This window comes from Lagenorhynchus albirostris, chromosome 4 (assembly GCF_949774975.1).
Source record: "Lagenorhynchus albirostris chromosome 4, mLagAlb1.1, whole genome shotgun sequence".
Lineage (NCBI taxonomy): Eukaryota > Metazoa > Chordata > Mammalia > Artiodactyla > Delphinidae > Lagenorhynchus > Lagenorhynchus albirostris.
The window spans coordinates 6,937,983-7,082,161 of NC_083098.1; positions in this window are offsets into that span (position 1 = coordinate 6,937,983).

Genomic DNA, 144,179 nt, shown 5'->3' on the forward strand with positions numbered 1-144,179 from the left:
TCATTCTTATAGGCTATTATGACCTATAAAATACTGTTAGTATGCCTTCTCATTTGCAGTTAATTACTCACCATCTGGTAAAATCTCTAGGAGACATTTTTCTTCTCAAAAGAAAATTTTGCATAAAAACAATTAGATGGCCTCTAACCTATAAAAAGACAAAGCAAGATGGGGACAGTATTGAGAAGAAAGTTTTGCTCAACCTAAAAATATTCCAGTAATTTCCAGAGGGAGGAGAATTTGAACACTGGCTGATTGTTTACAGCAAGGACAGACTTGCAAACTATAACTCCATACTAGATGTTAAAACTCTTAATGTTGAGTATTTTGCTTCCTTCACCACTGAATCACCAACAGTGACTAGTATTTGTATATCGTTATGTGCTGAATAACTGTTTCTTGATTTAGATCACAGGATGCTGATAATGGTAGTATCCTTCAGTAGTGACTGCAATGAACTCAAAGACAAGTACAATTTTTCCAAACTTTAATTGTCAAAAATGTCATGATTAGGCACATTACTTATACATTTTGAAAGTTAGGAATTTATATTGAATTATGGATTCTGCTCTCGTAAGAATTTCATTAGATATAATAAATACAGATTTATTAGATAAATTCAGTGTGTGCTAAATTTGAAGATATCGAATTTTGTGTCATTTAATTTTTTACATAAGTTTGTAAAATACCCTTGCCTAAAACTGAAGATTAGCACAACAAACCTTTCAAGACATCAGTTACATAAGATTGCAATCTACTAGTATTCCAGCAGTCAAATTTAATGTACATCTAATAATTTAATTTTTAAAAAAATTTTATTTATTAATTTTATACAGCAGGTTCTTATAATTTATTTTATACATATTAGTATGTATAGGTCAATACCAATCTCCCAATTCATCCTGACCCCCTCCGCTTTCCCCCCTTGGTGTCCATACGTTTGTTCCCTACATATGCGTCTCTATTGCTGCCTTACAAACCCGTTCATCTTTACCATTTTTCTAGATTCCACATATATGTGTTAATATACGATATTTGTTTTTCTCTTTCTGACGTACTTCACTCTGGATGACAGTCTCTAGGTCCATCAACGTCTCTACAAATGACCCAATTTCATTCCTTTTTATGGCTCAGTAATATGCCATTGTATATATGTACAATATCTTCTTTATCCATTCATCTGTCGATGGGCATTTAGGTTGTTTCCATGACCTGGCTATTGTAAATAGTGCTGTAATGAACATTGCGGTATATGTGTCTTTTTAAATTATGGTTTTCTCAGGGGATATGCCCAGTAGTGGGTTTTATGGGTCATATGGTAATTCTATTTTTAGTTTTTTAAGAAACCTCCATACTGTTCTCCATAGTGGCTGTATCAATTCACATTCCCACCAACAGTGCAAGAGGGTTCCCTTTTCTCCACACCCTCTCCAGCACTTGTTGCTTGTAGATTTTCTGATGATGCCCATTCTATCAAGTGTCAGGTGATACCTCATTGTAGTTTTGAGTTGCATTTCTCTAATAATTAGTGACGTTGAGCAGCTTTTCACGTGCTTCTTGGCCATCTGTGTGTCTTCCTTGGAGAAATGTCCATTTAGGCCTTCTGCCCATTTTTGGATTGGGTTGTTTTTTTAATATTGAGCTCCATGAGGATTAATTTTGGAGATTAATCCTTTGTCCATTGATTCATTTGCAAATATTTTCTCCCATTCTGAGAATTGTCTTTTTCATCTTGTTTATAGTTTCCTCTGCTGTGCAAAAGCTTTTAAGTTTCCTTAGGTCCCGTTTTTTTAATTTTTGTTTTTATTTCCATTACTCTAGGAGGTGGGTCAAAAAAGATCTTGCTGTGATTTATGTCAAAGAGTGTCCTTCCTATGTTTTCCTCTAAGAGTTTTATAGTGTCTGGCCTCACATTTAGGTCTCTAATCCATTTTGAGTTTATTTTTGTGTAAGGTGTTAGGGAGTGTTCTAATTTCATTCTTTTACATGTAGCTGTCCAGTTTTCCCAGCAACACTTATTGAAGAGACTGTCTTTTCTCCATTGTATATCCTTGCCTCTTTTGTCATAGATTAGTTGACTATAGGACATGGGTTTATCTCTGGGCTTTCTATCGTGTTCCATTGACCTATATTTCTGTTTTTGTGCCAGTACCATGTTGTCTTACTATAGCTTTGTAGTATAGTCTGAAGTCAGGGAGTCTGATTCCTCCAGCTCTGTTTTCACTTAAGAATGCTTTGGCTGCTCGGGGTCTTTTGTGTCTCCGTACAAGTTTCAAGATTTTTTGTTCCAGTTCTGTAAAAAATGCCATTGGTAATTTGATGGGCACTGCATTGAATCTGTAGATTGCTTTGGGTAGTAGAGTCATTTTCACAATATTGATTCTTCCAATCCAAGAACATGGTATATCTCTCAATCTATTTGTGTCATCTTTGATTTCTTTCATCAGTGTCTAACAGTTTTCTGAGTACAGGTCTTTTACCTCCTTAGGTAAGTTTATCCCTAGGTATTTTATTCTTTTTGTTGCAATGGTGAATGTGATTGTTTCTTTAATTTCTCTTTCTGATCTTTCAATGTTAGTGTATAAGAATGCAAGAGATTTCTGTACACTGATTTTGTATCCTGCAACTTTACCAAATTCATTGATTAGCTCTAGTACTTTTCTGGTGGCATCTTTAGGATTCTCTATGTATAGTATGATGTCATCTGCAAACAGTGACAGTTTTACTTCTTCTTTTCCAATTTTGTATACCTTTTATTTCTTTTTCTTCTCTGATTGCCGTGGCTAGAACTTCCAAATCTATGTTGAATAATAGTGGTGAGACTGAACATCCTTGTCTTACTCCTGATCTTAGAGTAAATGCTTTCAGTTTTTCACCATTGAGAATGATGTTTGCTGTGGGTTTGTCATATATGGCCTTTATTATGTTGAGGTAGGTTCCCTGTAGGCCCACTTTCTGGAGAGTTTTTATCATAAAAGGGTGTTGAATTTTGTCCAAAGCTTTTCCTGCATTTATTGAGATGATCATATTGTTTTTATTCTTCAATTTTTTAATATGGAGTATCACATTGATTGATTTGCGAATAGTGAAGAATCCTTGCATCCCTGAGATAAATCCCACTTGATCATAGTGTATATCCTTTTAATGTGTTGTTGGATTCTGTTTGCTAGTATTTTGTTGAGGATTTTTGCATCTATATTCATCAGTGATATTGGTCTGTAATTTTCTTTTTTTGTAGTATCCTTGTCTGGTTTTGGTATCAGGGTGATGGTGACCTCGTAGAATCAGTTTGGGAGTGTTCCTTCCTCTGCAATTTTTGGAAGAGTTTGAGAAGGATGGGTGTTAGCTTTTCTCCAAATGATTGATAGAATTCACCTGTGAAGCCATCTGGTCCTGGACTTCTGTTTGTTGGAAGATTTTTAATCACAGTTTCAATTTCATTACTTGTGATTGGTCTGTTTATATTTTCTAATTCTTCTTTCTCCAGGTCCTTTAGGTGTAAGGTTAGATTGTTTATTTAAGATTTTTCTTGTTTGTTGAGGTAGGATTTTATTGCTATAAACTTTCCTCTTAGAACTGTTGTTGCTGCAACCCATAGGTTTTGGATTGTCGTGTTTTCGTTTTCATTTGTCTCTAGGTATTTTTTGATTTCCTCTTTGATTTCCTCAATGATCTCTTTGTTATTTAGTAACGTATTGTTTAGCCTACATGTGTTAGTGCTTTCGATGTTTTTTCGCCTGATAAGTTATTTCTAATCTCATAGTGTTGTGTTCTGAAAAGATGCTTGATATGATTTCAATTTTCTTAAATTTACTCAGGCTTGATTTGTGACCCAAGATGTTATCTATCCTGGAGAACGTTCCATGTGCACTTGAAAAGAAAGTGTAATCTGCTGTTTTCAGATGGAATGTCCAATAAATATCAATTAAATCTATCTCATCTATTGTGTCATCTAAAGCTTGTGTTTGCTTATTAATTTTCTGTCTGGATGATCTGTCCATTGGTGTAAGGTGGTGCTAACGTCCCCACTATTATTGTGTTACTGTTGATTTCCTCTTCTATAGCTGTTAGCAGTTGCCTTATGTACTGAGATACTCCTATATTGGGTGCATATATATTTATAATTGTTATATCTTCTTCTTGGATTAATCCCTTGATTATGTAGTGTCCTTCCTTGTCTCTTGTAACATTCTTTATTTTAAGGTCTATTTTATCTGATATGAGCATTGCTACTCCAGCTTTCTTTTGATTTCCATTTGCATGGAATATCTTTTTCCACCCCCTCACTTTCAGTCTGTATCTGTCCCTAGGTCTGAAGTGGGTCTCTCGTAGACAGCAATATATACAGGTCTTGTTTGGGTATCCATTCAGAGAGCCTGTGTCTTTTGGTTGGAGCATTTAATCCATTCACATTTAAAGTAATTATCAATATGTATGTTCCTATGACCATTTTCTTAATTGTTTTGGGTTTGTTTTTGTCGGTGCTTTTCTTCTCTTGTGTTTCCCACTTAGAGAAATTCTTTTAGCATTTGTTGTAGAGCTGGTTTGGTGGTGCTGAATTCTCTTAGCTTTTGCTTGTCTGTAAAGCTTTTGATTTCTCCGTTGAATCTGAATGAAATCCTTGCCGGGTATAGCAATCTTGGTTGTAGGTTCTTTTCTTTCATCATTTTAAATATACAGTGCCACTCCCTTCTGGCTTGTAGAGTTTCTGCTGAGAAATCAGCTGTTAACTTTATGGGAGTTCCCTTGTATGTTATTTGTCATTTTTCACTTGGGCTTTTAATAATTTTTAATTTTTGTCAATTTGATTACTATGTGTCTTGGCATGTTTCTCCTTGGGTTTATCCTTCCTGGGTCTCTCTGTGCTTCCTGGACTTGGGTGGCTATTTCCTTTCCCATGTTAGGGAAGTTTTCAACTATAATCTCTTCAAATATTTTTTGGGGTTCTTTCTCTCTCTCTTCTCCTTCTAGGACCCCTATAATGTGAATGTTGGTGCATTTAATGTTGCCCCAGAGGTCTCTTAGGCTGTGTTCGATTTTTTTTCACTCTTTTTTCTTTATTCTGTTCCATGGCAGTGATTTCCATTTCCACCATTCTGTCTTCCATGTCACTTATCCGTTCTTCTGCCTCAGTAATTCTGCTATTGATTTCTTCTAGTGTACTTTTCACTTCATTTATTGTATTGTTCATCTCTGTTTGTTTGTTCTTTAATTCTTCTAGATCTTTGTTAAACGTTTCTTGCATCTTCTTGATCTTGCCTCCATTCTTTTTCCAAGGTCCTGGATCATCTTCACTATCATTGTTCTGAATTCTTTTTTTGGAAGGTCACCTATCTCCACTTCATGTAGTTGTTTTTCTGGGGTTTTATCTTGTTCCTTCAACTGCTACATAGTCCTCTATCTTTTCATTTTGTCTATCTTTCTGTGAATGTGGTTTTCATTCCACTGGCTGCAGGATTGTAGTTCTTGCTTCTGCTGTCTGGCCTCTGGTGGATGAGGCTATCTAAGAGGCTTGTGCAAGCTTCCTGATGGGAGGGACTGGTGTTGGGTAGAGCTGGCTGTTGCTCTGGTGGGCAGAGCTCAGGAAAACTTTAATCCACTTGTCTACTGATGGGTGGGACTGGTTCCCTCCTTGTTGATTGTTTGGCCTGAGGCAACCCAACACTGGAGCCTACCTGGGCTCTTTGGTGGGGCTAGTGGTGGACTCCAGGAGGGCTCACACCAAGGAGTACTTCCCAGAACTTCTGCTGCCAGTGTCCTTGTCCTCATGGTGAGCCACAGCCACCCCCTGCCTCTGCAGGAGACCCTCCAACACTAGCAGGTAGGTCTGGTTCAGTTTCCTGTGGGGTCAGTGCTCCTTCCCCTGGGTCCCAATGCGCACACTACTTTGTGTGTGCCCTCCAAGAGCGGAGTCTCTGTTTCCCCCAGTTCTGTCAAAATCCTGCAATGAAATCCCAGTAGCCTTCAAAGTCTGATTCTCTGGGTATTCCTCTTCCCGTTGCCAGACCCCCTGGTTGGGAATCCTGATGTGTGGCTCAGAACCTTCACTCCAGTGGGTGGACTTGTGTAGTGTAATTGTTCTCCAGTTTGTGGGTCACCCACCCAACAGTTATGGGATTTGATTTTGTTGTGATTGTGTCCCTCCTACCATGTCACTGTGGCTTCTCCTTTGTCTTTGGATGTGGTGTATATTTTCTGGTGAGTGCAAGTGTCTTCCTGTCAATAATTATTCAGCAGTTAGTTGTGATTCTGCTGCTCTTGCCAGAGGGAGCGAGTGCACTTCCTTCTACTCTGCTATCTTGAACCCATTACACATCTAATAATTTTTAAATTATAATTCAAAGTCACATTGACCACGAAAATTATATAGCGCTTGGTAACAGTAAAATATTTTGAGGTGTAAGTTTTGTTAAAATATGGTATCCGCCTGCCATATGATACTACAATCCCACTCCTGGGCATATATCCAGACAAAACTCTAATTCAAAAAGATACATGCACCCCAATTTTCACAGCAGCACTATTTACAATAGCCAAGACATGGAAGCAACCTAAATGCCCATCAACAGATGAATGGATAAAGAAGATGTGGTATATATGCACAACAGAATATTACTCAGCCATAAAAAGAATGAAATAATGCCATTGGCAGCAACATGGATGGACCTAGAGATTATCATACTAAATGAATTAAGTCAGACAGAGAAAGACAAATACCATATGCTATCACTTATATGTGGAACCTAAATTATCGTACAAATGAACCTATCAATGAAAGAGAAACAGATTCACAGACAGAGACTTGTGGTTGCCAAGGTGGAGGGGGTGGAGGAGGGATGGATTGGGAGTTTGGGATTAGCAGATGTAAACTATTATACATAGGATGGATAAACAACAAGGTCTTACTGTACAGTATAGGGAACTATATTCACTATCCTGTGATAATCCATAATGGAAAAGAATATGAATCAGAATTCAGTTATATATATATAAAACTGAATCACTTTGCTGTACAGTAGAAATTAACACAACATTGGAAATCAACTATATGTCAATAGAATAAATTTTTTTAAAAATGAAAAGATGGTAACTGCCTTGAAGCTCCTTTACTTTATAAGGAGGCTTATGTAGCAGAAGAGACAGTGGTGATATACATCTTTAAGCAGATAACGAACTTTTTATTTACATTAAGATAGCAAATATGTGTGCAGGTATCCTAAATCTACCTGCACCTCAGGGACAAGTTAGATTACTAAGTCTCTTACAAGTCACTCTAAATCTTACTGTTTTTTAAGTAAGCTTTAGTAAGTAATTAATTAGGAAGTAACTAAATTTAGATTAATGTAGAACTTAGTATTTAAGGGATGAATGCCATTCGAAGTGCAACGTCCACCTACCATCTCTAGTCCCACTGCTCTAGTCCAACCTGCCAGCTCTCACCTGAACCATGCTACTTGCATCCCTTCTAGGTACCACTTGCCTCCCCTAAAACTTACTTTCATTTCTGTAGCCAGAGAAAGCTTCTCAAACTAAAATCCTCATCACCTCATGTCCTTGCTTAAAATCCTTTACTAGACTCTTATTGCTCTTAGGACAAAAGCAAAATCTTAGTATGGCCTGCAAGCTCCCCATAGTGCTGGGTCCCTTTCGCCTCTCCCACGTCAGCCCCCTAAGCCTTCCTCAGCTCTTCACCACCACCAATTTTTCTTCTCCTCAAAGCATTTGCTGGGGTACTTCCTCTGCTAGAATACATGAGCCTCCTTCACTGACTGGGTAACTCCTACTCAACCTTCAATTTTAGCTCCCAGCATAGTCCTGTGTATCTTTTGTATCACTTTTGCATAAACATTTATGTGTATATCACACGCGCGCGCGTGCACACACACACACACTCGCACACACATATAGTGAGAAATATAAGATATATACATATATTAATTATATATGATGTGTGTGAGATTATTTGATGAATGTAAATCTACTTTACTAGACTGTAAGCTCCATGAAGGCAGAGGTTGTACCTACTTTTCGTTCATAATTTTATCTCTACTTCCACGCCTAATTTCTGGCACATACTAAGGCCTGATAAGTATAAATTATGTCAACTACATGCAAGAACTACAACAAATTCCACAGTAGGACGGATTAGCTGGCCAAAGAAAGGACTCAAATTTGAGGGCACAGAAGAGGCATCATAATTCTAAGTCTTGTAAAACAAAACCACTTCCAAGTTATTTATTTCCACCACAGTTTTTTGATGAATTTTCTATAATGAACAGTGTGAAATTATGATGCTTCTTTGGGAAGGTGATTATATTTTTAGTACCGTCAAATAGATGGCCTAAGTACTGCTTAGAACATGACAATATGGTCCCAACTCAAAGATGTTCTATAATTAAATAGACTGTGTTCTTTAGAGATGTCAACTTGTTTATAAATTGCTGCAGCACAACTAATATTATTTTTAAATTCTGTGTCAAGTTAACGTATTTTTTGCTAAGAACTATGTCACAGCTTCTTGAAATTCTATTTTTAGCATCACATTACAAATTCCCTGAATGTAAACAGAATTAATCATTTGCCAACCTACACTTCAGGTATGTTTTCTCTTCTTTTCTCAGAAACTTAGTAAAATGAACTAAGAACAAAATCCACAGATAGATGTTTCATTGCCAATGAAATGATTAATAGCTACACGACTCTAAGAAGGCAATCATAAAGACTTTAAAATTTACACCAAGTCAGTGTGCCTCTAGTGCACTTCCCTGGAGGGCATTGTGCAGAGGGAGAAGACCACAGGTTAATAAGATGAATAAAGGAAGGATAATGTAGAGACGATTGCAAAATACAGTCAATATATTTGACCAACAGACATATAGCCAATTGTATATCCTACTAATGTTCCCATATAATATTTTCAAAAAGAAAATTGAGCACCTTAAGATACAAATAATACAAAAATATATCTCAAAAAGCAAAAGTCATACAGAACATATCTTCTGAGGTAGATGTAAAGGTATCAGGAAGATTAAATAAGCCACATTTGTAAGTAAAAAAAGCAACTTGAGATGATGTAAGCTCATTTCTTTTACAAAGAAAACCTTTCTTTCCCTCCCTCCCTCCTTTCTTTCCTTCCTTCCTACTTCCCTTTCTTTTTCTCTTTCTTTCTTGTTCTTTCTTTCTTTCTCTTTCTCTTTTCTTTCTTTCATATGTAATACACACACTTCTGGTACATGCATGTAGATTTATAAAAATGTCTGATGTATGTGCAAGAAAAAGCAGTTACAATACCATAACTACCCTTGCAAAGTAGGACTGAAGAAGTAGGAGTCATTTTTTCCTAACTTTATACACTTTTATACTGCTAGAGGTTGTACAACAATTGTATCTATCATTTAAAATTAAATTAATTAATTTTAAATAAAACAAAAAGGGAGGTCTCAAAGTCAACTACCTGGAAATGTCCGACACATGTAAGTTGGCCTGTTTTTTCAGAAATGGATAATTTGAAATTCTCCCAAATCTAACATCGTATCTTTCCTTTGAAAATTGAAGCCCACATTGCTTTGAGCTCTTCTTAGTGGAGAAAGAAAATATTTGGATATAAAACTTTATAAAAACCCTTCATGTCAAATGATAAGGTCTCAGAATTTGAAGTAACCAAGAGATCAAGGCCTAAATCCCTCATTTTTGAGTCAAAGCATTTAAGCCCGAAGACTGTTGCCAATTTACCTTTACCTTCCCTCTGCCTGTTATAAACTCGCCCCACTTCTTATACTTTCCTCATATTTTATATTTTTAAAACTTTAAACATTTTCCTTTCTCTAACTGTTGTATTACTGAATTTTAATAGGTGATATGATTTCAGGGTTCAAAGACTAAAAAGTTAAAGAGTACTCATCACTGAATGTTGAAAACTTCACCTCACATCCTGGCTCCTGCCCCTGCAATTCACTCTAGGTAATCTTATTATTTTTTATATTCTCTCCCCACCACCCACAGATTGTAGGTATCAACTTGCAAGATTTGATTTGAAATAAGCTGAGAAAATAATATCTCCAGTGAATATTATTTATACGCTTTCACTACACACCTCATTTAGGTTTTCCATCTTCACTACTGGATGACTGGGAATCCACTTTTAGCCTCCATAACAAAGAGATAGTAACCCTTTCTACCCGAAGTTACACATCCCTTGTTATATACACAGAAGGTTACGGGCTGCACTGAAAATGCTGACTCAGCCAGAAATGAAGACTCCCGCCTCTACTCAATACTCTGTAATGACCTATATGGGAAAAGAATCCAGAAAAAAAAGAAAAGGGGATATATGTGTATGTATAACGGATTCACTTTTCTGTGCACCTGAAACTAACACAAGATTGTAAATCAACTAGACTCCAATAAAAATTAAAAAAAAAGTCTCGCGAATGCTGAGCTGCAGCCTATTGACAGAAGCAAAACCTTGCCTAGAAGCTAGTTGATGAAAACTCAGTAGAGGATGATACACTTCAGCAAGGACATCATCAAACATTAACTCCCTTGGTGGAATGGCCCCTGAAGCAACAGTGGACTTCGATGTGGAGCTGACCATTTGGTACACAGAGGGAACTGAGCCTGATTCGAACAACTGTCCCCTTGTTCTCAGATCAGCCTAAGTTCTTAGCCATTTTGAGTTGGACACTAACACCGAAACCTGCATGGAGTGTACTGTATAAAAATATTGGTATCGCAAGATGAAAAGTATTCTGTGCATGGATGGTGGTAAAGACATCATAGCAAGTCAGAGTACTTAATGCCCCTGAACTGTATACACAAAAATGGTTAAGATAGTAAATTTTATGTTATGTGTATTTTACCACATTTTTAAATCAAAATATAAAATTAAAAAACAAAACAATAATTTTAAAAATTGTATTAAACAGTATAAGATTCTAAACAAACCATTTCATTGCCCTCCTAAAATTCTTTAGAATTTATATTTAGCTACTCAGGATGGGTGGTAAAAATGTGGGAAAAAATACCACATAAACTCTTTCTCTGAGGCTTGTCTCTGTTTGGACTAGCTTTATGTTGTATTAGCATGCAAAATTAGTTTTGACCAAGGCTCTAACGCTGACATTTGGTGATAAACATATGGCACACATAAGTCATTTAGGTGACTGCTTATTTTTATTGAATTTTGCTTTTGCTTCAATGACAAAAATACTGCAATTAGCACATTCAATAACTTCGTTAGGAAAATTTATTTGCAAGGTTAATCAATCTCTAAGTTCTGCACACAGCAAAAAGGTTCTTATCCAATGTTACCATGTATTAATGCAACAGATTTTATTATAGAATCATCTACACTTTGAAGCAACATTAAGTACTTAGATGCATAAGGACTGTTGAAAAGCAATATATTTCAACAATTAAATTTCCTGCTGGTCTTCATGTCATCTGAGACTCAGTTCCTTTAAAGGAAGAGCAAACCTTTGCTGTAAACTCTGGGGAGATTCAAAAACAAAACCTTTTTTTCCTCATTGAAATGAGACTATACCCAGATGATTTATAAAAATAGGTCATTTATTTTCCAGGAAAAAAAAAACCACTAAAACTGCTTTTATATTGTGGGAGATAGAACTAGTGACAAAAAACTTTTCAGGCCACTATCTAAATTTCCATGCAACAGTCTGTTGTGTTAGCTGAGGGTTTAATAGGACAAGTGCTGATTTCTGGTTTCAATAACCTTTGGAAACATGGGGCACTCCTAAAGCCCCACAGTGTTCAGGATCTCTTCAAGGATAGGAAAATTGCCTCAATCAATTGTTATATTAGTATACAGCTCTCACTTTAAAAACCTATCAACCTAATAGAATGTGTATCATTGTTAGCCAAGCTCTATGTGACCCAATTGGGTGAAATTCTGAGAACAGACACTTTGCTCCTAACTTCCTTCCACCAACTGTCATTCAAGCAGTGATCACCCTGTGGACCAGTCCATCTCCTGGGCTCTTATTTGGAAGGGAGCATTTCTTAGTATCTACCGCTACCGTCACATCCTCTTCAGAGAGGATATGGTATAATCTGAGAAGAGAAAGAGCTCTCCCACTTCTAATTAAAAACTATGCACTATTTACAATATCCAGGACATGGAAGCTGCCTAAATGTCCATCAACAGAGGAATGGATACAGAACATGTGGTACATATATACAGTGGAATATTACTCAGCCATAAAAAAGAACAAAATAATGCCATTTGCAGTAACATGGATGGACCTAGAGATTGTCATACTGAGTGAAGTAAGCCAAACAGAGAAAGACAAGTATCATATGACATCACTTATACGTGGAATCTGAAAAAAGAAAAGAAAAAAAAAGATGCAAATGAACTTATTTACAAAAGAGAAACAGACATACAGATATAGAAAACAAACTTGTGGTTACCAAAGGGGGAAGGTGAGGGAGGGATAAATTAGGAGATTGGGATTAATATATACACAATAGATTGCCAACAAGGACCTACTGTATATCACAGGGAACTATACTCAATATTTTGTAATAACCTATAATAGAAAAAAATCTGAAAAAGAATATACATGTGCATATATATATATATAAAATATATATATATAATTGAATCACTGTGGTGCACACCTGAAATTAACATGACATTGTAAATTAACTATACTTCAATAAAAAAATTAAAAATTTTGGGCTTCCCTGGTGGCACAGTGGTTGAGAGTCCGCCTGCCAATGCAGGGGACACGGGTTCGTGCCCCGGTCCGGGAAGATCCCACATGCCGCGCAGTGGCTGGGCCCGTGAGCCATGGCCGCTGAGCCTGCGCGTCCGGAGCCTGTGCTCTGCAACGGGAGAAGCCACAGCGGTGGGAGGCCCGCGTACCGCAAAAACTAAAAAAAATAAATAAATAATTTTAAAAACCAAAAATAAATAAATAAATAAACCTACAATCTGCTTAGATCTATGTCTTTATACACTTTCTTAGTAGTGAGGGGCTCACACGAGTAAAAGCCTCAGGGCAAAGCTGAATTACTCAAGGATTCTTAGGTTTTAGCTCAACCTCAGAAAAGTTCATTCTTCTCTCCTCCCACATAATTAGGTGTTATCGGTTTCTTTATAATACAAGGGATAGTCCTCAATTTGCTACCTGTGGACAGGGCCTTGCAGGGATGTGCCGTAATCTCAATACCAGCGGGGCAGGTGGAGGTTAATCCAAAGGCTTTGGCCCAGATCTAGAGTGTCTAAGTGTGTCAGAGTTGCTTCCATGTTTGTAAATCAATATATATGAAATTCTCACCAAAAATAATATGACTTGAAATGTTTTCAAATAGCCTTAAACTATGACTGAAGCGATCCTCATTTGAGGACAAATCCATGTTATAATCGAATCTTGCTCAGACCCTCAGCGTCTGCGCACCATTTAAGGGCAGTGGATGCACCTGTGCCCAGAGATAGCCACCCCAGGTCTGGCGTTTCTGCACACCTGAGCAGAGGGCTTTGACAGTTCTGTCCGAGGACATCTGCAATGCTGCTGTGGGGCAGGGACAGATCTGCTTCTGTAGGAGGTGACTCGAGTGAAGCTCCCCGTCTCTCCGGGGGATATTCCAGGGTCAGAGTGTGTCGCCTGGGTCAGAGGGTGGCTGGATCATGTCTCTCCCTGGAATGGAAGACCAGCAGGCTGCGCAGCAGTCCCCTAACGACTCAGGGATTTCCTGAGCTTCTCCCTGTGACACACACCCATCTACTCAACCACTCCACCTCAGCGACTGACATGAACGTGAACGTGAAGCTCATGCCGCCTACTGTGCTGAGACGAATAAACTGACTAAACCATTTGGGCTGTTGTCACCTGCCTGGTTACATCAACAGAGACCGGGAAGTCAGCCCGGCATCTGCAACAGTGCTGATGTCAGGACCTGCTGAGCACTTGGCAATGTGGGTCACAACTGTAGGTGAATTAAAAGAAATTAATACAATGTTCAGCAATACAAAATAAATCATAATCTTTTGCAATGACTGTCACAGTCGTTTCATATAATGATAGTTGTATTGTTTATAATCATGTTCACCAAGGAAGATATTTTCAACCTTCTCAACAGCACAGAGCTTGTACCTCCTGTCAGCTTCCACATCTTTTCCCTTTAACTACACAGATTAGAAAATCTAATTTCTTAACATAAATTACTCTAAGTAGTAATCATTTTTGGCACTATAAAGCCCTTCCGAATACCCAGATTGAGTTTGGAAACACCTAGAAATTATGAGTGTTTTCTCACTGAGGGTCATTTGTAGCACTCCTTCAGATGCAAAGTCACTGAACAAGGCACATTCAAAACTAGAAGGCTGAAGGTTTTCTTTTAGGAGAAAGGGCTGTGTATGGAATTCATATCTGATTTTTGACTGCTGACAGCCCTGGAAATAATTTCCCTATGCTTTTGCTACGTTTCATTGTGGTTCTTACATATGCCCAAACATATATAAAAAATACTTTCTCAAAAGAAAAATTTTTAGAAAGAGGTCAGGAGAGTGTCAAATTCTTGATTATTGAGTTTCTTCTTCATATGAAATCCTGACATCATATCAACATGATAAGAAATCTTTCTCATTAGGTCTTGATGCAATAGGTTTACGCTTTGAAGGGCTTCAGATACATTACTAAGATAGTTAATTTAGGACATGTCCCTTGAAATCATAGAACTTCTCTTCACTTGTGTTTTTGTTATCAAGAAGCAATTGTTTTAATGTTTGAATTTTGTTTGTTTCTTTTCAAACATTTGAGAAATTGTCTTTACCCTCAAAGGTCAGCTGACCTCAGAGTAGACAAGCAAAGTTACATGGTCTCTTAGAATACTGAAAAGAATAATATTTGGTGGTAATAACTGGATCACAATAAGAATTTTCATTATTTCCTGTAATATGCAATATAACCAAAATTCAGTGCAAAATCCTCTCAAAGTAAATATGTCCTTTCTTAATCCTCACATAGGCAGGGCTGAATCACCACTGAACACTTCTCCCTCATACTCTGGAAACCTGCCCAGAACTGATTCATAATCTGCACATCAATTGATAAATCCAGCTATAAAATCAAATGTCTGTTAGAATACAAGTTAAAAAGTAATTACTTTTCTACAATGTACACAATTAGTACAGCATGGTACTAAGCAGTGTCATGTAACAAAGATATTTTGCTAACTTGTTCCACTTTTTCTCTGAGTACAATATTTGGAATTACCTTTGCAATTGTTAACACTATTATTTATTCATATTTTCTGTTTTGAGAAGTGCAGTTTTGAGCAATGACTCTGAGGTTTGCCCCTTCTCTACAAACAATTGCAGAATTAATCAAATTTATACTGGAAATGTGATTTTGTACTTGTTCTGAAAATCACTACTTGGTAAGTTTTATGATAAGTAATATGTTAGAGATGTGAGGTAAATGGATTGTTTTAAACCAACACTGTCCAACTTTTTATAGTAGTAATTGTACTTCCTATTTGCCCTATATTTAAATGGGTTTCTTTGAAATAGCTATAAGCACACTCACTGATAGATACATATTCACTTTCTACATTTTTACTTAATCCTGTTCACTTTGAACATCATATGGACGTCTCATGGATGTTCTCTGGGGGCAGATACCATGTCTGTTATTATTTCACCTTCAATGCTAGAATAATCATCATCACATCATAAGCATTCAATAAACATTTGGTGAATGAACAAATGCTGCCACGAATCTTCCAGCCCCTGTCAACTAGAGTCCTCTAGGGAGATCTGTAACATTCAGGCCAGTAGTCCAGTTCCTCAGATAATCTCAAACCGAGAGCCTTACAGTAAACAAGTCTGTCTTTAAGAAGCAGCTGGCTCTTGGTCAAATACCCCAAGAAATTTGATTTCTGTGGTTAAGAGTTCTAAATCAGTGTCTTTAACGGTCTAAAGATTTCTAGACCAAAACCCGTTTTTGTTGTTGTTGTGTTTTTTTTTGCGGTACGCGGGCCTCTCACTGTTGTGGCCTCTCCCGTTGCGGAGCACAGGCTCCGGACGCGCAGGCTCAGCGGCCATGGCTCACGGGCCCAGCCACTGCGCGGCATGTGGGATCTTCCTGGACCGGGGCACGAACCCGTGTCCCCTGCATCGGCAGGCGGACTCTCAACCACTGCGCCACCAGGGAAGCCCCCAAAACCCGTTTTAAAGATCGTGGTGATCGTGGTGATTCACAAGGATGAGTTGTCTCTTTCAAAAATAGGTGAAACTGAGTTCAAGACATAACAAGGTTTAGCTGATGAGTGAGTCATAAATTAAACTGTTTGTCCTCATGACTATATTACACACAAGTTCCATTTCTTTGTGAAAAGAGTAAAGGGCAAGGAACATAATTTTACTATCAATTTGGTATTTTTTCTTCATCTAGCAGTTTCTGCCCATGGTGCCAACAAAGTATTAAACTTTAATGCCACAGTATTCTAATTTCTAAAATTGCTTTCAGAAACAGATTAAGGGCTCTGCAGGTGGGAAGTGCATTATGACTTCACTGGGAGCAAAATGTGAGAACTGCCTGATGGATGAACAAATCTCTCTAATGGGAAATATCCCCTTCCATTTTTCTTGGTATCATAACATGAAATAAAACTTAATTCAGTTTTTTAAAAATAACTATTTTCATTTTAATTTTTAATTACCTGGTGTCTGTCAAATCTTGCAGTTAATTATCTTTTCATACTCACTGTCTCCATCTCTTAATTATATGCTGTCATTCCACAGCAAAATTTAGCACGATACTCTTGACTAACATCAAAATGTTAAGGCCGTGTTCTATGAGTATTTAATGGATTTCCATACGAAAGAAGAGAAGCATGGTTTTAACCATTTGATATCACATAGTAAAATTCAAAATTTTAGTATTTCATAAACTCTAAAATGAATTATGTTATACTAATGTACACACCTTTGCTAAAAGGTGTGAAAACTTTGCTGACTGTGACAAGAAAACGTATTTTCCCTGCAGCACTCCATTCATTCTAAGTTCATTGAGGACATGATTCATTTTTTACTAATTTTTGTAACCACGCCTCCATCAGTATCTAACCACTTCTTTTTCATGTAACAAGCATATGTTTACTGAATGAATAAAAGGAAAGTGTTTTTCCAAATATAATTTTAAGTGTTAAAATCTCAGGTTTCTTATGCTACTATTAAGAAAATAATGAATTTAAAAAGTGAAATCGACTTTTTATATTAATGTTTTCATGGAAATATGACATATTTAGGATATTAAAAATATTTTAAACAGACTTATGAGGTAAAATATAGTGAAACTAAGTAAAGTATATACCTCAAGATCTCCAAAATTTTTTATTCCAACAACTTCCAAGTCAAATAGAAACAGAAACTTACTTTCCCATTGTGTAGCACAAGGGACCCTGGATTACACAGTCTGTACCCTCATCCTATTCTTCAACTCTCTGTCCTGTGCCCAGGATCTAGAATTCAAATGCTCATGGTCTCATTTTCATCATTGAAAGAACTAGGGAATTTCAGAACTAAAACGGACCTGACAGACCATGGAGACCAGCAATAAAGTTGAATGTAGACCAGCAACACTTCAAATACATAAAGTCTTACTGGGTTGGAATTAATCAAAAATTATAAATCTTTTTTTGAGTTTTATTGACATGCTGTAGACTTTTATTTTTATACATGGTGTAACTTAAGTGAGTTATTAGGGACTACTGAAATCTGATATTAACAACTAAAACTGGTTTATGACTAGAATTTATTGAGGTCTCCAATAACAATAAAAAACATCAGTCGGTGCTGAAAATTCAACTAGAATCTAGTTGTGCTGCTGCAATTTTCCAACAATCAATACATTGATAAATACCTTGACTGATAAAGGTATCACTGACAATGCCCTGAGTTAGATCATAGTGTTTAATTGCTGTTATTATTACTATCAATTACTGTTATTTATTATTACTCTCTGAGGATATCTCTTTTCCACACTTTTTTTGCTAAAGTAGATATATGCGTAATGTCCCCGAGGATGCTTCATTGGTTCTGGACAATGATTTTGCATCATTTAAATAATTTGCAACATATTATGAAAATAAAAAGTATATTAAGTTTCTTTAGGCTTAAAATATAAAATCAGGTATAAAGCACAATATTCTTTTCCCAAAAAAGTACATAAAATTTGCTTTAGCAATAAGTTCATTGTAATTTGTTTTATCTTTTTAATATTATTTTCACTGTAAATTTGTTTCTTTCTATATTTTTCTTTTTTATCACTGAGCTTATTCTACTTGAGAACAAGAGCAAGAAGTATTAATTGGACTGTAGTGTCTTTCCCTCTATAGGAAAGAATTTAAGAAAAGAAAAAGAACTGGTGGTGCAGTGGTTAAGATTCTGAGCTCCCAATGCAGGGGGCCCTGGTTTGATCCCTGGTCAGGGAACTAGATCCCACACTCATGCCGCAACTAAGAGTTCGCATGCCACAACTAAGGAGCCCACAAGATGCAACTGAGTCCACCTGCCACAACTAAGGAGCCAGCCTGCCGCAACTAAGGAGCCAATTTGTCGCAACTAAGGAGCCCACTTGCCACAACTAAGACCCAGTGCAACCAAATAAACATTAAAAAAAAGAAAAAGAAGAGAATGAGTGAGAGAAAAAAGATAATTGATAGATAAATGCTCTAGAAAGCTGCTGTCCTAGTTAATATTCACCATTCTGATGTGTGAAGAAAATAACAGGTAACATGGGTCAAGCAGAAAAATTATCCTAGCATAAAATCTTCCTTGTAAGAAGCTATGTGTCACTGGAGATGAAAAGAAATGGTACCTGGTGCGCACGATGAATACTTGTTAACTGAACAGGCAACAGCTCTCAATCCTATTGTCACTTGTCACAAGTACCCACTACTTCTTTGTTTTAGGAACCTGGAACCAGATGATTTATCTTTGAATTTATACACTACATGAAAAGTAACCTGAGTATATTCATAACAGAAAATAAATAACACAGTGAACATAAAAAGACATCTTTTTGGTGAGATTTCCTCTCAAATGAAAGAATAAGTAAAATGCCAAAATCATCTTTTTAAAAGCTAAGTATATACTTCACTGGTGTTTTCCAAAATACCTAACAATACAGGCTGTCTTTAGGTTGAAAATATTTCAAAAAGCTCACAAATAAACCGCTTGATTTGTAATTGGTAATTCTAGTGTTAAAAATATCATGAATTCTCCATTTCTCACTTATAATGTGATCTCAGTTGTACCTGTTCTGTCAAATCATAACGAAAACCGTAAAATTTAACCAATTTTACATATAGCAAAGTATAGAGGAGTAAAATTAAAAAGCATATATATCAATTTAGAGAGAAATAATTTTCTCCTTTCTGAGACTTCTTTGTGTTTAGTAAACAAAGAAAATAATATTACTGGTTTTCATCAGTTTTTCCACAAGGAGCTTGAGATATTTTCAGCAGGTACTAGGCATGTGTACTATATTTACTAAACACGCTATATTAAAAAAGAATATTTCCCTAAAGTATTTTTTCACAGATGTATGGGACTTAGGGGAAAACATTCAGAAAGAAGATAAGTTAATACATTGGTCCATTGAGAAGAGCTAGAAGAGCAGACATTAGGGATTTGTGTCTGAGCCATAATCCCACCAGTAAATAGCTCCAAAGAAATGACACAGGGGGCTTTTTTTTTTCTTTTTGGTCTCATTTTTCAATCAGTGAATTGAGAATAGAAGTATCGTTTTGTCCCATATTATAATATATAACATAACCAAAAGGGAAAGACACAGAGCTAAATGGTTGCAATTCTAAGCAAATATAAATACATATCCTGAAACCCTTACTATAAAGATATGAGCAATAGATTCAAATAAAATGGGAAATAGTAAATAAAAGTTATCCCAGATCCCCGCAGTAAAATTTTTGTCGATTTTAACAATCTTATTCAGATTGCTGACTTATATGTGCTTAGATTGACTGTGTGTTCCAAATCCTATAACCCACACATAGCAAGAGAGCATTGAGATAGTCTAATGAGCTTAAGTAAACTGTCTCAAAATAATGTCTCAAAATTTGCCTAGCTTATATCCCAAATATTGCCATTCTGTACATCCTGACCATCACTACCGGGTTTCAGACCTTCAACATTCTCTTCTACACAGCTATCCAATAAACTTCTGATACTGAACTTCACCCTCCTGCTTTGCGCCCCACAAACCCATCTACAATACTAACACAAAATGATACAGATGAATGGATAAAGTATCTTTGGAATATTCCATTACACAGTGGAATATTACTCAGCCATAAAAAGAATGAAATAATGCCATTTGTAGCAACATGAATGGACCTAGAGATTATCACACTAAGTGAAGTAAGTCAGAGAAAGAAATATATCATGATATCGCTTATATGCAGAATCTAAAAAAACAAGATACAAATGAACTTATTTACAAACAGAAACATGCAGACATAGAAAAAAATTATGGTTACTAAAGGGGAAATGGTGGAGGAGGGATAAATTAGAACCATGGTCCTAACTTATCCCTCTGCTGCCATTCATATATAAATATATATATATATATATTTATATATTTATTTATATATGAATCACTTTGCTGTACACCTGAAACTAACACAACATTCTAAATCAACTATACTCTAATAAAAATATAAAGAACAGATATAACCCTTGTTTAAAATTTCAGCAGCTTCCCAATGTCTTCCCAGCCATCTTAGCATGACACATATGGTTGTCTGTGTCCTGGGGCGTATGCATGTGTTCAGTCTCCCCGCTCATCACACAGGACCCCCAGGCTGTGTGTTCCAGAGAAACAAACTGCTGAAAGCATCGTCAGAAATGCCCTACTTTTGCACCTGTGTGTCTTTGCCCCTTGTGCTTTTCACCCAGGACCTCCCTGCAATCCCTAGTTGCTTTTGGTCACCTTCTCCTTTAAGAACCACTTAAGATATCACTTCTGCCTAAGCCTTCCTGGGAGATTCTGGTCTCCAAGTAGTGCCCCTTCTCTGTGCATGCAAACATGGTACCCACATCTGTACACTGCAGTTACCACATTTATATGTGCTATGGGTCTGGTCATCCCTCTACAGTGACTTATCTATCATATTATTTTTGTTTCCTAGTGCCTGTCGTGTTATTTTTTTACTAGATATCTGTAAAATGTTACTGTGAACATTGAACAGTCATTTTGAGATTTTTCCAGAAGTATCAAGGATGACATAAACTCAATATGATTAAAATAACTGAGAAATAAGGGACACCTTGCCTCTCCACCCTCTGATGTGTCAGGCTCTGAGTTACATTCAGATGGTGACTTGCCATTTTCCAAGTTTATCTTGTACCTGTTTCTTGTTCATGTACCGCTTCCCTAACTAGTTCAATTCCATTCATCTTTCAAGGTACGGTTCTATAAAGTATTTCTTTGTTCATGTCTCTTTTTTCTACCAAGTCCTCAAGTTCTCTTGTCAAATACAAAGATACTAAACAAAAGTTTGTAAATTAAATTGCTCCCACAATTATCTTTCTACAAAAATGGTATATTTCTTCAAGAATTCATTCTACAAAAATTGAATGTCTTCTACAATCCCAGCACTGAGTTTCCAACAGTAAATAATCCAGAAAGATCCCTGCTTTGATGGATTTTATATATCTCAGTAAGAGTAAGTAGAAAAATAAATAAGCAACAGGGTTTCCCTGGTGGCGCAGTGGTTGAGAGTCCGTCTGCCGATGCAGGGGACGCGGGTTCGTGCCCCAGTCCGGGAAGATCCCACATGCCGCAGAGCGGCTGGGCCCGTGAGCCATGGCCGCTGAGCCTGCGCGTCCGGAGCCCGTGCTCCGCAACGGGAGAGGCCACAACAGTGAGAGGCCTGCGTACCACAAAAAAAAAATAACTAATAAATAAGCAACAAAAATAGATAATTTCAGACAGTACCAAGTGGTAGGGAAGTGAAGAAAACAGAATGATGCTCTAGGGAGCAACTGGAGGGTCATGCAGACAGATGGTTGGAGATCTTCCCGGGAAGGTGACAGACAACTGAGCTAAGATCCCTGAGCGTGTGGGCCAGAGAGCTTTCCAGGCAGAGTGAACAGCCAGTGCAAAGGCACAGCACAGCAACAGATGGGATTGTACGGGGACAGAAAGAATGCCAGCTCAGCTTGGCTCAAAAGAGTGAGCCACAGGAGTGAGTGGTGGAAGGAGATAAGGATGCTGAAACTCATACTGGCCTTACAAATCACCAAAAGGCATTTGGGTTTTATCTTAGAATGACAGAAGATCCTGACATCTTCTCGGCATGAAACCTGATTTACGTTTTAAGACTGCTTTCAGAAAATGGATTTTTAGCAGGACCAGTGTTGGGAGGCTATTGCCCTAGTACAATCGAGATGTGTTAGTGGATTCCAAAAGGAAATAATGGTGAATTGGGAGGTAGAGTCCGGATGAATTGTTAATGGGTTGCATATAGGAGGCAAGGGAGAGAGAGAATTAAGAACAACATCTTGATTCTTGGTTTGAGCTAGAGGGACAGTGCTGTCATCTCAATAGGGAAAAATGGGAAAGAAACAAATTTGGGGGCAGTAACTCAGTATTTTGTTTGTCAAAAGGATAGTTTGGCTTTAATGTCCAAATTCCTTAGTATAACGTAGAAGGTTTTAAATCTTGCAAGCCGCCTTCTGCTTTTACCCCAGTAAAAATTCCCCTCATCCAGTAATGGACGCGACTTCTCTGGCCCCTTTCTCTCGGACCAGTGAACCTCGCCCGGGAGCGCTCCCTAATAAAGCTCACTTGAAGCTTTCCTTTGTTTCGTGGTGCCGTTTGTTAAGATCCGACCTTACAACAATAATCATAGTTCCCAACTACTTCCAAATATTTGCTTATGTCATCTGCAGAACATAAAAGCATTCTTCAAGGTGCTTAAAACTAAAGTTCCATGTTTCTCCCTTTGAATTTCCTTAACCAACCTATAGTAATTGTAATGGAACAATATTTTGAAGTAGTCAATGTAATTTTCATTCCCTTAGTTCATTTTGACCTATTCCTGTCTACCATTAAACCAAAACAGCAACACACACACACACACACACACACACACACACACACACACACACACACTCAGAAAACAAGAGAGTGGACTGAGTTTCTGATTTTTGTTTTCATTTGCTTTTTCTTTCTCTTTTTCTGTCTTGATATGGACAATAGTCATGAAAGCCCTGGATTTCAATTCCTATAATCAGGTACTTACTGGGGTTTTATGGGATTTTTAGAATAGTCTGCATGTCAAAAACTTGCAAACTCAAGCAAAAATGATAATTACCATAGAGAAGAGAGAATATAAAATGCAGCCATTTTTCTGAATACTCAGGGAAGAGGGAGGAAAGAAAGAAAGAAAGAAAGAAAGGAAGGAAGGAAGGAAGGAAGAAGGGAGGGAGGGAGGGAGAAAGACAGGCAGGCAGAACCTTCTGGACTTTAGAAGGGTCTGGAGAAGACAGAGGAATACGATGGCTGTAGAACGGTCGTGTGGGCCCCTGCTGTGCTGTACCCTCTCCTCAGGGTCAAGGGGTTAAGAGTAAGTTGATATAAAACTCCGAAGAAACTTAAACTGGTTAGGGGAGGTGAGTTAGTCAGGGTTCTCCAGAGAAACAGAACCAACAGGATTTATTTATTTTAAGGAATTGGCTCACACGATTGGTGAGTCCAAAATCTGATGGGCTACGCTGGCAGGCTGGAGACTCAGGGAAAAGCTGCAATTTGAATCCAAAGCCAGTCTGCTGGCAAAATTCCTCTGTGCTCAGGGTGGGCTCTATTCAGGCCACCAGCTGATTAGATGAGCCCCCCATGTACATCTGCTTTACTCAAAGTTCACTGATATAAACGTTAATCTCATCCAAAAACATCCTCACAGAATAGAAATGAAAAGATGCTCAACATCTCTAATTATTAGAGAAATGCAAATCAAAACTATAATGAGGTGTCACCTTACACCAGCCAGAATGGCCATCATCAAAAAAATCTACAAAAAATAAATACTGGAGACAGTGTGGAGAAAAGGGAATCCTCTCGCACTGTTGGTGGGAATGTAAATTGATACAGCCACTATGAGAACAGTAGGGAGGTTCCTTAAAAAACTAAAAATACAGCTACCATATGACCCAGCAATCCCACTCCTGGGCAAATATGTGGAGAAAAACACGGTTCTAAAGGATACATGCCCCCCAATGTACACTGCAGCACTATTCACAATAGCCAAGACATGGAAGCCACCTAAATGTCCATGGACAGATGAATGGAGAAAGAAAATGTTGTACATATATGCAGTGGAATAGTACTCAGCCATTAAAAAGAATAAAATAATGCCTTTTGCAGCAACATGGATGGACCTGGAGATTATCATACTGAGTAAAGTAAGTCAGACATAGACAGACAAATATCATATGATATTGCTTATATGAAGAATCTTAAAAAAAATGATACAAATGAACTTATTTATGAAACAGAAACAGATCCACAGGCTTACAGAAAGAACTTACAGTTACCAAGGGGGAAGGGTGGGGAGAAGGGATAGCTAGGGAGTTTGGGATTGACACATACACACTGCTATATTTAAAATAGATAACCAACAAGGACCTATTGTATAGCACAGGGAACTCTGCTCAGTATTCTGTAATAACCTAAATGATAAAAAATTTGATAAAGAATAGATACATGGGGCTTCCCTGGTGGCGCAGTGGTTGAGAGTCCACCTGCCGATGCAGGGGACACGGGTTCGTGCCCCGGTCTGGGAAGATCCCACATGCCGCGGAGCGGCTGGGCCCGTGAGCCATGGCCGCTGAGCCTGCGCATCCGGAGCCTGTGCTCCGCAATGGGAGACGCCACAGCAGTGAGAGGCCCGCGTACAGCAAAAAAAGAATAGATACATGTATATGTATAACTGAATCACTTTGCTGTACACCTGAAACTAACACAACATTGTTAATCAACTATACTGTAATATAAAATAAAAAGTTAACAAATTAAAAAAAAAAAGAAATACCCAGAATAACACTTGACCAATGATCTGATCTGAGCGCCATGGCCCAGCCAAATTGACATACAAAGTTAACCACCACTGGAGGATTTTGAGAGTCAGAGATTTGCCTTACGTTCAGTCCAGAACATTTGGGGAAAACACCCTCACTGAGAATAGACATGTGGGTGGAGGAAAACTGGGGAGAAAGTGAAGAAGATAACAGACAGACCTGTAAACCGGAAGTTCTGAGTTACATTAACTTGTAAAATTTGCTTCATTCAACTCTCGTGTTTAAATACAGATCCACAGATAAGCTAATCTGGGTTATAAGCAATAACTTATTTATGTATTAACAAACGTGTTATATTCTAGAATCATCACTGTAGTGTCTGCACCTAACTCTGCTGGCCCCTGTTCCCTCCACTGTAAGTGTTTTGAGGTGATATTTTCCCCCTAGATGTGAGGAACAGGCTATATTATTTCTTTATGTGTCCAGATACGGTTGATAGGCGCTAAATAAAAGCTTCTTGCATGAAGTTTCATTAAGTGGAAAAATTCCCTAGATGATGTCATTCACTCAAAGTAAAAGATGATATCCTTCGATTGTTCACCATTTTGAACATAGTTAAAAGAACAAACATTAGAAATCAACATATAACAGCAGTCAAAAAATACCCGTTTTTCACTTACAGAAATTCTTTGGGATGAGGAATGTTTTCCTCCTGACTTTAGACATGTACCTCCATAAAAGAACCCGTTCTTAAAAATCACAATTTTACTTTTTGCTCTTTGAGTCAGACAAGAATAGGGAAAATAATACGAGCCTTTCATTCTGTGTGAGTCACATTTCACCGTAAATACAGAGCAGAGTTTGTCAGTGAAAAATGACATGAAATGTGTCCTTCACCATTCAGTAGCAATGACCCAGTTATAGCTAACCATTCTGGGTTAAAAGCTTTCTGCTTAATAAAATATGCAAGAAGCTTGTCTGATTCAGAAACCTTGGAATCCTGAAAATGCCTCCAATGACCGGCGTCAGAAAGCCAGTGATGGTAGAGGCTGTGAAAAGAATGTCAAAGGTAATGATGGAGGTGTCAAAAGGTGTCCTGAGCAGAGGACTCAGGGCTTTCTCTGCAGCAACACTTCCAGCCTCATTCAGCTTTGTCAGAAGGTAATTTCCTCAAGGACTTGCAAACGTAACTGGGAGCATTAAATATTTAATTTTACATTTACAACATGAAATTCTCTCCTCCCATTCCAGCATTTAGATGTCTCTGTGCAGTCAAGAAACCTAATTTCTTTCAGTATAAACAAAGTTAAACAAAATAGTATTCAATTATTTTAAAACAAAAATTATCGAAATGTCGTGAACATTTTCTTTGAGGACATGTTTTAATTTTCTCTAGTGTTTTACTGTATTCTTTCCTTCAGTTTAATAACTTAAAATCCTGTAGTCTTTTTTGATCCTGAATGAAAACCTTATTTTTAATTCTGTACAAAAAATTGTTGCCTGAGAATTAATTACATTATTAGCCATTGACAGAAAGAAAAACAACCTATATATTAAAACTGGCTACATTTTAGCACTTAATAACGTCCCAGAGCTTATATTTATTGACCAGTCAATATGTTCCCAACCTAGGCAAAGAGCTTTTATTTTATACTTATAACAACACAGTGATATCTGTATTTGAAAAATGAAAATAAAGTTTGTTCAGGATAAGTTGTCCAATCACAAAAAAGGACCCAGGCTGGAACCTTGGTCTCTACAATAGCAAAGTCCCTGCTCTAAATTATTCTGCTCCTTGTCTCTTTCTATCAGGGATTAAGATTATGTAATAATAAGAAGAATTTTAAGTCTCTCACTGAATTTAAAACACGCAAAAGTGTTCTAAATGAGTACTCACATAGGTCTACCCTGCCTGCCCATTGAGAATTTGGTGATGCTACAAAGCGATGGCTTTTGTTTGTTAGTTTGCTTTGAAATACTTGCTAGAAATTTGAAATATTCCTGGGATTTCTCAGCTCTGACTATCTAACTAATATGGTAAGCCAAAATTCTCTACTTTAAAAAAAAAAATCTTTCTAATTGTTCTTGAAATTCAATTAACCTAAAGTACTGTAAGATACCTCTACAACCATAAAAGGATAGTAAAAATAAATTGTAAGGAAGCCAAAGAAAACTAAAAATCTAACCACACTACACTATTTGATAAAGCTTTTCAGAATGATATATTTCTTAGTAATATATTCCGAAGGGGATACAACTGAATTCATACTTCATCAACAGTGACCATTAATCATAGGCTCAGCTGTAATAATATAAACATAAAATTTAAGTTCAAGACTGAAAACTATAAACGAGTCACTCTATTCTGGATTATTAGCTTTCCGCTCTGAACACTAAAATAGCATGACACCCCCTCCCTCACTTACCTTTGGCAAGAAGTGAAAATGAGCAATGATGAATTTTTACTTTATCCCGCACAGACCAAGGGAAACCTTTGTACTATTTGTTCACTTTCTCTTGGATGGGGCCAAAGTTGCTCCAAAAAACCTTACTCATTAAAACCAAAACAAAACGAAGTTTCAATTTCCCAAAATTTTTAAACACGATTCTTTTCTATGTCAGACATCAAACTAAGAATTAGAATATAAAAGAAGAAAAACTTTTGCCCCTTAACTTATTACAACACAGCCTTCACATTCTTCTTTCTTTCAAATAAAGTCTATTTAGTTTCCAGAGTCATAAAACTCCTTTGAACCAGTGCCTCATTCCTTTTAAAATTAATTATTACTAACAACTAGGCTACAGTTTTTCATATAGGTAATCATAGGATATTCATATATTTAATTGGAATATAGTCAATATATGTAATAATTATATAAAACAATTGCTCAAAATAAGAGTTTAAATCAATAACAGAACCAAAAAACACTGCAAATTAAAATAAGGAAAAAATAAATTTAAAATTATGATTAACAAATGATTTTACCAAATAAAAAATATACTAATCTATCATTAAAATGTAGCATATATACCAAATAAAATTTTAGTAGAATGGAAGCCATTCTTAACGAAACTGAAGAATAGTAATATTTATGCCAACACAAGTCATCATTATTTTGCATTTTATAATGCATAGAAACATTATTTCCTAATACATTTGTGTAACATGATCACACTGGTATAGCATTGACAATGTGGAAATGTTTAGTCAATTGTGGGCCAATAAATTTACTAGACTGTCAACTTTCTGTTTTAACTTCATTCACCTATTCATTTCAATAAATATTTCCTACTACTAGGTTACAGACAATGGGGACAAACGCAGATGGGAATAAAACACACAGCATCGAACAAATTATCCCAAAGCCAATTTACAAACACAAACTGTGATAGCTTCAATAAAGGAAAAGCATACTTTATTAAGAAAGCTTATTAAAGAAAGAAACAATGTTGACTGAGACTGAAAGAGACAAGAGGTCACTAAACACGTGATATTTAAGCAGAACCTTGAGAGAAGCCTCCCCGTGATCGTTTCTGGGAGGAGCATTCTTGGGGTCACCGCCTGTGGGAAATCCCTGAGGTCAGAGAGCTCTGTATCTTCAAGGAATGAAATAATTAGAGTTGCTGAATCAAAATAAAGGAATCCTGAGAAGAGGCTGGAAATGGCAGGCAGGGGCCAGGGCCTGGTCATTAAAATTCCACATTAAGACTGTGGAATTTGACTCAGATGCAATGGGAAGGTATTTGAAGGGCGTTTATGGAGGAAAGATGGCTTCTTACGATTTCCTGGGCTAGATTCTTCCTGCCTCTATTGCAAATTGAGAAATATGAGCTTTACTTAATGTCCAGGCCGAAGGATCCAGAAAGGAGTTTAACCTGAAACCGAACTTTCATGGATCAACTGCACAAGTTTACCTTAAATTAAATCTGAGTCCAGTTTCTAGATGTCATTTAAATATATCTCCCAAGAAGACACAGTAATCTTTGCCTTCCCACTTGTATCTGCCTACATAACATCAGTCTGGGGATAACTGCCGTTCCCCACAAACCAAAGAGATGATCAAGCAACAGCAAAATGGTTACAGTCTTGACAGGTCGTATCATATAAAAACAGTGTTATTTCAGAAGGAAGTGAGTAAAAGCTCTGAATAATGAAAATTGAACATTTAAAAGCTTCCTTGTATTATAAACCTTAAATGAAAAAGCAAGAGAGTCAGGTCACCATTTTATGGCATTAACATTCATTAAGGTGATGCTATTGTGACGGCTGCAGCTCCAAAAATCTCAGTGGCTTAACTAACATTAGTGGATTAACATTAGTTTCTCTGCTCAAGTCAAGGGCAAAATGTTCTTCCTGATCAGACGACTCTCCTCCAAATGGTAATTCAGGAATATTTCCTTCCAAATGATAGCTCTGTCATCTTGAAAATGTGATTTCCAAGATCTCCCTGCTCACCTATATATCAAACCTCAGAAAGAGCAGGAAACATCAAACAAAGGATATTTATATGGCCCAGGGCTGGAATCTTTTCACAGTTCACAGTTCAGAATCCACTGGCTAGAACTCAGTCCTACCTAAACTGCACGGAGTCTGAGACAGACAGTCTGTCTGTGGACTCAGGAAGAAGAAGAGGTGGGTTGGATTAGTAGCCAGACAGTCTCTGATACTACAAGGCTGCCTCAGGACATATACTTCTGGAAATTCTGCAACACAAAATGGCCAACGTTAAGGCAAAGTGATCCATATTTCTGGAGAATAAGGAATGGCCAAAAACAAAATGAAACAAAACAAGAGCTATTTTGTCCCATTTGCAGCAATGTTCTTATCTGATGCCACCTGTAAAGAGAGTCTTGCCTTTCCTCATATGCTTCATTATTGGTTCAGTTTGTGAGAAATGGCAGTTATGCCCAGCTGATGTTATGTAGGCAAATCCTAGTGAGGAAGCAAAGATTACTGTGTCTTCTTGGGAAATATGTTAATCATATCAATGATTTTAATTGTCCCCGTTGTATAAATATAGCATTACAAATTGCCTCTTTCCTTCATGAGTCACTGCCTCCCCTCCTATAACCAGTCCTCTTCATTTAACATGCATTTGTAATTGGAAAATTTCACTAATATGAAAAATCTCTTAATTAATTTTACTGAGTGGCCTCTAGAAGAAAATTTGAGTCTTGTGAAAAGCATGTGTAACTTACAATTAATAATGAGAAGTATCTCAACCACTAGAAGAAGAAAAAACAGTGTTTAAAAAACACAGTTAAAAAAAAGAAATACTTAGGCCTTATTGACGCTGAAATTAGCTAGTTGAATAAACATCTTGGTTAGGCAAGTTCCCTATAGTTAAATGTTTTTTACTTTTTTTCTTGAAAAGTATTTTTCTATGAGTAGTGCAAAAGTAAGTTCTGCTGTACTATTTCAGTTTTCAGTTATAAATTAAAGAATATGTAAAGAAAAACTGATATAGCACTCTGCTTGCAGTATGGAGTACTGATTAGAAAGAGACAAAAGGGGAAACAGATTGACTGATAAGCAAATAATTACATGTGCCTAAGTGTGAGAGGGGTTGCATCATTAACCAGCAACTCTGAAGATGTAGAGAAGGTGATGGCTCAAAGCTACAGAACATTTTAGAAGTAGCACTGACACAGTGTCATGGCAGGTTCCATAGAGGAGGGGAGGGACAGAGAAATCAAGGCTAACTGCTCAGTTTCTAGCATGAGCAATGGGATGAATGTAGATTCCTTAAACTGAAATGGAGAAAAATAGAAGCAAGATGTGGAAGAAAGAACAAGAATTCAGTTTGGGGCATACTGAGATACAAATATTAGCATACCTTGGCATATAAATAGTGTTTAATGCTATGAGAGTAATTAACAGAGCTAAAAATAAGTAAATCCAATACTGAGCCTTAACAAAGTTAGAAGTTGTGGGGGTACTACTTGCAATTGGCATCTGAAGTGGGGGGCAGTCTTATGGAGCCCCAAACCTGTGGTGTCTGTTAGTGCCAGAATTAAATTGTAGGACACTCAGCTGATGTCACAGAGAATTGCTTGATATGTGGAAAAACCCCACACATCTGCTGACAGAAGTACTGTATGTGTGAGTAAAGGATAAACACAGCCAGAGAATTTGTCCAACTCAGAAGCTATACGGGAATAGTGAGTCAGAACTGGAACGAAGAAATTGAAGATGACCTTTAGGCAATTATTTTAGTAAATTTTGCCTTGAAGGACCCTTGGGCAGGGGTCCCCAACCCCCGGGCCGGGGACCAGTACCAGTCCCACAACCTGTTAGGAACCGGGCATCACAGCAGGAGGTGAGCAGCAGGCAAGAGAGCAAAGCTTCACCTACCGCTCCCCATCTCTCACATCATCGCCTGAACCATTCCCCCCATCGCTTGCATTCCCGCCTGAAACATCTCTCCCCTCCCCCGTCCATGGAAAAATTGTCTTCCAGGAAACCGGTCCCTGGTGCCAAAAAGGTTGGGGACCGCTACCCTAGAGTGAGTGGGAAGAGGTAGATTTAAATGAATATTTTTTCTTAAGTTGGAGGACAATACAACTTGTTTGAATACTTATGGGAAAAAAATTGGAAAGGGAGAGATCAAGGAAATAATGTAGAAAAACAATGGAGCAAAGTCCTTGAGAAGGAAGAATATTACTGTGGTGTCATGTGGTGTTTGATTTCATTTAAAAGCAATGAAGAGGGCTTCCCTGGTGGCACAGTGGTTGAGAGTCCGTCTGCTGATGCAGGGGACATGGGTTCATGCCCCGGTCAGGGAGGATCCCACATGCCGCGGAGCGGCTGGGCCCGTGAGCCATGGCCGCTGAGCCTGTGCGTCCGGAGCCTGCGCTCCGCAACGCGAGAGGCACAACAGTGAGAGGCCCGTGGACCGCAAAAAAAAAAAAAAAAAAAGCAATGAATAATAGCAATGATGACGATGATGATAATGATGAAGATGATATGAAGAAGAAGGAGAATGAGAGGGGCTACAACAACATTTATTGAACACTCACCATGTTCTAAGTGCTACGCAAATCTCTTGACGGACATTTCCCTCATTTATTCCTCATGACGGCCATATAAGGAACCATTGTTTCTGCCATTTTACAAGGGAAAAAAATGAGGAAACCTAAGGTGTCTTACATAAGATCATCCAGCCATGATGCGGGGAGTCAAACACTGAAAACACCACTGTGTCCGTCTCCAGAGCCTGTGCTACTTAACTATGTTTTTCTGTTTTCTAGCTTTCCAGAGATGTTAACAGATTTATTATATTTTAAAATTTTTGTTATTTCATGGGTTGAGAGAAGACACACGTTTGTTTCACTACCTTATTTCAGATTAGATATAGATACAGATATAGATATAGATTCACACACATTGAAAGATAGGGCAAAACAGCAAAGGGCAAACATGCGACTGATGGCAAACAGGCAAATGACAAGCCTGTACATACGTATGTGTGCTAGCTAATATCATATGTGTGTATTTTTATGTCACATAAAAATCCCTATCATCAGTAATTCATTTCTTAACTCAGATAAATTTTCAACGTGCCTTTAATCACTTTTCTCTGGAATTTTATTTTCAAAGCACATTGATAATAGGCAACAAAAAAAATGATATCAGTAATATATAAATATATTCTAATAAAATTACATTATGTCATTAATATTTTTAAATGTTAACACTAGAAGCTAATTTCAGAAAAATTTAGAGTATATATCAAATATGTGACGTTCTTTGGGCCCAATAAATTAGATTATCCTAAAATGTTGATGCTCTGCTCTATGAGAGTACATTTAGAAATGTAAATATGTACATGATAAATAATAAACATCTTATGAATTAAAATGTAATTTGATTCTGCACAGCAAAGGAAGCTATCAACAAAAGAAAGGCAACCTACCAAATGAGAGAAAATATTTGCAAATCAAGTATCTGATAAAGGGTTAGTATCCAAAATACCTCATACAACTCAACAGCACAAAAACAAACAATCTGATCTTAAAATGGGCAGAGGACGTGAACAGACATTTTTCCAAAGAAGACATACAAATGGCCAAAAGTACATGAAAAGCTGCAAAACAGCACTTATCATCAGGGAAATGCGAATCAAAACCACAATGAAAGAAGATATAACAATTGTAAATACTTATGCACCCAATATAGGAGCACCTCAATACATAAGGCAAATACTAACAGCCATAAAAGGGGAATTCGACAGTAACACATTCATAGTAGGGGACTTTAACACCCCACTTTCACCAATGGACAGATCATTCAAAATGAAAATAAATAAGGAAACACAAGCTTTAAATGATACAGTAAACAAGATGGACTTAATTGATATTTATAGGACATTCCATCCAAAAACAACAGAATACACATTTTTCTCAAGGGCTCATGGAACATTCTCCAGGATAGATCATATCTTGGGTCACAAATCAAGCCTTGGTAAATTTAAGAAAATTGAAATTGTATCAAGTATCTTTTCCGACCACAACGCTATGAGACTAGATATCACTTACAGGAAAAGATCTGTAAAAAATACAAACACATGGAGGCTAAACAATACACTACTTAATAACCAAGAGATCACTGAAGAAATCAAAGAGGAAATCAAAAAATACCTAGAAACAAATGACAATGGAGACACAACGACCCAAAACCTATGGGATGCAGTAAAAGCACTTGTAAGAGGGAAGTTTATAGCAATACAATCCTACCTTAAGAAACCGGAAACATCTCGAATAAACAACCTAACCTTGCACCTAAAGCAATTAGAGAAAGAAGAACAAAAAAAACCCCCAAACTTAGCAGAAGAAAAGAAATCATAAAGATCAGATCAGAAACAAATGGAAAAGAAATGAAGGAAATGATAGCAAAGATCAATAAAACTAAAAGCTGGTTCTTTGAGAAGATAAACAAAATTGATAAACCATGAGCCAGACTCACCAAGAAAAAAAGGGAGAAGACTCAAATCAATACAATTAGAAATGAAAGAGAAGTAACAACTGACACTGCAGAAATACAAAGGATCATGAGAGATTACTACAAGCAACTCTATGCCAATAAAATGGACAACATGGAAGAAATGGGCAAATTCTTAGAAATGCACAACCTGCCAAGACTGAATCAGGAAGAAATAGAAAATATGAACAGACCAATCACAAGCACTGAAATTGAGACTGTGATTAAAAATCTTCCAACAAACAAAAGCCCAGGACTAGGTGGCTTCACAGGCGAATTCTATCAAACATTTAAAGAAGAGCTAATACCTATCCTTCTCAAACTCTTCCAAAATATAGCAGAGGGAGGAACACTCCCAAACTCATACTACAAGGCCACCATCACCCTGAGACCAAAACCAGACAAGGATGTCACAAAGAAAGAAAACTACAGGCCAATATCACAGATGAACATAGATGCAAAAATCCTCAACAAAATACTAGCAAACGGAATCCAACAGCACATTAAAAGGATCATACACCATGATCAAGTGGGGTTTATTCCAGGAATGCAAGGATTCTTCAATATACGCAAATCAATAAATGTGATACACCATATTAACAAATAGAAGGAGATAAACCATATGGTCATCTTAATAGATGCAGAGAAATCTTTCAACAAAATTCAACACCCATTTATAATAAAAACCCTCCAGAAAGTAGGCATAGAGGGAACTTTCCTCAACATAATAAAGGCCATATATGACAAACCCACAGCCAACATCGTCCTCAATGGTGAAAAACTGAAAGCATTTCCACTAAGATCAAGAACAAGACAAGGTTGCCCACTCTCACCACTCTTATTCAACATAGTTTTGGAAGTTTCAGCCACAGCAATCAGAGAAGAAAAGTACATAAAAGGAATCCAAACTGGAAAAGAAGTAAAGCTGTCACTGTTTGCAGATGACATGGCACTATACACAGAGAATCCTAAAGATGCTACCAGAAAACTACTAGATCTAATCAATGAATTTGGTAAAGTAGCAGGATACAAAATGAATGCACAGAAATCTCTGGCTTTCCTATACACTAATGATGAAAAATCTGAAAGTGAAATCAAGAAAACACTCTCATTTACCATTGCAACAAAAAGAATAAAATATCTAGGAATAAACCTACCTAAGGAGAAAAAAGACCTGTATGCAGAAAATTATAAGACAGTGATGAAAGAAATTCAAGATGATACAAATAGATGAGAGATATACCATGTTCTTGGATTGGAAGGATCAACATTGTGAAAATGACTCTACTACCCAAAGCAATCTACAGATTCAATGCAATCCCTATCAAACTACCACTGGCATTTTTCACAGAACTAGAACAAAAAATTTCACAATTCCTATGGAAACACTAAAGACCCTGAATAGCCAAAGCAATCTTGAGAACGAAAAACGGAGCTGGAGGAATCAGGCTCCCTGACTTCAGACTATACTACAAAGCTACAGTAATCAAGACAGTATGGTACTGGCACAAAAACAGAAAGATAGATCAATGGAACAGGATAGAAAGCCCAGAGATAAACCCATGCACTAATGGTCACCTTACCTTTGATAAAGGAGGCAGGAATGTACAGTGGAGAAAGGACAGCCTCTTCAATAAGTGGTGCTGGGAAAACTGGACAGCTACATGTAAAAGTATGAGATTAGAACACTCCCTAACACCATACACAAAAATAAGCTCAAAATGGATTAAAGACCTAAATGTAAGGCCAGAAACTATCAAACTCTTAGAGGAAAACATAGGCAGAACACCCTATGACAAAAATCACAGCAAGATCCTTTTTGACCCATCTCCTAGAGAAATGGAAATAAAAACAAAAATAAACAAATGGGACCTAATGAAACTTCAAAACTTTTGCACAGCAAAGGAAACCATAAACAAGACCAAAAGACAACCCTCAGAATGGGAGAAAATATTTGCAAATGAAGAAGCTGACAAAGGATTAATCTCCAAAATTTATAAGCAGCTCATGCAGCTCAATAACAAAAAAACAAACAACCCAATCCAAATATGGGCAGAAGACCTAAATAGACATTTCTCCAAAGAAGATATACAGACTGCCAACAAACACATGAAAGAATGCTCAACGTCATTAATCATTAGAGAAATGCAAATCAAAACTACAATGAGATATCATCTCACACCAGTCAGAATGGCCCTCATCAAAAAATCTAGAAACAATAAATGCTGGAGAGGGTGTGGAGAAAAGGGAACACTCTTGCACTGCTGGTGGGAATGTGAATTGGTACAGCCACTATGGAGAACAGTATGGAGGTTCCCTAAGTAACTACAAACAGAATTACCATATGACCCAGCAATCCCACTACTGGGCATATACCCTGAGAAAACCGAAATTCAAAAAGAGTCATGTACCAAAATGTTCATTGCAGCTCTATTTCCAGTAGCCCGGAGATGGAAACAACCTAAGTGTCCATCATCGGATGAATGGATAAAGAAGATGTGGCACTATATACAATGGAATATTACTCAGCCATAAAAAGAAACGAAATTGAGCTATTTGTAATGAGGTGGATAGACCTAGAGTCTGTCATACAGAGTGAAGTCAGAAAGAGAAAGACAAATACCGTATGCTAACACATATATATGGAATTTAAGGAAAAAAATGTCATAAAGAATCTAGGGGTAAGACAGGAATAAAGACACAGACCTACTAGAGAATGGACTTGAGGATATAGGGAGGGGGAAGGGTAAGCAGTGACAAAGCGAGAGAGTGGCATGGACATATATACACTACCAAACGTAAAACAGATAGCTAGTGGGAAGCAGCCGCATAGCACAGGGAGATCAGCTTAGTGCTTTGTGACCACCTGAGGGGTGGGATAGGGAGGGTGGGAGGGAAGGAGACGCAAGAGGGAAGAGATATGGGAACATATGTATATGTATAACTGATTCACTTTGTCATAAAGCAGAAACTAACACACCATTGTAAAGGAATTATACTCCAATAAAGACGTAAAAAAAAAATTCTTTGTGTTTGTTGTCAATATTTATAATGGTTTTTGTTTTCTTACATGATGGATGAGCAATACACTGAGATTTTTCGTGAGAGGTTACTCTTGCATATATGGGAGAAGGAGAAAGGACGGCACTATTTTAGCTAAATTAAAGTGACATCACTAGGACTCCAGGGAATACCTCAGCACAGCAGTGACTTCCTCTACTTTTTTCTTCATCCCGGAAACTCTTTACTTTCCACTTTTAAGTGAAGTGGGTAAAGAAACTCAATGGGAGAAATACTCCATCGCTGATGGAGTCAGTTCTAATGACCACCACTATTGAGTTTCCTCATCCTTAAAATAGGCAAAATGCTAAAACCTTAGTTCATAGAGTTGTTACAAAATTTAAATGAGCTAAAGCAAATAAGGTACTTAGTATAGGCCCTAAAATATAGAAAGAAATAGTAGTATTAGGAATAGAAGATGCAGCAGTAGTTTTGGGTGGGAGCCACTCAGATTTCTGACCTAAGAGCTGTGAGATAATAAATGCATGTTGTTTTAAGTTACTAACTTTATGATAACTTGTTACACAAATTCCTAACGACTTCCTATCTGGTTAACATGAAACCACATTGCACTTGCAAGTCTACAATCTATTTTTTAGTATAAAAAAGTTTCCTTCTAAAACACACCTTTGGTTATAGTGTCTCCCTTCAATGAACCCCCATTATCCTCATGAAAATGTCCCTACATTTTAACTGCATATAACTACATTATATTATCATATAATATTATATCATATTATATGATATAATAATGTACTATCAAGCCAAGATCAAAGATTTTGTAAATGGCAAGTCTAGATCCAATTCATATTTCTACCATTATATTGTGACATTAGACTAAGGGCTTAAAATTCTGATTTTCAGAGTCCTTGTCAGTTTAGAAGACAAGTCACACATTGGTAGATTGTTGGGCAACTTCTGGCCAAGAGTCTGTTTTTTGTTTTTGTAGGGTTTTTTTGGTAGACAGAAAGTTTTAGTACATTTTTAAAACTTTAATGCATTTTGGTAGGACACACATTCCAAGATTCACCATAATCTCTACCAATTCCTCTTGTCTTAAACCTTTATCATGTTTTCTCATTACTATTCAACTCTTTAAATAATTAGATTGTGCTACTCTGGCCAAGAACTTCAAACAACAAAATTAAGTGAAGTTGAGAAGAATCTAAACTTTAAGGGATTTGAGGAAGAAGAGATAAGGCTGATTAGGAACAGTCAGCACACTAGGGCAAAAATTTTAAAAACTGGTAATTATCCTAAAGAACTGTATAGCACTACCAGGGATGAGTTGTGAACTTGAAATATACTTTTCTAAAGTAACAACAGTAAAAACAATTTTCTGTCAACCATGCTTGATAAAATTCTGAACTATCTTTTTCTATAAAAACTGATACAATAAAATTGCTGAAAAATAATTAGAAATGCTCAAAGTACAGTGAAAATATATGAAAAATATTACTTTTGTGTTTAAGTTGGTTCTCATATAAGGCCTATATAGTTAATGAGGATACTTGGGACTCCATTTTGTGTGGGGTCGGCAACATAGGAAATGTTTCCCATGGTTAGAAGTCTGCCTGCCAATGCAGGGGACACAGGTTAGAGCCCTGGTCCAGGAGGATCCCACATGCCCCGGAGCAACTAAGTCCATGTGCCACAACTACTGAGCCTGAGCTCTGGAGCCAGCAAGCCACAACTACTGAGCCCATGTGCCACAACTACTGAAGCAAGCACGCCCAGAGCCCGTGCTCCGCAACGAGAGAAGCCACCACAGTGAGAAGCCCGCACACTGCAGCGAAGAGCAGCCCCTGCTCGCCGCAACTGGATAAAGCCTGCATGCAGCAACAAAGACCCAAAGCAGCCAAAAATAAATAAATATAAAATAATAATAATTAGTATAAAATTTTTTTTAAATGTCTTTGTGAAAAAAATGTTTTTATGATGATGCCAACATTTGAATACATGAAAGTATTTCCTTTTATGGCTTAGCCATTTTCTCCCTTGACCTTTATAAAAGAAAACACCATAAGTATTAACAGTGGCAGTTGACTCATTTGTTTAAAAAAAAAAATGTCTTTTATAAGAAACTGTCAGGTAGCCAAAGGAAAAATGATGTGCAATTACAGCTCTTTATTCTAAATGTCTTGGAAAATAGCATTGTTAAACATTCTTTTGAATCTGAAAGTCTCATTAGTATTTCATTAAATCTCCCAATATAAGGTGAAAGGGTATGTGATGCTAATAAGGGAAAAAGCAGAAAAAGTATGCTTTATAAGAAATGGCAGCAGATTGAAAAACTAATTAAGTGAAAATTTAATTAGTTGCAGCCCAATTGCTAACAATGGAATGATCACGTTTAATTAATTTTTCTATTAATAAAGTGAAGTCATTTCTTGGATTAGATTGATTACTGACAAAGAAAAATATTTAAATTTTAATTATCCTGAGCTTCATGATTGAATATATAGTTAATTCTCAGTTTTTACCTCTTGAAAAATAAAGGGATTATCTATGGCCTACAGGTGTCACATTCTATGAGAAAACCATTTGAAAGCAGGGTTCTTCAAGGGTCTCTGCTGCTGCAGGGAAAATTCCTGACTTTAAAAAGATGATAATATTTCCACCTTTCTCTGTGATCTATGTTAGTTAACTACTGAAATCCAAAAATATTAATTTTTAATTAATTTTTTAAAATATATAACTACACGTTACCAAATGTGCTTATAGACATATTATAGAAATATTCAGGATATTTTAATTTAACTGATAGCATGAAAATAAATATACCTTGGAGTACAAATGCAGAATTAGAACTACTAGAACTAAATGGAAACCTTTATAGCAAGCACCTTTTTACACTCATTTATTAAAGATTACAAATTGTCAATGTTTCAACTGCTTGCCAACAATTCTTTCCTATCACTGAACAGAATTACACTACTCCAGACTAAATATTAATACTAAATTACCACTCACATATGATTAGCCTATTTTTTTTTGATATCCTCATTCAGTCAGACCAGATAACTTCCCAAAACTATTTTGGGAAAAGTATCCCTTGCCTATCCTAAGATTCTGATGTAGCTAAGATTCTGATGTAGGCATTAATTTATTTAGCTGGGAATAAAATAAGAATTCTCCTAAAGGCAAAAAATGTGAGATCTTTGTCAAACGAACAAACAAAACTCTGATTCTGTGTATTCATTTATCATTTATCAAAGGCTAAAAGCTCTCACCACCTATCATGAATGTACCAATATTACAACTACACGTAGAACAACTCTCTTTGAGAACAACCTGATGACTAGCAGAACAGCACTTCTACAACCAAGGATATAAAGTAAGAAGCACACAGTGTCTGGTAGGAGGGAAGAGAAGTAAACTAGTCAGGGCCCACACCCCCGGCAGGTAACCCAGAACAGGAAGGAGATGTCACACACTCAGAAGTTCTTAAGGAGCGAGTAGTTCAAGCCCCACATTGGGCACCCCAGCCCTGGGAACCAGATCAGGAAGATGATCCCTCTTAACTGGTTTGGAAAAGCAGCAGGATTTACAACTGGGAGAACCCGAGGGTTGTAAGAAACTTACACTCTGCGCTTAAAGGACACGTGCACAAACTTACTTCCAGTCACAGCACAGGGGCAGCAGAATGATAAGCAAGCACTTGGCAAGGTTGCCCCAGCACATCTCCAGGCCCAAACCTGGCTCTGGCTCCAACCCCACCACCGAGGCAGTGGCCCCAAGCATGCCCTGGGAGAAGCCCTGCCTGCACGGGGTCCTGACTCTATCCCCACTGGCTCCAGTTAACCACCAACGTGGCAGTTTCCAACACTCCCTGGGAGAACCTTGGCCTGCATTGGGCTATAGCTCAAATCCCACCCCCTCCCCAACCCAGCCAAGGAAGTTGCTTCTGACACATCCCAGGAAAAGCCCCAGCATCCACCAGACTCCACTTCCAATTCGAATTATCCAGCCAAGATGGTGGGTCCAAGGTGCCCCAGGAGAACCCACAGTCCACGCTAGATTCAGACCCAGCCCTCCCACCAAAACCACCTGGCACACACAGTCTGCATAGGGATGCTCCCATACAAGGACATGTTTTCAAGACCTGAAGAAGTAACTGTTTCACCTAATTTCATAGAGATAAACACAGAAGGTTAAACAAAATGAGAAAACAAAGGCATATGTTCCAAACAGAAGAATAAGATAAAACCTCAGGAAAAATACCCAAATAAAATGGAGATAAGTAATTTACCCAATAGAGTTCAAAGCTGAGATCATAAAAATGCTCACCAAACTCAGGAGAAAAATGGAGGAACACAGTGAAAACTTCAACAAAGAATTAAAAATATATAAAATAACCAACGAGAGCAACTGGAATACAGTAACTGAAATGAAGACTACACGATAGGGAATCAAGAGTAGACTAGGTGATAAAGAAGAATGGATCAACAATCTGCAAGACAGAGTAGTGAAATTCATCCAATCAGAAGAGCAAAAAAAGAAAGAAAAATTTAAATGAGGTCAGTTTAAGGGAATTTTGAGACAACCTCGAACATACTAATACTCACATTATAGGGTTCCCAGAAAGAGAAGAGAAAAGGGGGCTGAAATTTTATTTCATGAAATAATGGCTGAAACTTCCCTAATCTAAAGAAGGAAACAAATATCCAGGTCCAGGAAGTACAAAGAGTCCCAAACAAGATGAACCCAGAAAGACTCACACAAAGACATATCACAATTAAAATGTCAAAAGTTAAAAATCAATAGAGAATTTTTAAATCAGCAAGAGTAAAAGAGTCATATACAAGGGAACCCCCATAAGGTTAACAGCCGATTTTTTCAGAAGAAATCATAGAAGTAAAAGGGAGTGTCACGGTATATTTAAAGTACAAAAACCTTCAACCAAGGATACTCTACTCAGCAAGGTTATCATTCAGAAATGAAGGAGAAATAAAAAATTTCCCAGACAAGCAAAAACTAAGAGTTCATCACCACTAAACCATCCTTACAAGAAATGTTAAAAAGTGTTCTTTAAGCTAAAAAGGTCATAACAAGAAACAAGAAGGTATATGAAAGAAAAAATCTCACTACTAAAGACAAATATATAGTAAGGGCACTGGATTACCCACTTAAAAAGCTGGGATGAGGATTAAAACACAGAAGTCAGAAAAGCACTGATAACAACAATAAGTAGTTAAAGGATACAAAGAAGATGTAAAATATAACATAAAAAACATAAAACAAGAGCGGTAAAAAATGTAGAGTTTTTACAATGTGTTTGAACTTAAATGACTATCAGTTTAAAATATATGTCTATGTACATACAACACACACATATATGTCCATATACGTGTGTGTGTATATATATACATATATACATATATATATGTAACAACTAGAGACTACTAGAAAAGAAGGAACAAAATGGCAATAAGTAAGTACCTATCAATAATCACTCTAAATGTAAATGAATTAAAAGCCCAAATCCAAAAACAAGGTGACCAAATAGACAGCAAACAAGACACATCAATATACTGGCTACTAGAGACTTAATTCAGAGCTGAAGACACATAGAGATTGAACGTGAGAGGATGGAAAAAATATATATAATGTGCAAATGGAAATGAATAGAAAGCTGGGGTAGCAATGGTCATATCAGACAAAATAAACTTTAAAACAAAAACTGTAATAAAGACAAAGAGGGGCACTACATAATGATAAAGGGGGTCAATCCAACAAAAGGATATAACATTCATAAACATATATGCACCTAAATATATAAAGCTAATATGAACTGACATAAAAAGAAAAATTGACAATAATACCATAATAGCAGGGGACTTTAACACCCTGCTTACATCAATGAACAGATCATCCAGACAGAAAATAAATAAGGAAACAGTAATCTTAAATGACATATTAGACCAGATAGACTTAATAGATAACTGCTCAACATTCCATTCAAATATTGGAGAATATATTCTTTTCAAGTGCATATAGACATTCACCAGGATAGATCACATGTTAGGCCACCAAACAAGTCTCAATACATTTAAGAAGACTGAAATCATCATTAATCTTTTCTGACTACAATGGAACGAAACTAGAAATCAGTTACAGGAAGAAAATTGGAAAAAAGCACAAATACTTCAAGACTAAAACAATGGTACTAAAAAAAACCATGGGGCAACAAAAAATAAAAAGAAAAATACAGAAATACCTTGAGATGAATGAAAATGGAAACACAACTTTCCAAAATCTATGGGATACAACAAAAACAGTTCTAAGAGGAAAGTATATAGCAATGTAGGCATAAATCAGGAAATGAGAAAAATCTCAAATAAGCACCTAACTTTGCACCGAAAGGAACTAGAACAAACAAAGCTTAAAATTAGCAGACAGAAAGAAACAATAAAGATCACAGTGAAATAAATTAAATAGCAACCAAAAAAGAAAAGATCTATGAAACTGAGCTGTTTTTTTAAAAAAGATCAAAAAAAATTGATAAAACTTTACCCAAACACATCAAAAAGAAAACAGAGAAAGCCAAATAAAAGTAGAAATAAAAGAAAATATTACAACCAACACCACAGAAAAACAATCATAAGAGAATAGTTTGAACAATTATACTCAAACAAATTGGAACACCTAGAAGAAATGGATAAATGCCTAGAAACATACAAATCCAAGACTAAAACAGGAAGAAATAGAAAATATGAAAAGACTGATTGCCAGTAATGAAATTGCATCAGTAATTAAAAAAAAAAAAAATCCAAACCAACAGAAGTCCAGGACCAGACTGATTCACAGGGGAATTCTACAAAACATTTAAAGAAGACTTAATACTGATCCTTCTCAAACTATTCCAAAAAAAAAACATATAGAAAAGAGAACACTTCCAAGCTCATGCTACAAGGCCAACATTACCCTGATACCAAAACAACACAAATACACCACAAAAGAAAAAAAAAAAAAAGGAAAATTATAGACCAATATCACTGATTAACATAGATGCAAAAATCCTCAACAAAATGCTAGCAAACTGAATTCAATAATACATTAAAAGGTTCACATACGGGGCTTCCCTGGTGGCGCAGTGGTTTAGAGTCTGTCTGCCGATGCAGGGGACACGGGTTCGTGCCCCGGTCCAGGAAGATCCCACATGCTGTGGAGCGGCTGAGCCTGCGCGTCCAGAGCCTGTGCTCCGCAACGGGAGAGGCCACAAGAGTGAGACACCCGCGTACCGCAAAAAAAAAAAAAAAAAAGGTTCACATACCATGATCGACATGGACCTGGGAGGTATTATGCTTGTGAAATAAGTCAGACAGAGAAAGACAAATACTGTATATTTTCACTTATATGTGGAATTTAAAAAAAAAAAAAAAAAGAAACACAGAAAACAAATGAACAAACAAATGATCAAATATAACAAAACAGAAACAGTCTCACAGAACAGAGAACAGTGTTTGCGAGAGGGGAGGCGTGTGGCTAGCTGGGTGAAACAGGTGAATAGGATTAAGAGGTACAACTCACCAGTTATAAAATATATGACTGGGATGTAATGTACAGGACAGGGAATATAGTCAATAATATTATGATAAATTTGTATGGTGCATAAGCTATAAAAATATCGAATCACTATATTGTACATCTGAAACTAACATATAATTGTAAGTCAACTATACTTTAATTTTTTTTAAAAAAGCTATAATCCTAAAATGTCTATGTAAAAGTTTTTTGGAAAAGTGCCAACTAGTATTGTTAAGGATTGAGGATAACCTATTAGTATGCAAAAAAATAATTCCTCCCCAAAAATTATTTTAAAATAATCACCATCAAATAAGTAAGGCGGGGGGGGGGGGCTTCCCTGGTGGCGCAGTGGTTGAGAGTCCGCCTGCCGATGCAGGGGACACGGGTTTGTGCCGCGGTCCGGAAAGATCCCGCATGCTGCGGAGCGGCTGGGCCCGTGAGCCATGGCCACTGAGCCTGCGCGTCCGGAGTCTGTGCTCCGCAACGGGAGGGGCCACAACAGTGAGAGGCCCGCGTACCGTACAAAAAAAAAAAAAAGTAAGGGTTTCCCAGGGATGACTATGTCACCTTGGGTGATAAAGACTCGTCGTCAGATGTCAGTACTGAAGGCTTACTTCTTTCTCAGGAACACATTCTGCCCAGACATTTATAAGTGTTATTAAAATAATTAGAGAACAAAGTGGAAGAACAGACCCCTCAGCTCCAGTACATGTCCATCCTTATTAAAGTTGAATATTTAGTCCGGTTGTAAACACTATTAATGCCTAAAGAACAATAATAGGATGGCTCAAGAACAAAAGACCCATTCATAAACAAAATGATACCTGTCTTCCTACACGCACAAGCTGTTTTCATCCCAGTTTTGAAATCAGTTCAGAATGTATTTTTTATCTCTCGTCTAAAACCAATGATCTTCAAATAACTTTTCTTCAAAACAATATGGTAATAAACAATATAAAGAACATGTATCAAGTTTATCATAATAAAAGCAAAATAAAATCAAGTTTTATAATAGAAAACTTGAAATTCCAGTGTATTTACATTTAGGTTGGGGCAGTTTTTCATTTTATGAATTTTAGAGTGATGGATCATTCAAAATTTCAGTTCAGTCTCACTGATAAAATGGTATCACAAAGTAGGAGGTAATATCTGGGCTATCCTTCATAATACTAAAATGATTTAGAAAACAAGAGCTCTCAAGTCTCAAAAGGACCTAATTAAAAATTCAATACCTCTGTACATTTTAAAAAGTTATTAGCTGTATAGTGTATCTGACTACCCTCTTAAAATTTAATTAAAACTCAGGAAAAAGAAAACAAAAAACTATGGTGGGAAATATGTTCTTTTACATTACACCATGACATAGTTTAACAAAGCCACTCAAGGATTACTTAAATCCACAAGAGAATATGCCTATGCTTGTTTTTTCCATTTTTATTCGAATACAGTTAATTATAGGCAGTATGAAGTTACATGTTAACTTGTAGATTTCTGTCCAGTAAAGAAGATACCCCTAAGGTTATGGTTTAATCACCTTGTAAGATACAGTAATCAACTTTGTGTGTATCTAACCTAGCAATCTTATTCTAACATTTTAAAATACTTTACCAAAATCCCTGTTTCTCAAAGGTACTTGAAACCAGATTTACCATCTTGTCCCTACCTAATTAACAATTTGAATAAAATGGTTATCATCTTGTATTTGAATGAGGGCTATATTTTTACTTTCTGGAAATTACATTTTCTGAAAAGTATTGAAAACTTTTTGAAAATTATAATTGCTCATCTCTACAGATCATAGTCAAAGTTATTAGAAATGAAGTCCATTATATTAATAAAAATAAAGCAGTGGGGACATTGAATAATAAAATTTTAGGGGCATTTTAGGCAAGAATCTTTTCCTGCCTCAAAATATTTTTGTTTGTTCTGCTTTTCCTCCTAATGGAGTCTGAAAGAACTGTATGGGGGGAAAAAGGGATAAAGACAGAACCTCTCTTCCCTTTAAAACTGGTCTTATCCTTCAAAAGATGTAGTCCATAATTTTAAACATACACTATGGGAGATTATCACATTTTGTACAGTCAATTTAGGGTGTATATAACTAGAATAGTCTATGAATTTGCTGGTGAATTGTTGACAGTAAGGATATATCTCCACACTGAAACCATTCTTGAAGACACAAGGGAACAAATCTCTATATTACTGTGTTAAATCTATGTTAGACTAAACATTACAAAATATCTGTGCACCAATGTTCAGAACATCAGAGATGGCAGATATCTAATGGACAAAGCAGATATTAAATAAGAAATTACATAAATAAAATGAACTATAACTGAGGAGAAACACAGGATATTATGGTAGTAATTATGGGAAAATTAAATAATAACAATTCTGATATATCTGATAAAAGAGTAGAAAATAAAATTCATAAAAATATAGGATTATGTCATTTTCAGAGTCCCTTACATTCATGTAAACCATAATTAAGTAAAAAACAATATATAGCATCAAATTTGCATCCAATAGAAATGATCTTTGTTGAAAATATAACCAACCTGCCTATGAAATAAAACAAATAGTAGTTTATTTTTCTCATGCAAACAGACATCCAGAGATAGAAATCCAGGGATGGTTACAGATGCTCAGTGATGCTTTCAGATACACAGGACTTTTTTTTTTCCTCTCTACTCCACCATCAATATTTTGTTAGTTTTTATGCTATTGCTGTTGCCTCATGATCACACAGCTGCTGCTACCTTCTGAACATCAGAGTTCCAAGCAGAAAGAAGAAAGGGAGGATGGCTTTACTATCTGGCAGACTCTGTTTACATTCTATTGGCAAAAACCGGGTAACATGTCCATTTTCAGGTCAAGAAAAAATGAGCTTACCAGGACTGGTTTGGATCAATTGTGATCTTTCTCTGAACCACATTCCCTGAGCTCAAGGAATATACGCCTGTATTTAAAAAAATCAGCGTTTAGACAGCAAAGAAAAAGACCTGGTGAGGCAAGAGGGTGGGAAAACAATAGTTGGTGTCTGCTATTAAACAGCCTCCAGAAATTGACTATAATTGAATAAGCTAGAAATCTTGAAAGTTTATGTAGGTGACCTTTAATTCAATCTGTTAGGCTTTATTATTATACTTTATTATTACACTTTATTACGACACTCTCTGTAGAAAGACAAATGGGAGCTGTTGTCATTTTATTAAAAAAAATAATAAAATGTATTTGAATAACACCTGTCAACACTCTTTAGAATAGCAATTGATATTTAGCATTTTAGATTTTAAATCGACATGTGTCTTTTTATTTTCTCTTACCTTCCTGTTCATTTAGATTATGATTTTTACGCTTTATGTGTTTGAGGAAATTAATTTATGGGAAATATTTCAGAAAGACATCATAAAAATAGGTGGTTCTTCAGGTATATGTATGAAATATATGATTTATGTATATTATGAATGAAGGCAGACTGGATTGTGAGTAAAATAATTTTGTAAAAGTAAAAGGACTTACTAGCATAGACTTGTATTGATAACAGAAATTATAAGCCCTGTTGGCATCTTCAGGCAAGATAGCTTTCCTTCAGATTTTCCTAGGGAGCATTTCCCATAGGGAGTTCTAACAGTGTCTGCCAGGTAGAAAAACAGGAGAGAGAAAGGGAGAGATGAAGGGGTGGGGGGGGGGGATGGATCATTTATAACAAATATCTGATTAATCAAAAATGGTAAGGAGAGATTGTAGATTTTGATGACACTTTTACAAATTATGACTGTTCGGTGTTTATGATATGTGTTCCACTACCCGAAGGGCAGAATTTGATAGAGCATGTGAACTATGTATCAATTAACTCAGTAGTAATAATAAAGTATGTGGGGAAATTTGAGGAAGACCTCAAAGGGCATATTGTAGAGTTGAGCCAATAATGAAGTTTCAGAAATGCAAAATGACAGCAGTAAACCTACGGGGAGGAAAAATGCTTGTATTATTGCATTCTTAATTAACCAGAATAGTGAAGGGAGAAGCGGGAAACTGGTGAATGCATACACATGCTGAAGGTTGTGACTGCTAACAGCAACGTTTGAGGACTTGAGCATTTCTTGAAAAGGCACCAGAGAAGTCAAAAGATTGAATCATCAGTGCAATAACAAGCTTCTTGGAAAAGCAGATGAAAAACATTGATCTCATTCATTCTTCAACCAACAGATATTTACTTGAACTAGGTCCAGTGTTTTGGGAAGAAGATCCAAAGATAAAAATTTCACCGTATATTTTAACAGTGAGCAGATAGGCTCACCCCAGTGATTTTTTATGCCCTTCAAACTGAGTTCAGATTCCTCAGCAATCAAACCCCTTCTGCAGAGACTACCATTTTCCAAAGTGTGTTTCATGAACTACTAATCCTGCTCTTTAGAAAGAGTGTTCCTTGGTAAAATATATGTAGGAAACATTTCTTAACATATTATATTCTCCTTTTAGAGAATAATGACACACACTAATATGTTAAAGGCTCTGAAAATTCCTGAAAAACATTTTAAAATCTGATTAACTTATTCAGCTGTCAAATTTATGAATTTATTTGTACCCAGAGCACTCTTTCCTGCTACCCACTAGCATCCGAAGAAACCAATATTTCAATTCAGGAAATTTTAGTCTTGCCTCAGGACATTTCCAGGATTCTCTTCTACAGCACCTTTCCATATACACTATTTCAGGGAAGCAGAATCTCCCACCCCAAAATATGTCTCTTTGGCATACTAATTATTTTAAGCTGGTTATTTTCTAAGAAACTGCAGACACGAGGGAAACTCTGAAAACTAAGTAAGAGTTGCCCTTTCATAAGAAATATTGTATAAGGGAAATCTCCATTTGTAAGGGTGTTTCCCTTGCTGTACCGGTAAGAGGAATATGACCAAATCTCTAGAATTGAGATAATAATGAAGGAGGCAAGGACTGAAACTCTTAATAATGAAGGAGGCAAGGACTTAAATCTGCATGACCACCTTACCCTTCTTTACCGAGCTTTTCCTGGTCACCTCCCATACCTGCCTTTCAGCCATCAACACCCTCTTTTGTCTTTAGCTGAGGATGGTATTTAAGCTAGGGGCTTTGGCCTTTTTGGCGAGTTACTCAGTTTTTCTGGATCTCTCCCGTGTATGTGTGTTATTAAACTGTAGTTTGATTTTCTCCTGTTAATCTGTCTCATGTCAATTTAATTCTTAGACCAGCCAGAAGAACCTGGAAGGGTGAGGAAAATTTCTTCCTTCCTAACACTATTAGTCAAAGTGGAGGACTAGATACTCTCCATATATATCTTAGATTTCTTACCTCTCTTGCTATTTTAATTTTGTGTTCTTCTCTCATTTGTGCTTACTTACATTCCAACCCCTACCTTCTCTCGCCAATCTACCTGCATATCACTAGCATTAAAAACTTCCACAGGGGGGCTCCCCTGGTGGCGCAGTGGTTGAGAGTCTGCCTGCCAATGCAGGGGACACGGGTTCGTGCTCCGGTCCGGGAAGATCCCACGTGCCGCGGAGCGGCTGGGCCCGTGAGCCATGGCCGCTGAGCCTGCGCGTCCAGAGCCTGTGCTCTGCAACAGGAGAGGCCACAGCAGTGAGAGGCCCGCGTACCACACACAAAAAAAAACTTCCACAGACTTTGATCTAGTGGCCTCTTCCCTAATAATCTCTCCTATAAATATGTAAAATGTAGAAAATGACTTTACACGAAAGGATGTTCAAAATGTAACTTATATTAGCAAAACCTAAGAGATTACCTAAATGTCCTATAGGAGAGGGCTGGCTCAGTATTTAGAATATTCAGAAAGGTGGAATAAACAACCATTAACATTATAATAATTATTAAAAAGTTTTAAAATACAGTGCAACTCTTATTTATCTAAGTTAATATATTAATTTTTAAAAGCAGCATATAAAATTATAAGCATACTATTCTCTCAAATATATGAGGCAATGAAATGCAGCAGGACCCTGAGGGGCCTTCCCGGATACAAATCTTTTCCATATCCTCCGTTTCTAGTTTGTAGGAAATATGGTTCAGTTCAGCCACCTTGACCTTCCCTGAATTCCAAAGAGCTGATTCAAACAGCTGCTCATCAGGGAAAGCAGGGAATGCAGAAACAAAGGAGAAGCAGTCAAGAAACAATAGTGCAGCCTTGGGGCAGGGTCCTGGTTCCTCCTCAAGGAACATACATAACAAGATCTTTGAGTTCTTCTGTAGGAACTAAGACACACCCCCCACCCAAGTGGAGGATGGTAACTTCAGGCTGAGCACAAGATTCCTGGAACACTGCCCTGTTACCTCACCACCAACCAATCGGAAGAAAGTCTGCACACAGTGGAAGATAAAGAAGACTCTGACCCACTCCCCAAATGATTAACTTCCTTTTCTCCCTTTAAAAACTTTCATGGTTGAGCAGAATCTTCAGAGTTGGTTTTTGGAAACAAGTCCACCTTCTCTTCAGGTTCCCAGCCTCCTGAATAAAGCACCCTTTCCTTTTCCAGGCAACACTTATCTCTCTAGTATTGGCTTTTGAGTGGCAAGTAAATGCACCTCAGTCTGGTAACAGTAATACAGAGAAAGGCTTAAGTGAAATATGCTTAAGTGTTAATTACGATTTTATCTGGGTGGTGAAATCTAAGATTTGTTTTTTTGCTCTTTTTTAAAAATTTTTCTAAGCATCTGGATTTTCAAAATTTTTTGCAATAACGTTAATTTCATAACAAAAAAATTAAAACCAAATAAACAAACAGACAAACTCTTATGCATTCTTCAGGGACAAACTGATTTTCTTTGTTGTCAAGAAGCCCTCCCTAATTCCCCCTAACAGACGTCATTGCTTCTGCCTCCCAACTCCCCAGCTCTGTGGGCTATGTCTCCCATGGTACATTTCACCATCTACTTTGGACCAGAGATAACTGTATAATTGTCTTATCCTGCCTGCACCAAACTACATTCTATTTTGTGTCTGCTGCAGCATCTAACAGAATGCCTTTTATAAAGTAGACATGTAAGAAGCATTTGTTCAATGCATAGATTATTTTCTGTCTCAAATTTATTCTCTTTTGTCAATATACTTTTCAAAGAAACTTTATGAAATCGAATGCTGTAAGATCAAATGGTATAGGCATTCAAGAAACTTCACCAACTGCCCATTTCTCTTTGCCTACGGCATCCCGTGACAAGATTGATATCCTCTTAAGGGGTTCTTCTGATCATTGAAACTGAAGATTGTAAACACGGAAGAAAAGTGGAAAAATGCACTAGGACTAATGAGCCTATCAATCATAATTATATATTCTCTTCATATTACTTAGTTATTAGACTGGCCTCTGACTTCATTATTCCTTCTAGGTCATCCTACTGTATATCAACGATCAAATGAAAGGATGTGCCTTTTCTAACTAGGAAGACCTGCTACTCATGCTTCCTATGAGTTATTCAAAGTCTTATATTTTCCACTACCTAAATACTAGAATTTATAATCTTTCAATTTAAATTTTAAAACATTTTTTTAAAAAACTGACTAAATCAAGTCCTGGTGACAACGTGAAGCAACTGGAATTCTCATGTATTACTAATAAAAATATAAAATGCAACAGCCACATAGAAAAAGAGTTTGGCCATTTCTTATAAATGACACATACTTCTAATTCTTCACCAAGTTTGCCAGGCTTAAGCAGCCATTTGAAATATTTCCCACTGGTTTTAATGCATGCCATAAATTTAAGCATAACTATTATTTTCTGCTTTGAGTATCTCCTTATCCTTATTAAATTTCAGTTATTCCATTCCATCTTGCAGGGAGGTTATTGATGGAAATAGTCTTAGGAGATCAAGAACCAGCAAGTGCAGGAGGGGTTTTACACCATCAACTGGAACATAATGCATTTTATACAATCAACTCACTTCTATCATTTATTGTCTTCCATTTCTGGTTTTATTTCTTTTCTTACATTCTACTTAATTTCTTTCCTCTTTGTCCTTCTCTTTTGCTTAGGCCAGTGATCCTTAATTCAAGATGTCCCTCAGAACCACGTGTAGACATTTTTAAAAATAAAGACCTGCGCTCCACCATGTGATCCATGCATCTGTATGTTTCAGAAACTCCACATACAAGGTTGATGCGCTCAGCTCCTCCGGGATGCTGACTTGGGGTCTGCATAGGGAAGCAAGGTTGAACCTCTAGCACTGCCCCATGCTTTAGATGTTGACACTTGCTCTGCAGAAACTACATATCTGCTGTGAGCATAACAAGTATATGTTTACCGTTCCTTTACGTAAACACCAACTTAGCTTAGGAAAGTGAAAATACTGGCGGAGTACATGAAAACTGAGATCACGGCATGACCCTCTTCCATTTACTACGATTTACCAGCTCTCCACCTGAATATCCATTCGCTCCCTAGGAACTCATTCCTACTCTCCCTTTTATATCAGCTTTTTATCTTCATTTGAGATACTGGAACATAGCAGATGCTCAACAATTCTTTTGTTTGTGTTTGTATTGATTCATTTACATTTTTTATTTGCGGTACGCGGGCCTCTCACCGCTGTGGCCTCTCCCGTTGCGGAGCACAGGCTCTGGACGCGCAGGCTCAGCGGCCCAGCCGCTCCGCGGCATGTGGGATCTTCCCGGACCAGGGCACGAACCTGTGTCCCCTGCATCAGCAGGCGGACTCTCAACCACTGCGCCACCAGGGAAGCCCCTACATTTATTTTACACTTAGTTCGTACAGTTTTAGCTACCTGGATACAGTACTATATAATTATTTTTAAGCCTCCCTGAAACTATGTGTGTACAGCTGAAGCTGCAGCTCTGTAATTCTGACTTGGGCTCTCTAAATGGGTTCTGGAATTAAAGTGTTCTCCGCTAACCATGGCCAAGAGCAGAGGCCAGGAGACTCCGCACTCAGAAAACACACCCCTGGGTCTATCCTGCTCCCGGCTGTGCTCTCACCCCTGCAACCAGTGAGCAACAACATTGGTTTTCCATAATCTACATTTAGACTTTAAATGCACTCTAGCTGCCAGTGTTATTTAATATAAAATTTTAACCACAAATATAAACTGATAGCCTCAAATTACCAAAAAGTTAAAGAAAATTAACATTAAGAACAAGAGGGACTTCCCTGGTGGTGCAGTAGATAATAATCCGCCTGCCAATGCAGGGCACATGGGTTCGATCCCTGGTCCGGGAAGATCCCACGTGCCACAGAGCAACTAAGCCCCTGCATCACAACTACTGAGCCTGTGCTCTAGAGCCGGTGAGCCACAACTACTGAAGCCCGCGCGCCTAGAGCCCGTGCTCCGCAACAAGAGAAGCCACCGCAATGAGGGGACCGTGCACTGCAACAAAGAGCAGCCCCCGCTCGCCACAACTAGAGAAAGCCCGCAAGCAGCAACGAAGACCTGACGCAGGCAAAAATAAATAACTAAAGATCCTGGTGAAAATGAAAAATGTTTCTTTAAAAAAAAAAAAAAAGGGAAGTCAAATTTTGCAAACAGGCTAACTTCTGAACAACATCATCATTAATAAAGGAAGCAGAAAAAACTCAGTAAAGTAAACATAATACCTTCCAAGATATTCAGAAGGCTATCACCTCCACAAATCAACAACAAAGATAGTTATGGGAGAAAAAAAGAAACTATTCTTAGAGTTGTCTGGGGAAAAAAACTGTTTGCCAAAATAAAAACATGTGGAAAACAAATAAAAGAACAAGAAAAATCAGTTGAGGAGTAGACTAAATCAACTGAAAATCACATTTCTGAGATGAAAGATTGACCCAAAAGATTCTTGCAAAATTCAGTGTGGAAACACAAATGAAAAATGTGAGAAAATAGAGAAGAGACACAGAAGACAGAATAGGACATTGTAAAATATGTCTAGTAAGACATATATATGTGCAGTATATATACACACACATATACACACACATATTTATCCATTTACATATGTGCACAATATACAAATACAGATGGGGTGAAGGCAGCAATTACATATACATAAATACACCAGATGTTCATGTATGTGTCTACATGTGTGCCTATATACATACATGTGTGTATATAAATGTAATACACCTTACTAAACATATATATATAATAGAACCTTGTATAATAGAACATACTATATAGAACTGTGCACTTAATGTATAGAGAATACAAACAACACATTTCAAAGAGCCATGAACCACATCAGATGACTATGCTCTATATGTCTTTCTCCTTCCAAGCTCCCACCCCGATTTCTCTGACATTAATTTCCAAGGTTTTCATCCGTAATGGTTGATAGAAAGTATAGCCAAAAAGCCAAAGAGGTTTATTAATGAAAATATTGAAATGCAGATTCTACTACAATATAATTTTCCCCAAGGAATTAGTGGAGAAACAGATGTAAGAGTCAGTAAATAGAGATTGGGAGAAGTACCCCCCCGCACCCCATTTTTATCAGCATCTTAAACACAGGAAACAAGGAACACTGAATAACAAAGTTGTTTACAGTGATCCAAATCTGTGGTCAAGGATGTCAGGATGTCAAAGAACTTGAAGAGAATGGCATTTGCCAATATTTGATGACAGGAATACTTCCTTATACAAACTATGCTGGGGATAAAGGAAGTGATGTTGATGAATATATTAAAACTAGTCAAAGGCATTACATTACCTCTGTGTTACCTTATTAAAATTTAAATATATGTATATATATACATAGTGTGGAAAAGGAGGACTAGAGCAGTGATCTTGTAGTGTTGGATACATCCTGCCATCTCCTGGTGCGCCCACCCAAGATAGCTAATAAAAAGCCATCTATATTTGTACACTCAGCCAATTTCAGGACCTCCTCCCCTTGCTAAGGGTTTGAGGAGAAGACAAATATCTTATTATGCTGTGAGGAACGCTGTGGCCCTGTGATAGAGCCAGGAGGTGGCTGGTAAAGGTGGTGTCATACATGGAGGAAGCTCTATGGTAGAGTCAGGGGATGATACGGCAAAGTAACTTGAAAACATAGGTACCTCAACAACTCCTGGACTTGAGTCCCCTCATTGTTCCCTAGAAATGTAACCTTAGACAAGCCACCTAATCTCTCTATGCCGCAGTGTCCTCATCTCTTAAATGGGTTTTTTAAGGGGACTGATTTATAGACATGTTTTTAGAGTTGAAACTGCAGAATGTTTGTGAAAGACTACTCACATAATAAGTCTTCAATAAATGTTGATGATTTTGATGATAGCGATAATGGTAACACTTGAGGAGAAGCACCCACTCAGCTCAGGAAACCATGTGATCTAAATACTACAGAGATTCCAGCTTAGCTTCAGGGCACAGACTCCCCCCTTGGAGACAGGAGGTTGAACTTTCTTTGCTATTCCTATATTTTATTTATCTGGCCCTATTATCTTAAATATTCCTTAATCTATTAGAGAATAACCATAGACTGAATTAAACACATGCATTTCCTTAATTGGGTTTAATGGAATGTTATAAGTAGCTTTATTCTACTAATTATCATGGTTAACAGCCTTTACTTCGAAAAGTTCTCTTTAGCAGTTAATCTTCATGTGTGACCATTTCGTTTACCATGGAGATTACTCCAAAAAGCACTAGACTGAATGATGGACAAATCTATAAGCTTTAGGCAAAAAAATGTTTCCCTTAATCCTAATGCAACTACCAGGAATAAACTCAGAGTGTAATATCTGACTATTTCTTTTTTTTTAATTATTAAAACAAAAACATTTGGGGAAATTCAGGGTCCTCCACAATTCCCTTGCCTTCAGATATTGCATAGGAAAGGATATAGTTTTATTTTCGAGTCCCTTTGCTAAGGATTGCTTGAAAATTTTTAGCTCATGTGAACAAATGCGTGTAAACCTATTGCCTTTCTTGATCAGGGAAAACAAACAGATGCCTCTGGGACCGGTAGACCAAATCCCCATCTCAATAGAGGGAGAAAAGGACAGAGTAATACATGAAAGAAAGCCCGTAATAAAATCAATAGACAAAGAAAAGTTGGCATTTAAACCAGAACCATAAGAGGAAGTAAGGGAAAGATGGATAGCACAGTTTTGTGAGGATGTCTGAGGCAGGGGCTTCTGTGGGCATCAGGCAAACGTGAAGAAGAAAGAAAGGGAAGTGACCTAGAACTAGCTTTGTGCTTATAGAGAACAGTGTCTAATTTATAATAAGCTCTCACTAAATGGTAGCTATTATCAATAGTTGTGTCATGTAGTTTTTAAATGTCCACAAATTCCTTAATACTTCTCCCTTCTTGCTTGCCTCCCCTTGAGCGTGGGCTAGCCTTGGTGCATTGCTTCCAATGATAAAGGGGATAAGATGCATGTGCTAGTATGTAATTGCAGAGACTGGGACACAAAAGCCATCTCTGTGACTCTGTGGCTTCCGTGGTGCTCTCTCTCTTTGGATCGCTCAGTCCAAGGAAAGTTAACTGTCATGTCCCAAGCAGCAGTATGGAATGGCCCACATGACAAGGAACTGAGGCCAGCTGCCGACAGCCAATGAAGAACTGAGCCTTTGGTCAACAGTCACGTGAGTGGTCCTTCTTGAAAGTGGAACCTCTAGCCCCAGTTCAGCTTCATCTACTTATAACCCAGAGTTACAACTTTTTTAAAAATTTATTTTTAAATTTCTTTGGAGAAATGTCTATTTAGGTCTCTGCCCATTTTCCAAACTGACATCTTGACTACAATTGCATTTGAAGACTCTTAGCTAGAATCACCAAGTTCAGGCCCTCTTAAGTTGTTTGGAGTTGCTAAATTTGAGAGTAATTTTTACGCAGCAATAAATAACTAATACACGCTACTATTCTTACTTTTGGTAAAGAGTTTAAATGTGCATTTGCTTTTACTGCTTAGTGTACTGATTTATGAGATAATAATGAAGTGTCGTTTCAAATAAGTATAGTACTAAAATTTTTAAATCTCTGGTATATCAGAATAATCCTATCCCTGAAAACACTCCTGCCTAGAAATCTGGGAACAATACAAATATAAAAATAGAAGACAAATGGTTAATGAATCCTAGTTTAGTGAACAAGATGTGGATGGATATAAAAGTTTGGTACTTAAAGTGAAGAGCAAAAAGAAATGACGTATTTTCTTCAGCTTGTCGAGTTCTGTCCAAAGTCTGTCCCCAACACTAATTCTATGTTGCTTTGATGGGGAAAGAAAGGTCATAAAAGGGATATTTAAAAGAAGAAGAAAAAATAATTTTAAAAATGTTTTGAGGTGGAATAAAAATACAAGCCATCAAGTTCAGCCTCCACAGAATTTTCTTCCACAATATTTGTGACATATCTTAACGCAGCTCACTTCTTTCATAATTCCATTGATGGAGAATTGGTCAATTTACTTTTTAAAGCATGCTAAGATTTAGAAACCCCAAATGTTAGATTCTTGGTAGGTTCAAATCCCCCTTTCCCCTTGGACATACTTCTGCTATTCAGATGGAAATAGAAAAAAATTAGCATGTAAATCCTTCAAATTTGGAATAGTTAACATGTCAGCTTTTAAGTCCAGCAAAGACGTGTGAAAAGGACATTGTGAAGCACTGGACACACACACTCCTAAGTGAGAACAGAATTAAAGAGCAATAAATGTGTGGGGGCATTTTTATGCACAGTGTGAGACTAAAAGCTGGGGATCCAAATTCATGGCTTTGGACCAAATGTCTGTCTTTTGTTCCCAGCTCTCAGCCCAAATTACACATAAATGCCCAACATTAAACTGTTGAAAAAGTATTGATATATTCTCCTCTATACTCTTTTCCCTGAACCTCTACTATTATAGGTCAGACTCATAAAGGTTAAGAGAGGATAATACATTTTGACAGGAGAATAAGTTCTTAAATCTATAACCAACTCTCATTTTGGACACATCACTGATTATGAACAACTTATAGGCTCTAATTCTATAATTGTAATGAAAGTGATTGAACGACCTCTAGTCATATCATCAATAAATGTCTTGAGTTAGCTCATATAACAATATCATAAAACGTATAATAGAATGACTGACCAGTGAGAAATTTGGGAATTAAATCATCATATTATTTCATTTACATAAGGTCTATTCTAAAGAAAAGAAGGCAACCACTTCTATGACAAGCTTGATTAGCGCACAAAGAACAAAGGCAGTACTAATTTTAGTAAAACCTAATTTTAATCAAGCAACACCATTTTCATTCATCATCTTTTGGCTATAATCACTGTCTTCACTTGAATGCTGAACAAAAATGATTGCTAATGTTTGAAGGTTAATATAAAGAGTTATCAAACTACACTTACATCCATTGCTATAAAACACCACACATTCCTCACAATGCTTAAATATTATTCTTGGGACTACAGCTGAATCTACCTAGGTGTCTTTGTGTATATAAAATCTTATCTCACACACACACACACACACACACACACACACACACGTAACTGAAGTCAGGGGGGTATATAATGCCTTGTGATGACAAAACACGGTATCATGACAAGGAAAAACACATGACAGGGCTCAGACACAGACATATTGATATCAGAGGATGATAACCAATAAACCAAAAAATATTAATCCCTGTTTCTCATATCTTGAAGATTAGAAAAACTATTCCTATACCACAAATTCACCCTTGGCCTACATGCAGCCATCAAAGGATTTATAGATTTCGATAAAATGTATTTAATATGTGGTTATACCTCTGACCCATGAATAATGTGCTTAATATATTAAATTAAAAATCCAGGTCTTCAATGATATCATAACAAAAATATTTTCTAGTGTGTTATATTGGATTGTGGCTATAAAATAATATATCTTTTGCTTAGCTGATCAAGGAGTATTTAAGTTTAAGAAATCTTGTATACATGCAACTCAAGCTGTATCTTCAATTTCAGTGCAAGATGCAATAAATGTTACACAATTATACACACACATGCGTGCGTGCACCCATATATAAATGCATACTTGTGCTGGATTATGGCCCATTTTATAAAGCGTCTTGCTTAGTTAATATGAGATTCATTCAGCACTGTGTGTAACTACTGCCTTTGTCAGGTCTTCCTCATCTCCTACCTCTGCAAAATTCGCCCTGAACCCCATTTATAGGCTCAGCTGTACTTTAGAAATAACTCTGGAATTATACAGGAGGTTTCTAAGCACCTAATAATAAGTAGTATTCTTGGATTCAGAATCATAACAGAGTATTTGGTATTTAACAGTATCCCTGTAAGTGTTTGTTAAATACAAGAATAAAGGTTATCTGCAAGTTTAATCTCTAACTCTTAGCTTGGGGTACAACTCTCATAACGGGATTTCTGCTTATTTCTACAGTTCACAGGGTACCAATAACCAATCTTGCTCACTGCTTCAAGATTGCAGTCTTATCAACCTGCCCAATGACACCATCTCTCTGGGTATAGCATCCAGACATTTTGCTCAACATCCCAAATCCCTAAAGAATCCCCCCTAGTAGAACTTAGGGTCTGGGATCTTGCCAAGACCTGAATCTGTATGCACAGCTGCAGGCCTGCCTTCTATTCGTTTCTCTTCTTACATCCATCAGGGCCTGTCTCTGTTTACCTGTCATGACACACCTGGATGTAACCCCTCAGGGCCCACAATGCAGCAGGACTGGGGCCTATGGATGGTGTCCACACCTTTAAAATCCAGGCAATGAGCAGGCTGTCCCCCCACCGGACATCAAACTGTGTGCCCTGTCCCTTCCAGGGGGCCGTTTTCCTCTTCAACTAGCCCAACCAAAAAGGGCAGATCCTGAAATATTACTTCCCTGGTCAGTTCAGTCTGTAGAAAAATAAACGTCTCCTTCATCTTATATACTTGAAAACTGAATCAGGTTTGGTGAACTTTAAGGAAGGATAGACCAATACCATCACCACCAAGAAAGAAAACTAAGCATAAAATCTAAATGTTACCTCTATAAAGTCACTTTATAAGTATCTTAATTAACAAGAAAGTCAAGTCTTCCTTATAATTTAGTTGCCACATGAATATTATAAATTGAAGTTCAAATCAGATGGGACATTATTTCTAAAATTTTTTTTTTAATGAGAATTTATGCTTCTGAAAATTCCAGAAATTTTCTCTTTCTGGAGTACCTCTATCAGTTGAGTTCTACGTGACTCTATGAATTAAGATGAAGTAGAGAATCTCTGGGAAACTCTTATCAGAGTTGTCTCCTATCAAAAATTACTATGAAGGACAAAACTTACCTCCTGGATGATATAAAATGGCTTAACAAGCTAGAGTTATTTACATCTGGGTAACCAATAGAAAAATATTTAATATTAATTATTTGATAGGCTTCTAATACCTTTTTATGTCTTATAATGTATGCACATGCTGAATAAGTTATACAAGAGCTATTTATGGTACCTACCTACAAAAATATAATGTCATGCATATTTACCTTTTCTGATATATTTTGCCAGAAACTTCAAATGAAATATAAAACTGTTAAAACCTTGCTTTAGCCAGTGAAATTATTTTACTGATGTCTGTGATAGTCCTAATAAATGACCAATACAGAGTCTCAGACTACTTGTCTTTTTTTTCCTTGACAAAATGCGTAACTAAGAGGAACAGTCAAAGATAGAGGTAATGAAAGTTTGTAATAGATTTACTTGGAATAAGCTTTTTCATGAGATGCCCTGGTATTAGAACTAATTCTCCATACTCTCTTAAACCCACAGAAATAGACAATGAAAATGATGTGATTTTGAGGCACCATAAGATCAAAGACAGACACAGAATTCTTTTAAAGATTTCCAGCATCAGATAAAATGGGAAAGGTTTCCACTTGAACTACCCTTACCAGGATCCTTCTTTACCTCAGCATCTGAATTTCTACCCAGTGGTACTACTGAGTTAAAGAGATTCTGATAGTCTTTGCTGGGACAAGATGAAGAGCGAAAACGTGAATTTATACCAAATTAAGTGAATTTATACCAAATTAATTACTCTTAAATTAAGCTGAGGTATCCATACTTTTGTAACACCTATCCCATTTTTCCTTGTACAGTTTAGCTCTAATTTCTAACTTCCCTTTCTTCACACCTCTTTCTCCTCACATGCCTTAAATAAGGACTTTCCCTAAAACTGTCCCCCTAGGCTTCCCCTTTCAGATCACTCTCTCCTCATGTGTACATTGTAAAGTTTCCAAGAAAATATTCTTGATTACATCCAGCTTAGTTCCTGCCTTCCCCACACACAAGGACTGTGGGAATAGTTCCTATTTCCCTGTATCTCAAATTCCAAATCTCAGGTGGTGCTGCAGAACAAAGCTACACGAAAGTGTCAACTCACTCTTCAGAATATTGCATTTTACTTTCTATTAGTTTTAATGTATTAGATCTCTTATGTGGGGAAAAAATAATAATTTTCCCTCTTCCCTTCTTCTTGGCTGAGACACGCCTGTAATAAAAAGACAGACTGACAGAAGAGAAACAAAGGTAAATTTATTAACAAAGGTAAATTTATTAATTTATTATTAAATTTATTAAAGGTAAATTTATTTACAAAGGTAAATTGATTATTTATAATAAATTTATTAAATTTATTATTACCTTTACAAAGGTAAATTTATTTAATAAATTTATTAAATAAATAAAGGTAAATTTATTAATACACGCCTGTATACCTGGGAGAGACCCAGGAAAGCTGAGTAACTCCCTGAAATGGCCTAAGCCATCACCTTAAATATCATCTACAGCTAAAGACAAAAGATGTTGGCAGGAGGAAAACCTGTTCCGGGAGGTGACCAGGAAAAGCGCAGCAAATGAAGGTAAGGCGGTTTATGCAGATTTAAGCCCTTGCCTCCCTCACTGATAAATTTCTAGAGATTTAGAGTCATCCTCTGCTTCCCGGTACAGGAGGGAGACACCTTCCAAATGGAGATTTCCCTTATACAAAATGTAACTTTTTCTCAGTTTTCTCAGCTTCACCTGTGTCTGTTTCTTAAAAATAACCAGCTTAGGTGGTTAAGAAACAGACACAGGTGAAGTTCTGAGAAAACTGAGAAAAAGTTACATTTTGTATAAGGGAAATCTCCATTTGGACATCGACAGATGAATGGATAAAGAAGATGTGGCACATATATACAATGGAATATTACTCAGCCATAAAAAGGAAGAAAACTGAGTTATTTGTAGTGAGGTGGATGGACCTAGAGTCTGTCATACAGAGTGAAGTAAGTCAGAAAGAGAAAGACAAATACTGTATGCTAACACATATATATAGAATAAAAAAAAATGGTTCTGAAGAACCTAGGGGCAGGACAGGAATAAAGACGCAGATGTAGAGAATGGACTTGAGGACACAGGGAGGGGGAAGGGTCAGCTGGGACAAAGTGAGAGAGTGGCATGGACATATATACACTACCAAATGTAAAATAGATCGCTAGTGGGAAGCCGCATAGCACAGGGAGATCAGCTCGGTGCTTTGTGACCACCTAGAGGGGTGGGATAGGGAGGGTGGGAGGGAGATGCAAGAGGGAGGGGATATGAGGATATATGTATACGTATAGCTGATTCACTTTGTTATAAAGCAGAAACTAACACACCATTGTAAAGCAATTATACTCCAATAAAGATGTTAAAAAATAATAATAATAACATAACCTATAGAGGTGAAAAAAAATAAATAACCAGCTTAAAATAATCAAGATGCCAAAGAGGCATATTTTGCTCCCCTTCAACTACAAGAGAACATACATTTCAGGAAAATTCTTGAACCTAACCTAAAATTTTGTCCTAGTATTTTTCCCCTATGATAAGTGCTGAGATTCAGAACCTCATCAGAGTAAGTTTCTTGTAATTAACTTTCTAAGTTCTTGTCTAATTTCTTTACTGCTCTTCTTCTCCACCAAAGCTATTAGTGAAGAAACGCAGTCGTATAGGGAATTTGGCTATATTTAGCTAAATCCATTCTTTCTTGTTGCCTCCTTCCTCCACTTCCCGTCCTGGCCTTTTACACAAGGGGACACGGCATCGCCTGTATTATGAAATCTAAACTAAAACACCATGTGTTTGTTACCTCACACTCTTTCTGAGGGTCAGGAATTTGGAACTGCCCCACCCAGTGGCTCTGGCTCAGAGCCCCTAAGGAGTTTGCAGTCTTCACCTGATTACTCCTCCTCTCAATCATTTCTACCTTTTTATCACAGAAACCTTATTTTATCACCCCTTTCTCCACTTAACCTTATTTGGTTTATTAAATGCTGCTGAAACTGACGAACAGTCTGTGCCGTTCTGTTAAATTCTCAGAAGGATCTATATTAAATATTAAGAAAGCTGTCGTGTGTTGAGCCCTCTGATGCAAGCAGTGGTAACTGTAACTTGTCATGTGATTCCTCTTTGGTGAGCAGAAGAGCTAGGCAGAAGAAGGCTGATCTCAAACACCCTTGTTCCATAGTTCCTACAAAAACTACTATAAAGCTCATTGCTTTTATTTAACCTATTTTATTTTTTATTTTTGCTTCTCTACCAGGTTTTCTAGCTTATGATACAAACAGTAACATTATCCCAGAAATGCTTATAGGAAAAATAGTTGAACCAATGAAACAGAAGGCTGAGGAAACATTAAGGAATTGTTCAGAATATTGATCACATTTTAGAAAAGGATGTGCACTAAAGATACAAATTCAGATGAAGAAAACACACATCCCGATATTCCATTATTTATGGCATAAAACATGATAAAACCATTTAAAATATTTTTTAAAAACATTGTTTAAAAATCATTTTAACACACAAGCCACTTTGAATGGCTCGTTATCTGAAAAATCCGTAACAACTGAATAAATTACTGTGAAATTTCTTGCAAATAATCCATTTGAGCTTTTGTGGACAGATAATAAAATGCATTTTCTTTGCTTTAATAGAGAAACTTCTAAAAAATGTTTTATCAATAACCATGTCCCCTACTCAAAAAATAGTTACATTATGATTATGGCAGAATAAAACACAGACCTGAGAAATAGTTTAAAGGATCATCAATATTCCATTTTAATCACCCATCTAAGTTTTGAGCTGTTTATAAGTACACTCAGTTCTTGTCATTGGCAGTAGTTAGGATCTGAACAGTCACCGAACAAGAATTAGCAAACACTGAACCTCGGTTTCTAGGGGAAACACTGGATTAGGTCCCTGCAAACACCTGGTCACATTTCTACCAACTGATCAATAAATAACCTTGCTTTAGGTCTGTTTCTGTTGAAAGACACTGTCAGAGAGGAGAAAAATTTCCTCTACCCTTCTAGGACCTTCTGGCTGCCCTAAGAATTAAATGGACATGAGACAGACGAACAGGAGAAAATCAAACAGTTTAATAGCATGTATACGTGGGTGAGACCCAGGACAAATGAGTAACTCCCCCAGATGGCTGAAAACCCTCACCTTAAACACCATCTTCAGCTAAAAACAAAAGAGGACTTTGGGGGTAGTGGTTTGGGACTTCAAAGGAGAGGAAGGCAACTCAGGTGAAGATGAAAAAGCCAATGTTTGGTAAACAGGTGTTTGCTGGGCCCTGCAGATCACAATGGGACACAGCGTGGACTCTGGTGTCTGGGCCCTGTTCCTCTACCAAACCCAACCCATATTCTTTGCACATATCTCTGGAGATGAGCTCTATACCAGGAACAGAGCCTTTATCTAAATTCTTTAGGCAGCTAAGCGGGAGGTAAAAAGAACATTTCCTGAGCCTTCTGTTTCTTAAAAATAACCAGCTTACCTTAACCCTCATGCCACAGGTCGGGTGGCAAACTGTGCTGCCTTCTTGAAGGACACCTTCTTTAATATATACCGTTGCTCCATTAACATAACTCACAGCCAAAGCACTCTAACTCACACCTGAATGATGCTTGTCTCACACATGTAACATCTGTAAAAGGCACATGGGAATGCTACTCAACACTTCAGCACTAGGCTTGGGGCCATTTTAAACAGTGAAATCACAGACGAAACTCACAAGTGTGAAAAACATGGCACTAAATAGACTGCAAAAGGGAGGCTTGTCCACAGTAGAGACTGAAGCTGAAACACAGCAGGACCCGGTGGGGCTCCTGGGCACAAAAGTCTTTCCTTGTCCCCCGTTTCTTGTTTATGGTAAATGGGCTTCATTCAGCCTCCTTGACCTTCCCTGAGTTCCAAAGGGCAGGTTCAAAGAGTTGCTTATCAGGGAAGGGAGGGGATGCAGAGACGCAGGAGGAACACGGAAGAAACAATAGTGCAGCCTTGGAGCAGGGTGTGTTCCTCCTCAAGGAATACACATAACAAGATCTTTGAGTTCTTCTGCAGGAGCTAAGGCCCCCCACCCAAGGGGAGGATGGTAACTTCAGACTGAGCACCAGATTCCTGGAACACCGACCTGGTACCTCACCACCAACCAATCAGGGGAAAGTCTGCACACAGTGGAAGGTAAACAATACTCTGACCCCCTCCCCCAATGATTCTGCCTCTAAAAACTCTGATGGTCAGCGGAATCTTTACAGTTGCTGTGGCCTTCTGACTACAGCAGCCCTTCTTTCCAACCAACACTTGCGTCTCGAGGTTTGGTGTTTGAGTACCTGAACCTGAGTTTGGTAACATATCCAGAAGTCAGCATGTCCCCTCGTTTGACCTCAGCTGGGAATGTGTGCATCTGGCGCTCACATTCTTAGCTCCTCTGTGCATGTGGGCAACAGTGAGAGTGCTGAGAGTGCTGCCTCTGGGGTTACAAATCCATTTTAGTGACTACATGAATCCACAAATACAGAACCTGTGAACTAGAACACATTTCAAATGCCCTTGAAATTTAAAGACCCTATTTTTCTTTGCCTCCTACAAACTGGGTTAATTTGATGTATTCCCAACATCCTCGTATTTGACCATCCCCGCTTCACTGGCCATCGTGCATCTCTGTCAACTGCAGGCCAGTAACTCCGCCACGGCTTGCTTTCGGCATCACATAACTGCTCCGCCCTCATCTCTCATTTGGTTCTTCAAATTTCCACATCCAAGCATTCCTTTCAAATAGACTCAACTTCCTACCATCTTGAACAACTTTTTCTGAGACTGTGCCATGTTCCTTAACTGTTATTCATTTTCTTCCTGTTTTATGTTCAAATCTTTGAATAAATCACTGATATCCGATAACATGACTTCATCTCCCTATTAGCCCTTAATTCTTTAAAAATCTGCCCATTGCATCCAACACCCAATTAAAATTTCATTCTTCACTGACATCAAAAACCTCTTTCCTGCCAATTCTGAGGGCTTTGGCTCAGATGTTATTTAAGCACGGGGCACTTGCTGCCTCGTGCTCTTTCCACGCATACATCATGCTTTTCCTGCTTATCTGACATTTGATCTCTGATGCTGCTGCTTTTCTATCTCTGTAACCATCTCCTCTTTTTCTTCTCTCCCACTATCTGTAGGCATTTCTAAGACCAAGGACATTCAAACATTTGGAACATGTTGAAACCGATTTCTAGGCCCAGGATGGAACCACTCCCATCCACGGTGCCACGTCAGCCAAGGGAACTTTCCTGTTCCCGTAAATGACCAGAAGTGCAGTACACTTAGTCAGCCAATCCCCAAATGCCACCAACTCTGGGCTCTACACTTACTTCCTTGTCCCTTGATCTTTCTACTTAATGTCAGATACACAACCTCAGGCATTCACGCCAGTTCCGCGTTGCCACTTTGAACATTCTATAAAACTCATTCTTGTCCCAAATCCCGCAGAAGGAGGGCCCCAGTGCTGAGGCACTGTAGCCCCCAACCCATGGATTGTTTTCCCTTGAATAAAGAATATCAAGGTGTTACTAAATTGTTAGTTTTGCATTTAACTACAACCCACAATATCAAATACGTGTTATATCATGACTTACTGCATGCACACACACACACACACACGCGCGCACAGAAACATGAAAATACTTGATATAAAGGGTTGCAAAATAATTCTCCTTATTAACTGCAATGCACTCTGATGCTCCTTTCCTAGTCTACTGTATTCTTTTTCTATATTTCTATTCCTATAATATTCTACTTCTATAATATTTTCTGTAGTGTATTTATATAACACCTCTCAAAAAGTGTTTGTTTCTGTCCTTAAACCTTCCCTCTAAAATGCAGCTCAGTGCTTTGTGCTTGCCCTAGAGACAGGCCTAAATGTTGCCAAAGACACAATGAAAAACATTTCAGATATGGAGTCTTTACAAACATTAAAAAGGGGGAATGATTCAAGAATACGTTTTCTTGAAAAGATGAAAATGCAAACCTGCTATATATCTTTTTTAGATGCTAAAAAATATTTTGGAGAAAACAATAAAAATTCCAGTGGGCTTTTGCTGATAACTTCCCATAACTGTATCCCCATCCTCAACATCTTTTCTCTTTAGCTGGTGATGGTATTTCAGGTGAGGCTTCCACCATTTCAGGGAGTTACTCAGTTTTCCTGGGTCTCTCCATGTATACAGGAGGTATACATATTATTAAACGTTTGCTTGTTTTTCTCCTGTTACCCTGTCTTATACCAATTTAATTATTAAACCGGCCAAAGAACCTAGAAAGGAAGAACAGAAAAGTCCTCGTCCCTAACAGTGTACACAGCTGGCAGGACACTTCACTGGCTGGATACTGCTCACCCTGGAGCTTCTGGAGCTCAGGGATGCCGGGGTCTTTGGCAATATGGGTGGTCACCACCTCCATCTCCCAAATCTCTGCCTGCCTGCAGGGCCTAATGGAAGAAAGAGTGGTGAGACTCCTCTTCATTTTCTAACTTTAGATTAGCAGGAGAAAACATCTGTGGCGCTAACTGCTTGGGGAAAGCGACTGTGGGAAACACTTGTGAGGAGCGCTCTTGTTTTCTACTGATCCCAGCGACGGCCATGGCTGTCTTTTGTCTCTCCCATGGGGTTTTACATCCTGAGAACTTGGCTGTAAGACCAGTGAGAATATTCTTTCCAGTCTCCACCAACTGGAGAATTAATGTACTGGCCTGTATCCAGCAGGCAGCTGGATAAGCTGTGGATTCAATGAGCCATTGGTTAGAAGCACAGGTGACAACCCGGGCTTGTGACTGGGATCTCTGGCCAGGCCAGCCATCGAGGGAGTTTGTCATAAAGGGCTCAGGTCTGCAAGGGGCTTTGTCGTCTCAACCTTCACTGTCTCGTTAGTTCTGGAAAAGTCCCATGCCAGTAGTGCCTGCACGGTGTCACAGATTAAGGGGTCTGTTACTGGAGGCACCTCACATACCCATGGGAAGCCAAAGACACCATCTGCACTACACCATTCGTACCACCTGTGACAACAAGGTCTTCACTTTCTTAGACCATCTTTGGGAGTGAACTTTCTGGATCTTGCGAGGTTTGCTTTCTTTGTACTCTCTTGTAGGATGCCTCTAGCATCCTTGATTAAGCCATAAAAAGGTTTATTGGTTTGAGTCACTAGTGAGATTAATAAATCCAGACAATGGATGCTTTAAATTGGCTGTAATCTTTAAAAGTGTAGAAAGCTTTCATCCTAAACAACTGTCTTGTTGGTACCTTTGGAACAAAGAAATTAAAAAGCAGATGCAAAGAAATATAACAGCTAGCCTTAAAGACTCCCTTAACAAGATAAAAGAACAGAAATTAAACAGAATAAAAATTAAAATCCACATCTAATGTAAATTCCACCCTTTTCTATGCCCATTATCCACAACTCCCTGACCCAACCCTCCAGAAGATCTTTTTGATCTCTGGGTCCCTTGTCTAAACACTCCCTCTCAAAATCCAGACCCACTGCCTTAGCAAATTCCCTTAGAACCCCAAAAATCTCCAACTTCTCCAGAGAATTCCTTAAATACCCAGCTGCCTGTTCTGATTTCCCTCCCTTTACAAGATTTACAGAGAACACTCCAGCCTGATCTCCAGGCCTGCGATATACAAGCTACTAGTGTAAACATTAAAATCCAAGAAACAAACTTAGCAGAAGCCTCAAGAGGGGCAGTAGGGCTTGCTTTGCAGTCCTTTACAATTCCTCCTACTTCCCAGGGCTCTGTAATCAGGCTCTGCCAGGTCCAGGTCTTCCTGTATGATGTCTTTTGTGGATGTATCCTGGATCCCCACCACAAAGAATTTATCTCCCCTGGACAAGAGCAGATCCTCAATAAACTATGCACACAGAGAAAAAGAGGCAAATTAGAAATAACATAGTTGGACAGGCAGATCAGGCCATTGATACCACTCAGGCAACAAGCCAATTCTCTGAGGAATTAAAAACAGCTGTCCTTTGTTTTACAAACCTAGTCTTTACAGAAACAGAGGTGTGTTTCCAGAAACAGTCTCACCCAGCCCAAAACCTCCCCTATTCATGTCAAAATGCTTGTGGACATTGAGACATCAGAAATAGAATCGTCCTGCACTTAAGAAAAAGAAGAAGAATTTTAAACAATAACTAGCCTAGATCTCTGAAAATAGTCAAATATGCCCCCAAAATTCCACTTTGGAAAAAACTTAGGTACTTTCTCTGTGCATTTGTGATGTAGTTCTTCTACCCTACCTGCTCTAGGACTTAAGAACCATTCTTTGAAATCCTAACTTTAGGAAAATTATTCCCTTCGGGGGGAAAAATAAAGGGGGGAAGGGGACTATTTGGAAGGTGGGCAAATGAGAAATCTTAAAAATCTTCTCCATATATTTTAAACAAAAGCATTAGCCACAGAGGTTGTAAGATCTCTGTTTGCATCTATCTGTATGTTTCTCTCTCTCTTTCTCTCATATATATCTATCTCTCATATATATCTATATATCTATATCATATACAGATATATATATATATATGATGTGTGATATTTTTCTATCTCCAGACGGTTTTACCAAAATTAATTTATAAAGAGGTCTATTTAGTTGGGTTGAAGGCAAGTGCTTGTAAGAATTGGGTATTCTTAAAATTATCAGAAATATAATAGAAGCAAACCAACCCAAATGCTTTCCAGGTTCACAAGACTTGAGAAATTATTTGGTATTAAAGCTAGTTGAAGTTTGTCGGTTTAATTAAAATATGCATGTCTTTAGAGTTATCAACATTGGTTATAATGCAGACATACAACGTTTTCTCTTCCTGAATTCATTAGTCAAATAAGTTCATGTTATCTCTGTTACATAACTTGTCAGTAAGGAAAATAACTTGGTCAGAGGACACTTTCATAAGGAATCTAAACATAATCATTGAAAACAAGTAAATTAAATAGATGTAAGTGATATAAAAGTTTCTAGGTGACCTTTTCAAACAGTTTCACCGTGTGTTTTTGAAAACCTGAATACTTAAAGTTTTGTTAAGTTAGATTAAATGGTGGATAGCCACTGAATACCTAGATCATTCCCAAATAAGATAAAATACTGAAACATTAATTACTGAAAATAGGTTTATCCACTTTGGCTTCCTCTTACAAACAAACTAAAGATATGTGGGTTTATTAATAAATATATTTGGTACCACACTGAAAAATTTTCTATGAGAAAGCACATTTCTAGAAATTATAAAAAGTATAAGTTTGCCAATCTGCAGAATGCTAATGTAAAAGACAGTTCATAATTGCTTAGTTTTTAGTTTTCATTAGAAATTAAAGGCCTCTAAGGGTTAAAAAAAAATCTAATATATGTGGTTAAAGCTACTACAAACAGTAAGGAAAACATCTCCACATGCAAGGAAAGTATGATGTGTGTTTTTAGTAAAAGAAAATTCATGAAAAAGGAGTCTTTGGAAATGAATTTCATTTGTGGTCACGACTGGCTAAGATTGAACTAAATTTAATTAAGTGAGTTTTAATATCAAAAGTAAGATCCCACCAAAAAAAAAAAAAAGTAAGATCCCACAAAATTAGAAAGAACAAAGTTTTTTGGGCTATTGGTCTGCTCTTGATAACATACTGTAAAAAGTTTTTCTGCACCTTTTAAAATAATCTAAAAACAAGATTTTGTGTTTTGTCACAATTTTCTGTGTTCAGAAAGCTGAATCTTCTCTATTAAAAGAACTAAGTTTTTTGTTTGTTTGTTTTTACAATGATTTAACTTTCTGTATTTGCCTTTAACATCTTCTATCATCACTCTGGCTAAATGACAAACTAAGCATTGTTTCCACACTGATTTATGAGCCTATCTGACCAAGTATTTTAAAACCTTTGTGATATTTTTGACAAATTTCTCAAAATCAAATTCTAAATTAAGTCTTTTTTTTTTTTTTTTTTTTTACCTCAAACTAACTTCAAAATCTTCCAGAGGACCCCTGGAACATTTCAAAAGATTTGTTCCCTCTCCCTATAAAAAGAGAGATGTTAAACTAATTAGGCTTATATGATATGTTAAAATACATGAGAAACATTGTCAAATAAGAAGTAATACACAACCTTCTTTGTTTTGTGTTTATGTAGGTATATAAGAGTTTCAGAAGTTATGTGAAATTCCTAGAAATCTGTTAGATCTTGGTGTAATGTTATCAGCCATGATTCCAATTATTATCTTAAAATGTGCTATGTTACAGAAATAACCAAATTTCTTTGTTAATTCCATTACAATGATTTCTCATCAGATCTTTAACCATGGCAATTTTTAAGTCTTTTGTCATTTACAGAGAGTCACTGTTTTACTCAGATGCTTTTGTAAAAATATTCCTGCAAAAATGCTTCAATCTCAAGGAGATTCATGGAAAGGAAATAACACAGGTTTATGATAAATTTAAGATTATACCATTGAACTGGGTAAGAATTTACAGAATTCTAATGGAAAAACTGGATTCATAAAACTGCTAATGAAAGATCAAGATCAACAGGAATTAATTACATAGCCCTGAATGAGCTAAAGATGATTATAATTTTATGACATTGCTCATTTTTTAATGTTTTATTTCTCCAGGTTTAATGAAACTCCTCTTTTCTCTTAAGCTACCTATGACCTAGAGCAATTTGGTAAAATATACCTTTGTGGGCAAAGATGAAACATTTATCTTTGCTCCTTACCTGATCCCTCCAGAATTCAAAAACTCTTAGTATTTTTATTTTCAAGACTATATATTTATTTGCATAAGTTCAATAAGAACCTGTTCTCCTTGTAACAGAACACAATTGGAAACAGTGGTTATAATTCCAAGGCTTTGACTGGAAATGTCATATTTGTGAATGACGTGCATGGATTCAGATATTAACCCACAGCTTTAGGGAACTATGGTTGGCTTTATGGAGCCAATAAAGACCCTTGGAACAATTCGTCTGATACTTTGCTTACAGGGTTCCTGGCAGCCTTACCAGGTGAGTAAGGAAGATCACTTCCTGGCAGGTGCAGGAACCTCAGGATTTTTCTCTCAAGAAGAGAGAAATTCACCCAAATCTATAAGTATTTCAGGCACAGTCTGATGGCAAGTATTTGGCCTGGTTTCTTGCCTCAAGAGGTTGTTTGTTTAAAGTTTAAATAAGAGATTCTTTAGAAAAGTTCCAGCAAAGCAGATTTTAAAAAGCCTATCCAATCAATCACTATTCTTGCTACACTTTTATAAATAACTAGGCCAAGTTTATTGAATCTAGACTTACTTTGCAAACAAATCAGTCCTAATTTCACTGTCTTTGGTAGAAATGAGGATGATTTTATAGAGATATATTATGTTTCAATAGCACACCTCTGTGGCTATTAGATTACACTGTTGTTCATTGTCGTTGAGATTTTGTTGTTTATTGTAAACTGTCCAGGATCCTAAATTCTTCTACTTTCCTCCAACATCTGATTACAAGTCTCCAAATTAACATTTTCAATTCTCTCTTATATTTCTGACTTGGAATCATTGAGAACTAAAGCTGCCCTTTTTCCTGAAGCTCTGCAAACTGAAGCTGAACGACTTGATATAAACTTCAGTGAAGTCACTACAATAGTTCATGCTTAAACAATCTTCTTTGTGCCTGTTGCTGTGTGATTCACTCAGAAAGTTTACCAATATACTCCATGACAGCAGAGACAGTCTAACCATAAACCAGGAAAACCTGTCAGATTGCCACTACCTGCCCTCACTCCATCTGAAGATCCTTTGAGCCTGACATCTAGAAATCCTCTCCTCTGGCAGCACTCAGGACCCAGACACTGGGTTTATCATTTGCTTCAAATCACTAACTTTTTTCTTTTGTTTCCATAGAAATGCCTCTTACTAAATACCTAACCTTCGAAGCCCACATGCAAGACCATCTCCTGAAATGAGACACAACTGTTTAACTGAACTGAGCTATTCTCAAGACTGAGACGGTTTAGTGATATATGTAGGAATCTGTCAACTTAGCTTCTGGACTATAAACTTCTTGGGGGAAGATTCAATTTCCAGAATTTGCTGCCCCAGAATATGTCCTTTTGGTATGAGGATTATTTTAAGCTGGTTATTCTTAAGAAACAGCAGACACAGATGAAGCTCTGAAAACTTTTGAAAGAGACATTTACATGTATAAGGGGAAATCTCAATTTACAAGAGTGTCTCTCTCACTGTACCAGGAAGCAGAGATGACCTTATCTCTAGAACGTCTTATCAATGCAGAAGGCAATGACTTAAATATGCAAAATAACCTTACTCTTCTTTATATAGCTTTTCTTGATAATCTACCATAACTGGTGGGGGGGTGGGGAATTGACATTGGGTTGGCTCATCAGTTACCAGGGAAACCAGCAGAAGGGCACACCCCTCACCACCGCTTTGACAAGTATAGTGAAGAGTTCTGATCTAAAGCTAGAATGATCAGTAGCTGGGTTCTGGGGCAAGTATGTAGGAAGGTCAGTCTTGTGAGTAGGTGTAGGTGAAGCAGGCACTGGTCGGGCAGGGGATGTACAGAGAGCAAGAGGACAGCCACCTTGAGTGGCCTGACCCATACAATGCTTTTAACAAAATATGGTATAGAAAGATATTTTTAGAGTAGAAATATTACAGTTGAATCTAGAAATCAGAGTTACTGAGTTTCCAGAAAAAGAAACCATGTCTCTAATGAAACAATGTATATTTATAAACATATAAAATAAAACCTTAATTAACCAAATTCTGATCCAGTTTGTACTGATATTTCTGATTAAAAGACGGACTTTCTGTTAGTGTCAAATCTTTTAATTTTTAAAGTTTTCCTGTCATTCGTCCTAATTTGCAGACTGAGGCTTTATTTAAATCTATATCAATAAGGGTGAATCGGCTCTGAGTGAGGGGCTAAGTGGCTGTGTCACGATCAAGACATTAGCTTTACTTCAAGAAGTTTGGAACATCTGTTTTGTTTGGATAAAGGCATAATTTTACTTATTTACTAATTCCTGCCTGTGTGCAGATACTGTAACTGAGCAGGACCCTATAGGGCCTTCCCTGGACAGACCTCTCCCCCCACCCTCTGCTTTCTCTCCTCTCCGAAGTACCTGGATAATAGTGTCTGACGCACATTTCCTGAGTTATTTTACAGATATGAAAACTCCCACCAAGAAGAAGAAGTTAACTACTTGATGACCATGAGGACATAGCCCACAGACCTACTGGAGCCTGAGGATGGATGACCTTAACCCCTGTGACCCCACCCTGTTACCTCACCATCAACCAGTCAGAGATTGGTTGCATGGGCTTATCACTTACCCTGTGCCTCCCCTTCCTCACCTGGCCTTAAAAATAATTTGCTAAAACCCATCGGGGAGTTTGGGCTTTTTGAGCATTAGCTGCCCTGGACTCCTTGTCTGGCACCTATAATAAAGGCTGCACTTTCCTTCACCACAACCCAGTGTCAGTAGATTGGCTTTACTGCCTGTAGGCAAGCAGACCCAAGTTTGGTTCAGTAACAGTACTCGAGGCCTTACTGTGGTTTTAAAAAACATCATTCCAAAATCTGCCAATAGTTAATTGTTTTATTATGAGACTTTTCAGTATTTGAGAACTTTTTAAAAACTTCGGTAGTATGTCAAAAACAACAAAAACACAAAACACACCTCCCCAGAGATCATCTAAATCGTGTGGTTTGACATGACTAGAGTCAGGCTGTCCTTGATATCTCTGATTTTCCTGCTCGATTACACAGTGTTCAGATCGCTCTGTTGGGAGGCAGTACATTACCAGTAATTCAAACATGTTTTGAGCACAAGAAAGTGTTTTGACAAAATTTGAAAATGCCTTGTACTTAGAGACTTTGGTAACCCAGCTAAATCATGACTCTGTCAACATTTCCAGTAATAAAACTATCACATCTTAAGCAAGCATTGATGTTAAAATAGACTGTCTCTTGAGAAACTGAAAACTCACAGAATTTTTTTAAAAGGTGTGTGTGTGTATGCCATGTTTTTCTTTCATACCTTTGACTTCCTTAGCAGTTTTCCAGAACTTAATACTGATTTCATATTGATGAAGATCTTTCTGACAGCAAGAAAGCATTCTTAATTAAACACTATTAAACACTATTATTATCCTATGAAAGCATTCCTTTCCTCCTTATCTTGTATTGATTAGTACACATTTAAATACAGCAATAGAGCATCTGTGCTTTAAACATTTATAGTGTGGTCACAGCTATTTGTTAATTCAATAAATGCTCATCAGGCACTTTTTAGGTGGTAAGCCTTGAGGTAGACACTAGACTTATAGGACGAGTAAGACAGACTTGGTCATTCCAAGGACAGTATGACCTGAAGGGACACACCCAATAAGAAGCAGGAGACTTGGCCTCCCGCCCAGCTGTACCATCAATCAACCATGTTGCTTTATCCCCACCCCTTCAATGAGTTTCTTCAAGCTCAGTTTTAGATCACAGAATTTTTCCATTAGAATATAAGTAGTAAACAAGTCATTAGAAGTGACCACTAAGTACCAGCATGTGGGGTAACTTGAATATAATATTTTGTTATTTATTGTATTTGGTTTTGTACTGAAAGACCTTTAGCCATGTTTTTTAGAGAGCGTTTTCCACAATAAATACTGCTGCCTGGACAAGTTTCCAGGACCAATACCAATGGAGACTTTTCATTCTTCATCTCACTTTACATTCCTGCAACATTTGAACTCTACTTCCAGATCTCACTCCCTCCTGGGTTTCTCCCAACACTCCCAGTGCTCATTTTTAATAAGAACTATTTCTTCTTCCTCTGCCTGTCTCTTAATTCCTTAGCCAATAAGTGGTCCTAAGCCATTCTTACCTTAGTTTCCACCAATCACTCTACAAACAAATGGCATCCACTAAAATAAACTTATAATTTTCACTTTTTGCATTTGATATTTTGGCCAGTGGTCACTCAGAACACATTGATGCCATGAGTTTAAGCCTTAGATAGTTTAATATTTGGCCACAGTCTTAATTTTGCTTGACAATAGTTTGTCAAGATATGTGTTTGACGTTTTGACAAGAGACCTACAATTGAGAAATTCCTCTTTTCTACATATTGCATTTTGGGTTTAGCAAAAAGCAGAGCTTGAAGCATAGACTCATATGTTACTAATTTATAAGGAAATGCAATCCCAGGCAACACCAGTGCTAGACAAGGGGAATGAAATGGGACAGAAGCAAGAGATAATGTGAGGTTGCTCTATCAAACTGGCCATGGCAATGTGACTGCAATCTCATAGAATTCCCTTGTGAGTAGCCACAGAAACTTCACCTTAGGACATTCTATCTGGAGGGGGAAAGGGGAAAATTGTTACTACTGCCTCTCTTTTCCACGGGTCAAAAGTGTCTGTGAGGGACTGTTAAATCTCTCACACTTGAGTTTTGCCTGCACGTGTGCTAAGCACCCCACACTTTGGAGTCAACAAAGCAGCTCTTGGGCAAGGAACACAGTTATGTCGCTGGGGCACAAGGTGAGGGGTTGTCATGTTGCACCTGAGTGAGTCTATGGCACCTAAGCGGACCTAGTTGACTCAGTACTAGTTGAAACAAAACAGCCCAAGAGCATCTTTAGTGACATGCGATGGGTGTCTGATCACACATGGGACATACATGTCGGCTAGGAGACTGAGTCTTACACGACACAAATCTAGGAGATCCAAGGTGAGATCTACGTTGTCATGATTCAGTTCTGCCATATTCAGCACAGAGGGAGAAAGTGGGGAGGGTGGAAGGAGAGAAAGAGACAGAGAGAGGCAGAGACAGAGACAGAGGTTTAATCCTCATTTCCTAAACTGTCCTCTCAACTCTTCTGATTCTCTCCTTGGAGGTGATTACCCACTCTCAACAATGTGGTATATTCCCTAAAAGGCTACTTTTCACTCTTTTACACACAGATTTCCTTTGTGCATGCACACATACAGACACACACAGTTTTTACAAAAATGGAATTATGGTATATGTATTGGTTAGAATCTTGCTGTTTTCTTCAGAGGTTTATTTTAACTCTTTTACTATTACTGGAATCAACCCTAGGAGGAGGGGTAGCGAAAGAAACAACTAGACATAGAGAGCCTTCTGAAGGATTCTGGGTAAGGTCAGGGACTTCCCCTCCCCCACCCAGGTTGCTGTCTTCCAGGAGGCTATCCTCTGTATCAAAATAAACTCCAACTTCTGAAGTTTCTACAGAGATCACTAATCACTATGGATATGTCCCAAATTCAAAGACCCCTGCCCATTGGCTGCTGTAGGTACTTTACAGATCAGTGCTTACACTCCAAGTTTTGTTGATCCAAATGGGCAGAATTCGTGAGGGAGATGACTGATCTCATGGAAAAGACGTGCAACTAGTCAGGCTGCTGACACCCTGGGATAGGATGCCCCGTGCATAAGAAGCTCAACATGCATGGTGGTGGTGTCTCTGTCTCTACACTTCCACTATCAAAACTTCTCTGCTCCAGGAGAGATCTCAAGAGATAGATAGTAGGACAGCTTTTATTTTGTCCAAAGTGTTTAGTTTTACCCTCTGTTCATATCATCTACTGCTGCATAAACAAGTTCCCCAAAGTTAGTAGCATAAACAAAAACCATTTTATTTTGCTAATATATTTTTGTAGGTCAGGAATTTGGACAGTGTGCCGTGCAGGTGGGTTGTATCTAGTATGAGCTGCCTGGGGTCTCAGACGACTCAAAGAGCTGGGGTCTAGAATCATCTGGAGGCTCCTTCTCTAATGAAGTCTGGCTTTAGAACCGGTATGACGTACAGGCTGAGCTCAGCGAGAACTGTAAATGCTACGTGTGGCCTCTCGGGAAGATGGGAATCTAAGGATGAGGTGGGGTTCCCAGAGGGGAAATCTGAGAGGAAGAAGGGTGAGAGCTCCAACAGACCAAGGGAGAAGGGGCCGGGCTTCTTCTGACCTGGCCTGGGAATTCATGCAGCATCACTCTTGGACTGTTCTATTGTTTACAAGTAAGTGACTAAGACCAGCTTAGATGTCAGGCGAGCAGAATTACACCCTTACCCTTGATGGGAGATGGCAAAGTCACATTGCTCAAGGGTACGTGCAGTATGAGATGCTGTTGAGGCCATACTGAAAAATATAATCTACCCATATCATCCCATAGTAATCCACACTTAGTAAACACGGGAAGTCATCAGTGAACACTATCACACTCTTAAAGATCTAGAAATTAGGGCTTCCCTGGTGGCGCAGTGGTTGAGAGTCCGCCTGCCGATGCAGGGGACACGGGTTCGTGCCCCGGTCCGGGAAGATCCCACATGCCGCGGAGCGGCTGGGCCCGTGAGCCATGGCCGCTGAGCCTGCGCGTCCGGAGCCTGTGCTCCGCAACGGGAGAGGCCACGGCGGTGACAGGCCCGCGTACCGCAAAAACAAAAAAACAGACCTAGAAATTAAAATGATTTGCTTACAGCTATACAAAGGTCAGGCCCTAGAGAAATTAGCAATTGACCTATATACTACATCTGCAATACTGCCCCATACATCAATCACAGCATACAATTTTTTCATTAAACACTAGTGGAAGAGTAAAGTTAGTGTGACCGATATAGTTAAGCTAGTAATGTAATTTCATGGGTTCTTTCTCAAACTCTGTAATTTTTTTGTGACCTTGAGCAAGTCTTTTACCATCTTGGAACTTCAACAGCTACATTTAATAGGCATCAGTTCCAAGGTGCATGGTGAGAGTAAATGTCCCATTGTTAAAGACTTTTAAATGCCTGCCTAGTAATGGTTACATAATGATTGCAATGGTGATGGTGACATTGATTCTTGGTTTAAAAATGATTATAACGCTTGTCTTAGAAGTTGACTTTTGTGCCTCTCATTATTTCCCCTTCACATTATCAAAGGTTCCAGCAAATCCTCAAGCAGGTTCTGAAACTCAACCTAAATTTCCATATGAAAAATATTTTATATGTCAAGAGGGGAAATAAGCAGAACAAGAATAAATGAATAACTTTTTTTTTTTTTTTTTTTGCGGTACGCGGGCCTCTCACTGCTGTGGCCTCTCCCGTTGCGGAGCACAGGCTCCGGACGCGCAGGCTCAGCGGCCATGGCTCACGGGCCCAGCCGCTCCGCGGCATGTGGGATCTTCCCGGACCGGGGCACGAACCCATGTCCCCTGCATCGGCAGGCGGACTCCCAACCACTGCGCCACCAGGGAAGCCCTGAATAATTATTTTTAATAATCAAAATATATATGCAATATATTCTGCATTGGTTCCTGGGGATGATAAATTGCCCAGCATTTACAACTGGCAATGTAAGTTCAGAAGAACATTTGCCGAAAAGGTAAAAAACATTAATGGGGGTATCTTATTTTTAAAGCAATTGTTACTTATTCCTTTATATTTATTTCTTCTTGCAACCCGGGGGATTAAAAAATAAAGATCATGGTATACCATACTATTTTATATATATGAGGAAATTTTAAATTTCATAATCAATTCTCTGGAATATGTAAATAAACCAAATCTGATCCCTAAAGACATGATTATTATTTTTCAAAGACAAAACTATTTACCAAGTGTTGCTGACATTTTGTTCAGAAATTACTTCGTGAGATCAGCGAAAAAAGAAATGAACTCTAACCTTAACAATTTTGAAACGAGATGTATCTTTTTTAATTAAAGGTAAGCATTTTCTCCCTCATTATTCCAATCTGCTAATAACAACATTAGCAACAACAAAACCAAAAACTATAAATTGAATTACAAAGATTTCTGTTTGTTTCAAGTGCATGTGTGTTACACATCACTAAACATCATTCGTATTCCATGACTATGAAGTTATTCTTTCATATTTTATGTTTTATTTTTAAGTTATTACAAAATAATAGCTATATTTCTCTGTGCTGTACAATACATCTTTGTTGCTTATTTACTTTATACATAGTACTTTGTATCTCTTAATCCCTTACCCCTATCTTTCCCACCCCCTTCCCTCTCCCCACAGATGACCACTAGTTTTTTTCTATGTCTTTACAGATAATCTGAACAGACCAATCCCTAGTAGTGAAATTGAATTTATAATAAAAAAATTCCCAGCACCTGATGGTTTCACAGGGGAATTCTACCAAACATATAAAGAAGAACTAATATCTATCTTTCTTAAATTCTTCCAAAAGGTTGAAGAGGACGGAACACTCACAAATTCAATTTTTTAAAAACACTTTCCTGTTTATTTATTTATTTATTTATTGGCCATGCCTCCCAGTATGTGGCATCTTAGTTCCCCAACCAGGGATCGAACCCATGCCCCCTGCATTGGAAGCACAGAGTCTCAACCACTGGATCACCAGGGAAGTCCCCCAAATTCATTTTAAGTGGCCAAAACCAAACACTACAAAACCAGACCCTGACACCAAACTAGACACTACAGAAAAAGAACATCCTTTCATATTTTATATAAGACTTCTGAAACAATTTATAATATAAGCGTTGTTGGAACACAGGTTAATACTATCAGGGTGTTAAGTCTCTTACTTAGAGGAAAAGATCATGGATTCATAAAAGTTACCACTATCACAAGATGGTACCTTAAAATTTTACGGCATCATTCTTCACAGAAACTCGAAAAGCTTTCAATTACATGATCTCATTTAACCCGCCATATTCTTTTGGTTGGGAAGATCCAGAATATTCCCTTCACTTAACCTAACAGAATGTGTGGCATAGAGATTTAATGACCTCGTGGTGATGGATCACGGCATAAAGGAAAGGCTGGATTTGGTTTTTGGCACAGATTCCACTGTTTCCTGTTTGGACAACTAATCCAAGCTCTGGAAGCCTTGAGCCTTTCTTCCTCTTGACTCTAAGATGGGAGTTGGGGTAGTTCCAAAATCTATGGTATCCTGCAGCTCCACTCCCTCTTTATTGCACTCAGGAAATACTTGTTGAACATACAAGTGTGTGAATTAATAAACAAGTGAGTACATGAAAACCCTGAGACTAAAATTCAGCATGGTTAGCTTTCAGCCCTTTCCTCTGTCTTCAGCTTTTAAAAATATAAACCATTTACCATGTAAACTTTCATCAGGATAGTAAAAGCTATGCTATTATTAATACAACAAAACCAAGTAGTAATTAAAATTAAGACATTCAATAATTATCTCAAAGTAAATTAAAGAAAAGCTACCAGTTAAGAATTCAGCACACACACACACACAAATGGCTAACTGTATGTCTTGGGAACTGAGAAACCAAGAATGTGCAATATTTATGTTATGCAAAAATCCTAATGCAAAGTTTTTGTGGTAAAGCTCCTAATTAGAGCTTAAATTATAGAATATATTTGGAGCACTGACAGAGATGTTCTTTTTTAAAGGGCAGAATATGTTGTGGCTAAATGAATCACTGAAAAGTATGTTTTAAAAAAAAATTCCTCAAAGATCATAATTTCATCTGTTAGACAAAAATGTTAAGTATATTGGCAATTATAACCTTTTCTGCATATCATAAAACATGTTGAGAATAGTTCATTCTAAATAGTTTGCTGTCTCTTTAAAAACACATAACCTACTTTTGTCAAAAATGTAAAAAATCTTTCAGTAAAGTTGTTAAGAATTTAAACCACTGTTAAAATATCATTGAATATTTATGGCAATAAAATCTGGAAAATCCCAGTTCCACAAGACGTTTATGCAGAAATAAATATTGTTCATGAATTAAAAATTATCATCAATTAAAATATCTCCTCTCCTATGATGTGTCTTACTGAATGGGAAACACCACCTTACTAAGGTTGCTTAATAAATATATCATTTGAAAAACATTTTGCAAAAGAAACAAAGGAATGATTCTCACATTTTTAACTTGACTCTAAATTTTTTAAGATCCAACTGGCTTACACGCAGTACTTCTGAGTGTAAATTCAAAACCACAGTAAAAATAAATTCATTCAGCGTCTCTAAGTATTTTATAAGAAATGAGTGGCAAATGTTGAGACCACTCTCATACTACAGAAAGTCTACTATAACAAGGACTGCACATTTTTATTGCTATATTCATTAATTTTCCTCACAAATTTTCTTAAATCCTTTTGGGAATCACATGAGTGATAACTAAATCAATACATATCCACTTATTTATTCAACAAATGTTTATGAAGTAGTATAGGAAGAGTTTTATTTATTACCCTTGAGTGAATTCCAAGATGAAGATATGGATTCTGCCATCAAGAAACTTATGGGGAGAGAGGACATATAACTAACATAAAGCAGAAAGGGGCAAATCATACAGGTGAAGTGAAAATTCAGATTGAGAAATAATTGCATTACTGGAAATCACTAGAAAGGGGGAAGGCTCTGAGTTGTACCTATAAAATATGGGTATGATTTTGGTCATATGGGCATCAGGAGAAAGATGCTCTGAGGCCCTGAGGAGCATAAACAAAGAGTCTGAGAAAGGAAATCACGTGGTGTGTGCGTCTAATCGAAGTGGCGTCCTGTGATGTGAGGCAAGGTTTGCAAAGAGAGCCGTAAAGACAGAGGGGAAACGCCTAGGTACCGCACTATTGAGGGTCCTGAATCTAAAACAATGCAAGTTGGACTTTATCTTGTAGATACTGGGGAATCCCTTGAAAATTTATTAGTAGTGGAAGGACACTCAGAACTGTATTTCAGAAGTTCTTCCTAGCAAGGTATAAAAACTAAATAAAGAAGGAAGAGCCAGGGGTCAGGAAGAACAGTAAAAGTCAATTATGAAATGAACCAGGCAAGTAGATCCTGACCCAGAGTATAGTCACTTGGGATCAAAGAAAAGCAATTGGTGGGAATTCATGGATTTGATATGGGAGGCAAGGAAAAATCACAAGCTGAAAAATGATGATCCAGTGAGTGGATGGCGGTTGCCCTGAGAGAAAGGGAAAACTCACTCCTCAGAGAGAGGGGGTCAGGGAGGGAAGAGTTGGCCATAAGAGCAAACAACTACTGGGCGCCTCCAGACACAATTCTAAGCATGTCCCTGGTGTTACCTCATTCAGCCTCACACTGGCTGGGAAGCTGAGGCTGTTCAGATGACTTGCCCAAGATCACTTAGCAAGTGAGTGACAGATCCAGGAAAGATCACGAGGTCAGCTTGAGTCATGCTGAGTTAGAAGAAGAGGTGTAAAATGCAGGGGATGGTATTGGGTAATGAGTTTGGAGCCCAAAAAAAGGCAGATCCAAGGCAGATTTTGAGTGAGTCACATGCACAATACAAGCCATTAAGTTACAGAGCTTTAATGATATAACATAGCATTAAAACAAGGAGGGAAGAGAGGTAGTCAAAGAAAATAGACGGCAAATATTTGTAAGGGTAAAGAGTTAAATGAGTCATTACATCTTACAGATCTTCACTTGTTACCAGATTTTAGAATTTTTCTCTCACAAAGCAAAGATAGAAGATGCTCTGAATGTAGAAAATTTAAAAGAGAAAATTGCATAGGCCAAATAGTTCCAGTATTACTTTGATGTCATTGTGTAAACTGGCAAATAAATCTAGAGGAAAAATGGTAACACAATTTTCCACCTCGAGATTTCTTAATTAATAAAACTAACATCACATACATTATATTAATAAATGATATTTATTTTAATTATATTTTGAGAAATTATTTCTCATCCCAAGGTCATCCCAGGTTGATTAAGTAAATCAATCAATAATTAATCATGTTTCATAAAATGATAAATTGGAGTTTGCTTTTTTTAATTACTAAAAAACCAATAGCATTATGTTACAACTAAAGCAGTTTAACTTTTTAAAATTAACTAGTCTCTAGGTAAATAGGATGAGAAAGTGCTTTAACAACACTCGAACAAGAAAAAGGAGGAAATATAATGTAAAAGGGAAATGGACAAGGAAGGATCAATCAAGGCCTTCAAATCCATCAACCAGGAGTATCTAAATGCGTCCTAATCGAGTGAATTCATTATTCCCTACCTGTTTCATTCTGTTCTTTTTTAATCTGGGAGAGGAGAATTGAGAAGACTTGAATGATATCATTTCTTACTAATGTTTAGTAGAACCACAACAAAAGTAGGGAAATATATTACCATGAACAATTATTAGTAGCATAATGATTTAATATAAATAAAGGGTCAACAATGTGCTAGTCATTATACAAAATTAAATACTTAATATAAGACTTATGTTCTTCTTTGCTGAGTTATTCATTTGTGAAATGTATTTCCCTCGCAAAATCTATTTGAACTTGCTCTTTGCTTAACACTGCACAGTATGTCATTCTTTCCATAGTTCTAAGGCATAATACCACTTCAAACACAGAACGTATAATTATATTTACCCAATTCAAACTCACAGTGTTTTACTGCCATTTCATGAGATGATCAATAGAAAAAAGATATAGCGTAAGCCATGAGACTGAGAAATTTGAGGATGCTTATGTGTAAAGAAATGTAATGTCTGCCCTCGCAGCTTTTCTTTCTTGGCCCTTCCCCTCCTAGTCAAATCCTGCACAACCACAGAGATGCCAAATTTGAGCCTCAGGCCAAAACAAAATTCACACGGAAACAATGATCACTTTCAATCCTTACACTGTTGCTTTACACCATGTGTAAATGGATATGCCTTTGCACTTTACGTGTCAGGATGATGGTAAAGGCAAATTACTTTATGTAGTATCGATAAAACGAAACTTTTTATTGCTCCCTCCTTTATAATGCACAGTGATTTTGAGAAATCCAAGACCTGGCTTAAATAAACACACTTCTGTATTGCCTTACCATCCCTTCCAGCAGAATTCTCCACCTAGACAGCGACAGAATACACCATGGCCGCATACTAACACATACACTCTTTACAGGATGGAAATCACTGGGGAAATAAAAAGATACGTTTTAAAACTGACAAAATAATACACTGATAACTCAATTTTAAGAAGATTAAGAGAGAAATATAAAATATAATTATTTAATTTTATTCAAAAAAGGCACAAAACACCCATGGATTTTTTAAATGATTTTGATTGCTTAAAGGATCAGTCATTTTCATCTTAGATGAAGCAACACAAAATTATATTTGGGGAAGAAAAATACACAAATTGTTCTAGAGATAATATGACTGCTAAACCAACGTCAAATGGATTTGAACTTTTTTAAACTGCCCTGTATATGGATGCCAAGAAAAACTCCAAAGAGATTTGATTATCCTCTATAACTTAAGCAATAGAATAAAGAAAGAGAGTTTACTACATAACTAAGTATAATTTAGGCCACTGTTACTAGGAATATGTCAAAATGTTTGGCTTATAAGAAAATTAGGCACAAGCTAGATTCTCCCTTTCTTGCACCAAACCTTTAGAAAAGGTAGAGGAGATACACATTTTTTAAATTAATAACTGTATACATCCTTAAAAAAAGAAAATCAGTAGAGGTCACCCCAGGGAAAGGGAAGAGATGTGGCCCTAGCAATAAACTTCCACCTGGAAGCAATGGGACTTCCTCTCAGTCTATCCTCACCCCCATAGCCGTGCCCATGCTCAGTACCAGCTTCAGTACAGAAGAGGCACAGCCTCAGAGGTGTGCCATTTGGGAGGCCAAACACTATAGAAAGACCAACACTACAGAAACCATATACAAGCCCCTGTGTCCCTGCCCTGTGAAGTTAAAGGCTTTTGCTTTAGTCTCTGGAGCCTCGCCTGAGTCTCTAAAGGCTGCTGCAGAGTTAATGATTAGGAATGTGAAGATGTAGAAACAAGGAATAGCTGTTGGGTGGAGAAACTGGTAACAATTTAGACTATAAATATGCCACGTGGCAGAATCACCGAATTCCCAGTTCCCCGAAAGTTATAAAGGTATAACACGCGTTCCTAAATTGTTTTTACAGGAAGCATACCCTCACCAGATGAAAACTGCTGACCACAAGCACAAAGACGCTAGACTGGTTAAAACTAGATGGTTGGGACTTCCCTGGTGGTCCAGTGGTTAAGAATCTGCCCCCCAATGCAGGGGACGTAGGTTCAATCCCTGGTCAGGGAACTAAGATCCCACATGTCGCGGGGCAACTAAGCCTGCATGCTGCAACTACTGAACACACGGGCCACAACTAGAGAGCCCACATGCCGCAACTACAGAGCCCATGCGCTCTGGAGCCCATGCTCTGCAACTACTGAGCCCATGCGCCACAACTAGAGAGAAGCCCGTGCACTGCAACAAGGAGCCCCCGTGCCTCAACTAAAACATGATGCAGCCAAAAATAAAATAAATAACTATTAAAAAAAAAAACTACATGGTAGATGATGCTTGAAACCTCACCTTGATGCCAATCAAGCTGAGAGCTGTGCAAGAGCTGATCATACACCCTGCAGCTCCCTCCCTCAAACTTCCCTCAAAGCCATCAGGGAGTTGGGGTCTTTTGAGCATGAGCTGCCTGTTCTCCTTACTTGGCACCTTCAATAAACTCTGCACTTTCCTTTACCACAACCCAGTGTCAGTAGATTGGCTTTACTGGGCAATCTTGGTTTGGGGCAAGTTTGGTTCGGTAACACTATCGAAAGAATCAACAAATTTCACACAATAAACACTTAGACACAATAAGATGAATCAATCAATCAATCAGTATTAACATATTAAAATAAGTAGGTTAATATCCTCAGAGAAAGGAGGGAAAAGTTTACATGAAATAAACCTAGAAGGTAATGCAATAAACATCTAACCGTAATAAAATGTTTACAAATGAAAAATATAATTGTTATAGTAGAAACTCAATAAATGACTGAAGAAGGAAATGGGGAACATGGATTCACAAGTTTCCAAAATCTATCTCTAAGTAGTTCCCAAGAAGAAAAAAGAGAGAATATAAGTGAGAATGTAAACTAATTCATATTTGCAGGAAGAATGCCTGAGTGCTTTCCAAGCTGGGAGGGGGGAAAGGACAGGGCAAGTTCTCCAGTTGAAAGACCCCACTGCCTAATGAAAAGGATGAAAACAAATCAATAGGGCCTAATAATGTAGTCCAAATGCAACTTGAAAACAAGGGATAAGAAAAAAAACTAAAAGCTTTCAAACAGAAATGATTAACACCAAATGAAGAAAATATATGATTTCAATCTTATGATCTGCAAAATTAAATACAAGAACTATTGAAATAATGTCTTTAAAATGCTGTGGGAAAAGAATTTGAATCTAGAAATCTCTAATAGTCCAACTTTTATTCAAGGGAGATAGGCTCAGTAAAGGCAGCTGCAGACATCTGAAGACTTGGAAAATAGACCACACACAAAACCTTTTCTAAATATAAACAAGAAGAAAAAAAATGCTAGAAGAAAATAATAAGATGCAAAAACAGTAAAGCAAGTGAATGAATAAAATCTATTGTAATACTTAAATAGATACCAGTTAGAAACAATGTTTTTAAGAAGTTGGAACTAAAATTCCAGACAATAGGATAATAGTAGTGAATTACAACAAAAGTACAATCTGATTATTTAGTATATTCAATATATTGATTTCTTTAGGGGAGGATATGACTACTGATTAATCTATACATAGTTTTAAAAGATACAAGATTAATTTTGTATTAAAAATGTAAGCATATTCCTAGGCATTTATTCTAGAGAAATGAAAACATATGTTCACACAAAAATCTGTTCACAAATATTTGCAGCAGATTTTTGTAATAGCCCCAAACTGGAAATAATCCAATTTCCTTCAAGGGGTGAACTGAATGGATAAAAAGAATCTGGGCCACCTATACAACGGATGCATTACAAAGGAAGAATCTACAGAATCACACAACATTTGGATGTAGAATGAAAAAAAAAATCTCAAAGTGTACAGACTGTATGATTCCATTTTTATAACATTCTTATCAAGACACAATTGTAGAGTAAAGCAGATGAGTGCTAACCAGGGGTGGGTGGAAGGTGGAGGTGCTATAAGGGGTACTACGAAGGGATTCCTTGTGGACACAGCAGTTCTGTATCTTGACTTCAGTGTTGCTTATAAAAGTCTATACACATGATAAATGTCATACAACAACACACTCACATAATTGAAACATACCAAAACAGTGAAATCTAAAGTCTCTTTGATTATATACACCAGTGCTAATTTGGGGGTTCAATGATGTGCTTTAGTTATGTTAAATGCTACCATTAGAGAAGACTGAGTGATGGGTACATGGATATCTCTGTACTGTTTCTGCAGCTTCTGTGATTCTATAATTATTTCAAAATATAAAGTATAAAAAAAGAAACAAAAATCTAAGCATAGCCCCTAAAAGAATATAAAATATTATTAAAATAAGTTCTAAATCTAGTTTATGTGGATAACATTTTTAAAAATATAAATCTTCAAAATAAGTCCAAGAATAAATTGAAAACATGGCTGAAACAAGTACTGTAAAATAAATTAGAAGAAGACTTCGATAACTATGCCCAAAAAGCATACTTAAAGGCAGAAATATAAGGTGATACAGACAATTTGGTGTGTATTTTGGTCATAACTATTTTTTAAACTTTCATACCCCATCACTTACTAATTTTATTTCCAAGTGTACTTTATTTAAAAAGGAAGAAATACTTTAAGATGGTGAGGCTGTAGGGGAAGCTGATGTATTCATAAATCGATTATACTAGTGTATTTGTCACAACTCTTGTAAAAAATAACCTAACAGTACACACCAGGAATCAAAGATTTTCATGGGAAGATCAAAGATAATCAGAGAAATTTATCCTTAAGATGTAGTCAAAAGAGGGAATAGCTACCCATAAACTGTTCATCACATAATATATCAAAAATTGCAAATATCACAAATATTAATCAGTAGGTGAATTCTCACTTAAAATTTCAATGCAGTTCCTCAGTGAAACTCTAAAATGTGATGCAGAGATAAAAGGTTGCCTATTCAGGTTGGTTCCATGGGCTGGTGGGCAACAGCCACATAGCACAGGGAGATCGGCTCGTTGCTTTTTGATGACCTAGAGGGGTGGGAGGGAGGCTCAGGAGGGAGGGGATACGGGGACATGTGTATGCATGTGGCTGATTTGCTTCGTTGTGCAACAGAAACTAACACGGTATTGCGAAGCAATTATACTCCAATAAAGATGTATTAAAAACGAAAAGACAAGAAATAACAAGCGTTGGTGAGGATGTAGAGAAAAGAGAACCCTAAAAAAAAAAAAAAAAAAAAGTTTGCCTATTCAGAATATAAACACAAGCATGTCTACACCCAGACTGATCGATATCTGTTTATACCCTTATCTTAGAATTGAAAAAAAGAGAGGTACATAATTAGATGATTTATCTTGTTTTTCTTATAGACACAATAAATTTTATAGATTAGATTTTTCCCTTTGTATGACTATTAAAAACCTTAGATCTATATTGGAGGCCCAATCACAAAAAAATATTTGATTGTATGTTATAATAAATTACCAGTGCCACTGCATGTTCCTTTTTCCTTTCTAACATATTTGTTTTATATTTTATTAAGCTAACTTTTATTATGACCTAATAACTATTTGTTAATGTAAATATTTTGATGTAAAACATGGGTTAGCAATAAATAAAATACATATATGAAAAATTGAAAATACACAAAATATAAATACACAATGTATAAGGTATTTTTCAATATTTAGTAGAATGCAAAAATGAAAATTGTAATAAATGTAATTGTGCATATGGCTAGGTTCTGCAGGAAAGTACAGAAAAATAAAAATTGGTAAATTTTTATGATAGAAACATCATACTTTTTAAACTTCGATATTTTCATGTTTTGTATGATATAAGGGAAAGCTGGCATAAAAGCAATAAAACAGAGCCACAAAGCAAGCGAGAGAGAAAGCTTTTTTAAGAAACGTAGCCTGGACTCATAGAAGGCAACACCATCTCAGTAAGACTGGGGAGCTCTGAGTTCTGCTTTCTGTTCCACAGTTAAATAGGGTGTGACACTCTCTAATTCAGGGCTTTAGTCATCTTCTATCCTAGGGATCCTAGTTAACCTAACTTCTGAATCTTAGTGTTCTTGGCCACTGGACGGCAATTGTGAAAATGAGTTTTTGCAATGTGTGCAGATCATATCAAGGAAATGCACTTGGGGCTCATGTTTTGATCATGCAGGCACTTTATAATCCATTTCCATTTTCAGCTTCAAAATACAGTGTAGCCCTTTAATTATAAATATGTATTCAAAAAAGGTCTGGATTTATTTTTCATCATTTTTCTCACTTTAATAGCTCAAGTTTGATCATTCTGGGGAATTGTTATCTTTAAAGTCAAAGGCTTTTATTAACAGTGAAAAATAATGACATTTCAGGATTACAGAAGCAGATACTAACCTTTGGGACCCGAAGATATTTCAGTATTTACAGAACAACATAAATGAGATTATAAAATCAAGTATATTGTCATTAAAAGTTGGTCCATCCTTTATGCCAGATGGCTAATTCATTAAAAAAAAAAAAGCAGACAAAAACCTACTGAGGACTTCCTATACAATAGGCACCATGTTTATAATATTTAAAGAGGAGCTTTAGGTATATTCCTAACCAAAAAATTAGCAATAAACAGTAAATATGTATTAAATTGAATCTCCCATGGTGCAGAGGTGACCTCAGGCCATCCCTGTGAATCACCTACCCATCAACACTGGTTCTTCTGTAATGATTAATCAAGATGCATAGTTGCAATAAATGTAAGTAGGATAACATTTCAGCAGTTTGCACTATTAAGCTTTCTGGTTTCTTCCAGAATGGTGAATGTCTGTGACCCCTGAAGAAGGTTACATATGTAAATTCTGTGTGACCCTTGAAATAAGTATATGAACATAACCTCTGGCATTTGCATAGATTTAGTCACTTTCCAGTAACCATCAGGTTTAAAGGTGTTCAGCTCTTTGGAGATAAGTTAAACTACGTTCAGTTGCCATTCTGTAATTCACATGCCACCAAAAATCTCTGGACTACATTAAAAAGAATAAAATAATGCCATTTGCAGCCACATGGAAGGACCTAGAGATTATCACACTAAGTGAAGTAAGTCAGACAGAGAAAGAAAAATATCATGTGATATGACTTATAAATGGAATCTAAAAAAATGATACAAATGAACTTATTTACAAAACATAAACAGACCCACAGACGTAGAAAGCAAACTTACCAAGGGGGAAAGGGGGGGGATAAAGTAGGAGTTTGGGATTCACATATACACACTACTATATATAAAATAGATAACCAACAAGGACCTACTGTAGAGCACAGGGAACTCTACTCAATACCTTGTAGTAACCTATAACGGAAAAGAATCTGAAAAAGAATAAATATGTATAAGTATCACTGAATCACTTTACTGTACACCGGAATCTAACACAACACTGTAAATCAACTATATTTCAATAAAAATTTAAAAAACCCCAAAAACCCCTGGCCTTAACAATGCTCTCCACCCTGGCTGCCAGTACACCACCCCCAGCAATAATTCAATCGACGTGGAGCAGGGCTGAGCATACTCTATAGAAATCTCCAGGTGATTTCTAATATAACCAGGAGTGGGAACCAGTGACTAAGCTGTAAAAAGATAATATCCTAGAATGTGGAGGTAAGTTCTTTTCTTGACTTTGAGAAGAATCTAACATAAAGTTTGATCTTCTATTTCCCTCTAACTCAGGGTCATCAGCCCTCAAGCTTCAGTCTCTGTGTTCACAGGTGCTGCAAACACGCACATCACTATTCATATCCCACTTCACGCTCTGTGGCTCAGAAAACTCCAGATATTCGTAACCTATAAACCTCCAGAATAATGAGCCTACGGGGTTGAATAAATTGCTTTGGTTTGAAGCAGCGTTAGCCCAAAGTAAGAGAAAGATAAATCTGTCAATGGCATGCTCTTTAAGATGACTTAAAGTTTGTGGAAACTGCAGCTGAGTCTTCGCTCCAGCAAATGGTAAATTAACCCTCTGTCTCTTTTCTGTCTCTCTCCAGTTGGGTTCCACCAGTTCTGCCAGTAGGGGCTCCACCTGGTGTGCTTACCTACCCACCATGCTCCAGGGCCTCACTAGATATTTCTCTTGACCAACCTAACAGGACACACAGCTGAGCTCAGCAAACCCTAGCTGACAAGTTCACTCATGCTACTTTCCCTCATTCAAGGTATTTACGGGAGTAAATATGTATGACCACAGATACTCACAGAAACATCAACTTTATTAACATACAGACTAACTATGTAACAGTCTATACGGGACCAAAGAGCCTTCATCAGATATTCAATACCTGGAGGACGCAAAGGTCCCACGCCACGAGCTATGAGGGAGCGGGGACAGGAGATGAGTCACTCTACCTTTCACAAGCTACCTACCTACCAGTAACACAAAGGTATGGCTATATATGGTAAAATAAAAAAGACTGAGTGTTTTCTATTTGGAAGCTATTTTGTTAAATTCTTTACCTATACAATTTCATTGGATCTTCACGTTATAGGTGAACTGTGCTCCCACAAAATTCATATAACGAAGTCCTGAGGCCTAGTACCTCAAAATGGGACCTTATTTGGAAACTGCGGATGTAATTAAGATGAGGCATTGGCTGAGGGATCTGATCCATTGTGAGTGTGTAATTATTTTTTAAAAGGGGAGGGGGGATTTGGACTCAGAGACAGATACATGGAGAGAATGCCACGTGAAGACTGGAGTTATACGCACAGGTGAAGGAACTACCTACCAGAAGCTAGGAGAAAGGCCTGGAACAGAGCCTTCCCAGCACGTTTGCAAGAAGCATGCTCTGCGACACCTTAATCTTGAACTTCTCGCATCCAGAACTGTGAGACAATCCATTTCTGTTAAGTTCATTTTGATATCCTTTGTTAAGCAGCCATAGAAAACAGGTACACTTTATAATCAGTAAGGTAGATACTAGCATTACGCCCATTTTGCATATGAGGAAATGATGCCTCAGAGTGGGACCTGTCCAACACCATCCACTCTTGACCCACTCCAAGGCATTCTCCTTTCAGCAACTTTCAAAAAGTGTACTGCAAATCATGTTAGGTCCTTGCTTAAAATCTTCAATTGGCTTTCTCTTTCCACAGAAGAAAATGCAAACTCTGATCACAGCTCTACGTTAACTCTTTCTTGACTATCTTTGTGATACCCTCTTGTACCCCTCTCCTCCTCAATCATTATGTTCTCCCCAGAGGGGCTGGGATTACCAGCTTAGGTCCTTTGCTCTTGCCGTTGCTTCTACTTGAAATACCTTCCCACCCACTCTTCAGAGAGCTAGCTACTTCAAGGATTTGGTCTCTGTTCAAATATCACTTCTACAATAACGGCTTCCTGAACACGAAGACTGTTTTATTTTGTAAGTAAAACAGAATGTGTTAATAAATGTATAAATATAGAATCCTAGTTCTTATACCAACCTAATATATTATCAATTGATAAAAACTTTTTTTGACTGTCCCTTTCCATTAAAATGAGAAGAATGCCGCATGCGAGAATGAGTCTTAATGATTTCGTGCACCTCCCTAGAAGTGAACATATCCCCAGAGCCTGGAATAGTCCGTGGTATATAAAAAGTGCTTGTTAATAGGTAATGATGCAACATCGTTAATCAACTGTGCTCCAATATAAAATAAAAATTTTTTTAAATAGGTAATGCATGACAGTGTGACAGATGTGGGAAGGAAATATGCCTCAGCTCACCAAAATTAGATCCCCAACAAGCAAAGATCCTGCTCTGTCAGTTCAGCTCACCACCCCCAGTCAGGCCTGAGTCACTTTGTATCTTTAACCAAATTATTTTTTTCCAACTGTAGAAATGAGATTATGATTGTGAATGGGGAATTAATCTCTTTTCATTTTGTAAGCATGGTGGAAAACTCAGAACCAGCACTGGACTTTGTTGAACTTTGGGCAAGTGGGATGCCAGCACTTATTTGGGGTATGAAACAGGGAACCAGAGTGTTCAGTTTTAATGATACTCAAGTGTGTGTCACAATGGCAGTTATAATCTCTCAATTATAGAAGGTGGAGGAATAAGTGGGTATTCATTGCAAGTGGGGTGGATTTTATAGTGAATCAAAGAAATACTGTGCCCTGCTCCTGCATCCATGGGAACCAGAAAAATCTTGTAAAGATCAAGATAACAGAAAAGAATAGGAGTATTTACTGCCCCTTTCTTGTGTGACACAGTGAGTTAAAATGGGGACAAGAAGAGGACTGGGTGAGAAGGATGGGAGCCCACGAGGGCTGACTTTATTAAGGACATTTGGGGGGAAGCTATAAGAAAAAGAGAAGAGGGTACTTTTCAAGTTGTGTGTTCATGTGTATGTGTGTGTGTTAGTAAGTGAGAGACAGCAGACAGAGGGAAACCTGGGAAGACCAGGAGATGAGAATCACAGGGAAAAGTTGAGGCAGAAGAGACACACTTAGAAAGCAATGGGCAGGAGGGGGGAGCCGAGAAGTGTGTGCTGTGAGTGTAAACCACAAAACCACATTTGATATTTGCAAATTGTACATATCTATATATGAATATATATTAAAAATATATATTTAAACAGTTAATATGCATTCATATATTCTTTATCCTTTTTAAAACGAAAAACCATGCGAAGATTAGATGAAGCAGCTGCACTCAATAATACAAACACTTACTGACAATTAAGCTCTTCTTATCATCTGCAGGGTAATATGAGAAACACTTTACTCTTATTCATTCCTTTCTGCTGACGAGGAAACTGAGGCATGGAGAGTTAGGAAGTGTCCAGATTGAGATATAAGGTCTGCCACCATCATGTTGCAAATGTTCCCACTGTTGAGGCAGTCAGAGCTGCTCCTAAACCAACTTTAATTCTGTAGAACTGCTCCTCAGTTTGATTTATTTCATAGCTTTGCTCTTAACAAATTATTAACCCTCAATTCATTATCATTATTTCATATACAAACACAACAGAACATAGTATCACACTCCTTTTAGAAATCTCGTTCATAACGTAGAGGATAAGTTTGTGATTTTTTTTGAAATTTATTTTATATTATATATAGCAGGTTCTTATTAGTAAGCATTTTATACATATTAGTGTATATATGTCAATTCCAATCTCCCAATTCATCACACGACCACCACCACCCCACTTTTCCCCCGTGGTGTCCATACGTTTGTTCTCTACATCTGTGTCTATATTTCTGCCTTGCGAACAGGTTCATCTGTACAGTTTTTCTAGATTCCACAAATATGCGATATTTGTTTTTCTCTCTCTGACTTACTTCACTCTATATGACAGTCTCTATCTAGGTCCATCCACATATCTACAAATGACTCAATTTCGTTCCTTTTTATGGCTAAGTAATATTCCATTGTATATATGTACCACATATTCTTTATCCGTTCATCTGTCGATGGGCATTTAGGTTGCTTCCATGACCTGGGTATTGTAAATAGTGCTGTAATGAACATTGGGGTATATGTGTCTTTTTGAATTATGTTTTTCACTGGATATATGCCCAGTGGTGGGATTGTTGGGTCATATAATAATTCTATTTTTAGTTTTTTGAGGAACCTCCATACTGTTCTCCACAGTGGCTGTATCAATTTACATTTCCACCAACAGTGCAAGAGGGCTCCCTTTTCTCCACACCCTCTCCAGGATTTGTTGTTTGGAGATTTTCTGAAGATGCCCATTCTAACTGGTGTGAGGTGATACCTCATTGTAGTTTTGATTTGCATTTCTCTAATAATTAGTGATGTTGAGCAGCTTTTCATGTGCTTCTTGGCCATCTGCATGTCTTCTTTGGAGAAATGTCTATTTAGGTCTCTGCCCATTTTTTGATTAGGTTGTTTGTTTCTTTTAATATTGAACTGCATGAGATGCTTATATATTTTGGAGATTAATCCTCTGTGCATTCATTCATTTGCAAACATTTTCTCCCATTCTGAGGGCTGTCTTTTCGTCGTTTGTAGTTTCCTTTGCCGTGCAAAAGTTTTTAAGTTTCACTAGGTCCCATTTATTTATTTTAGTTTTTATTTCCATTACTCTAGGAGGTGGGACAAAAAAGATCTTGCTATAATTTATGTCAAAAGTGTTCTTCCTATGATTTCCTCTAAGAGTTTTATAGTGTCTGGTCTTATATTTAGGTCTTTAATCCATTATGACTTTATTTTTGTGTATGGTGTTAGGGAGTGTTCTCATTTCATTCTTTTACATGTAGCTGTCCAGTTTTCCCAGCACCACTTATTGAAGAGGCTGTCTTTTCTCCATTGTATATCCTTGCCTCCTTTGTCACAGATTAGCTGACCATATGTGCGTGGGTTTCTCTCTGGGCTCTCTATCCTGTTCCATTGATCTTTTTTCTGTTTCTCTGCCAGCTCCATATTGTCTTCTTTACTGTACCTTTGTATTATAGTCTGAAGTCAGGCAATTTGATTCCTCCAGTTTTTCCCTCAAGATAGCTTTGGCTCTTCGGGGTCTTTTGTGTCTCCATACAAATTTTAAGATTTTTTTGTTCTAATTCTGTGAAAAATGCCAGTGGTAGTTTGATAGGGATTGCACTGAATCTGTAGATTGCTTTGGGTAGTAGAGTCATTTTCACAATATTATTCTTCCAATCCAAGAACATGGTATATCTCTCCACCTGTTTGTGTCATCTTTGATTTCTTTCTTCATTGTCTTACAGTTTTCTGAGTACAGGTGTTTTACCACCTTAGGTAGGTTTATCCCTAAGTATTTTATGTGAATGCGGTTTTAGTTCCACAGGCTGCAGGACTGTCTGCCTTAGTGTTACTATTAAGTTGAAATAAGTTATTCAGAATTTGACAAAGAGATTGAAGATAAATTTATATGCTAAGTATTCAGAAATTTTGAAATTACTAATTAGAAATTTTGAAAATAGAACAGAAGACAATTATCATGACCTATTTCACAGCCAATTATAATTCTGCCAAGAAGTATAGATAAAAATCATTGCAAGGAATTCATAAAATACCCCAATGACACTGTTATGAACACCATTTCTGGATTCTTCATGGAAGAAATTCTGCCAATTTAGAATATTTGTGTCATTCAAAGTAGCTAAAGACTGTAGCAGGCTAATAGTAAGCACTAAATATTTGTTAAATATGAACACCATGTATGTTTAAATTACATTTTTAAAAGAACTTTTTACATATATATATTTGATAGAATCATGCTTTCACTCACAGCTTATACTCTCGGTTGTCTGTATTTACATTAATATCCTAGCTTGGTCTGCAGGGCCCAAGGCAACGTGAACCTGCTGACACCTCCTGCTTCATTTAACAGCACTTTCCCCACATCACTCTGATCCAGACCCTCCGACAATTTGCAGTTCCTAGACCAGGACAAGCTCTCCCCATATTCAGGTCTTTGTACCTGCTCTTTCTGGCCTAGACAATTTTAACCCTAACAAATTACTAATTATCAATGATAATTCCACTTAAGTGGCACTGATTCAGGGGAGACTTCCTTAACTGCCTCCCCTCTGTGTGGTCATCATATAGGATCTCACCATATTTATCATTTTAAAACAGCTGGAAGGTTTCATTATTTAACATCAGCTTCTGCCATGAAGGCAGGGACCATGCCTGTTCTGTTCACTTCTACATACAGTCAGTAGAGTTCTTGGAATATTCAGTAAATGCCAAAAGAGTACCAGATAAATGAGTAAGTAAGTGAGTGGATACCTCATGTTTAGAATAAAGTGCTAAAGGGGTCACGAAAGCTCTACTCACACAGGTCATTCGTGAGATATACATATCTTGTCCAGTCTACCTTTTCCTGGATACATGGCTTTGATAAGTCTCTTAGTCTCGTATAACTTCAGATTCCTCAGTGGAATATTATTCAGCCTTAAAAAGTAAGGGAGGGGAACCTTCAAGATGGCAGAGGAGTAAGATGTGGAGATCACCTTCCTCCCTACAAATATATCAAAAATTCTTCTAAAAGTGGAACAACTCCTACTAAACACCTATTGAACGTTGGCAGGAGACCTCAGACTTCCCAAAAGGCAAGAAAAACCCCACATGTCTTGCCGTGTGGCTGACAGGGTCTTGGTGCTCCGGCCTTGTGTCAGGCCTCAACCTCTGAGCTGGGTGAGAGGAGTTCAGGACATTGGACCACCAGAGACCGCCTGACTTCACATAATATCAATGAGAGAGAGCTCTCCCAGAGATCTCCGTCTCAATGCTAAGACCCAGCTCCACCCAATGGTCAACAAGCTCCAATGCTGGATGTCCCATGCAAAACAAGTAGTAAGACAGGAACACAATTCCACCCATTAAGAGAGAGGCTGCCTAAAATCAAAATAAGGTCACAGACGCCCCAAAACACATGACCAGATGTGGTCCTGCCCCCCAGAGAGACAAAATCCAGCCACACCTACCAGAACACAGGCACCAGTCCCCTCCACCAGGAACCCTACAAAAGCCACTGAACCAAGCTCACCCACTGGGGGCATTCACCAAAAACAATGGGAACTAAAAACCTGCCCTGTGAAAAGGAGACCCCAAACACAGTATGTTAAAAAAAATGAGGAAACAGAGAAATATGCAGTAGATGAAGGATCAAGGTAAAAACCCACCAGACCAAACAAATGAAGAGGAAATAGGCAGTCTACCTGAAAAAGAATTCAGAGTAATGATAGTAAAGAAGATCCAAAATCGTGGAAACAGAATGGAGAAAATATAAGAAACGTTTAACAAGCAGCTAGAAGAACTAAAGAGCAAACAAACAATGATGAACAACACAATAAATGAAATTAAAAATTCTCTAGAAGGAATCAAGAGCAGAATAACTGAGGCAAAAGAATGGACAAGTGACCTGGAAGATAAAATAGTGGAAATAACTACTGCAGAGCAGAATAAAGAAAAAAAGAATTAAACGAACTGAGGACAGCCTCAGAGACTTCTGGGACAACATTAAACGCACCAACATTCAAATTACAGGGGTGCCAGAAGAAGAAGAGAAAAAGAAAGGGTCTGAGAAAATATTTGAAGAGATTACAGTTGAAAACTTCCCTAACATGGGAAAAGAAATAATCAAGTCCAGGAAGTGCAGAGAGTCCCATACAGGATGAATCCAAGGAGAAACACATGAAGACACATGATAATCAAACTATCAAAAATTAAATACAAAAAAAATATTAAAAACAGCAAGGAAGGGGCTTCCCTGGTGGCGCAGTGGTTGAGAGTCCACCTGCTAATGCAGGGGACACAGGTTCATGCCCCGGTCTGGGAAGATCCTACATGCCGTGGAGTGGCTAGGCGTGAGCCATGGCCGCTGAGTCTGTGCGTCCGTAGCCTGTGCTCCACAACGGGGGGAGGCCACAACAGTGAGAGGACTGCGTACCACAAAAAAAAAAAAAAAAAAAAAAAAAAAAAGCAGCAAGGGAAAGCAACAAATAACATACAATGGAATCCCCATAAGTTTAAGAGCTGATCTTTCAACAGAAACTCTGCAAGCCAGAAGGGAGTGGCAGGACATATTTAAAGTGATGAAAGGGAAAGACCTACTACCAAGACTACTCTACACAGCAAGGATCTCACTCAGATGTGATGGAGAAAATAAAACCTTTAAAGACAAGCAAAAGTCAAAAGAATTCAGCACCACCCAACCAGCTTTACAACAAATGCTAAAGGAACTTCTCTAGGCACGAAACACAAGGGAAGGAAAAGACCTACAACAACAAACCCAAAACAATTTTAAAAATGGTTAGTAACATACGTACCAATAATTACCTTAAATGTAAATGGATTAAATGCTCCAACCAAAAGACATACACTGGCTGAATGGATACCAAAACAATACCCGTATATATGCTGTCTACAAGAGACCCACTTCAGACCTAGGAACACATACAGACTTAGAGTGAGGGGATGGAAAAAGATATTCCATGCACATGGAAATCAAAAGAAAGCTGGAGTAGCAATTCTCATATCAGACAAAAGAGACTTTAAAATGAAGACTATTACAAGAGACAAAGAAGGACACTACATAATGATCAAGGGATCGATCCAAGAAGAAGATATAACAACTGCAAATATTTATGCACCCAACATAGGAGCACCTCAATACATAAGGCAAATGCTAACAGCCGTAAAAGGGGAAATCAACAGTAACACAATAATAAGTAGGGGACTTTAACACCCCACTTTCAGCAATGGACAGGTCATGCAGAATGAAAATAAATAAGGACAGGTCATGCAAAACGAAAATAAATAAGGCAACACAAGCTTTAAATGACACACTGGAAAAGATGGACTTAACTCATATTTATAGGACATTCCATCCAAAAACAACAGAATACACTTTCTTCTCAAGTGTTCATGGAACATTCTCCAGAATAGATCATATCTTGGGTCACAAATCAAGCCTTGGTAAATATAAGAAAATTGAAATCGTATAAAGTATTTTTTCTGGTCACAACGCTATGAGACTAGATATCAATTACAGGGGGAAAAAAAGTGTAAAAAAGACAAACAGTTGGAAACTAAGCAATATGTTACTAAGTAACCAAGAAATCAATGAAGAAGTCAAAGAGAAAATCAAAAAATACCTAGAAACAAATGACAGTGAAAACACAATGACAAAACACCTAGGGAATGCAGCAAAAGCACTTCTAAGAGGAAACTTTATAGCAATACAATCCTATCTCAAGAAACAAGAAAAAATCTCAAATAAACACCCTAACCTTACACCTAAAGCAAATGGAGAAATAAGAACAAAAAAAAAACCCCAAAGTTAGCAGAAAGAAAGAAATCATAAAGATCAGATGACAAATAAATGAAAACAAAATGAAGGAAATGATAGCAAACATCAATAACACTAAAAGCTGGTTATTTGAGAAAGGTAAACAAAATTGATAAGCCATTAGGCAAACACATCAAAAAAAATCAACAGAATTAGAAGGGAAAAAGGAGAAGTAACAACTGACATTTCAGAAATACAAAGGATCATGAGAGATTACTACAAGCAAATATATGCCAATAAAATGGACAACCTGGAAGAAATGGACAAATTCTTAGAAATGCACAACCTTCTGAGACTGAACCAGGAAGATACAGAAAATATGAACAGACCAATCACAAGCACTTAAATTGAAACTGTGACTAAAAATCTACCAACAAACAAAAGCCCAGGACCAGATGGCTTCACAGGCAAATTCTATCAATCATTTGGGGAAGAGCTAACACCTTTCTCAAACTCTTCCACAACATGACAGAGGGAGGAACACTCCCAAACTCATTCTACGAGGCCACTATCTCCCTGGTACCAAAACCAGACAAACATGTCACAAAAATAGAAAACTACAGGCCAATACCACTGATGAACATAGATGCAAAAATCCTCCACACAATACTAGCAAACAGAATCCAACAGCATGTTAAAAGGATCACACAGAATGATCAATTGGGAACGCAAGGATTCTTCAATATATGCAAATCAATCAATATGATACACCATATTAACAAATTGACAGATAAAAACCATATGATCATCTCAATAGATGCAGAAAAGGCTTTCAACAGAATTCAACACCCATTTATTATAAAAACTCTCCAGAAAGGAGGAATATAGGGAACTTATCTCAAAATAATAAAGGCCATATATGACAAACCCACAGCCAACATCGTTCTCAATGGTGAAAAAATGAAAACATTTCCAGTAAGATCAGGAACAAGACAAGGCTGCCCACTCCCACCACTGTCATTCAAAATAGTTTTGGAAGTTTTAGCCACAGCAATCACAGAAGAAAAAGAAAAAACAGAATCTAAATCAGAAAAGAAGTAAAACTGTCACTGTTTGCAGATGACATGATACTATATAGAGAGTATTCTAAGGATGCTACCAGAAAACTACTAGAGCTAATCACTGAATTTGGTAAAGTAGCAGGATACAAAATTAATGCACACAAATCTCTTGCATTCCTATACACTAATGATGAATAATCTGAAAGAGAAATTAAGGAAACACTCCCTTTTACCATTGCAACAAAAAGAATAAAATTCCTAGGAATAAACCTACCTAAGGAGACAAGAGACCTGTATGCAGAAAACTATAAGACACTGATGAAGGAAGTTAAAGATGATACAAACAGATGGAGAGATATACCACTTTCCTGGATTGGAAGAATCAACGTTGTGAAAATGACTCTACTACCCAAAGCAATCTACAGATTCAATGCAATCCCGATCAAACTACCAATGCCATTTTTCACAGAACAAAAAATTTCACAATTTGCATGTAAACACAAAAAACCCCGAATAGCCAAAGCAATCTTGAGAAAGAAAAGTGAAGCTGGAGGAATCAGGCTCCTTGACTTCAGACTGTACTACAAAGCTACAGTAATCAAGACAGTATGGTACTGGCACAAAAACAGAAAGATAGATCAATGGATAGAAAGCCCAGAGATAAACCCACACACATATGGTCACCTTATCTTTGACAAAGGAGGCAAGAATATACAATGGAGAAAAGACAGCCTCTTCAATAAATGGTGCTGGGAAAACTGGACAGCTACATGTAAATGAATGAAATTAGAACACTCCCTAGCACCATACACAAAAGTAAACTCAAAATGGATTAAAGACCTAAATGTAAGGCCAGACACTATAAAACTCTTAGAGGAAAACACAGGTATAAGACTCTATGACATAAATCACAGCAAGATCCTTTTTTGACCCACCTCCTAGAGAAATGGAAGTAAAAACAAAAATAAATAAATGTGACCTAATGAAGCTTAAAAGCTTTTGCACAGCAAAGGAAACCATAAACAAGAAGAAATGACAACCCTCAGAATGGGTGAAAATATTTGCAAATGAAGCATCTGACAAAGGATTAATCTCCAAAACTTACAAACAGCTCATGCAGCTCAATATCAAAAAAACAAAAACCTAATCCAAAAATGGGCAGAAGACCTAAAGAGACATTTCTCCAAAGAAGATATACAGACTGCCAACAAACACATGAAAGGTTGCTCAACATCACGAATCATTAGAGAAATGCAAATCAAAACTACAACGGGGTACCACCTCATACTAGTCAGAATGGCCATCATCAAGAAGTCTATAAACAGTAAATGCTGGAGTGGGTGTGGAGAAAAGGGAACCCTCTTGCACTGTTGGTGGGAATGTAAATTGATACAGCCACTATGGAGAACAGTATGGAGGTTCCTTAAAAAACTAAAAATAGAACTACCATACAACCCAGCAATACCACTACTGGGCACATACCCTGAGGAAACCATAATTCAAAAAGAGTCATGTACCAAAATGTTCATTGCAGCTCTATTTACAATAGCCAGGACATGGAAGCAACCTAAGTGTCCTTCGACAGATGAATGGATAAAGACGATGTGGCACATACATACAATCGACTACTAGTCAGCCATATAAAGAAACGAAATTGAGTTATTTGTAGTGAGGTGGATAGACCTAGAGACTGTCAAACAGAGTAAAGTAAATGAGAAAGAGAAAAGCAAATACCATATGCTAACACATATATATGGAATCTTAAAAAAAAAAAAAAAAAAAACTGGTTCTGAAAAACCTAGTGCCAGGCCAGGAATAAAGATGAAGATGGAGAGAATGGACTTGCGGACACGGTGAGGGGGAAGGGTAAGCTGGGACGTAGTGAGAGAGAAGCATGGGCTTACACACACTACCAAATGTAAAATAGATAGCTAGTAGGAAGCAGCCGCATAGCACAGGGAGATCAGTTTGGTGCTTTGTGACCACCTAGAGGGATGTGATAGGGATGGTGGGAGGGACACACAAGAGGGAGGCGATATGGGGTTACATGTATACAGATAGCTGATTCACTTTGTTATATAGCAAAATCTAATACAACATTGTAAAGCATCTGTACTCCAATAAAGACGTTAAGAAGAAAATAAAAAGGAAGGGAAGGGAAGGGAATCCTGCAACATGTGACATCATGTATAAAACTTGAGGACATTATGCTAAGTGAAACAAGGCAGTCACGGAAGAGCAAGTAGTGAGAGATTCCACTGATTTGAGGGATCCCACAGAAACAGAGACTGGAGTGGTGTTTCCAGGGGCTGGAGAAAGGAGGAAGGGGGACATTATTAACCAATGGGTATAAAATTTCAATGAAAGAACATGAATAATTTCTAGAGATCTGCTTATACTGCATTATGCCTACAGATAAGAATGCTGTGTTATACACTTAAAAATCTGTTAAGAGGGCAGATCTCATGTCAACTGTTCTTATCACATTAAAATTAAATAAAGACTAGGAAACATGGACCATAGCATAGCTGTCTTGCCCAACTCAAACTCTTACTGAGGATCAAGTGAGATGAATGAAAACTGGCATTGGAAAACTGTAAACCCCTATTAAAAGAAAACTGCCAGTTGTTATTATCATTAATATTATCGTTACGATCAGAAACCAATGACATTTCCAACTAACAATATCAATATCTATGACAGCCTTGAATCACTTGTTTAGGTCATTCTCAAAACACACGTCTGCTCACATAGTGACTCCGAGATTCTAATCCAGAGTTCTTGGGACCCACATTTACCAGTATTGTGCTAAGCAGTGCCAATGGGTCTCATATCCCACCTGACTCTTTGACTTTCAGGTTTATTTCTCTAAATTTGCAAATTAAATATTTATTTTTGTCATTCAGAAAAGGACACAGGATTGATGAATTCCCTCTAACGGTTGCCCATTTCAAGAGGAACTTTACATATGAAAATAGGGGTCTGATATACAAACTGAAGGCTGTGACTCAAACAAAATCTTGACAATTTATTTTTGCCTTAAACATCTGTATTCTAATCTAACGCAATAACATGGACAAAAGCAACCTTTAATAGAACCATTCACTAAAATACAGACATGATGAATTCTTCCTGTTAGCTGAGAAACAAGGGAGGTATGATACTAATTCAACTCCACAATTTAAGAAACATTCATTAAGAGCCATGTACGTGCTCAGGATTGAATAAGCTGCTACGGTTTGGTGACATGAAATGCTGTGAAAATCACAGTCCACCATTCATGACAAATCAAGACAGACACAGATTCTAACACAGGTCTGTGATGAGAGAGAAAATGGGAGATGGGAGAATGTAGAAGAGTCATTTCATACTAGAGTGACCAGAGAAGATCATATTGGAAGCCCTGAATAAGATATTCTGGATAAGATACTGTGGCTGCTTCTAAAATAGCTCCCAATGATGTCTGTCTGCTAGTATTCATGCCCTTGTGTGATCCCTTCCCACTGAATGTGGCCTAGACCTGGTGAGTTACTTTTATTCGGTAGAATATAACAAAAGTAATGAGATGTCACTTCCAAAATTAGGTTATAAAATATTGTGACTTCCCTCCCTCCAACCTTCCTCCCCTCTCTTTCTCCCACTTGGTGGCACACTTGGATGAAGCCAGCTGTCCCATTGTGAGCTGCCCAATGAAAAGGTCCATGTGCAAGAAACTGAGGAGTACCTCTGGCCAACAACCTGAGGGAAACTGAATATAGCCAAGCATCATGTGAGTAAACTTGGAGGAGGGCTCACCCCCAGTCAAACTTTGAGATGACCATAGTAACAGCTGACACCTTGAGTCACATGGCGTATGGGAGGTGCGGGGAGGTGGGGAAGCAGGGGCACAAAGCCAGGGTTCAAAGTGCAAACTTGGTTTTGAGATCCTCACATAAATGCAATGCACTCAGCGAAAGTGTGAACTAGAAATAAAAAGTAAGTAAATGCTGACAGACAGACAGCAAGTTTTCCCATGGCCCCAGCTGCCAGTGGATAGAGAATGGTCCCTGTGTGGTTTGTAAGCAAAATTCAGCTCTCAAACAGGTTTCAGCCTGAACTCACACTACCTGTATGTTGCCCAAACCTGCAAGTTGAGAATTTAATTCCTTCCAAGTGGTCTCAGGTTGGTAACTGTCCAAAGTGTCTGGTAGAGATAAATTCTCTCTGGAAGAATACCCCATCCAACCAGACCTCCAGAAAACCTATATATCAGGTTGCAAAGACCGTGAGTCTCTGACGACAAAAATCACAAAATACACGCTAATGTAACAGAGAAGAACAAACTTGACTCCATACTGGATCTATCCCTTTAGCTCTAAACCTTGTGCTCTGTTGCCTGTGCTCAGTCATGCTGGCTCTGCACCTGCATAAAAGAATGTTGCCTATAGCCTGAGATATACAGCATAGCACTTTCTTAAGGCTCTGACCTTTAAAGGTGTAACACTCTTCCATTCATATAGAGATAAAGAGTTGCAGAACAGAGAATAACATTTGTCTTGCTGGAGGTTTACAGGAACAGGTGACCTGACCTACGTGGACAGCTGCAAGAACAAAGGGTTCCTGCACCAAGAAGTCTGCAACAACCAGCCACACTCCCTCCCCTTTTAGAATAAAAGAAGCCTGAACTGTAACTCGGGGAAGATGGTTCTTTGGGACATTTGTCCACCATCTTCTCGGTCTGCTGGCTTTCTGAATAAAGTTGCTATTCTTTGCCCCATCAACTAGCCTCTTGATTTACTGGCAGCCGGGAGTACAGCTTGGACTCGGGTAACACTAACACAAGGCGACAAGCGTTCTCAGAACCACAAGCAGCAGACTCAAACCTGAAAACACTTCAGATGTCTACATTATTAGATACAGATTATAAAATAATGTTAATGTGGTTAAAAAATAAAAGAAGGAATCAAACTTCTGAGAAAAGAACAAGAAAACCCTGTTGGATGCCCAGGGTGCCACTTCCATTCCCGTGTAAGCCTGGGAACTGTGTTGACCCAAGTCTCCCTCCACGTGCGTTGTTGCAGATTTGAGTTTCCTAATGAAAGAACCTCTTGAAAGCTGGAAGGGAAAGTGAAGGGAAGATCTTAGGATTCTGGATGTTTGGGATTAGCTATGGCAGCTTTGGCAGATGTGATGGCTTGCAGACCCCTTTGTGAGCCCTCACTGTCAGTCTAGGTGGGATTTACAAATTCTTCAGAAATCCCATAAGCTCTAGTTTTTGTACCCATTCTCTGGTCTTTCAGGCTGAGATCTCAGACATAAAACAGAGCTACTCTAATCTTCTCTAGCTGCTTTCCTGAGGTCTACTTCCCCTAGTTCTTCCAATAGTCATATAAGCCCCTAATTAATATGAAACTATGATTACTGGAATATGTACCATGGCTTTTGTTTTCCTGATCAGACTCTGAGTAATATTAGAGTACAAAAAGACTGTCCAGAAAGGTATGAGAAAAAACTACACATTAAATTTTTGATAGACAGCTAGTGGGAAGCAGCCGCATAGCATAGGGAGAGCAGCTTGGCACTTTGTGACCACCTAGAGGGGTGGGATACAGAGGGTGGGAGGGAGGGAGATGCAAGAGGGAAGAGATATGGGAACATGTGTATATGTATAATTGATTCACTTTGTTATAAAGCAGAAACTAACACACCATTGTAAAGCAATTATACTCCAATAAAGATGTTAAAAAAAAACTTTTGATAATGAAAATATGTGTAATTGTTTGGACTAGGGTGATTATAGTGGAGGTGATGAGAAGTGGTTCAATTCTGAATGTCATGTGATGAAACAAGCAGTAGGAAACCTCAGCAACTTGATAGAAAAAGTTGCCATTTACTTGGAGAAAAGACTGGTAGTGATAGTGTAGGGAAGGTCTGAATTTCTGTTAACTTTGAGATGTCTATTACAATGTACTAGCTTTTTTATTCCTTCCCATTTTCTAATGATTCAGGGATTTATATTCTTGAAAGGGATATGCCTTTAATTTTCTTTTCTTGTACTATTTTTATCTAACTTTAATGGGCAGATTATATGACTATCATAAAATTAGTGGAGAATGTGCCTTATTTTCTGGTCTCTGGAAGAGTTTCTGTGAGAGTAAAATTAACTGTTCGTTACATGCTAGAACTCTAGCGTGAAACTGTCTGAGCTGGGTTTCGTTTTAGCTTTCCTTTTTCGGTTGGAGAGGGGGAGGTTTAACCTACTAATTCAAAATGAAAAGATAAGATTCAGATTTTCTATTTCTCCTTAATTCAGTTTGGGCATATTCCTTTTTTTTTTTAGTAATTTGTTCTTTTCACGAAACTTTTTGCAATAGCCTCTGAATGGTCCCTCTGCTTCTGCTCTGGATGGACCCTAAGATCGAGCCTTAACACAGAGCTGGAGTGTTCATTTAAAACATGTAACAGATTATGCCCCTTCTCTTGCCCTAGAATCTCTCATGGTTTCTCATGGTATTTATAGTAAAAGTAAAATCCTTGCCTTGGCCTGAGAAATGGCCCCCATCTGGTATCCATATATTGTCTGTCCTTATCTCCTCCTAACACCCCCCGGGCTGATTCTGCCACTATCATCCTGGCCTCCTTCCTGTTCACTAAAACCTCCAAGATGCTCCTACTTCAGGGTGTTTGCCTTATGGTTGTTTCTGCCTGGAAGATTTCGCTCCCAGATAAACATAGTAATTGCTTTCTCATGTCCTTCAAGGGCATTCTCAGATGTCCTGTTCTCTGAGAAAACTTCCTGATCATCTTATTTAAAATTACAGTCTTACACTCCCACGCTCTCTCCTACTTTAATATTCTGCATTTTACTTATCATCCTTAATGACCTATAAATATACATGTTTATTGTCTGCCTGCAAATTCTGGAGTATAACTTACATAATGACAGGTATTTGTTTGATTTACTAGTATCCCTAAAGTATTTTTAACATAATAGACATACTCAATAAATATCTGTTGAATAAATATCACATTGGGTTTATCCCTGAATTCAAGGTTCTTTCAACAGTTATAACTATCCATAAATGTAAAATATTACATTAACTAATTAAAGGAGCTAAACCATATCACTACCGTAATAAAACCAGAAAAGGCAGAGAAACATTTGATAAAATTAAATACTCATCCATGTTAAAAAAAAAAATCTTATCAAACAATGAAAAAAGACACGATACACCCTATTTGTGAATAAAACAATAAAACTCATAGCAATAACAAATTTTCCAAAATTTATCCAGAATTTAATTAAATTCCTATCAAAATCATAGCAGAATTCTTCTTAAAACTTGACAAAATGATTCTAAAATGTATATGGAAGAAAAAAGAGCCAAAATGGTCAAGTTACTTCTAAAGAAGAGGAAAAAGAAAGTAGTGAAAACTTTAAAATGAGTCTTGAGACTTATTTTACAGCTGCAGTAATAACTCCTTCCAGCATGATGTACGAATACAAGTAAACCTATGGAATAAAATAGAGGAAAAGACCATGCTTAACTGAATTTTGATAATTGATAGGAATGCCACTGCAAATCACTAAGCTAATGATGGAGAATTTATTCAATGATGTTAGGGCAAGTGATGTAATAGGCAGACTTACAGACTTCAAAGATGTCCACCCCCCAAACGTGGAACCTGTGAATATGTAACCTTATATAGTGAAAAGGACTTTTCAGATGTGACTAAGAACACACACATTGAGAGCCACCACTGATGCAGCTCCAGCAGGAATAAGCCAGCTCTCAAGTGCTGGGCAGGACTGGTTCCGGCACCCACACCTCGAAGGTCTTTCCTTCTGTTTCCTGCCTAGAGAAGTTCCTTTAGCGTTTCTTGTACAGCTAATTTGAGAGGACCTTCAAGATGGCAGAGGAGTAAGACGTCGAGATCACCTTGTTCTCCACAAATACACCAAAAATACATCTAAAGGTGGAATAAGTCCTACAGAACACCTACTGAATGCTGGCAGAAGACCTCAAACTTCGCAAAAGGGTCTTGGTGCTCTGGCCAGGTGTCAGGCCTGAGCCTCTGAGGTGGGAGAGCCAAGTTCAGGACACTGGTCCATAGAAACCTCCTGGCCCCTTGTAATACCAATCAGCGAGAGCTCTCGCAGAGATCTCCAACTCAGCACTAAGTCCCAGTTCCTCCCACAGACCAGCAAGCTCCAGTGCTGGAGACCCCAAGCCAAACAACTGGAAAGACAGGAATACAACCCCATCCATTATCAGAGAAGCTGCCTACGATCATACTAACTTCACAGACACCTCAAAACACATCAATGGACATGGTCCTGCCCAGCAGAAAGACAAGATCCAGCCTCATCAACCAGAACACAGGCACCAGTCCCCTCCACCAGGAAACCTATGCAACTCACTGAACCAACCTTACTCACTGAGGGCAGACACCAAAAACAATGGGAACTACGAACGTGGAGCCTGTGAAAATGAGACCCCAAACACAGTAAGCTAAGCAAAATGAGAAAACTGAGAAATACACAGCAGACGAAGGAGCAAGCTAAAAACACACCAGACCAAACAAATGAAGATGAAATAGGAAGCCTACTTGAAAAAGAATTCAGAGGGATGATAGTAAAGATGATCCAAACTCTTGGAAATAGAATGGAGAAAATACAACACACGTTTAACAAGGACCTAGAAGAACTAAAGAGCAAACAAACAATGATGAACAACACAATAAATGAAATTAAAAATTCTCTAGAAGGAATCAATAGCAGAATAACTGAGGCAGAAGAACAGATAAAGTGACATGGAGATAAAATAGTGGAAATAACTACCACAGAGCAGAATAAAGAAAAAAGAATGAAACGAATTGAGGACAGTCTCAGAGACCTCTGGGACAACAATAAATACACCAACATTCGAATTATAGGGATCCCAGAAGAAGAAGAGGGAAAAAAAGGGACAGAGAAAATATCTGAAGAGATTTTAGTTGAAAACTTCCTTAACATGGGAAAGGAAACAGTCAATCAACTCCAGGAAGCACAGACTCCCATACAGGATGAATCCAAGCAGAAACATGCCAAGACACATTAATCAAACTATCAAAAATTAAATACAAAGAGAAAATATTAAAAGCAGCAAGGGAAAGGCAACAAATGATATACAAGGGAATCCCCATAGAGTTAATAACTGATCTTTCAGCAGAAACTCTGCAAGCCAGAAGGGAGTAGCAGGACACATTTAAAGGGATGAAGGTGAAAAACCTACAATCAAGATTACTCTAGCCAGCAAGGATCTCATCGAGATTCAACAGAGAAATTAAAACCTTTACAGACAAGCAAAAGCTAAGATAATTCAGCACCACCAGATCAGCTTAGCAGCAGATCCTGGGGGAGCTTCTCTAGGCAGGAAACAAAAGAGAAGGAAAACACCTACAATAACAAACCCAAAACAATTAAGAAAATGGTAATATGAACATATATATTGATAATTAGCTTAAATATAAATGGATTAAATGCTCCAAACAAAAGACATACACTGGCTAAATGGATACAAAAACAAGACCTGAATATATGCTGTCTATAAGAGACCCATTTCAGACCTAGGGACACATACAGACTGAAAGCAAGAGGATGGAAAAAGATATTCCATGCAAATGGAAATCAAAAGAAAGCTGGGGTAGCAATTCTCATATCAGACAAAACAGACTTTAAAATAAAGACTATTACAACAGACAAAGAAGGACACTACATAATGATCAAGGGATCAATCTAAGGAGAAGATATAACAATTGGACCTATATAAGCACCCAACATAAGAGCACCTCAATACATAAGGCAAATGCTAAGAGCAATAAATGGGGAAGTCGACAGTAACACAATCATAGTAGGGGACTTTAACACCCGATGTTCACCAATGGACAGATCATCCAAAATGAAAATAAATAAGGAAACACAAGCTTTAAAGGACACATTAAACAAGATGGAATTAATTGATTTTCATAGGACATTCCTTCCAAAAACAATGGAATACACTCCCTTCTCAAGTGCTCATGGAACATTCTCCAGGATACATCATATCTTGGGTCACAAATCAAGCCTTGGTAAACTTAAGGAAACTGAAATCATACCAAGTATCTTTTCCGACCACAACACTATGAAACTAGATATCATTACAAGAAAAAAATCTGTACAAAATACGAACACTTGGAGGCTAAACAATACATTACTAAATAACCAACAGATCACTGAAGAAATCAAAGAGGAAATCAAAGAATACTTAGAAACAAATGACAATGAAAACACAACGTCCAAAAACCTATGGGATGGGCTTCCCTGGTGGCGCAGAGAGTCCGTCTGTCAATGCAGGGGACACTGGTTCATGCCCCGGTCTGGGAAGATCCCACATGCCGCAGAGCAGCTAGGCCTGTGAGCCATGGCCACTGAGCCTGCACGTCCGGAGCCTGTGCTCCGCAACGGGAGAGGCCACAGCAGTGAGAGGCCCGCGTACCACAAAAAAAAAAAAAAAAAAAAAACCTATGGGATGCACCAAAAGCAGTTCTAAGAGGGAAGTTCACAGCAATACAATCCTACCTCAGGGAAAACAGAAAAATATCAAACGAACAACCTAACCTTACACCTGAAGCAACTAGAGAAAGAAGAACAAAAAAAACCCCCAAAGTTAGCAGAAGGAAGGAAATCATAAAAAATAGATCAGAAATAAATGAAAGCAAAATGAAGGAAATGATAGCAAGGATCAATAACTGAAAGCTGGTTCTTTGAGAAGATAAACAAAATTGATAAACCATTAGCCAGACTCATCAAGAAGAAGAGGGAGAAGGCTCAAATCAACAGAATTAGAAATGAAAAAGAAGTAACAACTAACACTGCAGAAATGCTAGGATCATGAGAGATTACTACAAGCAACTCTATGCCAATAAAATAGACAACCTGGGAGAAATGGACAAATTCTGAGAAAAGCACAACCTTCTGAGACTGAATCAGGAAGATATAGAAAATATGAACAGACCAATCACAAGCACTTAAATGGAACTTGTGACTAAATATCTTCCAACAAACAAAACTGCAGGACCAGATGGCTTCACAAGCGAATTCTATCAAACATTTAGAGAAGAGCTAACGCCTATCCTTCTCAAACTCTTCCAAAATATAGCAGAGGGAGGAACACTCCCAAACTCATTCTACGAGGCCACCATCACCCTGATACCAAAACCAGACAAGGATGTCACAAAGAAAGAAAACTACAGGCCAATATCACTGATGAACATAGATGCAAAAATCCTCAACAAAATACTAGCAAACGGAATCCAACAGCACAGTAAAAGGATCATACATCATGATCAAGTGGGGTTTATTCCAGGAATGCAAGGATTCTTAAATATACGCAAATCAGTCAATGTGATACACCATATTAACAAATGAAAGGAAAAAACCATTTGATATTCTCAACAGATGCAGAAAAAACTTTCAACAAAATTCACCACCCATTTGTGATAAAAACCCTCTAGAAAGTAGGCATAGAGGAAACTTACCTCAACATAATAAAGGCCATATATGACAAACCCACAGACAACATCATGATCAATGGTAAAAAACTGAAAGCATCTTCACTAAGATCAGGAAAAAGACAAATTGCCCTCTCACCACTATTATTCAACATAGTTTTGGAAGTTTTAGCCACAGTAATCAGAGAAGAAAAAGAAAGAAAAGAATCCAAATCAGAAAAGAAGATGTAAAACTGTCACTGTTTACAGATGACATGATACTATACATAGAGCATCCTAAAGATGCTACCAGAAAACTACTAAACTAATCAATGAATTTGCTTAAGTAGCAGGATACAATATTAATGCACAGAAATGTCCTACATTCCTATACACTAACGAAGAAAAATCTGAAAGAGAAATTAAGGAAACACTCCCATTTACCACTGCAACAAAAAGAATAAAATATCTAGGTATAAACCTACCTAAGGAAAAAAAAAACACCTGTATGCAGAAAACTATAAGACACTGATGAAAGAAATTAAAGATGATACAAACGGATGGAGAGATATACCCTGTTCTTGGATTGGAAGAATCAACATTGTGACAATGACTCTACTACCCAAAGCAATCTATAGATTCAATGCAATCCCGATCAAACTACCAATGGCGTTTTTCACAGAACTAGAACAAAAAATTTCACAATTTGTATGGAAGCACAAAAGACCCCGAATAGCCAAAGCAATCTTGAGAATGAAAAATGGAGCTGGAGGAATCAGGCTCCCTGACTTCAGATTATACTACAAAGCTACAGTAATCAAGGCAGTATGGTACTGGCACAAAAACAGCAATATAGATCAATGGCACAGGATAGAAAGCACAGAGATAACCCCACGTACATTTGGTTACCTTAACTTTGACATAGGAGGCAAGAATATACAATGGAGAAAAGACAGCCTCTTCAATAAGTGGTGCTGGGAAAACTGGACAGCTACATGTAAAAGAAGGAAATTAGAACACTCCCTAACACCATACACAAAAGTAAACTCAAAACGTATTAAAGACCTAAATGTAAGGCCAGACACTATCAAACTCTTAGAAGATAACATAGGCAGAACACTCTATGACATAAATCACAGCAAGATCCTTCTTGACCCACCTCCCAGAGTAATGGAAATAAAATCAAAAATAAACAAATGGGACCTAATGAAACTTAAGAGCTTTTGCACAGCAAAGGAAACCATAAACAAGAAGAAAAGACAACCCTCAGAATGGGAGAAAATATTTGCAAATAAAGTAACTGACAAAGGATTAATCTCCACAATATACAAGCAGCTCAATCAGCTCAATATCAAAAAAAATAACCCATTGCAAAAATGGGCAGAAGGCCTAAATAGACATTTCTCCAAAGAAGATATACAGATTGCAAACAAACACATGAAAGGATGCTCAACAATACCAATCATTAGAGAAATGCAAAGCAAAACTACAATGAGGTATCACCTCACACCGGTCAGAATGGCCATCATCAAAAAGTCTACAAACAATAAATGCTGGAGAGAGTGTGGAGAAAAGGGAACCCTCTTGCAGTGTTGGTGGGAGTGTAAATTGATGCAGCCACTATGGAGAACTGTATGGAGGTTCCTTAAGAAACCAAAAATAGAACTACCATACAACCCAGCCATCCCACTACTGGGCATATACCCTGAAGAAAACATAGTTCAAAATGAGTCACCTACCTCTATGTTCACTGCAGCATTATTTACAATAGCCAGCACATGGAAGCAACCTAAGTGTCTATCGACAGATGAATGGATAAAGAAGATGTGGCACATATATACAATGGAATATTACTCAGCTGTAAGAAGAAACGAAATTGAGTTATTTGTAGTGAGGTGGATGGAGCTAGAGTCTGTCCTACAGATTGAAGTTAGTCAGAAAGAGAAAAACAAATACTGTATGCTAACACATATATATGCAATCTAAAAAAAAAAATTGTTCTGATGAACCTAGGGGCAGGATACGAATAACGACACAGATGTAGAGAATGGACTTGAGGACACGGGGAGGGTGAAGGGTAAGGTGGGACGAAGTCAGAGAGTAGCATGGACCTATATACACTACCAAATGTAAAATAAATAGCTAGTAAGAAGCAGCTGCATTGCACAGGGAGATCAGCTTGGTGCTTTGTGCCCACCTAGAGGGGTGTGATAGGGAGGGTGGGAGGGAGACACAAGAGGGAGGGGATATGGGGATATATGTATACATATAGCTGATTCACTTTGCTATACAGCAGAAACTAACAACGCATTGTAAAGCAATTATACCACAATAAGTATGTTAAAAAGTAAAGAAAAAACTTAAAAAATAAAAGAATACACACTTTGAGGTGCGCACATTTTCCTGGATCATCCAGATGTGTTCAATCTAATCACACAAGTCCTTAAAAATGGAGACCTTTTTCTTATTGAGGGCAGAAAGAGAACTGTAACAAGGAAAAAAGGGTCAGAGAAATGTGACATTGCTAGTTTTGAAGATAAAGGAAGAGGACCATGTGACAAGGATGTGGGCTGTCTTCAAAAGCTGGAAATGTCAAGGAAATGAGTTCTACCCTAGAGCCACCAGAAAGAAACCCTGGTGGCAACTTATCTTAGTCCAGTGAAATTCACCTCTGACTTTTCACTTGCAGGACTATAAAATGGTAAATATGTGCTATTTTAATCCACTTTATGTGTTACAGCAGCTATAGAACAAGTGGTTATCTATATGTGAAACAATTGAACTGCATCACCTGTCTCACTCCATAAATAGAAATGAATTCAAGATGGGTTCCAGGAAGATACTGAAAGCTTTTACATAAAAAGAAATAAGAATTTTTGTGCTTTGGTAGGCCATAAAATAAGCAACACAAACATTAAAGCGGAAAAATGCATTTATGACTGCCTTAAAATATAAAGCTTCTATATTTTGAAGACACCACAAAGTGGCAAGAAAAATTATAAACTTTAAATCCTCGCAACATATATAATGAATGAATATATATTCAGAATACTTAATATAATGGATTCTCAAAAATCAAGTAAAAGGAATCGTAAAATGGAAAAGGTGAGCAAAATACATAAACAAAAAAGGAAAAAAGAATGACTAGTAAACATATGAAAAGAAGCTCACTCTCATAAACAAACAGGGAAATGCAGATTATAAGATATTTATTTGTGTTGTCTTCAGTTTGGTTCATCAATGTCTCACAATTTTCAGAGTACAGGTCTTCACCTCCTTGGTGAAATTTATTCCTAGGTATTTTATTCTTTTTAATGTAATTATAAATGGGATTCTTTTCTTGATTTCTTTCTCTGATAGTTCACTATTAGTATACAGAAATGCAATAGATTTCTCCATATTAATTTTGTGTCCTGCAACTTTATTGAATTCATTTACTTTGATAGTTTTTTTGGTAAAGTTTTTAGGTTTTCTATATATAGTGCCATGTCATATGCAAAGAGTGACAGTTTTATTTCTTCCCTTCCAATTTGGATGCCTTTCATTTCTTTTTCTTGTCTATTTCTGTGGCTAGGACTTCCAATACTATGTTGAATCAATGTGGTGAGAGTAGGTATCCTTCTCTTGTTCCTAATCTGAGAAGAAATGCTTCCAGCTTTTTACCATTGAGTATGATGATGGCTTTTGGTTTGTCATATGTGACCTTTATTATGTTGAGGAACATTACCTCTACATCCACTTTGTTGAGAGTTTTCACCATAAATGGGTGTTGAATTTTGTCAAAAACTTTTCCTACATCTATTGAAGTGGTCATATGATTTCTATTCTTCAGTTTGCTAATGTGATATATCACACTGATTGATTTGCAGATGTTGAACCATCCATGCATCCCTGGAATAAATCCCACTTGATCATACTGTATGATCCTTTTAATGTATTGTTGGATTTTGTTTGTTAATATTTTGTTGAGGATTTTTGCATCTATGTTCGTCAATGATACTGGCCTATAATTTTCTTTTTCTGTGGTGTCTTTGTCTGGTTTTGGTAACAGGGTGAAGCTGGTCTTGTGGAATGAGTTCTAAAGCATTCCTTCCTCTTCAATTTTTTGGAAGAGTTTGAGAAGGATAAGTGTTAAGTCTTCTTTAAATGTTTGGTAGAATGCACCTGTGGAGTCATTTGTTCCTGGAATGTTGTTAGTTGGGAACTTTTATTACTAATAATTCAATTTCATTATTGGTAATTGTTCTACTCCTATTTTCTATTTCCTCCTGATTCAGTCTTGGGAACTGGATCAGTTCTTCTGTTGGGAACATATCCGTCTGTCTTATTTTATTTGACTCTTTCTCTCTGCCTCTATGAAATGAGGCAAAACAATCACCTATCCCATTCTTCAAAGGCTGTCCTTGTGTAGGAGCATCCCTACACAGACTACATGTGTCCATTGGCTTTGGTGGGAGAGCTGGATCTGAAGTGATTCTGGGCCAGGTTTTTTCTGGGAAGCACCAGGGCCATTGCCTTGGCAGGGGTGGGCTGAAACTGGTGAAGCGGGGATGGAGCTGGAGCCTGACATGGGTTGGTGCTTCTCCCAGGGCACACTGGCAGCTTCTGCCTTGGCAGAGAGTGAAGCTGGAGCCATGGGAGCCTAGGCTTTTCCTGGGGTTCCCCAGAGCTGCTGCCTTGGCAGTGGTGGAAGGACTGAAGCTAAGCCCACTTTGGGCTGAGGGATGTTCTGGTGTGGTTTTGGCAGGCCAGCTAGAACATCAGGCACTCTTCATTCTGCTGCCTCTGTGCTGGGATGGGGAGTGAGTAAGACTGTGCAGAGCAAAGTCTGTGTCCTTTAAGAGCAGAGTCTGAGTTTCCTACAGCCCCTGGCTCTCGCAGTTGTAAGCCCGCTGGTTTTCAAAACCAGCTGGCCCCAGGTGCTTCCCAGGGGCTGGGGTGCCCCATGTGGGACTCAAATTACTTGCTCCTTAAGGGGGACTTCCGAGGTTGTGATATCCCCTTCCTCTTCTGGGTTGCCTACCAGGGGTGTGAGTCCTGACTAGATCACTTTTCTTCCCCTCCTACCCATCTGGCTGTGGCTTTTGCTTTATATGCATAATTGTAGATGAGCCTTTCTGCTAGTCTTCAGTTTGTTTTCAGAAAGAGTTGTTCTGTATGTAGTTGCTATGTTGACGTGTTCATGGGAAGAGGTGAGCTCAGGGTCTCCCTATTCCGCCATCTTAATCCTGCCTCGAGTTAATGTTTTAATAGAATTGTTGGTAAAGAATAAACAGAAAGTTGTAAACCATCTATGCTAAGACATAAAACTCATTTGGTTAGCTGTAAGATAGAATATGACCTCCTAAGAAAGAAAATTAACTGGTACAAAACCGTAGAAAATGTTCAAGTTATTGATCTTAAACCGAGCTATAACACTAATTACAGTAGAATAATCTCAGTAAGATAGGTGTATATGTTTCACTAGTCACAGTAATTAAAATTTAATGAAACCCCACTGGTGGTGTTTTCAAGCAAACAATTTCTGAAGATGTTCCAGCTTATTCACAGAAGCAAGCCAAGTCCCTAATACCATGAAAAGAAAGAAGAAAACAGGCAAATGAGATCTATTCCAATTTTTTTTGAAAAAGTAATAAACAAATAAAAATGTTATTAAAAGAGGAATAAAGAAATCAATATTCAGCTCAAACTGACAGTATTTCAGGTAATCTATCAGAGGCCACCAACCCTCAGAATCACTGTTTTTGGCACGAGGCTTTACAGTAGAGAAGACAATATCTTACGAAATAAATCACAAAGTTAAATTTATCTCGTCTAAAACTAGACAGTGATGGTAAATTATTTTCTACTGAAACAAACAAGTCTTATTTACTCAGGCTCTACTCTATCTGGAGCTTTTCCTTGTGGGTTAGCAAGTGGGTAGAAAATCATAATTTATGCACATGCAGCTTACCCATCCTTTCAGCAGATGAAGATGACTCATAGGGCCTTATCTCTATTTCAAAGTTTGCTTATAGCAAGGAGTAGGTTCAATACCTACCTCTAAAAGTGCTTAAGCCTGCAACATTTCCCTGAATGATTAACAACGGGTTAGCTGGTTCTTCACTGAATACTGGATAGATTACTTTTCTTAATAAAGGGGATTCGTACGGATCAGCCAGGAAAAAATTATTAAAAGAAAAGTCAATTTGAAAGTTATATTACATGTGAGAAGACCATTCTCAAATCCCCTGTGGTTCACGGCTGTTCGTGCAAGTAAAGAATGCCAGTGTTGATTAGGTTTGAAATGTCACCATTGGTCCAGGATTTATTAACTCTCTGCATGACACACGGCGTGTGCTTTAGAATCCACTTTTAAAAGTAGATACTATTCTGAAAGTTGTAAAAATGTAATGAGATAAGACTTATTTGCCCTTAATCTAAGTATAGTAACTGCATATCAACAAAGAGTTCCAAGAAAATAAATGGAAAGTAAAGAAGGATGGGTCATTAATCATGTCATATATTTTAAATTATAAGAGAGGAATTAGGGGGCTTCCCTGGTGGCGCAGTGGTTGAGAGTCCGCCTGCCAATACAGGGGACACGGGTTCGTGCCCCGGTCCGGGAGGATCCCAAGTGCCGCGGAGCGGCTAGGCCCGTGAGTCATGGCCGCTGAGCCTGCGCGTCCGGAGCCTGTGCCCCGCGGCGGAAGAGGCCGCGGCTGTGAGAGGCCCGCGTACCGCAAAAAAAAAAAAAAAAAAAGAGAGAGAGAGAGGAATTAGGAAGGGTTTTTCTGGAAGTTGTGTTCCTTTTCTGCTCTTGCTATACAGACTTCCACAACCAGCTGTTCACCTCCTTGCTTCTAATAAAGAGCTAATTGACTTACGATAAACGTTAAATCGGAAAGAGGTAAGGGTCGCTATAGATATTTTTTATCCTACTCTGACATTAGAATAGCCCTTGGGGGGAGAAAAGTTTAAAATCCCCACTGGATAAGTGTTAATTAATTAATGATGATTGTACTAAACAATGTTTGGATAATTTGTCCTTGTCCTTTGACATAAAGTTGATAAATAACACAGAAGTGAGAAAGGGATTAATGGTTTATTAAAATCCACTCAAGGACTTAATAGTAGCTCCTAAAATTTAGCTATTTATAAACTGTCATGCATTGTAACGGTAGGTAATATGTAGATTTCTTTTATCTTTGGTGAAGAGAGACTGAAGCATGAATCATTGAAGTCAAATACTCAACTAAGAGAAAGATAAAGGCATTTTCCCTTTTTCCTTAAAAAGCAACATCATTAATTAAATAGAGATTATTAGTTGATACTGGAAAAATACATTTAAAGTGATAACAATAAATGAATTGATTATTGTGATGATTATTAGAGAGATACTGCCTCTACAGTTGTGCCTCCACAAAAGTTTATAGTATTTGCCAAGTTCGAGTTGCCCATTAAATAGTATTATTAAACTTCCCTTCTTTCATTTGTATATTCAACGTCTCCATCTTGATTGGATCTCATCAAGTTCTAAACATAACACAGTCTTTCCCATTAAAAACAAACAAACAAAAACTTCCCTGATTCTATAATCTCCTTCAGATACTATTTTAGTCTCTCCTTTTCGTATCTTTGAAAAGTTTTCAAAAATGTAGCTAATTCTGATGCTTTCCACTTCTCGTTTCTCCATTCTAATGGACTTGGCTTCCGTTACTCCATCAAAACAGGATTTAGTAACCCTCCAGTCACTAAACCCAAAATAAGTTGTTCTTATCCTTACCTGTCAACACCATTTAATGATGAAACCACTGCCTTCCTTTTTCCTTGAATTCACACAACATACTCGTGGCTTTTTTCTCCCATCTTCAGAGCAGCTTCATCTTTCTCCATCCAGCCATAAAATCTTGTCCTCATCTGTTTCTCCCCTCACCCTACGTTATCCCTGTAGCCTATTTTCTATGTCCACTTCTTAAATTACTGCACATTACAAGCGTGCGTGCACACACATACTGTGAGAGCTCGTCAATGCCCTCTGAGCTGCAGAGTCCAGAGTCAGGACAGCTGGAACTGTTTCTTCTGGCTGACGTGTATTCACTGCTCTTCGGTAACATTCATTTCCTCCCTGGATCTCCTCGTTTTCTTCAGATTCTTGCTTATATGTCACTTCCTCTGTGAGGATTTCTCTGACTTATTACACACTGCATTGCATTACCAGCAGTATGAGGACAGGTTTTTTTGGTCTGGTTTAGTCCCTGCTGTATTTCTTGTGCCCATAGCAATATCTGATGAACAGTAGGCACTTGATAAGTACTTGTTAAATGAAGTGATAAATTTAAGTCAGATCATGTCACCCCTTTTAAGCACTTCTTTGGCCTTCACATTGCATGGAGAGTAGAGGACACATCTTCTCATACAACATAAGGCCCTCCACAATGCAGACACCCTCTCCCTCTCAGGCCTCTTTTTAACGCCCCTTCTACTGGCTCTCAACATCCAGGCCATTCAGACCTCAAAGGCCACTCAGACCTTTCCACAGTTCTTTCTACAGACCTTGTTTCCCCTGCTCGCAGGGTCTCTGCATATGCTCCTCCCCCTGTCAAAAAGGACCTCGTCTCCACTTTGCCTAGCGAATCCCTGCTCAACTTTTCGTCTCAGCGGAAGATCCACTCTCTTTGCAGTCACCCCGGCCTCCCACCCATCTATTGTGTGCTCCCATATCAGCATGCACTGCACACTGTATGTACATCAATTGCACTTTCACATTTAACAATTTATATTTCCCATACCGGACTGTAAGTCTCCTGAAAGCAGGGACTCTGCTTTTGCTCACCAATGATTTGTCCAATGTTGACTGCAGTACCTAGCACTTAGGTGTATTCAATAAAGGTTCATGGAACTTATGGTTGCCAGAGGGGAAGGGTGGAGGGCAGGGGTAGTTAGGGAGTTTGGGATTGACATGTATACACTGCCATATTTAAAATGGATAACTAACAAGAACCTACTCTATAGCACAGGGAACTCTGCTCAATATTATGTAACAACCTAAATGGGAAAAGAATTTGAAAAAGAATGGAAACATGAACATGTATAACTGAATCACTTTGCTGTACACCTGAAACTAACACAACATTGTTAATCAACCATACCCCAATATAAAATTTTTTAAAACGTAAGGGTTCATGGAATGAATGAGGAAAAGAAAGAGTTGATGTATTTTTCAATCAGGATAGCGGGGCTCATATACAGAAAGCTGGCCAAATTGCTGTAGTGCCTTCACATTACTTCCCAATTAAGGGGAATCATCATTAAAAGGCAGGTTCAAAATTAATAAATAAGAATTTTTAAAAACGTAAAACAGAAAATTAAGCAAGAAATTAGCAGAAAAGATTTAAAGCTTTCTCCAAAACCACTAAATCAACCTAATAAAGTTAAAATTTGATTTAGTGTTCACGAAATTATATTATGTATCAAACATATGTCATTAATCAAATGCTAAAATAATTCCTGGATTAAATGGTATAATGTTAGCTTATGCCAGAGCTGACCTTGAAAAATCTTTCAAATATGGTTCAGTGTGATTGGAAGTTACATGTGAATATGTTTTCCTAAGGATTTATCAGCAATGCTTCAGTGTATGTTTTTGAAATAAAATGTATCTGAGTAGCAGCAGATAAAGTTACTCTTGGATCCCCTTTTGTTGGCAGTAGCTTTTCAAATATGTATGATAAAACCCAATATGGATTAATTCCTTTTGGGAGTCAATCTGTTATATGAACGAAATATTGAGGGGGGTGGAGAGTTAAAATAGTTGCTTGGCTCTAGAGACTTGATTTCTTATTCACACCATCTGATTGCTGTATCCCCACCCCTCCCCAAGGTTAGGAAAGGTAAAAATAAACCCACAGATACACCATACACAAATTTACCAAAATCTCCATGTATACATGCACATACACACCTAATAGTGTATTAGTTAAGCCCATTCACAGTTTTTGTCACTATAACTCAGTTTTCTATTTCACCTAAAAATCAACATATGTTTTTACATGGTTAACCAAAATCTGTATACAATTTAAAATGTGATCTACAAACTCTTAGTTTAGGGGGAAAAAAAGCCAAAATTTAGACTATATAAAAATTAAAGGATGCAGCCAAATTTCTAACCTGATAAAATTTTACACAAGATTTAAAATTTCTAACCTGATAAAATTTTATACAAGAAAAAAATGGGGGGCTTCCCTGGTGGCGCAGTGGTTGAGAGTCCGCCTGCCGATGCAGGGGACACGGGTTCGTGCCCCGGTCCGGGAGGATCCCACATGCCGCGGAGCGGCTGGGCCCGTGAGCCATGGCCGCTGAGCCTGCGCATCCGGAGCCTGTGCTCCGCAACGGGAGAAGCCACAACAGTGAAAGGCCCTCGTACCACAAAAAAAAAGAAAGAAAAAAATGACTGAACTAATCATTGAAGAAAGATAGAAAGAAAACAAAATAAAAAGAGTATAAAGATTTTTTTAAATAAGTGCATAAATTAATATATTAGAAAAAATAGGAAAACAGAATTGATAAATAAGAACAATATAACACCTCTGTCAAAACTAATTTAACAAACATAAATAAAAGGTGTTCCATTCATAAATGAACATTTTTCAAAATGAGAGAAATACTATTTAAAGTTGTGGAATAATAAAATTATATGTTCATAAATTGAACAGTTTTAGATAAGTATACCAGACTTAATTAGGAGGAAATAAAAATTGTAATGGATAAAACACACAAGGGGTAATTAAAAATTTTGTCTAAATATTGCTTACCTAATCATTGTGTGTAGCAAAAATTACCTGAATACTAAATACGGCAAAAGAAACAAAATCAAAATTCCACAGACCAATCTGAATATTGAATACAAATGAAAACTCCTAAATAGAATATTATCAAATTAAACCAGCTTTGTAAAGCATGAACCAAATACCCAACTAAGTATGTATTATTCTGGAAATTTAAAAATAGTTTATCTTTTGAGTATTGATGAGAACAATTTATTACATCAATAATTTGAATAATACAATTATATATTCTTTTCCCCAGGTGCCAAAAGCAAAAAAAAAAAAAGGTAAATTTTTATATTCTTGCCCTGTGCTAGAAGTTAGAAACATAGTTAAAAAGGTAACATAATTCCTGCACTAATGTACAGTCTATCAAAAGGTTCTTGTAGCTTTTTCAAATAAATAAAAGACAAAATAAAACTTTTATGTTATAAAATGGAAGAGTGTAAGTTATCTATGCACAAGACAGTCTACCTGATAATCCAATCAGTACAATGGAAAACTTCTAGAACTAAGAAAATTTAGGAAGGTGGCAGATGACAAAATTCATATTCAAAAAGCAGCAACTGGGCTTCCGTGGTGGCGCAGTGGTTGGGAGTCCGCCTGCCGATGCGGGAGACACGGGTTCATGCCCCCGTCTGGGAAGATCCCACATGCCGCGGAGCGGCTGGGCCCGTGAGCCATGGCCGCTGAGCCTGAGCGTCCAAAAAACAGCAACTTTTTATCAGCAATAATCAGTTAAAAATAAGACTTTAAAATTTGGGTCCATTTTTCAAAGACAACCAACATTATTTTATACCAATAAATATATATATTAAGGAATGTAAAGGCTCTTCTAATTTTACTGAGGGATATAAAAGTAAGAAACACACCATGTTTTGGGGGAACTCAAGTTTCCATCCAATTTACCCATAGGTTTAATAAACCTTAAACAGAATGCCAAGAAAGCTTCTTTGAAAACTTTACACAGTGATTCTTAAGTCTGTGTGTTAGTATAGACGTGAAAAAATAGGAAAAATTAAACCTTAAAACAGAAGTTAATTGAAGGGGCATTGTCCCATCTCATAACAGATTAGGAGATTTAATGGATCATTGGATATTTAATGTGTGCAGAAATTATACTAAGTATGTACATAGATTATCTCAGTTAATCCCCTCAATAATTCTACAAGAAAGATTATTGGTATACCCATTTCATAATTATCTTCATTTTAGCACTGAGTAAACTAAAGTTTAAAAAGGTTATTTCCTCAAATTCACAAATCCAGCAGAAAGCAGAATTGAGGTTTAAACATAGGCCCATATGACTTCAAACACTGAAGTCTTAACAACAACAAATCACTGTCCATAGTGACTGATGCAAAGATGGGCACATAATGCAAATAGGGTCAGAGTCACTTATAAGTGACTGAAGAGCTCTCCTTTCTCTAAGGCCATGGATTTTAAGGATTGTTTAGGTCTAGTTTTATTGGGGAGTCATTCTCACTGCATGGGAGTAACACTCCAACAGAGGAAGAGAGAGCATAGCGACAGAGAGACAGAGCCTGTTGATTGTTCTAGAACCTCCGGATCCAGCTGCTCCGGACTCTTCAGATTTCCAAGTTGTGAGAAACAAATTTCCCTTTTTATTCAAATGAGTTGTGTTCCTGACACTTGCAACAAACAGCATTCTGACCAAAAGACCAGCTGTGTGTTTTTGAGGGAAAGAGGGACAAGAGAATTGAGGGCATTTGCAAGGGAGTGTTTGTAATGAGGACCTCTACGGGTAGTGAAGCAGGACAGTGGTGACACGTGGTGAGGCCATATGGGTAAATGTACTGGGAGTGCTGATGGGCTGGAAATATTGCTCCTACATAAAGGGAGTTGGTAGGCGGTGGTCTGAGTGCAAGGTTGTTGAAACTGAGATACTGGACATAGTGGAATGATTGGTAATAATAAGAGTGCAGGTGTAATCACACCAATGGGTGACCGAGGTGGATAAAGGGGAGGAGTTCAAGGAGCTAGGAGGCCAGGATACGGAATGATAAAGTTGGAAAAGATTTGAGTAGAGTCGAAATTATGGGTGGACTGGAGAGTTGGGGACGACGTTTTTTAGCGAGCAGAGAGTGGTACAAACGGATGGTCGGAGTGCTGACAATGCCAGGGACTGGAGAAGCAAAGAGTCCAAATGACTTGAAAGTGGTTACTGGCAGCAAGGAGGATCCTTCCATGACACATATGATGTGAGAGAGAAGAAACAAACTCCATTAAACGAAATTCAGTTCATGCAAGAACGTGATGTATGAGAGAGTTTATAAATTAGAAACTAAGAGGCCCAGGGGGTAGAGCAAACAGGTGAAGGAGGGAAGCAAATCAAATATGAGACACTGGACCCTCAGATGTCCAGCGTAGCTGGATGTGTAGCTGGTCTCAGGATAATCTTACAATAACTGAAAGTCAGAGAGATCTAACGTATGGGTGTCACTCAAGCTTTCAGAAGTGCTGGACGTTTTGCGATTAGTTCAGATCATTTCTTAGAAGGAGGAGGACCAATCAGCTGCCCCACAGCCCGCAGTGACGTGTGTGATGTGCAGCTCAGGTGGCACACACTGTGCCCCCTCAGTGGTATTTCACGGTGCCCTCATGACACAGTGACGAGTTTAACATACCACATGGGTTCTTATGATCCAGATCCCTGAACCTCGTCTCTAGTGACCTCTCAGCATTGTATATTCCAGTCCAGTCCTACTGAACCCCTCTGAGTTCACCGGAATACTCCACAGCCTCTCTTGCCTCAGATCTATACACATATTTTTCTTCTGCCTGAAAAGGCCTTTCCCGCCCACTCCACCTTCCTGGTTTTGGTTGACAACTGTAGTCATCATTCATGATTCAACTTTGGCATCACCTCCTCAGGGAAGCCTTCTTTTACTCGCCAGTCCCAGATCAGTGCTCCCGTAACATCTTTTATCCCTATTACAGTACCTGCTACACTACGTCATCTTTGACTTTGAGCGGAAGCTCTCGGATGGAAAGTATTATGACTTGTACACCCAGCCCTTAAGAAAAAAGGCATGTGGTAGTTAGTTATTCAATACTTATTTATAGTATGAATGAACTGAACAAACTAAAAACAGTCATGACACAATCAGGCTTCTGCTTGAATATTTCAGGTAACTGATCTCGCTACTCTGTGTCGTTACGTATTTTTGCAACACAATAAACGATGCTCACGTTCCTGAAGATTATGTGCCACAATAAAGACAAAAATATAATAACAAGGACATTGAGAGACAACTGAATCCAGATGCCCCTGAGTATTCAGGTTGGTTATAAGCAATGTGTTTTTTTCCATATTGTCCTGAGACATAAAAGCTTTAGAAGACATCCCATTCAGTCCTCTCTTCATTCCCCAAAGTACGGTATAATTGCTCAACGATTCTCTTAGTCATCACCAGTTTCGTTCTAAAAGAACCAGGGAAATTTTCAGGAGTAGAGAATTACAGCCAAAATCTTTACAGTTAGGTAGCCATGAGCTCAGGGATAGAAAAATAAAAATATTTGTTCCAGTTTTATCCATTGGCTTCCCCACTATCTAATCACTTAGTAAAACGGGTCTAATAATATTAGAAAAAAATAAATTTTAAGAAATTTGAAATGGAAACCAGAAGTCTGAATTTATACCTTAAAGGGCCTCATACCTGTTCCTGAAATGTACCTAAATCTGTAAACAAAACATCTAGCCTTCTATTTGCTGGGCCAAGTTGACAAGGGTAATAAATTTGCTTTCAATATTTGAATATAAATCTATAACCCATCTGGAGTCTATTTTGGTTTATGTCACAAGGAATGAACCAATGTTATTCTTTTTCCAAATGGTGAGCCAGTTGTTTCAACACCTTTTCTTGAATAATTCATTTCTTTCCACTAATTTGAAATGCCACCTTTATGATATACTAGTTTCTTTAATTGGGTTTATTGCTACACTTTCTATGCTCTCCCATTGATCTTTCTATTCTTGGGGAAAAAAAAGTCTATATTGTCCCAAAAGCCTACTCCTTTTATTTATTAATTTCATTTACCCACTCTGCATTCAGTATGTCATGATTTTCCTCTCCTCAATATCAAATACACCTTCCCTACCACATTCACACCACGTATAAGCCATTTTAGAGGAAATTCCTTATCTTTTCTTCACAAAGTCTATCTTTTTCTACCCTTGCCCTCAAGGAAGATGCCTGGGAAATGAGGAAAGATGGCACTACGCAATAAGAGACAGAACGCAGAGAAAGAGATGGAGGTCAGCAGAGTAAGAGCGTTGTTTGCAGCAGCGCCAGCAGCCCAGGAAGTCTTGAGAGCCCATCAGTATATATACGTGCACTCATTGAAGGCTTTGTAGGCAGTCCGACAACCATAGAGATTTATACAGTAAGAAAAAAGTGGAATGGGACTTCCCTGGTGGTCCAGTGGTTAGGATTCCACCCTTCCAATGCAGGGAGTGCAGGTTTGGTACCTGGTTGGGGAACGAAGATCCCACATGCCACACGGCGCAGCCAAAAAATAAAAACAAAAAAAAAAAAGAAAAAGAAAAGAAAAAAGCATAATGGAGTCCAGACACACCAACAAAAACCTTAAAAGATGTTGCCAAAAAAAAAACAAGCAGGTAGAAGAAGATAGGAAAAATTCAGGCAGGAGTATATGAGGGTGATGGGATCAGGAAACATCAATAGCAACCAAGGGAAGAAGGATTTTTAAAAAAGATTCTGAATTCTGATTTGGTCTAGTATATTATGATGTTTCTCTGCAAGGAACTATTTTGTTATAAACAGAAGAAACAGAAATTATTTTCTGATTCAAACAGTTATTAAATGTCAAACTCTACTTGAGGTTAAATAAGAGAATGCCATTTTAAAAAGACAACTGATTCAACAATTAAAATTGTTTGTGGTATGTTTGAAATCAACTCCATTGGAGAGACTCAGCAATGAATTGGATATAAAAGATACTGAAACTGAGGAAGGAGATAATAAGATTTTGGATGGATGGCTCTCCAAATCACCTCACAGATGTTAAAAAAAAAAAAACAAAACACACATTGTTAGTTTGGATGTGATGCAGGATGAAATGTTTTTGAAAATTCATTCGAGTATTCTGATGCATATGTAAGTGTAGACCAAATGTAAAGAGATTTAGGAGGTCACTCAGTTTGTCTTTACTCCAGTCCTTAAACTAAAGAAGACAAAAAAAAAAAAAAAAAAAAAAAAACGATAGTTGGTCTATTTCAATTCACTGGAGTAGGAAAACCTCACAGGAAATAGGGTGTCCTATACTGTTTCTGGACACCTACACCTTTATAAAACATATCATGGCAACTAGGTAACTAAGGCTTTGAGTATTCAGGTCATCGCTACATATCTTAAAACAAGCAACTCACTTTGGAGGAGCTGAAAAACCAACTCAGATTTTTTAAAAAAGAAAACCTTTTAAGTAGTTTTACATAGTTTCCACACACTTGGGAACACATGAAAACCAAGAACAGGCTGGTCCCACTCTCTGACTTCCAGGAAACTCTCTATTGCCTCTCAGACGCCTGCTTGGCTCCAGTAACTACCTTCTACGTTATAAGACAACTGGGTCAAAACCACAAAGATATTCAACCATCACAACAATTTTCCTTCCTTGATACACACTGAGAAGTAAAACGAGTAGAACAACATGTATATTTAGCACAGCTTTTCCAAATACAACATGGGAAAATTAGATACAAAGTCGTCCAAATATGTTTGGGTTTTTAACTTACAATAAGTGAAGCCTCGGGCTTCCCTGGTGGCGCAGTGGTTGGGAGTCCGCCTGCCGATGCAGGGGATGCGGGTTCGTGCCCCGGTCCGGGAGGATCCCACATGCCGCGGAGCGGCTGGGCCCGTGAGCCATGGCCGCTGAGCCTGCGCGCCCGGAGCCTGTGCTCCACAACGGGGAGAGGCCACAACAGTGAGAGGCACGCGTACCGCAAAAAAAAAAGTGAAGCTTCTTTCAATGACCTTAGCTAAAATGCATACTCATTTATGGTGGCTGATTGTTTCTCCTTCATGAACCGATCACATAATAATAGATAAAATCAACTGCCGTCTCTTCAGCAGGTGTTCATTTTACAAAAGTGGTTTTACTACTTCAGGGGGGAGTGCAAAATATTATTTACAACAAAAAAATTACCTGACCCTGCTGAACTAGAACACATCTATGATTAAAATGTTAAGAACTGTGAGAACTTCAGAACAAAGACAATTATATGAGATGTCACTAGGAACTATTATTTCATTATCACCAAAAAAAAAAAGCCTAAAAATTGAACTGCTATTTACTAATCAAGCTATTTTACTTTACGTTTTAAATTGAATATCCTAGGAATTGTGTCATCTTCACTGTATTTTTTTAAAAGAGGCCAAACTGAGGCCACAGATTATATAAAGTGAAAATGTAATGGTAATGCTCTCCCAACAGAATATCTGATAAAAGTAGCCAATTAGACTACTCTGGTCTCATCTCATCCCTACCAGCACTCCTGGGGAGGAGTAAACATGCAAGTAAAACAATGACAATAAATAATTTCTATATTTTTAAAACAATATAGCAATCTAAATTTAATTAACAAGAACAAGGAAAATACTTCAAAAACTGTAATCATAACAACAAACAGCTATGGAACTTTTTTTCCCAGTATTCAGCAGAGCAGTCTACTTGTGTTTGACTCCCCAAAAGATAAAGGGAAATTTTAATCATAAGCCCTGGCTGTGTGATTTTTATGAAACTTGCATTTGAAAGTTCATCATGTGAATAATAAAAAACACCACAGTATCTAACCTCTAAGTTTTTAATATATGTCCATCATTTACCTTGAGTATTATACATATATTATCTCACTTATATAGAATAAATGACGGCTTCCCTGGCGGCGCAGTGGCTGAGAATCCTCCAGCCAATGCAGGGGACATGGGTTCGAACCCTGGTCTGGGAAGATCCCACATGTCCCGGAGCAACTAAGCCCGTGTACCACAACTACTGAACCTGCGCTCTAGAACCTGCAAGCCACAACTACTGAGCCCACGCGCCACAACTACTGAAGCCTGTGCACCTAAAACCTGTGCTCCGCAACAAGACAAGCCACAGCAATGAGAAGCCTGTGCACTGCGACGATGAGTAGCCCCTGCTCACCACAACTAGAGAAAGCCCACGCACAGCAACGAAGACCCAACACAGCCAAAAATAATAAACAAATAAAATACAGAAGAAGTGAGATAATATTTCATTGAAATATTATTCAATGAAAGCAAGGTATTCCACTGGAAACAAAAACAAGATACACATAATTTAAGTTTTAGTCTTAAAATAAAACTCTATTTTTCACTTATCTTGTTTTTCCTAAGGGCTTACTTATTGCAAGTTTACATGATTAACAAATAATGCCATCAGGAATGAAAAAAATACTAACACAAAACATTTTACCTAAATTAATTTAACAAGCTAATAAACTAACGACCTGACAGGACTTGTTTACTGATTATTGTCTTGTTTTTCGTGGAGGGCCATAGAGTTATAAGGAAAAGCTGGCACAGACAGAGGCAGTGTCTTTCAACATGTGTCATGAAGTCTCTTGGATGACAGGTCATTTTTACTTCAAACACAATTGAACTTTCATTCTCTCTCTCTTTCTGTTAACTGACAAAATTTAAATTTTTGCCTCATCTCTTTGAAATAACACATCAAATTTCTCCTTGATTCTCTTAGAGGAATAATTTGTCACCCAAACCACATTCATTTTTAAGGAAGGCTAATTTTGAGTAGAGCTCTCCGTATATCCTGACACCATTGAGATTAAAAATAAATATTCATCCCATAAAGTGAACAGAAAATATACAGCTTTGTGAGTTCACACGTGTGGATTTGGTCACCTTGGTTTAATACATATGTTTAGGAAAGAGCTGATATATAATAAAATTAAAGCATGAATACCTGGAAAATACAAGTATAAAAACCTTTTCCAATATGTGTAAACTCTTACTCGTGATCGTTTTTTTAGTCTTCCCTCCCCTTCCAAAAGTAGGAGTTCATCATAATCCTTGTAACATTATTCTCATAAGCAGCAATGTGCAACATGGTCATTAAGCAGAGTTAAGTGTGTTGTGGTCAAACTCTGGATTCAATGATTAGACACAGGGAGAAATACTAGAAACAACATAATAATGAAAACAATAACAATAATAAATAAACTGTGTGGAACTGATGATGAGGACAAAGCCTTCCTAAATTCAGTAAAAAGACTCAGAGACGGAAAGGACTCAGACTCCACTCCTTTGCTTGAGAATGGCATGTAGTTCCGTAGACATCATGTTTTGGGTAAATAAAATGTGATTTGGAAATGTTTCACAAGCCCCACACATGACTCTTATGATCAGTATGTTTGGAAACACATCTCTCAGGCAAGCCACTTTCCAGCAAGGGATCAGAGATAATTCTTAACTGGTGAATAAACATGCACAGGAGTAGGGTTGCCAGAGTTAGGAAATATAAACACAGAACACCCAGTTACATTTGAATTTCAGACTAAAAAGGAATAAGTTTTTTAGTATAATGTATCTCAAATATTGCATACATACACACAAAAAGTTATTCATTGTTTATCTGAAATTTAAATTTAACTGGACCTCCTGAATTTTATCTGGTACCCCTACACAGGAAATCAGTACACAACATTATTTTTTTTTTTTAAGTAAAATGTTTCCCCCTCCCCATGACCATTACTGTACAGTGAACTGTGTCATTTTTTTCCTTTATCAATCCCTCAACATCCTTGAAACTAGCTACTACCTATAAATGTATTCACATATTTTAGCAATGTTTAGTGCCAAATAATTTATAATTATGGATCATTTGTTCCAACTATTTTCTCAGAATAACAAATTTCTTTAAAAAATGTATGAAGCTCTAGAGGCACACAGAAAATTGATGCAATTCTTTGGTATCATGAATCTTAATCCCTCCTTAAAGAGCCTGAAAATATATCTTAGATGATTTTATGTATTATTTTTATGTGCATATGTTATATATTGTTGTAAAATATGTTATATCATACGTGTGTATAAAATTACATTGTATAAAACGCAAAACGGTAGAAGTCTACATTAAAGGTCATTGTATCGCTCAGGTCAAGGGTTCTGCAAAGTCACTGCCATCAATAGTCAAGTATATGACAAGGATTTCATGGGAATGGAAACAAGGGAAAAACAACCCATCCTCAGGGCAAATGAACTCATTTTAAGGGCAACTAGTCAAGGACTACCTGTCATCGTTTTCACTATGAAGTTCCTTGCCTGTCACTCCAAAGGAGAGCCTCCAGGATAAGCTAAAAGACAACGCAATTTAAGAGGGAGGAGCCATGTTATAACACAGATCTCAGTTTCAGAGCAGCAAACATGTTGCTGGGTATATAGATTAAGAGAACACACTCCAAGGCATTCCTTAGAATCAGTCAGTCAAATCTGTAAGTCATTGAGACTGCATCACTTTTCCCGGCTACCATGAGTGCAGCCTTCGCAGAATTTAAATGAGAAGTAGTCCTTTATTCAAACTTCGAGATCTGCACAATCTCTCTCACTTTATAATGTGCAAAATAAAAACATCTTTTTCATCATTGTGATGGCAGTGGTGCTGGTACCGCATGAAAACTAAACCAGCATCTTTGTCTTCATAAGAATTCCAGGTCACCTGAGAATAGTTCCTTGTTGACTGTATTATGTAAGGTTTTGCATGCGGAAACAAGTTCTTAGAAATGTGTTACTAAACCATTAGATTACAGTGATATATTTCCCTAAGAAGCTGAAAATCAGAGCACACTAAAATGAACTCTACAACTGTTAATATAAACTGGCCCAGAAAAAAAACAAAAATACAATTTTAACTAAGGCTGCTATGGGAAGCTTATGAGTACCTAAAAATGAAATGTTGTGTGAGTGTAGGAAAGAAAGAGAAATGTCACAGGCAAGATTAAATCCATGACCCGTATGGTTGGAAATCCTGGGTTGCAAATCCTCAAGGTAAGAGACTTGGTGTTGAGGTCTGAGTTTTCACAAACTCTAGAAGCAGCCACTGTCACTGTGCACAGGATAAAGAAAGACAGACATAAAAAAGCTTACCACAAGAGCCAGAGCTACTTAGAATACTTTAAAATAGGTTAAAATAATTTTTTTTAATTTTTAAAATGAGCATTTTTAGTAGGGGTTGAAAAAGTGAATCCACTGGCATGAATTCCAAGAAATGAAGTGAAAAAGGAAAGCAAATGTTGCCGAGGACGTTCACTGACAGCCCCGTGGGTCACAGAGGAGTTCCTCCCAAGGGTGGAGATCAGACCACAGTGGTATTCAGTAGTATTACAAGACGGGTGGCTATATGAACAAGAAATTTAAAAAGGAAGTATACAGAACGACAATTTCTAGGTGTGAAAGCAGAATTAATGCAAACTAATTGTGAGTGAAGATAAAACAGAAAGTCATCAAGCCAGATGAAATGTAGAAGATAAGAAACACAAAAGAGATTTCCCTCCCATTCAATCATGATTCTCTCCTCATAGTTATATTATCATGTAAGTACCAGTGAAATTGTCACCTTTCACCACATTTCTAGAGACCTGCTCTATTCATTGGTGGAGTCCTTTTGAAATCTTTGGGAAAGACTCAAGATAAACATGAGGAGTTTCCACCATTAAATTCTCAGAAATCACTTAACATTCCTAAATGGACTGTCTTTGAAGTATATACCAATTTAGCTCTCCATCAATAAAGAAAACTTATGAACTAATCCTATTACTTCCTATTACTTCCAATTCTCTCCTTCCTTGACTATCCAAATTGTTTCACTGTACTTGTTAGAATTCGTTAGGTCAAAAGTACTCAAATCTTGAATGCTTGAGACTTGGACTATTCCAGATAAAACACTTGATGGATATTGAGGGGTTTTGTTTCTGGGCTTTTTTGGTATGTGCTATACTGGTTTTTTTTTGGGGGGGGGGTTGGTTTCTTTTTTTTAACGAACACTGTGCCAATTTATCCTAATTAAGTTGATGTCCTCATTCGTTTATTACAGAGATTTTTCTGGCTACGCATATATCAAGCCTCATTTATATAAAACAAATTCTAGTAACTGGGGCATTCTGCATGGGAGCCTAACAGTGAAGTGACACCCACTCTTGGTGTTGTTTGATACCAGTCCCAGGAGGTCTGGGAACTTCCCAAGGGTGGCCTTGCTCGTGGCCCCAGTCTTAGGACAGATTTCTATGTAGCTTGATATTCTGTGGTTTAACAGATGGGTTTATATTTTTTGATATCTGGATTTTGGAGTTTTTTCTAAATGAACGTGAAATACATCAGTCATTACCTGGGGTTTTATAATCACTATGAAACAGATTTTTAAATGTTGGGCTTGACTTGCAAACATATTTTCATGGATGTAGCCAGTTTTGTGTAATGGAAGGAGGCAAGGGGTTGCAGGAGGGAAGTTATGAGTCTGGGGGAGTGATTAAAGAAAACAGACTTTCTGTTTTCTTTATGATGTTCAAACCATCATTCCCCTGATGAAGCAATAACAGAGTCAACCTTGCCGTCTACCTCCCTTACCCCACATTTGACCAGACTTTCATAGGCTACAAATCCTCGTGTCTCTATTCACTCTCCACCACCCCATCCTCAATCCTGTTCTTACAAAGACCTTTCAAACATCTGATCGTATCACACCACACGTTACACACCTCAGTGGTTTATCATCACTATAAATATAAAGATCAAAACACTCAGCTCTTTCTACTGTAATCCCTTCTTTCTAGCCTCATCTACCACTGGGGTCTACACTTCTGCTGTAACAAACGACCTGCTGTTTCCTAGTAAGTCTATGCCTCCATGGAATTCTCTTATGTCTTGTTTCACGTCTCTCTGAAATTGTTCTGAAATCCTTCAGCGCACACACACACCTTTCTTTCCCTGTGTCCTGACGCACATCATATACGTCTCTATAACAGCATTCACACAAGGATTGGAACTATTAATCTGCGTATCTATTTTCCCCACTAACAAATGTACTCTCAAGTTAGAGGCATTCTTGGCACCTTCACTTGTCCTTGGGGCTGGCCAGTCACTCAGTACAAGTTTGATGAATGGATGAATAATGATGTCTCTAAGATTACATAAAAAAATCAAGGAGACCTATCTCTTCTTTCTTAGGTTACTTGAAGTTTCATCAATTGAAACAAAAAGATACTGCATTACAAAACACGTTATATAAACTTTTGAGATTTACTAACTTCCTGCTTTTCAAAAGTCAAAACCATTCTTAAAGTTCAAAAACGAATCCTCTCTATTTTAAACTCTTGTGATGTCATTAAATTAGCACCATGATTGGGGAAAAGAAAAAGACTGCTTCAGAAGAAGTTACGAACTCAAGAACGTCCCCTCTCCATATATATATTCTTACTTACTTGCCTAATGTTTGCTAATTTATAAATGAGAAGCTCAATTATGTGGCTTAAAGATAAAATGCATCAATGAATATTTAATCATATAGTTCAAAAAGGAAATGCTGACAAATAATGAAAATAATTTGAAAAGTATTCATACTTCATTTTTGTGAAAGCTAAGAATTGATTTTATGCTCAGTATCTCAAATTGTCATATAATAGCTCATGAAGGAAAGATCATGAAAAATTATCCTTAAAATCTATTTCTGTTTAACTTCTAGAAATATACACATTTTTCAAACAAGGACAAAGAAGATAGATCTAAATAACTTGAGCTTCAGATATGTCACTAGTATCTTCCTTTTACATGTGTTAATCTTAAGTAGATATTTTTTTAATATGATGATTATCTGTAGTATTACCATTGTTTATTTTTCCTAATTTTTAAACTGAAATTAAAAAAAAAATACTTGGTAACCCTGAAACTATGATTAAGGATCAAGGAACTCAAACTCTGCTGATGATAAGGCATGTCATCAGATTACAATTTTTTAATACCTAAGAATTTGTGAAAGATTGGTTACAGCTTTTCCATTCTGATTTTATAATTCAACACTATAAGTGAAGTTCTTGATCACTTGGATAAACTTGGATTGCAGTAATAGAAGAAGTCTGTTTTAGAGAAGATCTAATGTAATAGATTTTCGCTTACGGACGGTCCTCAACTTAAAATGGTTCAACTTTCTGATGGTGAGACGGCTATACGCATTCAGTAGAAACCTCACTTTGAATTTTGAGTTTGAAATTCTGATCCTTTCCTGGCTGGTGATATATCGCAGTTCCATGCTCTCTAGTGACACTGGCAGTTCAGCTCCGGGTCAACCATGTGAACACAAGGGTAAACAATTGATACACTCAGAAACATTCTAGACCCAGACGACCATTCTGTTTTTTCACTTTCAGTATAGTATTCAATTAATTACATGAGATATTCAACACTTTATTATAAAATAGGCTTTGTGCTAAATGATTTTGCCCCACTATAGGCTAATGTAAGTGTTCTAAGCATGTTTAAAGTAGGTTAGGCTAAGCCGTGATGTTTGGTAGGTTAGGTGTATTCAATGCATTTTCAACGTACTATACTCAACTTACAATGGGTTTATTGGGATGTAAACCCACTGTAAGTAGAGGATTATCCATATATATAAGTAAAATAATTAATTTACTGCATATTATTTGTAGTGCTATGAATGTAAACACAATAAATTTTCTTTAAACTACTGGTTTACAGAATCACTGTTTTGGTAACAAAATTATCTGATTTGTAAAGAGTGATGTCTGGATTACCATTTTATATACAGTAAAATACAATTACATATTTCCTTGATGATTCATGGATTCTTTACATGTATTATATTCTCTCAGGTGTTTTAATGTCATTTATACTTACTATAATTTACTCATTCATGCCTTCCACAAATACTATTGAGACTGTCATATAAATTCTGCTGAAGTATCAACTAAGAGTGATTCTGGTTTACATAATGCTAGCTACTAAAGATTTTCCATATTTGACTGAATTTAAGATGTCATCAATTATAAATATCCCATTATTTCATGTATCACTAAGGAAGGAAAAACCACATCTGCTATTTAAAATTTTGACCTTGTAATTTCTTGTCACTCAGAATATTTATTTAATTCTTATTGAAAAAGCTCTTCTAGATTTACTTGTACATAGACTACTACCAACTCCTGTTGAAAAATAAATGCAAAATAAATTGCTTAAGATTATTTCTAAAGCTTTTTCATATTCAGAATCTAAAGTCTCTGAAACGTTTTACAATTCTAGGTGATTGATTTTTTTTTTCTTTCATACAGAATGATCCTCTATTCCACCAAGGAAATTGATGAAGCATTAGTTCTTCAAAGAGAGTTCTACTATTGTCTCCAAGCTTCTTACACCCACACTACAGGTTTTGATGCTGACGCTTTCTTGATCTTAGCAGAAGACGTCAATAAACAGTTTCCAGATAACACACGGGAATCATTTTCCCCCTTAAATGGTTTTCACATGGGTTGTTATAAACTGCCAAGATGGTGCAGTTGTACTGTAATGCCCCCAGGAGTGACACATGCCTTAACTCAGTCTACCAATGTAAAGGCAATAAAAACTGTATCTCAACTTCCAACTGGCCAATAGCAACTACAAGTTTGCATATCAATTGCAGAAATGTCAAAATGTGTATTATATGCACGTCTTAGAATCACTGAACAACAGCGGCCATGAATTCACATTAATATAACTAACTTTTTTCCATATGTTTTTATGATAATAAAATCAAGAGTATGTGTATTTTGTAACCATTTCAAACTTTACTGGCAAACTGTTTTTCATATGTGTTGCTATACGATGTCACCCCTCCCTAAAATCTTCTACTAATCTTGTAAGATCCAGGCTACTATATATATATTAATATATATTAATTTTTTCTCCTAACCAATCATTCAACCATCCCATCAGTTTTCTTTAACAACACCCATGAAAGTCAAATTTGAGTCACTGTCTTTTCTTAAACAATTATTTTCACTGTTTTTGTGTATAAGAAACCATTTGAAAATGAAAAAATATCATGTGTTCCTATATGACAGTACAAATATTTTAGTGGTCATTAATCAAAAAAAACCCATAATGACAAAAAGCTACTATACACTTAATAAAAATAACAATTCTGATATATAAATTTTTAAATTACAGCACATATGATCCAATGATATTATTTAAAAATTAACAGAATGTTTCTTGTGCCTGTAAACATGAAGGACCCTTGCAAGGGTCCTTCAGGAATCTAAGGCCCAGAGTAGGAAGTCACTGCTGAAAACCAGCAGTTCTCAACCTGATGTCATGTCACTCTGGTGTCATGATCAATTATGAGAATTTAAGCAACAAGAAAGGGAGTAGCTTGAAAAGATTCTTACTTTTGCCTCGATCCAAACATGTAAATTTCCCATGTCAATACATGTTCCATGACAAAATAGCCTGAGAATTACTGCTCCAGATGCAACTCAACCAATTCAAAGCTCAGTGCCCCCCCCCATCCTTCCTCCTGTGACCTGGCTGCATTACAAATCAACTGTATCTCTCTTCCCTTCTGAATCCTGTCATAGACTCAACATTCTTCTCACACGTGGCTCAGCCACAACCAACTCACTAGAGTCAATACTACAAGTAGAATCTATTTGCTGTCCCAAGTCTAGACTATATATTTTTTCACATGCTACATAAACCACCTGGTTCCTAAGGTTTTCTAAATTTTTCTTTCTCTCCTTTACAATCCCCTTCTTCTGTCTTCTCTATGAAATCTTTTCAAATCAAGAAACTTTTAGCAGATTCACACATCAATTAAGTATATGCACTGCACATATTATAGATTCCAATTCAATTTAATATTTATTGAACTTCTACTTGACATGCCCAGCACTGTCACGGAAATTGTGAACACAAATAAAATATCTCATGATTCCTGGTCTCAAGAAATGTACAGAGTGGTATGTATACATAAAAATAATTACAAAGTTTTTAAGGGTGCAACAACTTAAACACATAACTTAAATACTTACTATATCATAGAGGATACTAGAAGACATTTCACACAAGAGAACAGTATGTGAAAAGTCATAGAAAAATAAAACAAGATTTTATTTGAACTAAACTAGATTCAATATTGTGGGAGTATAAGATCCCAAGAGAGCATTTGCTGGATTAAGGTAGAACCATTGGACAGGTCTCAAGTTTTTAAACAACCTGGCATTATATCTTTGAATATCAATTTTGCATATGACAGGAAGGCACTGGAACTTTTAAGAAAAAATGCCCCATGATCAAGATAGCTCTCATAAGAGAAAAAAGAAAGAATAGTAATAGGAAGACCAGGTAGTGAGTTGCAGCATTTGCTAAAGAAATGGAAGAAGACAACCTAAACTAGTGCAAAAGCGGTGGAGGAGGGAGGGTATTGAGACAGTTACTTACAATCAATAGCACTTGGTAATCGATTAGATAAAGAGTGTGTCGTGGAATGAAGAGGAATTAAGGATGATTCAGAAAGCAAAACAATTACCACACACACAAACTATCAATTACAGGAGAGAAATCTGTCTGGCATTTCAACAGAAAGTAGGAATCACTTAAACAGAAACGTCCAGCTTTGTTTCTGTATAGCTGCATAATTAGACTACCTTTAATAATCTCAAGAAGAATTTTGAAATTCTCAAGTAAAATATTTTGTTTTAACTTAAAGTGATTAGTAATAACACTAGTTTTGAGGTGGTGATTGTTGTTTTATGACCCAAGACTAGTGTCAGAAAAATCAATCAGTGATGCTTAAGCCCATCCCAAGAGTCTGGGGATCCTTGGCTTGCTGAAGATGAGTCACATTTCTTCTATATCTGTCACTGCTGCTGATTCCTCTAACCAACACAAATATTCCATTGATGGTTAAAGAACTTTTAACTGATGAAAGAGCTTCAACAGCCATAATTTAATATTCATGCACTTGTATATAGCTGCTTTGTTACACCCTTATCCCACATTTACCTCATATATATGATTGCACAGCACTTGTCATGGAAATAGTCTCTAGGAAAGGTGAATTTTCAAGTTATATAAACTTTTTGATATACAAATACTTGCCCCAAATATGAATCTTTGCATATAGAGGGAACCAAGAAGCCAGAACAAAGAGTATGCATAAATTTCTCATGGCCAAATTTGGTGAGGTTTGGGGTGTCTGTCAGGGAGGCTATATAGCCTAACGGTTCACAGCAAGGGCTGTAGCACCCAGCAGACCTGGTTCACGCCCTCGTTCTCTGTGACCTTGTCAAATTGCTTCATCCTTCACTCTAGTTTCCACATCTGTAAGATGAAATAATAACCTCTATTTTATAGGTCTGTCATACTAAGAGAAACAATTGATATACCATGTTTAGTATAGTGGATTGAATATAGAAAGTAGAGAAGAAATGGTAACTATTAAAATTCTCTTCAATGTAAGCAATGAGGAAATTTCCTCCATATAGTCCCTGAATCATTAAAAATAGGTAGGGAGCCTAGATTGTTGGTTGAAATTTAACCCTTCCAAAGAAAAGAGTATGGGAAGGGCAGGGAAAGGCAACCTGAGGGTGAAGAGACCTGGTGAGCAGACCCCTTTCCAGGTGACCCGATGAACATGAGCTGTGATGAAATCATGTTGATCGAAGGGACCCCTGTGGGGACACGATGGGAACGGCACTGCCCCTCAGCAGTGTTCCTCATGAGAACATCAGACAAACCCAAACTGAGAGGCATCCTATAAAAGAGCTGCGTATTACTCCTCAAACTTGTTAAGTTACGAAAACAAGGAAAGATGGAGACACTGTCACAACCCAGCAGAGACCAAGGAAACACTAAACAGGACGCAGTGTCCTGGATAGGATCCCGGACTACAAAGGGGAAACTAGGGGAAAAGCCTGTGAAGTGCAAATAAAGCGTGGAGTTCAGTTTACAGCAATGCAGTAACGCTAATGGTTTCTTAGTTTTCATCACGTGGACCATGGTTGTGGAAAACGTTAAAAGCTGGAAAACTGGAGGGGACGTGTATAGGAATTGTCTATACCATCCTTGCAACTTCCCTGTAAATCTACATTTCAAATTATTTTAAAATAAAAAGTGTATTAAAGTGTGTGGGGCCACTTCACACCAACCCAAATGGCCATCATTAAAAAGTCTACAAATAATAAATGCTGGAGAGGGTGTGGAGAAAAAGGAATCCTCTTACATTGTTGGTGGGAATGTAAATTGGTTCAGCCACTATGAAGAACAGTATGGAGGTTCCTTAAGAAACTAAAAATAGGGCTTCCCTGGTGGCGCAGTGGATGCGAGTCCGCCTGCCAATGCAGGGGACACGGGTTCGTGCCCCGGTCCGGGAGGATCCCACATGCTGCGGAGCGGCTGGGCCCATAAGCCATGGCCACTGAGCCTGCGCGTCCAGAGCCTGTGCTCCGCAACGGGAGAGGCCACAACAGTGAGAGGCCCATGTACCGCAAAAAAAAAAAAAGAAAGAAAGAAAAAAGAAACTAAAAATAGAATTACCATATGATCTGACAATCCCACTCCTGGGCATGTATCTGGAGAAAACCATAACTCAAAAAGACACATATACCCCAAGGTTCATTGCAGCACTACTTACAATAGTCAAGACATGGAAGCAACCTAAGCGTCCATCAACAGATAATGGATAAAGAGAATGTAGTACATGTGTACAACAGGATGTTACTCAGCCATTAAAAAGAATGAAATAGGGCTTCCCTGGTGGCGCAGTGGTTGAGAGTCCGCCTGCCGATGCAGGGGACACGGGTTCGTGCCCCGGTCTGGGAGGATCCCACGTGCCGCGGAGCGGCTGGGCCCGTGAGCCATGGCCGCTGGGCCTGCGCATCCGGAGCCTGTGCTCCGCGGCGGGAGAGGCCGCAACAGTGAGAGGCCCGCGTACCGCTAAAAAAAAAAAAAAAAAAAAAAAGAATGAAATAATACCATTTGTGGCAACATAGATGGACCTAGAGATTATCATATTAAGTGAAGTAAGCCAGACAGAGAAAGATAAATATCATATGATATCACTTATGTGTGGAATCTA